Below are 135857 nucleotides of genomic sequence, written 5' to 3' on the forward strand. Positions count from 1 at the left end.
TAAACATCTGGGAGTTCCGGGGGGCGCTGTAAGCCCCCCGGGAAAATTTTGAAATTTGAACACTTCTTTGGAGAATTTTGAAGCCATATGCAGATATATTGAGGAAATTAGAACATTGAGGAATTTTTAATTAACTGTATATTTATTGATAGTGTACAAATTCCCAACACACACACACACACACACACACACACAAGTGAGACATGACTGGAGTCATTCATGTGGTTTCAAGTCGACCAGCCCTGATATAGCTACTACCGCACATGTCAAAAATTTTCAAGAGACTTCACAGAAAAGAATATATTATTAGTTATTACAGAGAGATGATTCTTTGCATTATTAATCAGATAAACCTCTACTCAAATAATGGTTCTGTCCAAGAATGCATGGAATAGATAAACATGAATTTTAAAGAATGAAAATAAAAATAATCCAAATGAATAAACAAATAAATAAAATATTGTAATATGTGGAGGCCCCCAGATTGTGAAGGCCCCTGGGCAGCTGCCCACTTTGCCCACTCCTGAATCCGGCCCTGTATAGAGAGCTAGAGCATCTGACTCACGTGTTGTGGGCGGCAACCTGAGTATTGTGTAAGACTGCGTGTTCTGTATACTGTACAACAACATAATGTTTGTATTAATACTGACCAGTTTTTTATTGTTGTGGTTTTGCCGTTAATGATAGACCAAGTATTACACTGGATACACCATTATATTTTTCTTTCCAAATGAATGATCCCCCAAAGGAAGGAAGGAAGGAAGGAGAGAGAGAGAGAGATTGAGAGAAAGTTGAAGATGGAAGGTCGGCCACATAAGGCAGCAACGTGAGGCAGGCAGCAGTACACTGATCACCCATTTTTTGTTTGAGACATCGTATATACTTAATTCAATAAACTATAAATCAACCAATGCACTGTTTACTTCACTTACTATTACCGATATATTAATTCATCTTGTTTATTTTTTTATTAGACATGTCTTTAGTTAGCAAGCCTTTTCACGGTTTATTTGACTTCAATAATACCAAATTATGTCATTTCCCCAGCCCACCCCTACTAGCCTCAGCATTACTTCTGGACCCTTGAACATTATTTCCTGGCGTCCGAGCATTATTTTTTGGCCCTATCATTTTTTCCTGGCCCTATCACTATTTCCTGACAAAATAGTTGCAACACAACAATCAGTGCACAAATATAGTAGCTCAGCTTTTCATGGGAAGAAATAACGTGGAAAAAAATGGAAAAACGTTAAAACATATCATAATTTACAATGTATGAATCATTTATTGTGCAAGTGTTAAAATAAAAGGATCCTGAGATATTAAGGTAATGATGTTCGAACATTGGACACAAATGCGTTAAGGCTGATCGTACGTCCGGCAGCGCATATAATGAGAAATGTTTTAAAACAAAAATCTCGTTCAGAACAGCACTGTCGATGATTCAGTCAGTCAGGAGAGGCAGGAACTTTTTTTTTTGCAGGGATTAGCCCATCCAGGCACGGGTCCACCGACCCACATCGGGGCCTTGGGGGGGTAAATTGAGTGAGCCAAAAATATATACAGTACAGAAATGAAAAAAAAATCAATAGTGATAAACGATATATGTATTTGTGTTGTCAAAGTAAGAGAAACAATTGAAACCCTGCATTTGTGTAAATGAGGCAGAAAGTCAGATCAGCAACCTGGGACTTGGTCATAATATTTGTGATGCCATATGGCAGCAGGGTCTACCATTAGACAGCACATTATTTGCATAATGTTCACCAAATTAAACTAAAATATTTTGAAGGCATTACTGCATGCTACCTTCCATCAGAGCTGGGGTTCGAGGTGCGACGATGATTGTGGTGATGGTGATGATGGTGGTGGCGATGATAATGGTGGTGGTGATAGTGCTGATGGTGGTGATTATGATGGTGGTGATAATGATAGTAGTGGTGGTGGTGGGATGGTGTTGGTAGTGTGGTAATGATGGTGATGGTGGTGGTAATGATGGTGATGGTGGTGGTAATGATGGCGGTGGTGACTGATGATGACGATAATAATGGTGATTATGATGATAGTGGTGGTGTATTGGTAGTGATGGTGATATCAAAATGATAGTGATGATAATGATGGTAATATAATAATTCTACATCTACAATACACATCATACAACCAAAAATCATAACTCCAGCACAATAATATTTGAAGTTGAACAAGAACATCCCCTGGTAACAAGAGAGGTCTTATCACCTCTTATATATATGTCACAAATTTAAGACATAATTGAGAAATCCTTTTTTTTGTGAGATTGAGTGGATCAGTGTAAAATAATAATGATGGTAATAATAACGATAATAATAACAACAACAATAACAACAACAATAATAATAATAATAATATTAATAATAATAATAATAATAATAATAATACAAACAATAATAATATTAATAATAATAATATTAATAATAATAATAAACAAAACAACAAGGGAATTGGATATAATTATACACAAGGTATCCACTCATCGTCTTTCCTCCAGACCTCGGACTTCCCGGGGAACTTACACACCACCAGCAACAACACCGGGTTTATTAGACACATAAACACGAGTGAGCGAACATTATACACTCTCAAGTTCCACCGGCACACCGGGTCTTTGTGTGAACGTCTTGTCATAAAATGTTTAGTATTATAACTGTCGCTTATAACTGGAACATGAATTCAAAATCCTTTGCAAAACAAAGCTGTGAGGGACAGGTTATGTAATCTTACAAAAACTATAGCTTAACACGCAGGGCTGTAATGACTTTGACCATGATCTTTGGTGCCAATATTCATGTATGATTAACTTTTTGTAAGGACAACCTTCGTGTGAAGTGTCGTCGAGATAAACAGTATAAAAGTGGAAGTATGTGTACAGTGGTTTTGATCTCAAGTTTGTATGTCACCCCCCTCCATCCCCCTGCGTACTAATGTTCATGTGAAACTTTTCTAAAATATGAGGGCAAGGTCAAGTTATCTTGCATAAACAAGTAATACACATGAGACTACGATGACCGAGTCTCTTGGTCACCAAAATATACATGGAATTTCCTTTTGGAAAGAGAAACATTGAACGAAATGAAGTTTCATGACGAGAAGCATTTTTAGGAAATGGTTCTTGTAAGTTACAAGAACCATTTCCTAAAAAATAGATGACGTCTCAGGACTCAAGTTACAATTGTGACTTGAGTCCTGAGACGCCATCCACTCGTCACTCAAGCTACTGATGATGTCACCTTAAAGTAAGTGCAGTAGAAATGGAGTTGTAATTCATCTCCACTCCGCCGTTGGCTACACTTTGGGAATAGTGGGAGTGGAGGTGCACACTGAATACCAAGCCTACAGTGTACAAGGAGGAAAATGCTGTACCCACTAATGATAAAGAGTAATAGCAGTAATAATAAAAATTATAACACACTTTCCATTTTGTTCTAAAATTGGGCGCGCGCGTACGTGTACACACACACACACACACACACACACTACGTTAAGATAAACTAGCCAAGGTATACTGAATGTCATGTCATAACAATACAAACAAAAATGGTGACGACATCGGAAGTAAGAATGACCTACTGTTGGATGTGGATGAAAGTGGAATGCAAGTTGGTATAGTAATCCTGTGTCCATACGAAAGTTCGGGTGAAACGGTTTACATAGCCATAGTTGAGCATTATACTTAACACTATGAAAGTACATTTATACTCTTTACAACACTTAATAAAAAAGACAAATCGGATATGGAGTAAAAGTTGCCACAGCCACGCCCCAGCACGACTTGGGTAGACGTCTTGTTCTTCAGTCTACGCTTCTCGACGCGGTAGACCGTCTCATATAATCGTCAGGCCCTTCCACTAGGCCCTCGAAGTCAAATCCTCCTCCAGGTCAGCCAAGGAACAATTTTAATGTTATGAGATACTATACATTACTTTATCTCTGAGTTAATGTGAGAGGGGGACTGACTGTTACTTTATTTATATAACCAGATGAGTTGGTTTGAATAGCATTTCTTAAAACTTTACATGACGATTGATTTTCTTATTACTCCCACTATACAGTATTTATTTGTATTGATGATTCTATAGTTACACTCTCTGATTCTGTATGGCTCAAACTAAGTTAAATTAACAGTCTTCATTAACCTAACACCGTATAACGACCAAGCTTAACCTTACACCCTGCTAACCAAAGGCCCTATCTTAAGTTAACAGACTAACTTGGCAACTCTGACTAATTTAACCCAAAAGCATAACTTAACCTAATATGGTAACTTAACTTAACACAGTCCTTACATTATTGTTAAGCACTTGTCAGCAATGTGCGTGCAATAACACTGTCTTTACTTAGTTTAACATCTTAAGTTCATTTTATTTAATCAGAAAACTTAAATTAACAACTAAACTTAACAAAATAACCCAACTTAATGAGGCAACTTAATTTAGTTTGATTTTGTCAAGTAGCAATCAACTTGGCGGAGTATTTTGTCCATGGGGGAAACAAATTAGGTGTCGCATTTTGCGAAATTGGGAAGCCTTTTATTGATGTATATTTGTCCAGTTGGGACCCTATAACTACCACCACCTCACAAAAGGGTTGATAAAAAAAATGGTCACTCGTTTCCCTCTTCCTCACATACCCTTTCTCTTTTCATCTCGATGTTCCTCCTCTTCTCCCCTTTCATTCTCCCAGTTTCTCATTCTCTTCTCCTCCCATTTTTCCTCCCACTCTTCTCCTTATCCCCCATCCTCTCATTGTTCCTCCCTTCCTCCTCTCCCCCTATTTTGATTGCTTTGTCTACTGTACGTCATCACTGCCATATGACCTTTGATTTAGCTGTTACGTTGGCGCCATTGTCTAGTTTCCTGGTGTAGGTGAGTATGTGGGGGAACCAAGGGGGCACTGTTCTAAAGTTGTAAACTCTGCACCTGTACTCGTATGTGTGTGTGTGTGTGTGTGTGTGTGTGTGTGTGTGTGTTTCATTATTTAATAGAAGAATAATTAATTATTAATGGGCAAATATAAGGGTAGGGGGCCTGGGGAAGGCAAAGACTGGGATGGATTAATGAAATTAAAAACTAGGTCCCCAGAGAGGTACAAAACCTTGGAGGATTGGTAAAAACAGCCGAGAACGTTTAGAGTGGAGGACTGTGGTCACCAACCCTCAGATATGAGGACGTGTGTGTGTGTGTGTGTGTGTGTGTGTGTGTGTGTGTGTGTGTGTGTGTGTGTGTGTACCCGCTAACGAGAAATGAAGTAACACTGGAGTATATCAATGACAACATATATGTATATTATCGATGCACCGCTATTAGTATACAACTCACATTACTTCAAAACTATGTCAGCAATGTTAATAAACCACTTACCTCAATAATCCTTTACATCTAAGGTCTATTATTTTCTCGTGTCTTGGTCAGTCATTCCTGGTTTTTTTATAGTTTATCAGACAATTCAAAGATGGCAGAGTAAATGGTCAATACGTGGCTGAATCTTTTCAGAACTGAAAGTCTCTTGTAAGAGGCACATCAGGAAACATTTAGACCCCAAAGGTTTGGTATACAATAATATAATACCTGGGAAAGACGATTCTAACTTCAACTCCTCTTATGATTCACATGGATATGTGGGGGATCAATTCTCTCCGAACCTAATCCCGGAGCCGGGGGGGGGAGGGGGGGGAGGGGGGGGTTGCAGTAAATTGACGGTGAAGGCAGAATCAAAACGTAAAAATTACAAAATACAAACTATTGATCCCTATACTATACTATAAACCATTAAACTAGCACTGAACAGGAGAGCTTGTCACTACGGCACCTTACATATTTATGCAAAGGCGTCAACTTCCTCGTATATGGAAGCATACAATTTAAGTGTGGAAAGGAAAAACTGAGGGGCACCCGCCTTGGAGGACAGCGTATCCCATAATACACCACTTGTGGTGGAAGAGAAAAACATGATGCGTTGTGTAGAGGGAAGATAAAGCTTATTCCTTCCATAAGACTGACTGACAACTTGTTTGTGTTGACACATTAGTTGAGGGGAGATGGGAGGAGACTCGCCGTGGCAGTGTTACTCATGTTCCATCTTATACATACTCTACTTTTTCCCATTTTCTTTCACAACTTCTTTTCCATCTTCACATATTAGTTGTGTGAAAAATTACTAAATTTAAATGAACCAGCAACTTTATAAGTACCTTTATCATTTATGCCTACTGCGACGGACCAATATTGGCGCACTTGACGAACTCTCACTTGTTTCCTCTACTAATACTGTTCTTGTACTGCTTCATTTTTTACCCCCCTTGGGATGCATGACACATCTAGTGTTTTTGTTATATCATCACAATTTTATCGGTTGTAAGGTCACTGAACTCCGCGTGTGTACACTCGCACCAAAAAGTATCGGTGCAGGGTGTGATCGACGACTTCCAAACCATACGTATACACTGTGATATGTCGGGAAGGTTGGTAAGTGTATCCTCATAACCCCCCCCCCCACTAGGTGTTGCCATATGGCTGACAATCAGTGTGTTTGTTTCCTCTTTTCGGATTGTTGCTTTGTGTCGACTGAATGATGAGCGAGGGTTCGGTCTTGGTGAACGTGGGTATAAAACAGAGGCAATATGAAGCAGTAGAGATCTACACATGCCAGACGACATGGAAACCTCAGAGGGAACACGAGGAGCTATTATTGCCCTTTATAACGAAGGGTTCGGCGTCACAGATATTAGCAGGGGGGGTTGGTGTCCACAGGAACACCGCTGCACGATGGATTCGGCGATACATCGAAACTGGTGCTACAGACGACAGGTCTCGGAGCGGCCGTCCACGCTGCACCACCCCTCAGGACGACCAGGTTGAGTGCTGTTTTTGGTAGCATAAATTAATGTGGCAATATTCACAAGTATCACAAATAATTTTGTTAACAGGGAGCTCCTCATATTTCATACTGTCTATTTATCACTTCCCGACCTTATTTATAATGGTTTGTTTCACTTGACCAGGCCATAGTAGCTGCTCAGCAGGATTACAGGGCTGCCAACATACGGCTGGAACAACTCGCCTTTCCCAATACCTATCGTCACTGGTCTCAAATTGTTCACACTTCAGTATGCACCGATACTTTTTGTTGCGAGTGTACGTGCACAATTTTTTGTATATACGTGTTTTGTCAGAATGTTTGTATAAATGAACCCGTAAAACAGATAATGGACACTTTATAAAATTAAGATAAATTTAAAACAACAAACTTTTAAACAGGAGAAAACAAATACTCTATAACCAACACCTCAGAAATAACGTCACTAACACACAGGACTGCTGCTTTACATGACCCTCTATGTAATGTATATGAGAATCGAGGGTTAGCTTCATTTACCGACTCACCTGTCAAGTTCGCGAAATTCGAAGACTGGGTCAATTTGGTAGCTAGGGACCCTAAAAGATGCACATACACAACTCTGCGCATTGTCATTAAACCTACGAAGTTTCGAGTTAGTCCACCTGAAGATGAAAGACGAGCTGTGTTGACAAATTTCACTATACGCCCACATGGTATGGATCATGAAAATACTTCTTAGACAAAACTAGCCGAGGGGGCGAGGTAAAGATACACAGAGAAGTAATGCTGGTTTACAGACAAAAATATAAGCCGGATCAGAATGTACGAAAAATAACAATGTAATACTGTAATTGCAGACATTTAACGCAATCTAGCCAAATAAATCTGATCTAAATCAGTCTTAAGTAACCGACATGTACAAAAAAATTTCAGTGTAACCATTGTGGTTGCGTATACAATATGGTGTCGTAGTATGAACATTCATGCACAGTACTTCTCACACTTCAATCCTATTGCGTATGGATTTCGGTATGGAAAACCTGACAGGTTTCTTCATTATACAAACTCGGGCAGGTGGTCATGCGGGCAACCTATAAGGAAGGCAGACAGCCAACCCAAATGCCCCCCTTGGCCATGGAAGGTCGATCACAGGCCAAGTATTTCCGCTCCTCTTCCTCCATGTTCAATGTCACGTATTTCTTCTTCCCGTCCACCACACGCCGAATATCAACCAATACGAAACCACTTTCGAGATCCTCCTCTGTCCCGATTGGATAAGACAGATTTCTAGTTCATTTTTCCATTCTACAACGCATTAAACAGCATCCAATGAAAAATCACCTTTGAGTACCTCCTCTGTTCCGATTGGGTGATAGCATCTCAGCAAAGTTGATATTGACCTACATCCTTCCTCCGGCGGGGCCTCACTTTCACCTACCTCGTGTTGGGAGGGAGCCACATTTCTCAGACACGTACGTCAATTATTTTCTCCTACCAGAGCAGCTGAGATCTTAATTACTTACAATAGTCTGAGTATAGTTTTGATATCTTTTGAGTCGTCATTGTACATAAGTTTGAAATAGTTAGGTAAATAAATTCTCAATCCAAGCTAGAGGGAAAAAATAATGTACAACACGTTGAGAACACATTGACAGGGATTCACAAGGTCGCCACTGGATGGTGTTGGTGCCCGCGTGACGATCCATTCATTACCCGCCATAATCTACGAATTTACCTCGGTGTTCCCATTTGGAATACGAAAGTATCATTGAGATAATATTTGATATCGGTAGTACTATCCTCAAACAAGGAGATGGCAACTCCACAAATAATTATAGGCCGGTGAGCTAGACCAGCATTATACAAGAAGCTGTGATGAAACGGTTCCTTGTCAATTCAACCTATGGTCAACCCAACCGTCTTTCAACTTAACTCACTGCCAATTCGAATCCCGGTCAACTGAACCACAGGTCAACTCGACCCTTGTCAACTTAACCCCTCGGTCAACTCAACTCCCCCATAAATTCAATTACCCTGTATATATATATATATATATATATATATATATATATATATATATATATATATATATATATATATATATATATAAAATACATTTTTTTTAGCTGAAGGTATAAGCCCCGCTCCCCTTGCAGCCCATACAATCATAATGTTCGATTAATATTGATATATCGCATATAAATCCAAACACTGTATAACTGTTATGGCTCACTTTAATGCCAAATTTCATGTATGGAAAGATATTGCTTGAAAACTCTAATGTTCAATATGTGAGTGGAAATGTTTTTGAAATAAAGAACATTTACAATTGAAGTTAAACAAATTTACGCTTTTGAACACAGGCGAAATAAATCCTTCTCTTTTCAATAATTAATATGTATATCAAGACACTGACACGGTAAATTTGTATAAGTGCACCCAACTGTTAGAAAGTAAAAAAAAAAATTCTAGTGCATTTGTGTTTGAATCGGATATGGCCTTCATTTCCGTCGGAAAATGGCCGGGTTTTTTTATTGATTTTTTTTTTGGGTGGGGCGTTTTCTAAAAAAAATCGCTAAGCGAATGCAAAAAAAAACACTAGAAAAACATAAACCTGACCTGACCTGACCTCACCTAATCTAACTGACTCTCAACATATGATGGAATCACTTATTTCTTACCTTATTGGCCTGGTTCTCGTTCGTCGTTGGAGTTACCACAATGCCACATATGTTGGTCTTGATATTTACATTCATTCTTGCACTTAGGACACCTTACTGAGGTCGGGAGAACACCATAAGATCGAGAAAATGCTGTAGTTTCTTCGTTTTTTCCCCCCAAACTCGCAATCAGCTCCATATAATTGAAGAGATGCCCATCGCAGACTTCCATGGTCGGAAATTAATTTTGACTGGCCGCGTGACGTGTACGGGAACACATACGCGTGATGATTTATGAAGGAGACTCAGTGTGGGAGGTGAGGTAGGCGATAATGGTGGAATATTAATGGAAGAAAATAAAGAAAATTTTGGATACGTTATCTCCGTTATTATACATTTGCGACGGTAATATAATACAGTAAAATTATCTTATAATTAGACTTCTTATTCGAATATGATAATAGATTAGGGGTAGGAATGTTGGGTGTGGAAATACAATAATACCGTTGAAGAAGCCACAAGTTCAGAAGACTGTCAAGGCAAACTTTCTTGGAGTGAGGGTTGTGTATTTAAAACAATCTACCAGAGTGTGTTGTGACGACACAATGTGAGCTGATTCAAGACCAGACTTGACCAACACTGGCGCAGGTACAGTACATATACATTATGGAGCCAGTACCAGTGCCGGATTTAGACCTGTGGAGGCCCATGGGCAGCCTCTTTGTGGAGGCCCCCCTCATTATAATTACCCAAGAGGGTGGGGTGGCGAGTGAAGCGAGCCTAAACACTGGGGGTTCCTAGGGGGGCGTTGTAAGCCCCCCCCCCCGGGAAAATTTTGAAATTTGAACACTTCTTTGGAGAATTTTGAAGCCATATGACAATTCTCTCTCATTTTCATCTGCAAGACATGTTTATGTCTACTCGTGGGAAGTTCACGAATCATGGGCGACGCAAGTCTCTCTTTAATCGACAGACACATGACAACCCATGTGCAGACACCACACGACCCAACCCCCGCCGACCACTGTCAACACACAGCCCCTGATGGTGTTCATAATGGAAGTGATAATGAACAAAATATTTTATTTGTTTTGTTTTTTTTAATCTCAATTTCTTTATTCCATGTAGTTCATTTTTAATCAATATATGTTTGTGGAATTCTAAATATATTATTAGCAACACAAACAATAGCATTCATTAAAAATATACGGTTCATAGGAAAACCAGGTATTTATGAATTTCAAGGAGTAGCGAGCCTAATTTCTATCACGCTTCTTGCTGAACATACATGTAGTTTTACGTGATGGAATAGATAAACATGAATTTTAAAGAATGAACATAAAAATAATCCAAATGAATAAACAAATAAATAAAATATTGTAATATGTGGAGGCCCCCAGATTGTGAAGGCCCCTGGGCAGCTGTCCACTTTGCCCACTCCTGAATCCGGCCCTGGCCAGTACATGCCAAGTACTTCCCAGCAGTTCATAACAGATATGACCGACTGTCCAGGCGACTAACAAACCGATCGATAGTGGCGAAGAGGTTAAAGTAAAGAAGCATTATGCCTATCTCTTACCATTCATTGCCTTGGGTTCAATTCGCGACGCCAGCTCGGGACATGAAAAAAGGGTGTTTATCCAGTATGACCTTAACAAACATCACAGGTTTTCTCCGAGTTCTCGAGTTTCCTCCTGTACTAACACGACAATAAATTTCAAAGCAAAGTAACGACTCAGTTGATAAATAGTAAAATGATAAATATTCCATTGTTCTCGTTTGGTAATTCGTTGATTACCAAATGTATGATCACACGGAAGATGAACGGTATATTAGGTATAAAATAAGATCAGTGAATTTCTTTAAAATACAAAATTTATAATGAGTAACATCTCTTGACCGCTAAGAGTATCAGAGATAATATTTTATGACATGATAAGAAAAGTATTTAACCCGCGGTACATACGTGTAGGAATACCAACCAAACACCGAGATACTATCCCAGCCTTTTGATGTTTCTCATATAATGTTCTTTGAGCTCTTGAGGATACACAAAATATATATTTGACAATTAATTTAGTTGTTTACACTCATCTCGAAATGTATCAGTAATTTTTATATATAAATAAAGAAATCTTAATTGATGATTGTACTGTAATTTAATTGACTAGTTCCAGTAATTCTTGCGGTACTCATTACATACATATGTAATGTATTATTTACAATGGAATTTTAAATTTATAAGTTAATCTTCTTTTCTTAGTGAAATGCGTTCTTTATAAAGTGAAAAATTAGTTTTATGATAAGCTGTTGGTATCCCTTATCGCTATTTCCGAGGATGATGTTTGAGCGAGTGAGACAAGTGAGAGAAGAGGGTGTGTCCGCTAACTGTCCACTAACATGTCCAAAGCAGCCAGGAAAGTGATAGATGAGGCCAGGGAGTCGAGGAATCCTGAACTTGACCTGCAGGACAAGCAGATAACGTCATTGGAGGAAATACCTGGCCTGTGTAAGTAATAAAGTGAAGTGTAGAGGAACAGGTGCACGTCTCTTGCCCACACAATTTTTGCTTTTAGCTTCACCACTGCTCTAATTTACCAGTATATTTAAAAACAAGGTAAATATATGTTTAATGGCTGTGGCTCCTTTATTTTATGAGAATTGTTTTTTTTTAGGTGTATGTAGGTGTTTTACTCAAATCTGACCTAAATACACACAAAAAAAACTTTAATCATGATAATTTAAACTTCCAAATGTATGTTGAAACCTAACTTAACCAAATACGAAAATCGTGCCATAGCCATTAAACGAATATTAACCAAAAACAATGATGAAAAAAATATATAGGCAACCAAGCTTAATTTTTTGTAAATACATGTTAAAAATTAGCCTTTTCCTCCAGATAATGTAACTAGGTTTGGTAAATTTGCATTTTCAGCCCCAGCTACTGTTCGACTATAAATTTTTGTTTTCCCCATGGTATTTGGTCTGATTCATATGAATTTGATCTTTATTACCATTATAAATGAGTAGTTACTGAGTTAAACCCCCCCCCCTCCCACCCAAATTGCTATAATCGAGTTGAGGCTGAAACTGCAATAATATGGAGGTTCGAAGTACTGTATGCTATTTTTGACAGTTTATATTCTAAAATTGATGCTGTATGTATACTGCAAAGAAAACTACACTTATAGACCAAAAAGTTAAATTCTCTCGGCTTTTTATTCAAAATTTGGGGAATACTGTATTGTAGTTGTTCGATTCCTCCCTCTTCCTTTTGGGATACTGAAGTGAACCGGATTAGATGCGATAGTCCATTTGGTGTCTTACTATCAGTAGCAAACAAAAATAGATTTAAGCATATGTGTACAGTATATGATTAACAGCAAAATTTTTTCAACCTTCTCCCTTTTTCGGATACAGTTTCTTCATTCTAAATGTTTCCTTTAGGAATCAAGTAAAGCATGAAAAAGAATCTAGTTTTATAAAATGTTAAATTTTTGGATGTAATTCATGGCAAGTTTGGGCTCTGAAACCTGTGGATTCACCATGCTTTGCTTGACTGACTGTAAAGAGTTGCTCATACTGACTCGGTCGGGACTTGGGAATTTCAATTTCAGAATTGATGCCCAAATTTTGTTTTCCAAACCTCTTCCTGCAATGTTGCAAGGTGGCTAGATTGGTGTTTATCTGATTCTCATCATTCAGTTACTGGAGGATTAGGCAGTTTGAAAACTTGTTTTATGGGGAAAATTATTCTATATATCAGGCACATGGGAATTATAGGGAGGGGACCATTGAATTGACACTCATTAATGTGTATTGTTACAGTGTCATTGGAGCACATCACTCGCCTCTCTCTACCGCACAACCGCCTGACGATGATTCCCCCTGCCATTGCTAACCTTGTCAATTTGGAAATCCTGAACCTCTTCAACAACATAATTGAGGAACTCCCCACATCCATCTCTTCACTTAACAAGCTGCGCATCTTAAATGTGGGGTATGTTATAATGTTTACCATTAACTACATGACTCAGAGAAGAAATTAAATCAATATTGTTCAAGTATTTTGTTTTGATACTGTACCATAGCTGTATCTTAAATTTATAATACTCTGAAACCCTACCTTTCAGTAGATTATTTTCTTTATTCATAAGGCACACTAACACATTGAAATGACTTTTCCACAAAATCTCTGGTTACTTAACATATGACAATGGCATTAGCACTCAGTTGTGTGAGAAGCAGGCAGTTCTCGGGTTGTTAATTTCTGTGGTTCTGCACTGGTTTGGTCCCAAGGGTGCTGGACTAGAGAGTTTCAATCTCGACTAGAAAAGTTATTATATTAATGACTAGTTATGTTATTGAACAGATTTAATGTTATTTAAAGATATGGCTGATTTTGTCATGACAAAGGTTTAATAAAAATAAGGAATACATAAAATTTGACCAAATTCATACCGGTACCTCAAACAAAATTATATAATTACCTGTGTATTATGAGACCGCATTATTTAGTGTAAAATATGCTGGTATGTTAGATTACTAACTTGTGTAAGTAAAAAACATGTTATTGACCACAGAGAATACTTCACCATTTACAGCTTCAAGTGTTCAATAATGCTTGAGTGTTATATGTTACATTCCTCAGGATGAACCGTTTGGATGCCCTCCCTCGAGGATTTGGTTCCTTCCCAGTATTAGAGGTTTTGGATTTCACATACAACAATATATCTGAAGGAGAGTCACTTCCTGGCAACTTCTTCATGCTGGGTAAATTTTTAACTTATCTGGCATTACTGTTTTTGTCATTGTTCATTTCAGTTTTTGCATATAGTACAGGTAGCTTAGTAGCCTTAAAAGAATTAATTACAGCTGGTCACAGTGCTCTTCATTTTATGTCTTCAATGAATGAAGAAATGGGATTGAACAGAAGTTTATTAAATAAGATGTTTAGCTTTAGTGTAATCATTTAGAAAGATGTTTATTATGACATTTTATAAACACTTTTTTTTATAATGCTTATTGAAAACATTGAAATCAAAATTACTAGACTCCTATTTGTGTGTATTTAGAATCTATAGATGAATTGTATGGGGTATAATTCGTTTGGACCATTATTATTTTAATGAGTACAGTTCGGTAGTGTCACAAATCTGAAATACCATACAGTGAGAAACCGGAAACTTTTTATATGCGGAGTATTGTACTACAGTACTGTACATAATTATATTTCAATTACTGGTTAACTAATTGCAATAGAATAATCAGAAATTTAACATAAATTTCAGAATCCCTGAGAGCCCTCTACATGGGTGACAATGACTTTGAGGTGTTATCTCCTGAGATCAAGAATCTAAGAAACTTGCAGATTGTAAGTACTGTATAGTAGTAATGTTATTAACTGTCTGGCAGTTATTAACACAATATATAAAGAATGTACCGATGCAAAGTAATGGTAGGATTTTCTTGGGGTAATAATTTGTATTAATTTTATTCTGCATCTGTGCAGTGAATGCTAAGTAAAAAATGATTGCAATATTATTACAGTCAGTACCTGCTCAATGTACATGTTAGAGTTCATGAAAGCCTGTTTGTTAAGTGGATATTAATTTCCCTTCGAAACTCATCTTATAAATTGAGATTTGTTCCAGAACACTCCTCCCAAGTTGCCTCTAATGTACTAATAGAATGATGGAATATGGGCATGTAAACTTAGAACAGTGAATATATGTTTCTTAAGTTGAATTATCATATCCACTTGCATACATGTACTGGATTTAGGGACGACAGTACTTTAGTTATAGATAAGAGAAATTATCTTTTCATTTTCTCAATAATACCACTACAGTACAGTACATAGAAAGTTGCAGAAATTTTCTGACTACTTGCGCCAGCCTTCACATGTTTCATAGTTTGTTCTTTACCTTTCACAGTTATTTATTATTGAACAGGCCAAACAAAGTATATGCTCTCAACCCTCTCATCTGTCTCTACTAATTTAATTTTTTCTCAATACCAACAGATGCAACAGCATCTTCGTTATTCTATTTTCTCTTTGCTCATAGTTCTGTAAGGTATACATACAGGCATCCCTCGATAAACAATCGGTTTGCTTTCATAAAAACCTGATTGTTAAGTGAACGATTGCATATCGAACATATTTTAGCATATCATTTGAGTTACAGTACTTTCCAGAGCACTCACAGGAATGAGATATTTCCGGGTAACGAGATGACTCAAGGCCGGAAAAAATCCCTCATCCCCAAAATTTTCCGGGTAACGGAAATTTTTTTTCTAAAGTTCCAGAAATTGCCCATTACGTCATCTCTTGAACCTGGGAATTGTAATTAACCTCACATTCACATTTTCCTCAATGATTTCAAAACTACATTGAATAATCTAAGTTACCAGGGTATGGTCACTGAGCCTTATTCATTGACTTACTACTGATATGAAGTACTACTCTGATGGAATCAGTCGATTCATAGAAATGCTGAAATGAACAAATGGGATTAAGTAGATAGGTAGTATAGAGGTAATGATTCACGGTAACTTTGAAATATACTCGTATGCTATAAGAGCCATTTAATTATACAGTTTTACTTTCGTAATATAACCGGGAATACATGGATAAGTTGTCTCTCAATGTAATGCACCTCATGATGGAATGACCCTACAGCAGGACAAAGGCAGTTTATCCTATATCATCATTTGGCCTACCTGCATCATGAGCTCAAGAGGACGGTATCTGTTGATGAGTACACTACTGTATAGTGAATACAGTAGTGTAATTTGTTTATTCACAATAGATTTTACATAAATAAATACTGTACTGCTCTATGTCTGTCCGTGTGAGATGCATAATTTAGACTCTGGGAAAACTTTTCCCAGTACCCAGAAAAATTATGGGATATGTGAATTTTTCTAGGCATGAGAAATTTTGTCTCCATACCCTTAAATCTCAATATCCCAGAACACTGCATCAATTAGTCTGGCAAATGGGATATCACTTATGCAGAGGTATGTACAACAGATGTATGTTTAGTGGGCACTGACTATACTCCTTGTGACATGAGGAAATTGTACAAAATCAAGAAAAAATTTAGTTAAATAGATGAAGACTACTGCTGTACAGTAGTTTAATAAGATTTTCATGCTGTATTTTTATAAGATGCAGTAATAGTTAAAGGAATTAATATTACCAAAGGACTCGGTACATGTTGTATTCAGGTCTGTTTTTTTCCAGTTAAGTCTACGGGATAATGATCTGATCACCTTGCCACGTGAGATTGGTGAGCTGACTCGCTTGCGTGAATTGCATGTTCAGGGTAATAGACTGCAAGTCATCCCACCTGAAATCGGTAAGGCTTTTAATGTTTATGTGCTTTGTGAAAGACTACCACACTTTAGGAAATATTATATTGCTGATATAGTTAGAATTTATTTTTCTAACAAAATATAATACAGTTGGGTCTCACATTACGCGGTTAATGTAACCCGGAGGGTACCGCGGAAAGTGAGGAACGCGTAAAGTGAACAACATAACATATGGGATTAATTGAAATGGAGTCCAGGCCGATCCCCAAACTCCACTTTTTGACGACACACAACTATGTTGTAGTAAAAATATTATCTTAACTTTATGATGGCATGCACACACAATTAATAATTAAGAGAAATATCAATAATATTAGGTTTTTTAACACTTACATTAGTAGAAAAGATGGCTGGGCACACGGGGATGGGGGGTTGGTTCCGAGGCAGAGGGCAGATTATTGGCCCTCACCTGTATCACTGGTATCAATTGTATCACTATCCACCACAGAGGCTTGCAGGGCCTCTTTGTTAAACCCCTCAAAGTCCATATAAGTCCATATCCTCACTATAATTATCACTATCACTGACTTGGGCCGGTTGTGGTGGGTGGCGGGTAAAGAACTCGGTAATGTTTTGATGACTAGGCGACCTTGTGCGCACCATTTTCGCGCCTCTTACACAACATGGCGGATGGCGGGAGGTTTGGATCCAAAAATGGCGCGGCTTGCCAGCCGCTCTCCGCGTAATGGGGTTCACGACCGCGGAATGTGAGCATGTTAGGTTCTGGCAAGGCACCGCGTTAACGGTGAAACGCGGAATGCGGGACCGCGTAATGTGAGGATTGACTGTATAATTTTATAAGATTAAAAGAATTTTAAAGTTTTGTTTAAACTTAAAAAAATTTATAGGTCAGTTAGACTTGTTGGGGAGTCGATGCTGTCTTCGCCTGGAGTGCAATCCATGGGTGCCAATGATAGCTGACCAGCTGCTCCTTGGACCTTCACATGTCATGGACCTTCTTCGCAATGATTCTTACAAGTTGTGAGTAAAATCAACAGCATTATTGAAAAGGTTTTAGTATGTAGGGGAAAGTTACATAGATGAGATGTTTAAATGATCTTGTAAGTTAAAGGAGAAAATTTTGAAGGAGTAGGATTGCTAGGAAGAATTAAATGATCAGTGAGTTAACCTGAAATGCAAAAAAAAAAAAGAAAAAATAGAAAGGAATGGAGAAGGAAGAGGCAAAAAGGTACAGGGTGTGTATCTGTGGGAAGTGAACATAATATATATTGAGGCAGTGAGTTGTAACTGCGAACAGCTGCACACTCGCTCCCCCATGGCATACACAGCCAGCAATGACACGTCATGGATGTACTGTACCAATAAATGTGAGGAATAAATTAGTTATATATATATATATATATATATATATATATATATATTTTGTTGATAAGATGTAAACTTTGTGTTTCATACTGTTTCAAATCTCGTCCGATTTCTCGTATGTACAGATATAACATTATCACTGTAGAATACTGCATGTATTTCTTTTGATATGATTTTATTTGCATATAGTCATGTGGAGTACAGCAAAAAAAAAAGGAAGAAAAAGAACACGTTTTGCAGCATTTAAATTTTTTTTTCTCATATGCATTTATCTCGGCATTTAGAATAGATGTACATGGGAAAGTGTGTTATTTAAAAAAAATCCATTTATGATAGATTTTTCACTAACAGAACTCTCCTAAATCAGAGAATGCTTTTTTTTTTTTGCAGTGAGAATAATATAAATTGGAAAAATTTATTGAATTATCTGAAAATATCAAATACAGTACAGTACAAAGAATTGAATATCAAAACATTTCTCCAGAATTTAATCTGTTTAAACTATAAACAATTGTTTATAATAAAAAAATAAACTGGTAAAAGTGATTTTAGCTCCACCTTGTGTTATATGGTATACAGTATAGATTCTTTTTTTGTTGTGTAGCATATACAGTACTGTACTAAATTTTTCTTCTTCTTCGACAGTGTTTACCAGAGACATATCCAGAATGAGAGTCAAGCACCACCAAAAAATTTTGAGGCAAAGAATAGAAAGATCTCCCGCAAACGTGAAACTGCATAGTGTGACAAGGATGACAAAAAAAGTGACCTTAAATTAATACTGTAATTACAGTAAAATACTTCAGAATTATTTTAATATGTCTTGCAGTTTGTATTACTATAGATAATTTTCTAGTCTGTGGTCTTTATTAATCCACTAAAAGCTGTGTTCATTTTTCTTACTGTTATAGTGCTTCCTCCAATAAAGCTGTCTAATTATGCAGTAAAATATTATTTTCTTGATTCCTTGCATACTCTTTTCAGTGGCATATTTACAGTAAAATTAAGTGAGAGGTAGCTAGTCTGTTTGATTTTAACAACTACCTCTTGCTTCATTGATTATTTCATGGTATGCTTTTCAATTTAAACTGTCACTAAATCACCTATGAAAGCCAGAGGATTCACCAAAGGGCTGTTTTATTCATATTACAAATTAAAATCTACATGTGAATGCTTAAAAAATCTATGAATATCATTTATAACAAAAATAAAGAGAAAAAGGCAGAGTAAAACTAGCTGTTCCAAGCGTAATGTTTATTTTACCTAAAAACTGCAACCCTGAATAGCATTTAAAAGTTGAAGTCATCAGTGGAATAATTTATCCTCCAACCTAGAAGCATTATGAGTACGGTTTGGCAACTGCTTTTCACATATGGCAACCTGAGTTAGCTTGTAACTTCCAAAAACGTGTGAAGGTTGTAAAATATATACTTTGATCAGTTGAGGTATTGTCCAAATTTTATAATATATATATATATATATATATATATATATATATATATATATATATATATATATATATATATATATATATACAGTGGGGTATGCTATAACGAACGGATTCTACTACGAATATTCCTATAACGAACGGTTTTACCTATAAAATTGAGAATGCTATAACGAACGAAACTCCTACAACGAACATTATTTATTTATTTTTTTTTTAATTTATTGTTTTTTTATTACAAATATTAATGATATTCTTTATTTCAGGGGTTTAGATGCATATTTATGCACTTTTTTACAATTTTTACAATTTTATATTATATTTTTCAGTGTTAAGTGGTTGTATTTGGGGGCCTGGAACGGATTAATCCTATAACGAACGAATGCTATAACGAACAAGGTTCTAGAACCAATTAGATTCGTTATAGCATACCCCACTATATATATATATATATATATATATATATATATATATATATATATATATATATATATATATACAGTATATATATTATATATATATATATAATATATATATATATATAATATATATATATATTATATATATATATTATATATATATCATTATATATATATATCATTATATATATATATCATTATATATATATATTATTATATATATATCATTATATATATATATTATTATATATATATATATTATTATTATATATATATATGACGACACACAACTATGTTGTAGTAAAAATTGATGGTATGAACAAACAAGTAATATAGAAGAGGTTAGGTTAGGAAAAATAAAGGTTAAGTTAGGAAAAATAAAAGTTAGGTGTAACACTTACGTTAGTAGAAGAAACACACTGCGCAACCTTACAGTGCGGCTTGCCCAGGCGGAGGGAGGCGGAGGCAGAAGGGGAGGGAGGGAGAGGCGAGGCAGGCGGGGCGAATCTAAAAATAGCGTCTCGAGCCAGACACTCTGCGCGTATATGGGTAGATGAACCGCGTTAAGTGAAACCACGTAAAGCGGGGTACAACTGTATATGTATATATATATATATATATATATATATATATATATATATATATATATATAGTTAATGGATCCACTTCAGCAAATAGGTTCATTGCTTGCTCCATATAATATCCGCAGACCTCTTGCCTTTTTCATATCGTTTTAACACATCTAGTTTCTCGGGTAAGCTTAAACACTTTCTATTAGCTTTTGAAACAACACTACCATCACTTGCTCATGTTGAATAGGGATGCAAAAATGCTGTAAGAAACCTGAGAAAGTTTTTCTGTTTCTGTTCAGATGCGTGAAAGCAAAAGGCCCGCCAAGCTCCGACTGTTGTTTACTGGCGATGCCATTCAGTAGCTAGGCAGCTTCTTTGCGCAAGGCGCTCTTCATTTTATTTACAGTATTTTTTTTAAATACATATTGGGATTGTTATTATTTATATGAAAATGTAATTTTATTTTATTTTTATTATATTTTGGTCGTAAATACGAATGAAATAGGGACGTAAATTGAATTGGGTCCTAAATTAACTCGGGGTCTTAAATATGAAAAGTTGTTGGTTGAACCGTTATCGGAGGCTTTACTGTACCAGTAAATGTGAGGAATAATAAGAAAAAATACTACACTGTCTTTTGGCAATCAATTCACAGAACATGAGACAGAACAGTGGAGAGATCCCAACGCTGTTCCTCACTCACCCTTCCCCACTCTGTTGGCTAACTGCCGACCAGGTAAATTTGTTTATTCCCTTTATGTTTTTGACCTCTTGATATATAATTTTTTTTTGCACATTCTGTATCAACAATTGTGTGTGCATGTGACAGAGTAAAAGAAATGTAGAAAATTATGTACAGTGAACCCTCACTTTACGCGGTTAATTCAACCCACAGGGTACTGCGGAAAGTGAGAAATGCGTCAAGTGAACAACATAACATATGGGATTAATTGAAATAGAGACCGGGCCGACCCCCAAACTCCACTTTTTCAGACACAATACCTACGTTGTAGTAAAAATAACTTCTTGATGGTATGCACACACATTTAATAATTAATAGAAATAATAATATTAGGTTTTTTAACACTTACATTTGTAGAAAAGATGGCTGGGCACACGGGGATGGGGGGTTGGTTCCGAGGCAGAGGGCAGATTATTGGCCCTCACCTGTATCACTTGTATCACTATCCACCACAGAGGCTTGCAGGGCCTCTTTGTCAAACCCCTCAAAGTCCATATAAGTCCATATCCTCACTATCACTGACTAGGGCCTGCTGTGGTGGGTGGCGGGTGAAGAACTCGGTAATGTTTTGATGACTGGGCGACCTTGTGTGCACCCTGCTCGTGCCGCTTACACAACATGGCGGGAGGTTTGGATCCAAAAATGGTGCGGCTCGCCAGCCGCTCTCCGCGTAAAGGGGTACACGCACCGCGGAATGTGAGCATTCCGGTTTCGGCAGGGTACCGCGTAAACGCGGAATGTGGGACCGCGTAAAGCGAGGGTTGACTGTACAGTATATCTACTCAAAATTACTTGTTGAACAATAACAACATTGCTCACATTCAGCCTTACCCACTCTTTGAGTGCTACTGGGTGGCAAGTCAGCGACACTGCTACACAATTACATGCCATCTCCATGGATATTACAGTCGGCCCTAAACATTCGCGGGGGTTAGGTAACAGAGATACCCGTGAATGTTAAAAATCCGTGTACTATTGCTGCCCCCCCCCCCGAAAAAATCCCTGGCCCCCCCATGTCCTTATTTACCGTATATACCTGTGTGTAGTTCGAGTTTTTAAGACCAAATTATTTGGCAAAAATTGGGGGTTGACCTCTAAACGGGTAATAGTTTCGTTAGGTTGAAAAATATTTACCAGTAACTACCAGTAAACAATGGAAACGATGCACCAACACACCACCAGCTGTGAGCGTCGGTACAGTTGCCAGGGCAGATCTCTTGCGAGCCCAAAGTAGCCAAATCCATGGTATGGTAGCACAGGACGATGTAAAACAAAGTATTCATTTATAAAAGTTAATTTATAGATACTGGACATAAATTTTTGTTCATTACATTTGAAACATCAATCTTTGTTAATTAAATTTGAAACAAGACAAAATTACGATACTGGATTTTCATTAAAATATTACATCACAAGTATATTTTACCTTGACTGTGACTGAATGAATATATTCTCGGAAATAAATATGGAAATGTAATATTTTTGCTGGAATGACGTACATATTATAGTGGGAAGTGGGATAAAATCATGACGAAAGACTTTCGCTTTCTTTCGTTGTTCAAAATATTTTACCGTAATCGCTTTTCGAATGGTTTTCAGTTAAAAAACTGTTGTACTAGTACTGTATTACAATAATATTCTATCCTATCATTAGCCTTATAATCCCACAACTGAAAACCATTCGAAAAGCGATTACGGTAACATCTTTTGAACGAAAGAAAGCGAAAGTCATTGCTTTCGTCACTTTCCACTGTAATACGTACATCATTTCAGCAAAAATATTACATTTCCATGTTCTCAGAAATAAATGGTAGTTTTGTTGAAACGTAATGTACAGTATTTAACATTAAAATGCAAAAATAGCTATAAAAACAATTAATACACCCGTAATGTACTGGCTGGCATCTCCACTCGTCCCTGCTCCCGCCAGTCACCCCCTCCCCGCTCTATCCCTCCGCCTCCTCCACATCGTCACTACTGTTGTATTACAATAATATTCTATCCAAATTGACTTGAATAAATACTACGATACCATATTTCTGAATATTTTCATTAAAATCCATCCAAATCATTTTCCTTGCCATCGGCAGCACCAAACAGCTTCTCCCAGTCCTCTCCTTGAACAGGGCTAGAGGGTACGTGTTTTTCGAATCGTTTTCAATTAAAAAAATGTTACATCACACGTATATTTTACCTAAACTGCGCCTGAATGAATATATTCTTGGAAATAAATAGTAATTTTGCTGAAACGTGATGTATTTCAATGTAAAATAGGATAAAATACATGACGAAAACAAAAGACTTTCCCTAACCTTCCAATGTTCAAGAGATGTTACTCGTTTTTTTAATAGTTTTCGGTTAAAATACTGTTATATTACAATGATATTATATTCATACTGTGTTTGATATACTACATTCACAGAAATGAAATATTTTTGCTGAAATGACATAAGTATTACAGTGGAATGTGGGACAAAATCGTGACGAAAACAATGACTTTCGCTTTCTTTCGTTCAAAAGATGTTACCGTAATCGCTTTTCGAATGGTTTTCAGTTAAAAAACTGTTCCATCACAAGTGAATTAGGATAGAATATTATTGTAATACAACAGTTTTTTAACTGAAAACCATTCGAAAAGTGATTACGGTAACATCTTTTGAGCGAAAGAAAGCGAGTCATTGCTTTCGTCACTTTCCACTGTAATACGTACGTCATTTCAGCAAAATATTACATTTCCATATTCTCAGAAATAAATAGTACTTTTGCTGAAACGTGATGTATTTCAATGTAAATTAGGATAAAATACATGACGAAAACAAGAGACTTTACCTAACCTTCCGATGTTCAAGAGGTGTTACTCGTTTTTTTAGTAGTTTTCGGTTAAAATACTCTTATATTAGTGATATTCTATTCATACTGTGCTTGATATAATACATTCACGGAAATGTAATATTTTTGCAACTACAATGCTGATGTCAACACAAGTGTGGTTACAGCGAGACTGACTGAGTGAGGGAGAGCTATGCGTGTGTGTGTGAGGTTGTGGGAGCGGGTGGTGTCCCGTGTTCGGTGCCGCGCGCGAGTTGAATGGCGCGCGATTTGAATGTACTTCAATTTCTTCAATGTACAGAATATTCCTCTGGCGGGGCAATCCGCGTATTTGCGAATCCGTGAATGCTAAATCCGCATATGTGAAGGGCCGACTGTATTTCTAACTATCCCTTGTTTACGATATTATTCTTCGTTTCTGTTCGCTAAGCATTCTGTTTTTCAGGCAAACATCTCAATTGCTAAACAATGGATACCTGTATTCACTATACTGTACCATATCTGGAAGAGTTAATACTCAGTGCAAGTATATGAGTTATGTAATTTATGAATGATAATAACACAACTAGGTTGAAGGAAACAACTATAATACAGCATAATTTTATCCATTCCAGTGCCTGGATCTTTGTACATTCAGTCCTACATTTGTCTACAGTACCTATATGCTAATATCATCACAAGGGCAAATGCATTCCTGAGAACACATTAGACACATATAAACAAAATTAAACCATTAGTTGAGAAACACAACAAATAACTTCTGTACTAAAGGTACAAAATTTCAACATCAAATATAAGGGAAGTAAAAAATTAAAACATCAATGCCTTCAAAATACAGCTGTTTGCATTAAAATATTAATTAGCCTGTACAACAGCATATATACACGAGGTATTATATATAATTCAAATCCTTAGGGTGGGATGTTAATGTACAAACTGTTTAATAAACATATCTCTTCAGGCTTTGTTGAAAGCCTCTTACCCTGCATAAAGAACCTAAAGGCAAAGTAAAAATACCAGAAAATATAACAATCAGGATGACTGGAGACCTACATTAACATTTACAATTTCTAACCAATGGTAGTTATAAATTTCTCAAGGAACTTCGAGTAAAACATAACATTAGTTAAGGACTCAGTGGGAACTATTTAGTGGGAGTGTCAAAAGGTTCAGTGGTGGGATAATTACACACGTCTGCGGCAGTGGTGACACTTTTAATCTTCTCCTTCGTCCATAACACTTCTTTTTTTACAAGAACATATAAAGATTTCTTTAGTGATAAATATTTCTATACAGCCACAGTAAACTGGCATTATTTGACATAATATTCCCTTTCTCTTGGATTTTTGGTGCCTTGTAAAAGTCTGACCCTTCCTTGAAAGTTTTTATCAATAAACTATTCAACCAATTACTTAAAATATTAAAAGACAAGCCACCCAAAAGTTTATCACACACGAGCATCATCCAACTTATAATATTATCAATATTACAAAAAAATTTAGTGTCTCATCCCAAAAGTATGATGACCTATCATAATAATATAAAAGACAAAATTTGTAAACCTTTACAATCCCCCCCGCCCCTAATCAACACTGAAGCATATTTTAACTCTTCCAATGTTTTGTTTTTTCATTCTAAAATACTACAGCCAAATTGGTTGGCTTCACCATATGCAAAACTCCATGTACATGAAGATCAGTTTTCTGACAAAGAAACCTATATTTTCCACTTGTTTCTTTATTTTAATTTTAGCCAAATTGTGGGGGCAAAAGAGGTTAAAGTAACATACATCATAAAATTTTCTTTAATGCCAAAAAATTTCATTTTTAACTCAACAATGTGTAAACTATTATGATTTCAGTGAATGATGTTCTACATCAATTAATTTGCATTTTATAAATTTCACTTTTACAACTGCTTCTAAACATGGATATTCAAACTTTACATACCCATGTTACATGAAGTCATATTAAAGCCACATTCAGTCTGGTTTGACTATAACTAAACAATTCAAAATGGTTGCATTCACAAAATTGTTTACCTACCATAAAATGTATGTATCTCAGGATGAGAGAACAACGAAACTACAAGATTTGTTGATATACATTACTGTTTGTGAAGTTAGTACTCCTTGGTGTCATTGGGATCCCTTTTAAAGATTGATCCATACTTACTCATGTACTTACGAACAAAGTCTTTAGTTTTATGCTTCACACTGTCACTGCACTCCAAAGCATCTATGCTGTGAAGCTGCTTCAACTCCTTTACCATAACAAAGTGGGTGAGCTAGAAAAAAAAAAATACCATTGACCAGCATGAAATTATTTTCATACAAAGCTATAACACATTTTGATGTATGTTTATTCTAAAATCTGCAATCACGAATTTTAGTTAGGTTCCAGAGGCCAAATATCACACACCAACCGTTCCAAAACTGCTTCATTAAACACTAAATATCATACACAATAAATAAAAAAATACAGTAACACATACTGTAGATATTGTAAAAAAAAAAAAAAGTTTATAGTTTCATAATATATAAAAAAAATCCTTCTCTTCTCTTAATTACCCTCTGGGTGACATCAATTTACCAACATAGAAACAGGAAGGTGCCAAGCTGGCTGTGACTATGCTATACAAACAAACAGTGGGAATTCAACACCACACAATAACTCTTCTTGGTTTGTGTTTTTTTTCATGATTTTTGTTTTTACTTTACAATAATGTTTTACTAATCTGGCACCTAAGGTACCTAAATAAAATAGGACATGTATAGGTATGATATTCTTGTGCAAAATGAGACCCCACTATAGTAATATCCCTGTTAGCTGGAATCTTCGATCCTTAGAACTTTCCATTAACCAGAAAATAAAATTTTAGCATTCTGAGAAATTTTGAGACAAATTTCCAAGCAATTGTATGATTTGCCACCATGTGCTGAGTGCTCAGAGTTGCTCATGAGCAAAAATTGACTACTGGCTACTACAGGTTGTACCTCCTCTTGGGACCTGACCGGTGCAGAACCAGGGAATTTTTCCGAACCATGAGTGGTCAGCATATTATACTACCAAAACACATTACACAGCACTATTATACCATTATTTTATTACATTTTAATTTAAAATTGACACAAGATGGCCAGTCAGCTGTTCAGTTCACAACCACACACACTTTAATATATGGTAATAGATTGATTTAGAAAGGTTGGCTTGACAAATTATTACAGTATTAGTCACACATAATTTTCACATCCATACATTTTTAATTGCATTATTTTATTGAGTTACAGTATTTGGTAGATATATTGTATGTTAAATAAAAATGTGGCAAGTTTGCAGTGGGTGGCCAGCTGCACGGACTGTGATTGGAGAAATTTACTTTGCTTGTACATAAATATTTATGGTACTTGATGCAGCTACTGAATTTTGGTATTTTAAAACTTACAAGCATGAAAACAATATATGCTTGTATTTATTATAAATTCCAAAATTCCAAGTGTATCAAGTGTCACAAATATTTGTAAGCAGGGTAATTGAGCAAACGGGACTCAGCCACACAGCTCACATGAACCTAGCCAGTAAAGACGTTAACACCACCACTACACACCCGACAGACAGACATTTATTGAGTTATATACCTTAAAGGTATTACAATTACCCACTAAAGAAGCAGGAATAGAATTATAGTGGTAAGACACAACCCTCACATATAGTTGTGTTAGAAGCTTATCTCGATTTTTTTCTCCTGGCGGCCTCAACGTGTTTATGGATTAACCATGCAAGTGAACCGCCCCGCAAGCATGGTAATTTGATTGTCTACTGTACAGTAAATGTAATCACCTCAAATGAGGCCTGTATTCCTCATCCAAAATGATGTGATTCAGGTTACTCCTAATCCAGATTACATTAGAGTTACATCCGGGGTATCGGCTGGGGTGAACTAAAATCAGGCCAGACGATAGAGGTGCAACCTGTACTTTTATGTGATAAGAATCTTGGAAAAAATTATTTAAAAATTCGAAAACATATACCAATCATGTGGGACATTTGTTAATGTTGTGGAGCAGTAAGGAATGGACTATGGTCCTGCCAGCCTAGTTTGTATCACAATAATGTAGCAGCCACACCGCTCTCAGTCACCATGATCATAGGATAAGGCAATGAATTGATTATCAGTACTATATATTTTGGTTAAAATACATCTGCCTTTTATTCTATTTTTATTCTATTAAAACATTAATCAATCAGTTGAAAAGGACATTAATAATTAAATAAGTGGAAATATTAATTAAAGTGTGTGAGCCAAGCATGCGTGTCAAAAGTGATTGTGGTGGTAGTGTTGGGAAGTGATTGTGGTGGCGTTGGGGTAATGATCGTGGTCGTGCTGGAGAAGTGATTGTGGTGGTGTTGGGGAATTGAATGTGATGGTGCTTCTGAGGAAGTGATTGTGGTGTGCTGCTGGTGTTGGGGTAGTGATAGAGGCAAAGAGGATAAAGTATAGTGAACTTCAAGTACATCATACCGGTATGATTATTTTACTTGAATGATTTATTATGAGCATAAATAAACCAAGCTGTGTTAGTGTAATATGCTCATTGTTGTTTTGAACAATAGTGCCTCCCTGACTTACGAACGCCCACTAACAAGAACGGGGTTAAACTAGAAATTCACAGTATTCTATTTACCCGATGACTTATTTTTTAATTTCATTTACTGTATTTTGTCATTTCATTTCTTCTTTTCTCTTAAATTAAGTAATTTTAGATGTATATAATGACTTAGGCTATGATATAGTGGGATTTTAAAATTTTTTCTGTAAGTACGGTATTCAAATAGCATGTATTCCGACTTACATACAAATCCAACTTAAAAACTTCCCCAGAAACAGATTCCATCCGAGTAACAACGTCACTGTAGCTTAATTTGTCTGGTACTTGGGGGTTCCTCAATTTTTTTTGCTTACAATATACTGTACGGGTAATGTTTGAATAAATAAATACCTCTCAGTGTCTGTCTGACTGCAGTTAAGCCTCCATAGCAATGGTGCTCTGTGCCTGATGCATTTTTAAGATGCAGAAAACATTCACCAATGCCTGGAAAAATTCCATAGATGTGCTATTTTTTGGGGATAAGAGAAATCCTCTCAATATCAGGAAATCTCTCAAAACCAGAAACACTCTGCACCAATCGTTCTGCTAATGGGGATGTTATTGTGAACACTGCAACAGCCACCACTCTGCCATAAATTATGAATATTTGACGGCAAAATTTAAAAACAGAGGTAGTACAGAAATAGGGGTACCCGCAAATTTAGGAACACGATGTATTTCACAAATTATTGTGAATCCACTGTACTGCATGAATGAATGTGCCACACCAGGAAAGAAAGATTTCACTTACTCGGTGTCCTTTTAACCCTCTTAAATAAAAGGGGCAAAAAGGTCGCATCTACAAAATCCAAACCTTGGGCCTGTCAGTATACATTTTCCCTATATTGTAATTCAAATACCTTACCCACATCAAAGACCATTTGGTTCAGGTCTGGGGGTAATTGGAGAAATACCTTCTTGTCCATCAGATCATTCTTATATACGTATAATTATAAGAATGTCATTATACAAATGGTAAACCAGAGCCAACTCCTTCACATGTACTAATATGAAAATAAATGCACATCTTTATCAAAAACTGTGAACTACTCACTCTCCAATGCTTGAGGGTGTGTACATACAGTAGTTAACAATCATAATGATTCAAGAGATCTTTTAAATAAAAATCTTCTAACTGGAGGCAAAATCATGCAACAGAAAATGAAATCCAAAAATTTTAGAAAATCTGATTTATAAATTTTTACACCTAAATATCAAAGACTGTGCTACTCTAAAAATCTTGGGAATTTCACTTAAAATGAAATATTCCCACTAAAATCATGTAAAAAATATTCAAAACACCAGGTATGAAACTCTTACCTTTCGAGCCAGGTACTTGAAGTCTTCAGTACAGGTAATTTTGCCTTCCCTACAATCTCCACGCCTATAAGGATTTAGCACAGACACAATAAAGGTGGCCATCTTTGATCTAAAGGTATCCTTGATCTTTCTGGCAGTCTCACTGTTATCTGCAATTGCTGTTGCAGCCCGCTCCTTACTCTGAAACAAATAAGGTTAGTTTTTAAATAAGATATATTGTACTGCCAGCCTATGGCAGTTTTCATTTAATTGGCTAATTGTATTAACTTCACATGCTACCTGATGTAGTTTAATTTAAAAATTAGAAGTTCAACCCGAACAAGAAAATCTACCCAGGTCTTGTGTTTGGCCACATTCTCTGTGCAGTATCAACCAGTAGCCTGCCATATATTCAAGACACTGCAATATCATCTCAACGACTAATTTTTTCCAATTCTCCACATTTTTAATACTTCCCGAGTCCAACTAATATTCATCTGTCTTTTCCTGCTGCCTTCCTTTTTCTTTTCTCTCTGCTTTCTGGGGTGAGTCCTATTCTCCACACAAACCTCTCAAGTGTAAGCAAATGGTTACCAAGTCACACTAGTAACACAAATGATCTTCACTTTTGATCCAACAATATATAAAATCCTTCCCCTACCAAAGAGCAATATACCACTGAATTTGAAAGTAACCAGAATCAAGAAACTAAACTTATCAAGCAGAAGCCATCTTGATTATGGCTGGAGGGAGAGTCAAACAACATGGTAGTTACGTAAGTGAACATTACTCCTGCTGCTGCAGTCAATACTATTTGATGAGGTAATAATCAAGACGGATTCAATATGATAAAATTATACAGATGCCCAGCCTTTCAAGGTGGCAAGGTAGTTCTATTGGGTGATACAAAGAAATAATCTAAAGGCAGTGGATACTGGGCTCTAAATTTTTATCAGGAAATGCATTGAAGGGGGGCCCCCTGCCAAGGTTTTCTAGAAGAAGTCCTGGGCATTGGATATGCAGAATGATTGGCAATATGAGTGATGCATGATTAAATTTGAATTTTTATTTATTTTTTGTGGCATTTCAACAGTTAAGACACTATAATGTACCATCATTTAATACTATATATATTAGATTAAGTTTCACATTTGTGGTTCCAGTACAGCATACAGTGGTCCCTCGGTTAACGAACGGTTCGATTAACGAAATCCTTGCAACAAACACGTTTTGTTGTGAGCATCAGCTGATGGGCTAGTCTGCCAATTCAGTAATCCGTTCTATGTTTACATTCGTTTCCAGTGGAGGAAAGATCAAGAAAGTTGTGCTCTTTAATATTTTTGCAAGTTTTATATTAAAATTATTTGTTCTTTTAAAATTTAGTTAACATATTGATAATATATGCAGTACAGGGAACTAGTTTTTTGTGCACCCATCAGCCACTTGACTCACCCATTAGACATCAGTTTAACTTTGTTTACAGTGGAGTGAACATCGATTTTGTTGGTGTCTTGAATATTTTTGCATTTTTACATTAAAATTATTGGTCATTCTGAAATTTAGTTAACATATTGGTAATATATAGCGCAGTACAGTGTTGATTTAAATAAAATAATATTGAATTACACCTCGTGAAATTAAAATTTTATTGATGAAATTACTGCATCAAGCATGGGTCCAAAGAAAGGCAATTTCTCATCCATCCCCACTTCCTTCTCTTCTCCCTTCTCCTCCATCCCCACTTCTAATTCCCATCATCATCATCATCAACCAGGAACCTTCTACATACACACCTCAAGGCAAGTGTACTTTACTGCATTTTTTTTTTACTTTGTATGTACTTTTCTGTGAGCTGGAACCAATTACCCAATATCCCAATATCGTTAACAGAGGGACCACTGTACTGTATTCATATAAAATTTGTTATTTTGTTGAAAAATATTCATGATCTTGTAGCCACAGTGAATGATTCACAGCATCTTTCTCCCCACACAAAATTCTGGTTATGCCCCTGAACTTACACTCCAGTTAGTGAGCTACGGTAGTTTTACTTCAAACAAATTTTTTTTTTCACTCAAAGATTTTCTTTTTAAACCTTTAAAGAAAATAATTTATTCAACTACAGTAAACCCTTGGTAACTCAGAATTGATAACCCATAATTCAACATAATTCAGAATGACAGTAAAATAGTCAACAGAAAATTATTTTTGAATAATATTTTACCTTAACAATATTTTTTTTTCAAAACTCAATATATTCTGAGATATGATGACGCAATCTCGGATTGATGCAGGGAGGCTCTGCCCAGTCAGTCACTCGGTTACAGATCAGTAGGCCTAGTGAGGATATCCACCCACAGTCGCCCTACTTATTTTCACATATTTTGTGCAAAGTGCTATTCCACCAACATTGAAAATTTAAGCAGTATATATGTACAGTAATGCTTAAGTGAATAATAACATTTAAAATTGGTGATGTAAGTGCTTACAATACTGTACAGAAGTGTACTGTACATACTGCACTGTACGGTAATGCAGTGAACCCCCATCACTTCTGACACCTATCATGTGGCACAACAAGCTTGAATTATCCTCATCCTTCAACTGCAGTGCTGGTAAGTGTTCATTTTTTTTGCAAATTTTCTGATTATGGTAAGTTATTTGGCCAAGAAGTTCGGTATTGGGCTGGGATAAAAAAAAAAGCCTTGATAACATGGAATGGTTAAGAGTCCCATATATTCTAAGTTTATCAAGGGTTTACTGTACCATGTAAACCACAGAAATCACATTAATCCAGATACATTAAACTGAATCTGCTTGAAGTTACCAGAATTCCCCTCGAGGTCTGTTAAAAATGACTTCCATGAAAAAGAAATTTTTACTTTGTGGACAAAAGAAATATAAATAATAAATAGTAACTGAATACACAGTAGATTCTTTAGGTAATCAATAAATTAAAAAAATAATAATAAAATAAAAATAAATATATAAACTTTATTCTTAGGGATATTGTCTGTTTTGACTGACAAAGTTGGTGGAATTATCGATTTCCCATTGATATTTGTCATGAGTGACTGCACCTTACGAATGTGATATATCATACAACCACTACTCGTGAAATCTTTCAGTAGCCTTCAACAAAATTTCCCCAAATTTACATTGGCGAGTGGTAGGTGGCGACTGTATCTTGCAATAATTTATAGAAAAATTGTAGCCTGTAGTCCTATTGTTTTTTGTTTTTTTGCTGTATAGGCACAAAAGGCAGGGAATGCACTTACAACTGATACTGGACTACTACAGTGGCCTAGTGTAAAAATCATGGCATTGTTTCCAGTGACACCCATTCATCAACCTCAATTTAATCCAAATACAGAATGTAATACTGAGAGGCTTTATTACTACGTATACTGTATTAGAAAATAATATACTGTACTGTACAGGTCATATTTTCACTTCATTTGGTTCAAAATAAAAATTAATTGTCTTGATTACTGGTATAACAAATCCAAAACCTAAATATAAGATTTTAATAATATTCAAATTTAATTCTACTCTTAACAAGTACAGTAACTACGATCAGTGATGCATATTTCATTCAACCATATTAACATTATATGGTAAAAACCCATCAAAGTACAGTAACATCAAATGAGCCTCAATACATCCAAACAGCATGCACCTACCCTCTCATGTGGCCAATTTAATAAAAATAATAATACAGTAAAAAAATAATAATAAAAATTAAACTTAACAATACTCTTAATGAATATATAACTACATTCAATATATTTAAACCAGTTCTACCCATTAGCAGACCCTAAAGTAATTAATTTTTAAAAACAAACTATAAGCAAAGGACAAATTGAAATTTTCATCTATATCTCCATTAAAATTACTTTGTAATGGGAAAATAATGATTTTACTTTATTTATTGAACTAACCAAAAAAAAAATTTTTTTTTCATAACTTACTTAAACGAAAAGTCTCAAACCAAACTAAAGAATGCATGAAGATTTTAAACTGTCACATCATGATTTTAACTCTAGAGTATTGCCAGAAATTTTAACTTTAATTTTCACATATATACTAAGTAAATCCCTAAGTCTAAAAGAACAAATTACAAAAAACAAACAAAAACTTAAGAGTAAAAAACAGAACAAACCAAGGATAGGCCAATTTCCCTCCTCCATACAACCCACCTTTACCTTCTCTCTCTTTACCCGACTCTCATGACGTTCAGCTCGTTCACTTCTCTCCACACGCTCGGGTTTCTCAACACGTTCAATTTTTTCTGGCCGCTCAATTTTCTCTGGGAGTTCTACAAAATCAGGTCGATCAACCTGAGTGCGAACTTGGCGCTCTTCCTGTCGCTCTTGACGAGCCTCTTCTCTGGCACGTTCTTTTGCTTCTCGACGTTCACGCCTTGCTGCCTCACGATCAATTTCCAGGATGGGCTATAGTACAGGGTAGGGAAAAATTTTTACCACTAAATTTTTTTGAAAATACAAGATTCATGGAAAAGAAATACTTAAAGTACAGTCAGCTTACCTTCTCTGTACCAGTATTATTTTTTTATTTACTGTACTATACACTTATCTCTCCATATTCGCAAGGGTTATGTTCTCCAAAATTAATGGAAATTGTGAATTCGCAAATACCTGTACTGTACTGAATTTAATACCTCAAGGAAAAAATAGGGTATGGTACCATGCCTATCAAGATTATAATTTGTCATAATATTTTGGGTTAGAAATGATAAATGTTTCAGAGATGATGTTGTTTATATGGATTGAGTATTTATAATACAAATTAATAGATTTAAACAAATATATATTTTTTCTCTATGTAGTATAATTCAAGTCTGAGTATGTAAATCAACACGTAACTTATATCACTCAGGATATTATAGTCCACTCCAGTAAAGCCGTTTTCTCTAATAGCTACAGAGCAAAAATCACAAAACTACTGTACTCTAATGTGGCTTAGAAATAAAGAAAAGAAAATATAAAACTAAAACATAAGAAAAATTAAAAACATATACTGTATGTGTGGAGAGAGAGAGAGAGTGTGTGTGTGTGTGTGTGTGTGTGTTGGGGGGGGAGGTGAACATATATGGAGGCAGTGAGCTGTGCTGTGTGGCCGACTCACCCGTGTCCCTCCCCCATGTGACGCAACAGCATACACACACGTCTCAGTCAGCTGGTTGACTGCCTGGCTGAACTGTTTTGAAAGCACTTAGATGATGGTTTGAGTGTGGAAGGAGCTATTTTTTGTACAAAAAATATGTGCTTTTGTATTTCAAGATATGCTATGTATCAACTTTACTGTTTATCATAGCAATTTTTGTTAGCAAAGCAGTTATTCCACCACTGGTGGCAGACATGCAAATGAATGATTTCAGTTACATTCAAATTGTTGGACTAAATTATAATTTTTACAGAAGCAAGGGGGACAAAGTTCAGATACCCGGAAGATTCAGATAATTGGAATTTGGATAAAAGGAAATGGACTGTAGATTAAAAAAAACCCTATGACATTGGAATTACCATAAAAGTGGAAAAGTTCTGGATACAGTGGCCTGACATGAATGGGGGAGGTTGTTGGGTGTTACTGGGTCAGTACCGTGGGAACCAAATTTTCCTAGGGCCCTGAATATTAATTCTGGTGCCCTAGATACTTTGTGGTGCAATGTATAGCACCTTATACCCAAAATATTGCAGTGCTACAGCATCCTCCTTCCTTGCATTCACGTACTGGGTGGAGTGTGAGGAGGACGGTGCGGCACACATGAGAGAACTGACTAACCACGGAGTGTGTGCAAAAGATTCTCATCAGCTATGGTTGGTCTAAAAATTTCTAACAGCCTCGCAAATAGCTGAATTTCAATACTAAACCTTGAATAAAGGACCACTAATAATGTTTTGCAAACAAGTGAATCTGCAAATACTGTACAAGGGTATAAATGTATATAAATCAAGTCATAAGAAACTACTGTACAGTACAGTAGTTGCAAATTACTAGCCAAATTAAACACAGCTTGTTTTATATTTCCTTAAACCTATAATCTCAAATTGAAATTTCAAAATTTTTTAATCTATCTTAAGGAAAAATACCATACTGTACTTAGATATACGGTGCTGTACACCGGAAAAAAAATTATATATGTTCAAATCTCTATAAATTGCTAAACAGTACATACTTACGCCCATACCATACAGGAAGCCTGTGTAATTTAGGTTCGAAAATTAACATCCTTGAGTCACAAGAGGGCTCAAGTCACTGCATTAGAATAGGCATTCAATCCTTGTGTCAGCCAATGAATACACCTTCTCTACCCTACGTCCTGTTCTCAGCCAATCACACTGTTCTATGGTCCTGACCCACACCGCCCAGTCACTCCAATTGCCCGCCATAAATTCTTGTGCTCACACAAAGGGATATTACTTTGACAGTTTATGCGCTTTTATTGTGAATGTTAGTGGATCAGTTAATCTACATCGGCTGATAATGCAATTCAATCTTTCTCTTCCACCGGCTCACCTTCTGGTGCCAAGAAATGCCCTTGCAATCCTAAAACTTGGCTTGTAAACAGGACCAAAAAGGAATGCAGTTGCGACCTATATCCTCTGATTTCTATTTGTGGGGTCATTTAAAAAATTTACTTTATGCTACAGAGGTTTAAGCACAAGATGAATTGTGGCTACAAGTTTGTGACAACTGCAAAAGGATTGGAAATACTCCAGACCATCAATGGTGGAATGTGCTGTGGCATACACTGAAGAAAAGGGGAGGAATTTTTAACATTTAATGTAATAATGTAAATATATTCTCACCAGCATTAATTTGATAACTTTCAAGTGCTTTAACTAGGAAACTATGGGGGTACCAATATATATATATATATATATATATATATATATATATATATATATATATATATATATATATATATATATATATATATATATCCCTCACTTTATCAATGTTTGAGATACAAAATTTTGCATATAAAAATTTTCTATTCTTACACCTCGTTCTTATTATACAAAAGCTATTCTTGCTTATATGAATTTAATTTTGTGAATCAATTTATTTATTTTATTTTATTTATATATTTTTGTTATTGAGGCTTTCTTGGTATTGAGGAACTGAACCCTATTTTTACCATATTATGTTATTCGAGATACAAAAATTCAATAAAAGAATGGTTTTCAAGGAACCTAACCCATTCATAAAGTGAGGGATACCTGAATGTACAGATATAACAGAATAACATGCATAATATAAACGTCACCAACAATAATTAGAATAATATTATGGTAAAAACTAGCATATCATTAATATTATAAATTACTGAAAAAATCAAGCAACAATAAACTATGAAACTCAATAATGTGAAGAGAAAATTAACATGAGTACTATAGAATATACTACAGTAATGCAAACAACAATGAAAATAATATTACAATTCACTGTCATGTAACTTCCTTACTTTATACAAGATGATCATGTAGATGTAGAATAATGTTTGTAAAACCCAGGAAAACAAAACATCACCAGTGACCCATATTATTTTTCTATTATCACATACGTCTTCTCAATCTTAATGGTTGTAGCAATATAACAATTATGAATAAGGTTAAATACTATAGATTATTCTTGAGCTTTGTAATACTGCATTACACATCTCATTGCTGCACAATCTAAACTACTTACACCACCAGCACCACTTGTCGACATACAGTATATGCCTGGCCCAGATTCCACTACTTTTTGTGTTTACAAACCAAGTTTCAGGGTTACAAAAGCATTTCTTGGCACCAGACAGTTAGATAATGGAAGAGGAATGTTGAAGTGCATCATCAGCCATGTTATTAGTTGAATAATCCACCAATATTCACAATAAAAGCACAAAAACAGCTCGAGAAGACATGGCAGGAAACTGGAGAGGCTGGGCAGCATGGGTTGGGACCATAGCACAGCGACTGGTTGAGAGCAGGGCAAGGGTTGATGTGGCACAATCAGTGGCTGACATGGGGATTGTACGCCCCTTCTAATGCACACCTTGAGTACTCTTTTGACTCCAGTAAAGTAAATCCCCAAGTTTACACTATGATGAGTCTCCTAAAATTGAATGACTTGCTGGAACTGCCCTATTATACAGTAGTCTCTCGCCAATCACGGGGGATTAGGTTCCTGAAAAACCTTGTGGTTGGCAAGACTAAAGGCTTATGGGAAATAGGGAGTTAGGTTCCAGAGCCTAACGAAGTTGCCTGCTCCTTCACTGAACAATACTGTAACTGTGATGTACATTTAATTCAATTTGAGGCAAATACATATAAAATAACTTAATATAAATTAAATAGTAATACAGTATAAATTTTACAGTACATCTCCATAGAGATGACATCTCTCTCTCTTTCCCCCTCCCCTTCGGATGTCACTAAGTTAGACTGTCCCTGTAGCTACATCCCTCCCTAGCTCTCCCTCTTCCAGGCCATGCTGTGCTATTGTCTTTTTTTTCTTGTATTTTAAGGATTTTTTTTTTACAAGGTCAAAAACATAGAGAATAAACATTTCTTATCTCTGCGGGATTGTGGGATGGGGCGCAGGGGATCTTGGTCTATCCCTACCATGCCAAGCAGTGAGCTGTGTTATTGTTATTTTTCAACTCATTTTTTCAGGGAGATATACAAAATAAAAGAAAGAATTATCATAGGGTCTAATACATCAAAAGAAGAGAGAATAAACATTTCTTACATTCATGGGAGTAAGCCCATGATCATGGGAGGGGGAAGGGTGCTCTTGTCTCCTGTGTTCTTAGTGAAAGAACTGCCATATGACAATACAACATTTTTTTCTTATATTGTATTTATTAGTATTATTTTTACTTATCTCTCACATTTACGGATGTACATATCAGACTGTGATGGGATAAAGATGCAAGGTTAATAAGTAGAGACATAAAACTAAATGCAGCGGTTGGGAAAATGGTATACAAAGTGAAAACCCTGGAAAAACGGAATCCATGGATAGGAAATCCACTGCTGGTGAGGGTTTACTGTATATGACGCGAGAGGCTGACCAGTGATGCTAACATTAACATTATTTTGTAAAACCTAGTGAATGTAAACAGGTTAATCCTAATGTCACAAGCTGTCACATCTCAGAGGGTAGTATCGATGGTGACCTGAGCTGACTCTTGATTCTCTTTTTCATATCTCAGGCAAGAGAGGGGATGACAGGCCTGGCAAAACCTTGTTGGTCTCTTTGATAAAGACCTGAGCTGAAAAGTGTTGCTGACACATAAGAAGGTTGACCCTCGCTGATTTGTCTGGAATAAAACTAACACTGAACATTGACCTCCGACTACCCTCTTAAATTGATTTTTTCTTCAAAATTTAGATGATTTTTCAATTTCTCCTTTAGAATTACATGAATTGTAAGGAGGGATGATTGTATAGGAAATTCCCAGCCCTGATCTTGTTGCAACTCAAAATATCAGGTGTATTCTCCTTAACATGTTAGGTAATACAGTACAGTACAGTATGTTATATGAGTAATGATGTTAAAGTTTTGTGTAGCCTTGGAAAGCCTTGGCTTCGGCTTCATGAATTTTTAAATGGTTGGCACTTTGGCTTTATGACTTTCTAATGGCTTTGGCTTCGAAGCTAGAGGCTTGGCTTTAAACCCACTCCCCACACACAGACACACTAAGGCTTTCTATTTCTGCATAAGGAATTAGGGTGTCTAATTTTTTCTTCTGTTTATGATGGACAGCATTTGAAGGAGCAATAGTAAAGACACAAATATAAGATACTTAATTTCATTAATCAAGATTAAAGCATGAAGATTAGTAAACTTCATCAATGGATAGCATTTCCCTTTGTCCATCAGAACATTTGCAACACTAACAGAAGCAAACATTAAAACATAATACAAAAAAGCAAAGATTAAAGTGAACTTAGTGAAAATAACATAGACAGCATCTGCTGACTTAACATGCATGACGAATATTCCTTGTAGGTCTAGTACAGCAACTGCCATGCTTGACAATTACCTAAAACTACACAGTGCCACAGGCTAAGGGGTGTTCAACCATGGGCTAATAGGGACTGCATTAACAATGTGGGAAAAGACATGAATAGATTACAGATGATACTAAAAGCCCTGCAGGAGCACCCATGGTTGTGTCATAGTGGTGAGTCTCCTCAGCAGGGAAGAATTAAATCACTTACGCTGATTACGCGTTCCTGTACTAGCGCCTCCGACCGGCGTTTCTTGCCCCGCAGCCGTCTGATCATCTTCTCGTCTGACACCCCACTCCTTTCCACCGTCACCACTACCTCCTCCTCCTCCTCTTCACTTGAGAAGTCTTCGCTCTGAGCAGGTGACACAGGAGCCTCATTACATAAAAGAACTAGCCAAGGAAACTCTTCCACAATATGACATTCATGCAACCAGCATAACAATAAAAAAAAAGAAAAACAGTAAACAATTTGTCTACATAAGCATTGAAAGTAAAATATATAAATGACTTGCTATTCAAAACCTTAATGTAAAGCTAACTTACATCACTAGTGCTTGTTGAGTCTGAATCATCTGATGATGATGACTCTGAGTCAGAGTCTGACCCTAGTTCTGCTTCTAATTGTTGATGCTGCTCTACAGTGGGTGGCTCCCACTGGCTAGTTCTTGTCTTAACATGGTAGAAGTAAACATGGCCATCTGCATCACGTGCAATCTTCCATCGTGGAGGCAGCTGAATGGTAATGGGTTCTGGTGGTGGTGGTGGTGGAGGGCCCTCATCATTATCAATCAATGGAATTGGTGTTGTGTTTGGATCCAAGGTCACAGATGCAACTGTAGTGTTAGAGGGAGCTTCTCCAGGAAGAGGAATGGAGAGTACTTTGGCTCCTTGTGGTGGAGTGCCTTCACATGGTACAGCCTGTCCAGGTAAGGGCTGTGATGGGGAAGCTTGGGAGATGCTGGAAATTTCACCAGGCAGTGGAATGTTAGCTGGATTCAGTGGATCATCTGGTCCTCCTTGGCCTGGGATAGCAGGTTCACCATCCGGAGCAAGATGGCCAGCTAAAGGTTGACTTGACTTAGTTTGTCCTGGTACGAACATTGCTAAAGGTGACCCACCTTCACCATCACCCTTTTGCTGACCATATGCAGCTGGCACAGGGATATTAGGATCTGTAAAAAGAAATTATGTAGCTATTTTATGAACTTCTCATCAGTCTTTAATTGTCAATGTTGCAAAAACATGAGAAACACTTAAGAAAAGTTAATTTCTAAAAATCAAGAGAAAGAACTATATACCAAGAGTATTCCTTATGGTAAGTAGGAATACACAGACATAACTCTTCACTCCTGTTAACAGCCGGCTTCAAAATCTTTACTATAGTATAGTACAGTGGTCCTTCGGTTAACGAAAGGTTCAATTAACGAAATTTAGGTTGACGAATTACCTCCCATAAGGATCTTCAATTCGGTTAGCGAACAAAACTTCGATTAACGAAATCCTTACGACATTCACGTTTTGTTGTGAGCATCAGCTGATGGGCTAGTCTGCCAATTCAGTAATCTGTTCTATGTTTACATTCGTTTCCAGTGGAGTAAATATCAAGAAAGTTGTGCTCTTTAATATTTTTGCATTTTTATATAAAAATTATTAGTCATTTTAAAATTTAGTTAACATATTGATAATATATGCAGAACAGGGAACTAGTTTTTTGTGAGCCCATCAGCCACTTGACTCACCCACCAGGCGTCAGTTTGGCTTTGTTTAAAGTGGAGTGAACATCGATTTTGTTGGTGCCTTGAATATTTTTGCATTTTTACATTAAAATTATTGGTCATTCTGAAATTTAGTTAACATATTGATAATATATCGCACAGTGCAGTGTTGATTTAAATAAAATAATCTTGAATTACACCTAGTGAGCTTAAAATTTTATTGGTGAAATTACTGCATTAAGCATGAGTCCAAAGAAAGGCGATTTCTCCTCCATCCCCCATTTCCTTCTCTTCTCCCTTCTCCTCCACCCCCACTTCTAATTCCCATCATCATCATCAACCAGGAACCTTCTACATACACACCTCAAAGTAAGTGTACTTTACTGCATTTTTTTTTTTACTTTGTATGTACTTTTCTGTGAGCTGGAACCAATTACCCAATATCCCATTGAAACAATGGATTCGGTTAACGAAATTTTCGGTTAAAGAATGACTCTGTGGAGCGAATTGTGTTCGTTAACTGAGGGACCACTGTACATACTGTACTTAACCATGGGCATCCACAGGGAGGTGCACTTGTACCCGCAAGAAGATGAGAAATGCTCTTTTTTTCCACACTCCTTGTTCATAATATGTGTATGAAATTACAAGTTTTTAAGTGAACTGTTTGTTCCTCAATGTTCCCACAATGGACACTTGCGGTAAGCTGGCACTTTTGACAATTCCTCTGCCGGTTGGGGCTGGCTGGCCAACTCAGGTAAGGCCACCAAGACAAAATCACCGAGGAACCACGTATACCTGTTGTTAGGTCATGATGAAGCTGTGACTATTTGTCAAAATTGACGATGCATTATTTTACAGTTAGTTAAATTAGCAATTTTCAGAAACTTTACATAGTGTTGGATATTTTATTCATTTTTTATTTTTTATAACTAGTATAATACAGTATTTGGGTAACTACACAATTTGTTAAGTACAATACTGTATGATACAATTATAAACACCATATAATATCCGTTAATATCATTTTTTTATTTACGTCAACTGTCTTGGAAATTATTGATAGCTATAAGCGTACTTCAAAAATTTGCTACAATGAGTTCATGCATACCAAGCATGTCACTTGTAAAACCAAGTTGTGGTTGAAATGAGAGAAAAGATCCAGTGGTTGCTGAATGTTGGAAAAAATGGCGCAGTTAAATGATATCTACAACATCGATTATTTTGCTGAGGAGTCGAAATGTGGACACAGCGTCAACAATCCCAGAAGAAAACCACAGAATCCGGTGCAACCTCGTCCTTGACAGATCTTCTGAAGCTGTGTGATTTGTTTCCTGTTATTTGAGAAGCCTTACTGATCCCCTTGAACACTTCCAGCCTCCACTTTTAAAGTAGAGCAGTCATTTAGCATGCTGAGACATGTCAAGACATGGCTTCCATCAACAACATCAAATGAACGCTTCTCTGGCTTGTACATGCTCAGCGTCCATCCCCAGAAGGTATTAAATAGAAAGAATGCCTTCACTGAAGACATAATTGATCGTTTTGGAGCTGATAAGAGCAGCCTGCAAAATTGATTTAACCATTGAAATTACGCTGCTAGCATTGGCCATCCCTAGATTTTCAGAATTAATGATATCAAATTGATTATTTTCGTTAAGTTTTGAATGCTTCAGGTCAACCCTATGATACTTTTAGTAATTAATAATTTGGTGATAAAACTGATAAACGATATTGCTGATCATACATTACTCGAAAATAACTAGATTATACTTTACCATATTTTTATATGGATGTATACAGTAAAGCCTCGAATAACGACGTTAATGTGTCCTCCAATGTTGCAGTGTAGGATGAATCGTCTTAACGCGAATCATTAATTACCATTAAAATAAAGCAATATTAACGAGATGCGTTCCCAAGTGTGACCTTTTCATATCTTTTGTGTGGCTTTTTACCCTCTTTTCTCCCCGAAACAATACAATTAATAAAAATTGCAAACTATATTCTTTAAATAATGTTTCTGAATGCACCTTATACAATATAAATGAATAATAATATGGTCACACATGAGAAGATGGGACGCCATTGTTTGTTTACAGCCAGGAGTCCGGGACGATAGTTCTACACGAGAAAATTAAGATAAGAGACGACATTGTTGTCTGTTTACACCCATTATGTCAGTTATCCACCTGAAACTAAAGAAAATAAGACCCTGGTTGTTGTTGGAGCAAATTAATGTAAAAAACATGTATGTTTTAATTAATGTTATTTAATGTACAGTAGAAGTAACCACCGATATTAAAGAAAAAGTGACTGATAGTAGAACACCAATGTATACGCACTCAAGGAAACATACTTAAGAATATGTACAAAAGATTCATTATTGTTTGTTACTGAATACCCGGTATGTATTTGATTGAATTAATGTTTATATATGTGAAATGAACAATGCAATTCATTAACAATACATAGAATATTAAAACACACAAGAGGAGACAAGACGGCATTGTTTTCGTGAGTGACGATGGTTCTACATAAAAAACTGAAGAAAATAAGACCCTGGTGGTAGCTGTAGTGAAGTTAATTTTAAAAAATTGCATACCTGTATGTATGTTTTAAGTAATGCTATTTAATATTAATAAATGGAACACTAGTAGTAGCTAACCACTAATGGTAAAGAAATAAGGTGAGACGATTCGGAACGCCAACGTATGAACAGTAAGTGAGTACATGTAAAAACACATCATTTCTCTACATATGAATATGAAAGCAACACTTATTTTCTGTTCATATATGTTTTAAGTAATATTTACGAATGTAAAACTAAAATTCTCTTCACCAAATGGTGGTAAAGTCTAAAACATAAGGACAGCCAAAGAATGTTGTGCGAGTTTTTACTCAGATGACGAAGTCATCAGGTTCAACTTTGGCTGAAGCTGTAGGTTCAACTCTGGCTGAAGCTGTTACTGAACCTGAAGTTGATGTTGAAGCTGCTTATGATGCTGAATTTGATGGTGTAGCTGAAGTCGAAAGAACCTTGCACAGCTGCTTTCTTTTCTCATTATACATCTTTATGTAGAGGTCATTTGCATTTATTTAAATTTTAATGCTTTGTTCTGTTAATGGATCCACTTCAGAAAATATGTTCATTGCTTGCTCCATATAATATCCACAGACCTCTCACCTTTTTCATATCGTTTTAACACATCTAGTTTCTCGGCTAAGCTTAGACACTTTCTATTAGCTTTTGAAACAACACAACCATCACTTGCTCTCTTGCTCATGTTGAATAGGGATGCAAATATGCTGTAAGATACCAGAGAAAGTTTTTCTCCTGTTCCTGTTCCAGATGCGTGAAAACAAAAGGCCCGCCGAGCTCCGACTGTTGTTTACCACTCATAAGCAAGACAGCCTCTTTGTGCAATGCGCTCTTAATTTTTTTTTTCAGTATTTTTTTTTTATAATGCATATTGGGATTTAGTTATTACTTATTTGAAAATGTAATTTTATTTTATTTTTATTATATTTTGGTCGTAAATACGAATGAAATAAGGACGTAAATTGAATTAGGTCCTAAATTAACTAGGGTTTTAAATATGAAAAGTTGTTGGTCGAACCGTTGTTATCGGAGGCTTTACTGTATACCTGTTTTGAATCAACTGACATGTCAGGTCTTGTCTTGCTTTCATGCCTCCCCCTGGAAAAAATTCTGTGGATGCCCATGTACATAACACTTCTGCTCTGGTAACAGTCAACATCCAAATCTTTAGTATATAGGTAGTTACATAACTCTTCACTCCTGTTAACAGCCAGCATCCAAATCTTTAGCAAAGGATCAGTTTAAGCCACGTTATTAAAACAGGAAGTCTTACCAGATCCGTTGTAAGGTTGCCAACTGGCTGCAACTGGGTCCCAATAGTACTGATACGTAGGGTCAAAAATTGGAGTCAGGTAAGGATCATGACCAAGTAGACGGCACCGGTCTACATGCATGGCCCACATCTCTTCTTGCATTTTCCGTTGCTTGGCTTCTTCTTCCTCCTGTTGAACCTAAGGTACAACAATTACATGTTAACTTCATTCAATTAAAATCGTAAAATATAAAACTTATTCTGAAATCCCATGTTACAACCATAATATCCTGCTAAGTCTACTGGGTAAACACACAAAATACCCAACAAAAATGTGCGGCAGTTACCGGTATACAGTAAAGATACCTTCTTTTTGCAACCATAGCCTTTAATATGGGTACTAGAAGCAAAAATTTTAATTTAAGGCTGGAGGCTAATGTGTTGAGTTTTTGTGATATCATACCAGCAGTGCACACTTTGCTGGAGGAAGGAGGGACCTGAGGTGCTTTGTTAAGGTTCAGTCATGAATGGGGTTTCAAAACTGATCTTCCATTTATGACTTGTCCAAAGCAACTTGTGTTAGTGAAACCAGTAAATAAAGAGGAATAAAACGTTGTTAGAAAATACTTGAAAGATAATTCCAATTTAAGAAATTACAGTAAAAGACCACAAAACCTTGGGAAAAAGAACCATAAAAACAGGTATGCACAATATTTTATATGCAAATTTATCACATACATAAAATATACTTATGTTCCAAACTTACACCACTAAACCTAAAATCTACAATGAACATAACATATACCCTGTATACTCATTTATCCTCAAAGGTCGCAGATGTAAAACTACCAACCGTTCAGAAACAGGTCGGGTAATATTGTTCAGAAAGTCTCGCATCACATCGACCCCTTGGCTAACGATACTTTTTGGGGTCAGTGAACATTTAATGCTTATTGATGTGTGTGTACATGTGTTTGTACAGTATGTGTTAGTGTCTGTTTGTATACATACTGTACAGGTATCAACCCACTTAGACAATTCCCACATGTACGATTATAGCTCAAAATCGTCCATACATCACAAATTCTATTAGAAATACTGTGTTTATTATAGGAATAAATTATGAAATATATTAAGATGAATAAATTATAGGGATAAAATATGAATTATATTAGGATTAACAAACGAAAAATATTATTTTTAATTTTATTTTAATTATTATTGTGAATATGATTATTTTAATTATTATTACTGTAATTGTTATTTATCTAAGAATTAAATGTTATTAATTTGTATTCAAATATTTCATGTTATACATGTATTTGCATTCATGAAAATATTAAGTATTTGTAGATCCTGTCAGTAAGTCAACTTGACAAGCTTAATATTCACATGAACTGTGGTCAGGTGACCTCATAATAGCATGAAGGTTAAATCAGGTGGAAATAGTGGGGTCATTTAGTTAGGTCATGGCTTTGGGAGGAAACAGTCTTTAATCTTTATAATAAAACATTTTGAGTATAAATTATGTCATATTTTGTTATTCCTATTATTCATATTATATTCCCATAATTCAGGCATCCTAACATAATTCATAATATATTCCTATAAGAAAAACAGTATTTCTAATAGAATTTGTTATGTATGGATGATATTTAGCTATAATCCTACATTTGGGAATCGTCTTCATAGTACTGTTTTATTTTATGACAAATATAGGCTGAAATATCTGGCTAAACATACATTTATCCCAGCAAATATTTGTTAATTATTGAATAAAACTATGGCGGTGCGGAATGAGGTGTAAAATTCCATAACTTTTTAAAATTTGGGCTAGCCACAACTACAAAAACTGAAAGTTTGTATCGGTCAAATCTGAGGTCTGGATCCAGTCACGGAAGGATTTCCCTATGTTCTACAACATGACACAAAAGGGTGCAGATTCTTTTATTCCTGGGGTAGAAACCCAATATCCCCCCCCACCCTCAAACCATTAGCTAAAACAAAATTTTCTATCATTCTATTTTATATCACATAAAGGAATTAATTTTAAAAACCTCAGGGTAGACACCTGTGCCTGGAATAAAGAATGTTCTTATAAGTTGAGTAACTGATTAAGAAATCAAGTTCTCCACTAAATACAGCCCAGGTAGGTTGACCCCCCATAAATCTACAAGCCGGTACAACTACAATTAAGTAGCTAACAAACATAAATAAACCTTACCAAATGACATAAAAAAGGGCAAAAGAACATGGCTCACCATAAAACTAACACCAAGATTTGTTTGACTTAGCAAAATACCCCTAGTGCTGAATAAACTACAGTATGTGTACCAGTGTGCACTTCTCTATATCTCTCTACCTGGAAACTGCTGGAAGACTCAGTTCTAATCTAAAATGAGGTACAGTTCTAACTGAACAGTCAGTCCTGTAATGTTAACAATACCAGAGTCAGAAGTGATAAGTGAAATGTCTAATGCTGGCTACATTAAGACTTTTAAGCCCCCAGCATTGAGTAGCAATGTTTGTTTCTATTATCCCCATTATGGTTGTGTTAGGAAGGTATAACTAACCCATAGGGATTGTGGGTACTTTAAGCCTGGCACTTTGGACATATATTAGGTCACAAAAATACTATACTTTTAAAAATGTGAAACACTTAATTCTTTTTAAATATATGCAGTACTACACTGACTTCAATCAAATGATACTTATTTGGTGTCCAAGTCTGGGTGTGGCACTAAGTCTAACAAAAGGTTGCTGTGTTACTGAATAAGATATTATAATACAAAACAAAATCAAAATTTCTTATAAATATGATTTAAAGGAGTGAAAGTGAAAAAGCACAAAACAACAAGTGTAAAAGTTGTACTATCAGAGAAAAGGGAACAATAGGAGGCAAGGTGCTCTAGAGTAAAATGTAAATAAGAAACCTATAAACAGGGAAAAAATTACATACAAATTTAAGATTAGTCTGGAAAGTAGAAGTGTAAATCTTTGTGTCTAGTCCTAATTCAGAGTGTGAATCTCAATACAAGAGTGAACAAAACAGCTAATAGGCTAAATTCTTACCTTCATGGCGAACAATTGTCTTCTCTGCTCTTTCGACATCTTTGGTGAATCAGACGACCTGTCTTCTCTGTCGTTTCTACCTCCACCTCGGCGATGACGCTCTCTGTCTCGATCAGGGGATCGTCGCCGTCGATCATAATACGAATCCCGTCTGTTGTACCTAAGAGACAGAATGCCACATCTACATAAGCATTAATAACATGGATTTGGAAAACATTCATAAACTTTTCATAATAATGTTTTAACAGATATTGTTATAGAGTAAAAAAGCAATACAGAAAAGAGAAAGGTAATTTAAAAGTGCTTGTAATTCTTCCTTCAAACAGTTTAGGACTGACTACAAACATTTATGACAAATGGTTAATTGAAATACAGTACAGTAAAAGTAATGAGTAATGAGAAATGGATACAGTACAGTGAAAGTAATATATAATAAGGAATGGTTACAGTGTGACTGAGCACTTACCTTTAATGTAGTCAGCTGAATGCACATGGGGCCCCCATAATTTTCTAATTATACATGGAGACTACATTAACTGGAAACGTTTCGGTATAGAAAATGTGTGTCATTTGAAGAAAAATTTTTTTTTTTTTTAATAAAAAATCTGCAGCGGTTGTAAGTCCCGACAGTCGTAAGTCGTAGCAGTCGTAAGTCGGGGTCTGTCTGTATACGTATATATATGTACGTATATATATATACGTATATACTGTATATATACGTATATATATATATATATATATATATATATATATATATATATATATATATATATATATACGTATATATATATACGTATATATATATACGTATATATATATAATAATAATAATAATAATAATAATAATTAACGGTTTATTGAAAAAGTTCTGCAGCCCGAAGGCTGAAAATATACATTGGACATAAATGACTTATTACATACATTGGTGGTTTAACAAAAGCCTTCATTAGAGAAAGGTAAAGGAACATACAGTGAACATACAGATTATTGTAGGTGTTGAACAGCAAACTCGTAGTGTAGTAACTCCCTCCCAGATGGTGTTAGGAGGGACCTCACGTGGTGTAGTAGTTCCCTCAGATGGTATTATGAGGGATCTGGCGTGGTGTAGTAATTCCCTCGCAGATGGTGTTATGAGGGGCCTCACGTGGTGTAGTAATTCCCTCACAGATGGTGTTATGCGGGGCCTCACGTGGTGTAGTAATTCCCTCACAGATGGTGTTATCGCGAGGGGCCTCACGTGGTGTGTGTTCCTCACAGATGGTGTTATGAGGGGACCTGGCGTGGTGTAGTAATTCCCTCACAGATGGTATTATGAGGGCCTCCGTGGTGTAGTATCTCCTTCACATACATGGTGTTATGAGGGACCTGGCGTGGTGTGTGTTCCCTCACAGATGGTGTTATAAGGGGCCTCACGTGGTGTAGTAATTCCCTCACAGATGGTGTTATGAGGGGCCTCACGTGGTGTAGTAATTCCCTCACAGATGGTGTTATGAGGGGCCTCACGTGATGTAGTAACTCCTTCACATATGGTGTTATGAGGGGTCTCACGTGGTGTAGTAATTCCCTCACAGATGGTATTATATGAGTGAGGTGTGGTTCCAGGCCTTCCTATCGTAGACGGATTAACACATGGCTGGTTGTTGAGTCTCACAGGCCGTTATCACTGGGTACCTGGGACCTCACTGTGTATATGTATATATATATATATATATATATATATATATATATATATATATATATATATATATATATATATATATATATATATATATATATATATATATATATATATATATATATATATATATATATATATATATATATATATATATATATATATATATATATATATATATATATATATATATATATATATATATATATATATATATATATATATATATATATATATATATATATATATACCTAGACCCGACTTGACCGTGGGACCGACCGCCTCAGATATAGATAAAAAAAAATTTAAATGACACGCATTTTCTATACCGAAACGTTTCCAGTTAATGTAGTCTCCATGTATAATTAGAAAATTATGGGAGCCCCATGTGCATTCAGCTGACTACATTAAAGGTTAAGTGCTCAGTCACACTGTATCCATTCCTTATTATTTATTACTTTCACTGTACTGTATCCATACATCATTATTCATTACTTTTACTGTACTGTATTTCATTGTTGATTTTTACTTTATATATATATATATATATATATATATATATATATATATATATATATATATATATATATATATATATATATATATATATATATATATATATATATATATATATATACATATATATATATATATATATATATATATATATATATATATATATATATATATATATATATATATATATATATATATATATATATATATATATATATATATTTTTTTTTTTTTTTTTTTTTTTTTTGTGATTATTATTATTATTATTATTATTATTATTATTATTATTATTATTATTATTATTATTATTATTTTTCTTTTTTAACCAATAGTTGAAAATTTGTATTTCAGGCATAAAGTTAGTGCAGTCACTCCAAGCACACTGGTGTGGCTGGCGTGCACTTGGTCCTCTATGTCCACGGACACCACGTGCAGCCATCATGATAGCTGGTGGGTAACTGGACCACTAGACTGAGACAATGATTATGTATGAATTGAGTTGCCAAGTAAATAAACATCCTACACAAAGTACTTCATAGAGGAACGTCACCCGGGGTTGCTATGGTGAACGTGGAGGAATGTCGCCCAACCTTTAAGGGTTAAACTATCAATTTATATCAAAACTAATAGTCCAACCTTTTAAAGAGCAGCAATCTCAAAATTTACAAACACAGGTAAATTGAAAGAACATAAGATAAACTTCTCAACAGTTATGAAACTCACATCAAAGTCCTTCGCATTAATTATGACACAAAAATTAATAGGTTTCTCACCTGTCTTTATCCCTTCTGTCACGATCATCATCTTGTTCTCTGTCAAGGTATTCCTTGTAACCTTGGTCCACTTCACGCTCGTGTTCTTTCATCAACTCAATGCGCTCCTTCTTGGGGATACGGAAAAACTCCTTAAGATTTTTCCAAGCATCTAACAACTTAAGAGCAAGGGCAACCATCGTCCTATGAAGTTCTAGCATTTCTTGAGCTTCTTTCTCTTTACTTTGGTCAACCACTGCTTCATCGTCTTCTCCTGGCTCAACAGCAGATCGTTTCCCTTCTTCCTTCCCCCTTATAGTGGGGTGTTCTTTCCCATCACTTTGACTTGAGTCACTACTTTCTTCTTCTGCCATGGTACCTTCTACCATTTTTTTAGCACTCAGAGCTGGTTGTTCAACTTCTGAGTCTAAACTGCTGTCATCTGCACTTGATCCCTCTACACAATTTGATATTGCTTTGGTGTCCATTTCTAAGTCTGACTCTTCACTGGTATCACTGTGTGGGAGAAAAAAAATTGTATAAATTGTATACATACTGTACATGCATGGGTGCACACACACATATACAGGTCACCCTTGTTAATGTTAGTTTTGAAAAACAAACTTGCACATACAGAATGATGTTTACTGGTAATTTTTACTACCCCAAATTTAGTTTATATTTGGCTATGGTTTGCAGAACAGGTGTGGATCTGAATCACTTCTTTTGTTCCTCCTGTGTGTAGTGCACCGTTAAAAAAATATCTTGTGTATGGTACCAAAATAAAGCTGGAGCACTGTCCACACCTCTACCTTGTACTGTATTGTCTGGTATTTCCATAATTACTAGTATTGTTATTAGCAAAATGATGTCCTGTAGTTAAAATTCCATTACATCTGAGAATACATCTATTATTATTATATATATAAAACAAAGAAGTCTGACTGTTTTTCTGTGTGTCCGCACGAGAATCTTGGAACTACTTTACCGATCTGTAGTGCTGATGGATGGTGTTATATGTAGTGATGATGGGTGGTGTTATATGTAGTGATGATGGATGGTGTTATATGTAGTGATGATGGGTGGTGTTATATGTAGTGATGATGGATGGTGTTATATGTAGTGATGATGGGTGGTGTTATATGTAGTAATGATGGGTGGTGTTATATGTAGTGATGATGGATGGTGTTTATATGTAGTGATGATGGATGGTGTTATATGTAATGATGATGGGTGGTGTTATATGTAGTGATGATGGATGGTGTTATATGTAGTGATGATGGATGATGTTATATATAGTGATGATAGGTGGTGTTTTATGTAGTGATGATGGATGATGTTATATGTAGTGATGATGGATGGTGTTATATGTAGTGATGATGGATGATGTTATATGTAGTGATGATTGATGTTGTTATATGCAGTGATGATGGATGTTGTTATATGTAGTGATGATGGATGGTGTTATATGTAGTGATGATGGATGATGTTATATGTAGTGATGATGGATGATGTTATATGTAGTGATGATGGATGGTGTTATATGTAGTGATGATGGATGGTGTTATATGTGATGATGATGTTATATGGTGATGATGGATGTTATATGTAGTGATGATGGATGGTGTTATATGTAGTGATGATGGATGGTGTTATATGTAGTGATGATGGATGGTGTTATATGTAGTGATGATGGGTGGTGTTATATGTAGTGATGATGGATGGTGTTATATGTAGTGATGATGGATGATGTTATATATAGAATATGAAAAGTATCCCTCTGTTGTCATTGGCAATATGGATAAGAAATGTGAATACTACGGTGCAAAGAAGTACTTAGGAGAATCTGCTGGACTGTGCTGCTCTCATGGGAAAGTACGACTGCCAAATTTGGAAAAACCACCACAACCATTGAAGACTCTCATGCTGGGAACAACACCAGAGTCAAAACACTTCTTGGAAAATATACGGAAGTACAATTCATGCTTCCAGATGACATCCTTTGGAGCTACCAGAGTAGTTCGTGAGCACGGATACATGCCCACATTCAAAGTCCAGGGTCAAGTCTATCACAAAGCAGGATCCCTCTTACCACTGGAAGATGAGCAGGCAAAGTTCCTCCAAATCTACTTCATGGGAGATCATGAAAAGCAGACTACTATCAGGTGTGGCAACATTCAAGGTTTCAGACATGACATTGTCCTATTTATCTAAGAAATGCTGCATGAGCGCAACATGTATGTACAGTCATTTAAAAATGCCCTGGAAAACATGCCTTCTGACTAGTACAAATTCAGGATCAAAGCGAAAGAGCGTGATTCCGCTAGTTGTATATAAATTTAAATAAAACAGTAAAATCTAACAAACAAAAACAGGATAAATATTCTACCCACACGTGTTACAGAAATTGATGTAACATAATGTTGAATAAACTTATTAACAATAAAATGGTTTGGAGGGAAGAAACTATATAGTAGTGTATACTGGTTTTTGGTCACAGAACAAAGAAGAAAAGTGTCACAGTAGAAGTTATATTGGATGTGGTAAAGAGATTTGAAGAAGGACATTAAGTTGTGGACATAGCAAGTGCTGTCAGTTTGCAGCCTACAACTGTACGAACAATTTGTAAAAATGCAGAAAATATAAAATCATGTGCTAAAAGTGTTACTCCATTATTGTATCTTGAACTTTGTAATTACTACATTGAATCGGGGGTGCTTGAGGACATTCTTGCTGTTTATCCCAAATTTGCTGCTAGCCCACACTGATTAGTCTTCAATTAGAATATGACTCCAATGTATGTGAACCAATGACCTATATACAGTAAACTGCTAATGAACATGATGTATTTCTTTCTTTGTGTATGAACCTCTGTCCTGCATGGCAGTGAACAGTGACATTACCTACATGAATCTGACCTCTATACATATACTATAGCTGTTAATGAATATAATGTATTTCTTTGTGTATGAACCTCCTGTGTGGCAGTGAGAAGTGATACCACCCTCAGTGTCAAGACCTGACTGAATTACTCAGAATAGGCAAACTGTACTACAAGCTTTGCCAATAAATTTGTTAAACTAAATTAAAACTCTATTATCTGCTGCAAAGTTAACTCATAACAGAAGTGACATTATGGAAAATATGGAAAGAACGCTGAACATTTGGATCGAGGATCACCATCAACAAAACTTTCCATATTCGTTGCTTTCCATATACTAGGCAAAAGCTCTAGTTTATTTGAAACTTTAAAACAAGAAGGTGATAGTGCTGAAAGTGAAACATTTGTGGCAAGTCATGAGAAAATTTTGACCAGAAATGTACCCAAGGAACATAACCCCTATTTATATCATTGTGTTTATGGTATAATCATTTTCACTTAATGTCGTTTCACTTAAAGTCGTAGTTTTCAGGAACCTAAAAAAGACGTTAAAGGGGGAATTGGTGCATTTTCATCTTGTTAGTAGTTTATTAATGTTTTTAATGCATTAAGTAGTAAATTATGTAATTGGATACCATTTTTCATTAGTTGGGTAGGTTTTTGTTGGTTTTTGTTCATCAACTGATTTCATGTTTTGGGGGATATAGTCCTGAGGTTTTCTTGTCGTTGGGGAACTGAAGCCCATTTTCCCGATTTGTTCGTTATTCAAGATGTGAAAATTCACTTAACGAACAGTTTTCCAGGAACCTAACCCATTTGTTAAGCGAGGGATACCTATACTAAAAATATGAGCTGTAAGAAGTGGCACAGTGTTAGATGATCACTGTGGCATGATATTACACCCCAGGTCACTTGTACAGGAAAAATTTTGGATATGGCTGAGAAAGTAACCTCTCTTTTACTATGGATACCCATTTTCATTTATAATGGTCATCATTAGGAACACAACCAAATTAATGAGGGCAACCTTTATTGGTGGTTAATTATGTCAAGGAAACCATTGGCCTAAGAGACAAAAATGGAGGTTGTACAGGGAAAACTTGGTTAATTTTCTCTAACTGCACTTGGGTACTGTTTTCTCCAATTGCCCCTTGCGATCTTTTATAATGTTGAATTCTAAATTGTGCATTATTATAATACCTGTACACAATACTAAAGAAATTCATGTTCAGGCAGCATTCCAACATGACATTAGTGATATGGGATATGAAATCCAAAGATAAATTGTTAGCATACTAATAGTTACAATTCTAGAATTTTAGATATGGAAATGACAAATTATTCCACATTCCCTCCCTCTAGCTGCTCTTTAAGTTTTTCTTCACAACAGCGACAGTACTACGCATACTAACATAACATGTTAGTTTTAACATCTTTTGAAATATAAAATATAAATTTTTTTTTAGTTCATATTCAGGAAAGGTCATTTCAAGTCTGTGTTTTCTTGGCCAATACATCATTTTAATATTATTTCTATACGCGAGTCTGTCCTTTTATCAAAATCTTCTAATTTTAGCATTTTACATGCATGCATGCACACACACACAAACACAATTTTGATTCTAACCTTGCTTTTTTGTTGACTTCAGAATCTGAAGACAAAGAAGCTGCCCCAAGATGTTCTAACTTTGGTGGTGGGGGAGGAGGTGGTGACTGTGTGGAGGATGTATCAAATGCCTGGATACTCCAGCGCTCTACTAGTGCCAGTACCCGGCTGTCTGTTAGCTGCGTCTTATTAGTTATAGGTAGACATTCCAATGTTTTCAGAATCTAAAAAGTGGGGGAAATAAAAGTTACCATTAGCTCTATTTTGTATAGAAAAATAATTATGGATTGAATTTGCTTCTATAATCAATACAGTGCTTCTTCCTACATTTCTGTCAATAAACATGCTATAAATAATTATAGATTATGAATAGACTAATAACAAAGATTTTAACTTCTTTCATTCAAATTATAGTCATATGTGAAGGATGTTTTCTGATGTGGAGTGATATTTCTACACCTGTTTCTATGTCTCTTCATATTACACTACAAACAAAAGAAGCTAGGGTGTTAACTTTCACATACAGCTTAAGGCTATTAAAATTATTATGTTTAGCTGCACATTATATCCATCTATCCACTACATCTCTTTTTAATAGTATAGTATACAGATTAAGTGCATAGGTCTTTGTCATTCACTATGCTGGTCTACATGCACCAAAAGAGGGAATTTCCTTCATTTCCCAACAAGGGATTCTGTTCGTAAATTGAACAATGGCATGATATCAAATTACCAACCTCAATTTTCAAAGAAGTATGTTCAAGAGAGAATCCCAAGTCTGCCATCCATGACCAGAGAACCTTCAGACCATGATAATCAAGGAACAGTCTTCGACAGGCTGGTTCACCAGTCTGAAGCAAATCTAATAGCATGACGCGTGAATCGAAATCCTCAGCACGAACCATTAATCGAGACAGATTGAGTGTGTCCTGGCGGTTCCTTAACTTGTGAGAATTAAGCTTTTCTATCTCATCTTCGAGCTGAAATGAAGAAACATTTGGTAACATGAAGGAAAATGTTTACATAAAAAACAAAACATCTAATTTAATCCTATCTATAATTGCACACATCTACAACACCTGCCAATATCTAGACTCAGCCACTGGTTTCTTTTTACATCAACTTAAAATAATAAATAAATAAATAAATACATAAATAAATAAATAAATAAATAAAAATGCATCAATAATCAAAACATCATGAAGGTAGGTTGAGCGATTACAAAGAAGCCCGGGTCATTTGGATCACTACTGGGTCAAATGGATTTAGTTTTCTGTACACCATATCCAAGTTACTACCTCCCTCAAAATTTCTTTACTACTGGTCAAAAGGTTTCAGATACAGGTATATGCTTTGGATTAATTTTACCTACAAGATGATGCAACAAAGTACAGTAATAATTAATCAATTGACAGTAGCAGTAATAGTAATACCACAACTTCTGATAATAATGATACCTTCAATTATTGTACTCACATCAATATCCTCAAAGTATGATCTTCTCTCCTCTCTCTTCCTTCTGTCTCTCTCTTCCTTCCTCCTTTCTTCATCCTTTTCTTCCTTAGTCTTCTCCTCTGGAGACTCACCCAACCAGCCACGGCAGACTGGAGTACCACAGTAACATTTTTGTGGTTCCCTCCTACAGTTGGGTACAGAGGACTTGTTTTGGCATGAAAATATTTTTTGAAATAACTTGCTAAAAGCATTTCAGTTTAATGTCAAGATCAAGGGATAAAACTGTTCATGAAGGACTTCTAGAAAAACACTAATCAGGTGAGCTGGCTTATCTAAAGTAAATTTAAAGAGGTAAAAACACTTTCTCTAAACTTTATAGTCTTGTTTGTAATTTAAATGAACAACACTGGAAAAATTCAGGATCATGTGATAAGATATAAAGCTGACAATAACCTCAACATTTGTCTGAATTACTTTAGGGCAACATGCACAGTAGGAATTTTTCAAGATTAATCTTAGTAAAAATATTAAAAAGGGAAATTAAAAATCACTAACAGAAAGAAACCGAAAAATTACAAAGCAAAAGGGTTTCAAAAGGAGTGAACTGTGAGAATGAATATAATGAGGGAAAAATATATAACACAGTTTTCATACCCATATCTCTCCAAGCGGTAATCAAAGCTGATCTCTTCATTGGCTTCGATATACTTTTTTGAGAAAAACCCAATTCGTAACTCCCCATTTACAGTCCACTGTAGAGAAATAGGAAAAATCTTTAAGGACAATAACATTATTTACCTATTGCACACATTCTATTTTCAACTATACACTGCATAGTATGTGTACCGGGCAAAGAATATTAAGGATATTATACCATTACTTTATAAGGCAGAGATAAATTAAGCTCAACTAAATCCATTCATCCTCCATTCACACAAAATGAGACAAAATACTTTTAAACAACTCCCAGCAAATTTTAGATGATTTTGGTAAATTCTCAGCAAAGGAGCACAATATGGCCAAAAAGCCACAAAACTCCCATGACTCAGAGCTGAATGGTTTCACCCAGCGTATATCCTGAATGGTATTTTCATTTAACCCAACATGTGCCCTTTGTGGTGTACTTAATCATTCTAGTATAACTCCTCCTTGGTATATTTAATGAACCCATAAAAAATTTGTCTGGTATAATCACCCCAATTTAACTCATGTGGGATGTATTTAATTACCCAGCATAATTCCAATTGTGATACAAGTATATCCTGTACACTAAGGTCCCATTGACCGATACCTCGCGACAGTTTCACTGACTACCCCATTGATCCCACTTTGTGTGTTACGTGTGCTATGCAATCATGCCTAAACGCACCTAGCATTTTTAAGTAGAATGTGTTTTGTCATTAATGGGGATAGAGTACCGTGGTATAATCAGGTTTGATATACTGTACTGTAGGCCTTACGAGAGCTAACAGGTACAAGAGATGTTCATGTGTCAAAGTGCTGGATGTTGCCACTTCACCAGTTTGTTTTTATTTACAGTGCATGTATTCATTATTATGTTCCTGTGTGATCAGCCTATTATGGTGTATGTTTCATCATAAATATAACATAGTATTAAATAACAGAACAAAATATGATACAGTGGTGAAGGTTGGGACCAGCCATGCCACATTTGCCAGATTGTTTTTATTTCATCACATTCTCGTATGATCAGCCTCTTATGGCTCATGTTTCTTCACAAATAATAGAATATATTAAATAGAAAAAGTACAATACAGTATATAGCTCCTCCCCAACTTACGACGGGGTTAGGGACCCAAATTCAGGTCGTAAGTCGAAATGGTCTAAGTCGAAAATGCTTAAATAATACATAGAAAATCGAAAACGGGTGTTTCTTTTTCTTCTCAGCACCACAAAACTCTCGATTTTAAGCTTGCCAGCCATTTTAAAGTAAATTACAAACAAAAATTTTGTCTGTGTACTGACGTTGGGACTCGAAAATACGTAAAATTTTGGTATGACTGAAGCAGGTCGTAAGTGCGGGTGGTCGTAAGTCGGGGAAGAGCTGCATAACTTGTAATTTGACTTCAAAATTACAAGCTGTATAAGACGGTAATTTCTTCCCTGATCACTCTTCCCCCCGCTGAATGCCATCAAGGCCAACTTTCAACCTCAACATTACTGACTTATTATTATTATTATATTCTACAATGATCAAGCCTCAAATGACACACGAATTTACTGCTGGGTTTCACTTTCTTTTTTCCCCATGAATTCAATTTTGAGCTAAGGGCATCCACACATCCATTACAACAGTGGTAGCCAGATGGACCATACATGCATACATACATACTGTACTGTACATACATACCTTGGTTATGCATAGTCTGGGTAACCAGCAGATACAACTAACAGGCACCAAAATGAAATAATAAAAATAAAAATTCCTCCAAAATCAGCTAGAATCGTAAGTTTGAATACAGCACGCAATGGGGATGAACTGCAAAAGAAAGTCTCTCTCTCTCTCTCTCTAGGATATTTTGCATTAAGTCTTACAAACCAACTCCTAATTACATAGTTTCCTCAAGCCGGCTTACCATCGCCTGTAGTTTTTTCAATACCACATCTCCATAATCCAAACCTGCAATGTATTTGTTTTCTACCCATTTGATTCCTTCTCTTATTGCCAATTGTTTCTTTCATTACGAACAGTGGAGACAAAACATTACCCTGTAAGACACCACTCTCCACGGTGAATTCAGAGGAGAGTTGGCCATCCACATTTACACGGCACCTGCTGCCATTACATATTGCTTCTGTCATCTGAACATACTAGTCTGGTAGTCCATAATATCGTAGTACCTTCCATACCATTGATCGATATATACTGTCACATACCTTTTTGAAATCAACAAAAGCCATAATCAGTGAGTGGTCTTCTAAATTCCATACTGTGCTGTATTGTATTAAGTAACGTAACACAAACATCCGATCACTCCAACCTCTTGCTCTTTTAAGCCCTGCTTGTTCGTCTCTTAAGCACATAAACAGTAGGCGAAACCTAATAACTTTCTTTGAGTTGACGATGCTGGAGTTGGTAAGGAACCCAATGATCATTTCTGAATGCCACAGTAACATGATGGTGCAGTTTAAGTAAAAGTGGAGTCGCTGTAAGGCAAAAAACACTAACACCAAGCTGGTTTAGACAAAACAAATGACTGGTAACAAATTAAGATATTCTTTGTCTGGTTAAAATAGGCAGAGTTTAGAGGTTTCTGAAGTTTGGAGACATGAAAATCAATTCACTACCTGCACTCTAATACTGTACGTATTTATACAAAGGTAGTATAAAAAATGCTTACCATAAATTTCAGTTTAGTGTAATATAGGCTTATCAAGAAATAAATACACAGTACTGTACTGTAGTCAAAATAATTCTGAATTCATTAAGTTTCAACTAAAACACAGGAAAATCTAAATTTGCATCACATACCTTCTGAGTCTCTGCATTAGGATCACATGAATGGTTGATGAACCTTGATATGTTGCCTTTTCGAGTTGCATCTATGAGTTGGTCAGACTTGAGAGCCATGAAGTAGAAATGAGCATTGTGATCACGTGCATATTCCTTTCTGCGTCTCTTGAATTCCCGTGTGTCAAACACTTCCCCAACATATTCCATGATGAAACTTCCCCTGAAGGAAGAGAAGAAACAGTTGTATTAAAGACACTTTGTAATTGATTAATCATAATCAAATAAAATCATCATATGTTCAAGTGAGGAAGGTGCTTTTTAGGGCATGTGCCATGATCCTCAGTGTTAATAGCATCAACAATACAGGTACTGTAAAGATAAATCAAGTAATTAAGACTTGGGTACGGCAAAGACCACTGGTTGAAACTACCGAGTAGTTCAATCTTCACCCATGTTAATTAGAGATGGTAAGAAGGGAAAACATTATTGTTGATAGAGATGGTAAGAAAGGAAAAACATTTTTATTAATTCCAATACACTAAAAACTTTATCAGTTAAGAACCTAATATTTTGCATTAATGGAGCCTAATGTTACAGAAAGATGCGACACGATCCTGACAGTTACCAGGCATCACTTAGTCACGCCATGGCACTCACTGTGTTTGTGTTTGTTGTGTTTGTGGGTTGTGTTTGTGTTGTTCGTCAGTGGTGGGTAACAGTTTTCACTCAGTCATGCCACGGAGCTCGCAACAAACACAAACACAACCAACAAATGCACTGAGTGCCTTGGAGTGACTGAGTGAAAACTGTTAAAATACCACTGACGGGTTATGTGATAGATCACGTGACACCTGATAACTCCAAGGATCATGACACATCTTTCTGTAACATAAGGCTACATTTACGCAAAATATTAGGTTGCTAGCCCATACCAAAAATGGTGTACGGGAATTATTTAGGTCCCCGGAACTCTCCAATAGCCGGAATGAGTTTCCGAGGATGAATATCACTCATATTTTCCTAAAAAAAATATTCCAGAATATTTCTCCAGACTTTTCTGTTTCAGGCCTGGGAACAAATTTTGAGGATGAAATAATGCGTAATTTACGTAAAAATTTCCGAGGAAATCTCTCTAAACCTTTCTTCTCCAGGACTGAGGACAAAGGTTCTGGGAGTTCCAAAAGATTGCATCATGCTCTACAGCACCCCCACATGCTAGGTGTGTGGGATGGCTAGATACTGTACTTGGGTAACTTGAAGGCTTAATTCATATTCTGCTGCCATTGTAGAAGATTGCCCTCTTGCTAGCTGCTTTGTTTGCATACAATTTGTGTTGTGCTACTGTACATTACTGTACCAGGACACAATCAGCCAAGAAGTGTAAAAGCAGTGCTAAGTCGTAAACAGTGATTACAGTGTACATATACTGTAAATTTACCTTCAGTAAGTGTAAGTACTGTACATATGGTACTGTACATAGAAGAGTGGCCAGTGTTTGCATACTGTAGCCTAGTGCATAGTGTTTGTGTGTACAAGTATCCTTTGCTATACAAACGTTCAAGATACGAACATTCGAAATATGAATCTTCGCTTATACGAATTTCCTAAATTGACACTACTATTTGAAGATGAGAAAGCTTCCCCTGCTTTCATGAATTTGGGTCTTGGCAAAAATTCAAATCACGTGCCCCAGGAGTCAGCTGGGGCGGCCATCTTGGGTTGAGATGTGCAGATACGTACTCTCGCTCACTGATCATACCCCCTCTCTTACGCATCTCCCACAAACCAGCGTCCTCGCTTCTGCCACTCGTTGTGTGTTAGAAGTGATCTCTCTTTATCTGTGTGTATTTGTGCCATCATTTCATTATGGCATCCAAGCGTTCTGCTGTATCTTTGGCTACCAATACTACATCGATGAAAATACAAAAGGCTACTTGCCTTAATACGAAGTGCACACGAATCAGAGTAATAGACCTGTAATTACAGTACTAGTTTGATATCCGGGTAGTGACTGCCAGAGACGTGCTATATTTTAATGGAGTATGGCAAATATTAAGTGAAATACAGTGATCCCTCGGTTAACGAACGGTTCGATTAACGAAATTTCGGTTAACGAATTAGTTCCCATAAGGATTTTCAGTTTGATTAATGAGAAAAACTTTGATTAACGAAACCCTCACAACAAACACATTTTGTTGTGCGCATCAGCAGATCAGCTGATCGGCTTGTCCGCCAATACAGTAATTGGTTCTATGTTTACATTCTTTTCCAGTGAAGTAAATATCAAGAAAGTAGGTCTCTTGAATATTTCTACAGTTTTTATATTAAAATTATTGGTCATTCTGAAATTTAGTTTACATATTGATAATATTAACAGTACAGGGAACAGTTTTTGTGCACCCATCAGCTGATTGAATCACCCAACAACACTTCTCAGTTTAACTTTGTTTACAGTGGAGTGAACATCGATTTTGTTGGTCTCTTGAATATTTTTGCATTTTTACATTAAATTTATTGGTCATTCTGAAATTTAGTTAACATATTGATAATATACAGTGCAGAAATTATTATGGAACATGAAGAAGGCATTTGAACCAATGCACTCTGTAAAGAATATGGAGTCATCATCGACTGCCTCTACAATCAGCTGTTTGATATGTAAACAAAGCTGCCGGAAATACGACATAAACACCTCAAAGTAAGTTAAAATACAGTAAAAGTCCAAAAATGCGGATGCCAGAAATCAGGACCACCCAAGAATCCGGACTTTTCGAAAACTTTTTTTTTTTTTTTAGCTGGCTTTTGTGTATGTGCGCATGCGTGAGCGCCACAGCTGCACAGCGACAACAAGCGACCACGCAGTCACCACTTTAAAACGAGCAATCAAACTGTGACAACATATGTAATTTTGAGTCCTACTCTTTCCATTTACAGAGCCCATAATAATGGCTCCTAAAGTAGATAAACTTTGTTGTGTGAAGAGAAAGAAGAACACATTGAAATTGAGTGAAAAATTTTTAAATAATTAAAATAGAACGTGGTGTGAGCAATACTGTTCTAATGGAAACATACAACATTGGAAAGTCTACAATTTATGATATAAAAAAGGTAAAGAATAAAATTCTAGAATTCACAGCTTTTTCTTTAAAACTGCTCGTTTTGAGAAATGAAGCATGCAATATTTGCTAATGAATAAACTATCAAAATGTATCTGTTCATCTCTTCTTTATTCCTCTTTAAATTTGAATTTTAAAAGTACTGCCTGAGAATCCGGAAAACCCGGACCGACCCAATCCCCGAGCAGTCCGGATTTTTGGACTTCTACTGTACAGTATTCTATTGTTTTTTATTTATTATTGTACAGTATACTGTACAGTACAGTACTGTATTTAGTTTATATTTCATGCTTTTTTTAATTCTATTATTGGTATACAGTACTTTATATGTACTTTTTCTGTGCGTTGGAACCAATTACCCAATATCCCATTGAAATAATAGATTCGGTTAACGAACGACTCTGAGGAATGAATTGTGTTTGTTAACCGAGGGACCACTGTACTAATTTTCCTACCCATAAAGTGAGACCCATTGGTCTTTGTATTTTGTACAAGTGCTAATGTAATGTTACCAAGCACTGACTGAACTTTAATTGTAATTTCTATAATTTGTGACTGATGGTTCAAGATGTCAATGTACTGTACTCGTATTTTCTTTTAATATATAAGCGTAATCTGTGTATCACCCTTTATTCCTTCTCATATTATTTGTCATGAAATATAACTGAAAATTCATGCACCTTGACCTCTGTGCCACCTACCAAGTTAAGTCAGAGGTTTTCTTGTTGGTGTTATATTATATTCTGATTAAAAATCTGGGTGGTGGCAGCATATAATTACTAACTAATGAAAAGATGGTGTACTAGTGTAAAATAAAATAGGTTTCCCAGATACTCCCACAGAACAAAATAAATGTACATAAATTGAACTAATGATAAAGTGAGGTGGAATTAATAATAATTAAAAATTTGCATCTTACAACTAAATAAATCTGCCCCTTACAGTGAGCCTAGTTTGCCCTCTTTTAAAATAGTGTACCAAAGATATACAGCATTTCATTAATATTTATCATATGTTAGGTAGTAAATTACAGTAGTTGTGTACTATTTATCATTAGTTAGGTAGGTTTTTTGTTGTTTGTGAACCAATTTTGGTTTTTGGGGAATGATATTGGGATACTTTAGTCATTGGGGAACTGAATTACATTGCCCATATGTTCTTATATTCATTATACAAAAATTCATTTAATGAATGGTTTTTCAGGAACCTAACCCATTTGTATATCGAGGGATACCTGTACTGTAGTATATATTGCACGTGTACAATGCCAAAAGCCAAAAAAAAAAAGTGACACCAAGGGATCGAGGAGAGGCCTAACGAAAAGACTGCTCATAAAGGAAAATTTAGTTATTCTGAAGAAACTGGAAGAGAAATGTACCTGGAGGAGTATGGAGTGGGCACGTCAACCGTCAATGAAGTGATATACAGTACAAAGGAAAGCTGAGGAGGCATGAACAGAAAGCTATGCCAGGCAAAGGTGGGGAAGGTAGCCTAATCCATATTCGTATATGAAAAAGTTGATGCTGCGGTGTATGACTGGTACAGCAACGAGCCATTGGTGTTCTTGTTCATAGCATTGAGCTCAGTGATGCCACACAGCGATTTACAACCTTACCGGAAATGCCTGACTTCTGTGGGAACTTTGGATGGCTCTATATATTCAACAGGAGGCACTGGATAAGCAACAGGCGAGTGACTGGCTAGTGCTAGTGCTGATGTGGCAAGTGTCCAGCCATTCAGAAACGAACTGCAACATATCATACATGACAATGACATACAAAAGTATGAAATCTACAATGCAGATGAGACAGGTCTTTATTGGAAGTCCCTGCCTAATAACACTGTTGCATCATGGTGGGAGCGCAGCACACCTTGGACTCAAGGCAAGCAAGCAATGTGTGTCAGTGTTCTTGTGTGCTAATGCTGCTGATATGCACAAAATCACACCTATGGTGACAGCAATACCCAGAAGCCTAGAATGGTGCACAATTCTATGAATAATTTTCCTGTGTCCTGGCATGGTAACAAAAAGACTGGGTTTACCCAGGAAATATTTGAAGGATGGTTTCCACCACACTTTTGTCAATGCTGTCAGACTGTTCCAGATGACAGTCCATGGCATTCCCAGTTAAGAGGTCAAGGCCTTGTTCATCTTTGACAATGCACCTGCCCACCCTCAGAAAGACTTAATAGTTAATTTTTTGCCACCCAACACCACATCACTCATACGGCCTATGGACCAAGGTGGGAGGAAGACACTTGGGGGGACCAGGATACTGATGAACATCACTAACTTCTTCAGCAGGTGGGTAGGAAAAAAAGTTATATCAATATGCTGCTTTTCAGGACTGATTTTTGCACAGGAGTGACCATAAAATTAAGCACTTCTGTATAACAAAACTTTTACCACAGCAGTACAATTCCCCCTCCCCTCATTACAATACAATAATGTACAGACACTCCCCGGTTTATGGGAAAGTTCCGTTCCTGGACCCATCTGTGAGCCGAATTTTCTGTAAACCGAAAATGACCCTTCCATGAAGTAAATACGTACTGAAACACAGATGGCGTCTCACAAGGGGAAGCGCTATGCCACCTTATGCATAATCCTCCGCAAATAGTGTTTCTATGTCGCACTACTGTAGTTACCTTCCGTAATAACAGAAACTCTTAAGCAGCCTCGAATTTCTGTAAACCAAGTGTTCTGTAACCCAAGGAGTGTCTGTATACTCAAACTACAGTATATGAAGACAAAACACATTGGAGAATGTTTTCCTGACTGCAGATTCTAAGGTAATATTAGATTGGTCATGGACTGTACACTAATGTACTGTATACAGTGAAACCAGTGGATCACATACTGTACTCAATTTGCCAAAATGTAAGCACTGCCCTTCTGTACTCCTTCAGTCAGGCACCTCATTATACCAATGGTTTTCAACAATCTATGCCAAAATGATTGCATAATTGCAAGCAGAAGCAGCATTCAATACTTCTCTAGTAATAATTTTCATTTTTAATCATGAGCAGTTCATAGCAAATGAAAATATCCATTCATAATAACAAATGCATTAACTGTGTCTGAAGATATGTTCATAATACTGAGTATTTACTCATTAAATATTTGATTTAAATTACTGACACAGGTACTGTTCAGTATATCTACTACAAATACAGTAGTGTGTGCCAATTTCCACTGGAGAGCCACACCATTTTCCTGTTTGATATTGTTTACTGTTTTGTCAGGCAACATGATAAAAAAAAATTAATAAAATTGAGTGTTGAGTACTGTCCACTGTTAAAAGTGAATGCCAAATAAAAGGATCAAATAAAATAAAAGAAAAACTAACATCATACATGCACTGAGCAGTTCATATCCTAAACAGCAACACCCAAAACTTAGGCTGCCTCCATCAATTACAGACACATTACATTGACTATTAGTGTTGTGCATTCTGAGCTGTGGTGTGTACTGCAACATTAAGAAGAAAGGTAAGCACCGTTTGCCTTTTAAATGATGATTAAAAAGATTTTCCTGGTAGATTATATTTGATGAAAAACCACATTAATATAACCCAAGTGAATTTAGTTTAAACTTTTAGCAGAAACTTCCTAGACAGGGGTTTGTAACTGTCAGTTATGCAGACTTACACTTGTACAGCTGCCCACAGCTATAGCGAGGAGAACAGTTGCCAACAACTGCTCTCCCCACGTTACCGATAAATTCATAAAGTGATTCCATTAGTGCCACATGTTTGGAAAGGCCACCGAGGAGTGGAAAGCTATACCTGTGGGCAACTGTATCTGTACAGTACAGTAAAGGTAACCAGTGTCAGATGTAGAATGAAAGCCGTTTATTTAACAAAAACTCAAGCACTTCCCCCCGTACCCTAATAAATATGATTCGGACTGACTTAATATACTGTACTATGAAACGCATTCAGATGCTGGAAAATCACCTTAATGATATTCTTTGACCATAAATAATTTTGTCGAATACATAATTTCCCCAATAGTTTTTAGAGTTGCACAGGTAAGCTAGTACAGTATTTAGGTTCAGAAGGGGATCAGTTGTCAATCATATCAAAGAGAGTAAAGACAATGTCAATTATCATCTTTACTTTTTCACTTTTAATCTATGATGCCACTGCAGGTAATTTAAGTTACTGTACGAATTACATAGCTATTACTTTCTTTTGAGTACATTACTCATCTGTCATGTTGTTGAGAAGAATATTAGTCTATATTTTGTTGATGTTTAGACCACATTCTTTGTATGTGTCAGATTCTTAGTTTAATTATTAATTCTTGAGCTATGGTGGACAACTGATCAGTGTTTACCTTCAAAATATTATCTAGCTACACCAATGAATCTGGGATATTTAGTTTAGTGATGCACAGCTGTTACTTTTTTAATACTAACAATCAAACATAGTAAGTTATTACTGAGAAACAAATCACTTGGCAAAAATAATGCAGAAGTGCAAACCTACAAAAATTAGGCAAATGTGGGCATTTGAAATGAGTCTCACTCCTTTCATGTTATTTTCATATACAGGTACAGTACTGTACAGTACTGTATATGCATCCTTCTACATTACTCAAGCAAGGAGATACGCTGTCTCTATGGAATAACCAATACTATGTGAGATTTTTATGAGAAAATTATGGCTAGTAATTCGACATAACTAAATACTGTACTGCACTGTATTTAAAATCATGAAATGCCCCACTTAAAGCTGTAATACCTCACTGAGGCAACAGCCTGACCATCACATTTACACAATATTTACTGTATTGTTGTCATTCTAGCAATAATCACAAATATATTTTCCATACAATCCCCAGTTAAGTCTTTCTACATTCTAGACATACAAATGTTTGATTCAATATAAAATACACCTGCTTACTCCAGAAAACAATTATTATAGAAGGATTCCAACAGAAATTTTAATTAAAATCTCTCAAACAGAATACTATCATCATCATTGTTTGATGGCAACATTCCAAGTTTGCATGGGTTAGCCTCGTCAGGTTCTTATGGCTGAGGTCATTTCTCACAACCTCTCCCCATGTTATTCTTGACCTACCCCTAGCTCTCTCACTTTACATATTCAAGCTCATCCATCCCACGACTCGGTTGGTCTCCATTTTCTTGACATGCCCCAGGCCATCTCTGCCTACCTCTATGCAAAACCTCACTATCACTCATTACCCAGCTACTCTAATAGCTCTAAACAGGGTTTCCTATCACTCATTGTCAAATTAAATATCCACCTCCCCAGTTTCATTTTAGTTTGCTCAAACCTATATATGTCATCCTCTTTAATTGCCCATGTTTCATTGCCACACAACAACACACTTCTTGCATCAGCTACACAGAATTTTCCTTTCAAGCAAAGAGAAGGACAACTCCCTAAACTTCTTCCAGCCTCTTCTGACTCTAGCAAATGAGTTAGATTTGGCACCATCTTCAGCACTGATCACATCACCCAGGTAGCAGAACTCAATAACATATTCCAGGGATATAAGCTTGTACATCCTGAAGTGTGTTATTTACACCACTGCACCTTTTGTGTAACAACCTTCTACAGATAATATACCTTAGAATTACTGTACTGTCAACACCCTTCTTACAGACACCACATGGCCATTTTCTACTTTACACCACAGGGATTTCACCTACACCTCTAATCATTACTTCAGTTTTCTCCACATTCACTCTTATCCCTCTGACTCTATTGCATCCTTTCATTTCTTAAATTTCTCTACTTCAAGTATCTCTTCAATGCTACTTGCGATCAACACAAAGTCATCAACATACAATAGCTCCCAGAGGAGACTAGTCCTAAATCTTAAGACAGTATGTCTAACACTATGATAAAAAGAACAGGACTCAAGACAGACCCTTGATGGACCCATACTCTCACAGAAGTTCTAGCACCATCATACACTCCCCCAACTCCAGACTTTCTCATTGACCACTGAACCACTTTAAGAGGCACCCTGTCAAATGCCTTCTTTAATTCTGCAAATACAGTGTACAGTTTTCTTCCCTTCCCTATATACAGGTACTTCTCTTGTAGTTCCCTGGCCATAAATATTGCCTCTATAGTCCCCCCTACCAAGTTGCATTTCATTTAAGTTCACTCTCTCCCTTATTAATTTCCCCATCACTTTCATGACCTCAAACAGTTTCATGCCCAATTGTCCATGTATTTCCAATGAAATGAATCTCCTGTTCCCTTGTAAATTTTATTAATCACACTCCTCAGTCAGTTGGCTGGGACAATAAATTCCATCATAACTCTATTAGTCAACTCAGTTACCATCATCAGTTGCTTTTAACATTTCTACAACAATTCATTCTTCATTTTGTCAAATGCTTTCTTCATCCATTCTATTTCAATCCTTGGGTATGGTTCCTGTGTAATGGTTCTGCTGCTTCTAGGTTACCCATCCTAGTTGAAACCCTCATTCAGATGATCGTAGTATTTTTTCCAAGCATCATTACTTCCCCATTATCAACAACCACAATTCCATGGTAATCTTTCACACACTGCTCACCAACTATGTCATTGTTTCAGCTCACCATTTGCCTTGCTATTCTTTATACCTCACAACTACCATCCTCTATATTCAGCATATTGGCAAATGCCTCCTGCTCACACTTCTTACCCCTGTAAACCTCTCTTCTGGTCCTTATTACCACCCACCTTCCAGGCTTTATAAAATTTTCTTTTCTCCATATCACTCTCTCCACTTCTTCATTCCACCACCATGTAGCAGGCCTGGCTGTGGCCTTTGTCCAGTCACAGACCTTGTCAGCTGCACTTAGCAGAACATCCTTTAATGTGGCCCAGCAACTAACTACACTCCCCCTTAAAATGTTGGAAGCTATTACCATTCTTCTCAACTCGGCTTGTGCTGTAATGTTTCCCTTACAATCTGTTCCTTCACTTCCCACACTCCATCTTGAAACAAAACTTTCTTCCCTTCCTTGCTCCTCTCCAACAACATGTCACACACAAACAATCTTCCCCTGCTATCACTTTCATATGCTTTACAAGCTTCCAGTCACACGTCCAGGCTGTATCCATAAAACTTTCATAAGTAACTTGAAAGATTTAAATTATCAAAATTAAGCATTTGTTTGAATGATTGGCAAATAACAAAGAATCTCAGTATCTATTGATAAATGCATTAATTCAAATTCACTTGTGATAAAAGTTATGTTTTCCAGTTTTCATAACTGAACTTGATCAATTTCACATCAAAAATGACTCAATTCTGATGCAGTCTCGACTGCTAATATTTGAGCTGCAATTTTCATACAAAGCTCTATCACAATAAAAATTTCTCTTCAATAAATGTTCAGATTTTTAAAGAAACATAGAACATTTTTTACTCTTGGTTGCTATGGAGGAAAAAAAAAAGTATCCTAACACTACAACTTGTTTTACAATATTACTCTCACATTCTTATCTGTTTAATTCAGTCATGTAGATGAACTACTCTTACAATAATTAAGAGCTGCTGGAATAATTACACAAAGGACTTTGCCCATCATCATAATGAACTCTTAATGCCTGCTAAGGATAACATCTGCAGTGATATTTTAATTTCAATTCATATTAAGGGCATCAACAGTTTTCATAAAATGGGAGCACAAGCAGCTCACAACACATGGTACAGGACCACTGCATAGCATGTCCTGGTGAACTGTTAATACTTCGGGATTACCTGAAGTGAGCAACCAGGAAGAGTGTGCTTTGTGCAATCAATATATGAGAAGAGAAGAGCTTACAAGGATAATCTGATTCATGAGAATGGCAATAAAACATGTAATTTACTTCTTCTAAAATGAACACTGAGAAACACCAGCCATAAAAACATTCTTGATCAGTCATGAAGTTGCCCAGCGACGCCAACTCTCAAGATATACCTGGTCGCAAATGATGCATGCCCCAAGTCGCTACATAAAAGTGGAGTGTGGTGCTGTGCAGTAGTTCAAGTTTTCACTATTCAAGCATTCTCATCCCTTCAGTGAAGAACTCCTGTTGAAATCACAATGATGAAAGTGGATGGTACAGTAACTGATAAATGCATCTACAACTGATATGATGTTAATATAATTAAGTACTTGCACTTTAACGCATTAATTGCTGTGATACTGTCATATACACATTTTGGAAATGAATGCAACTGCCCTGTGTCAACTAAGAAAATATCACAACCAAGTGGAGGAAAAATGTGGAGAATTGGAGGCCAGCGAAGTAAATGTTGTCACCAAGAGATGTCAAACAGATAATTTGAAAATTAAACATTTCCCAAATAAAAGACACTATAACAACACTTCCTGCGAACATAATTATGTAAAGCCAATTTGTTTAGCAAGAATGTGCCCCTTGAATTGTTTTTGCCACGATGCACTGTCAAAGCTACTTCATCACCAATTAAGCTGTTCAAAGCTATAGATTGTAATTGCATAAGGAATATTTTCGAGGCTCTTATATGGAAGTGTTGGCTCACCTTATGCAACTTTCTTTAACTATTCATCGCATAGAAGTGCAGTTGTTGTTATTCTGATAATGATGAGATGAAAAAGAAAAGAAAACATTCTGAATTAGACAAGTAACGGTTTGAGAAAGTGACAATGTTCAGAATCATACAAGAAGGGGATTGTGATATTAACAAATAACTCAAAACAGCTTGACACATCTACAACTGTCAACAACTAAACTATTTTCTGATACAGTATTTGACAAACCATCAGACAGTGTACAATACTTGAATTTTACATTCTCATGTGATAGTATGACAATAAAACTTTTTTAGAATGATATATATATATATATATATATATATATATATATATATATATATATATATATATATATATATATATATATATATATATATATATATATATATATATATATATATGGAGAGAGGATTTATACTACTGAGAGGTAAATTCATGTCTTTAAACTACAGGACACTAAGTTTGGTCCTCTCTCACACAATTTTTTTTTAAATTTTTTGGTAACTTTCAACTCCTGTACATTGCACAAAATCTAACCAAGCTACCATACTGGTTGAACCACAATCAGTGGTAACTCTACCGTGTACCACCAAGATTTAACCAAATACATGCTCATAAATATTTACTCTCAACCTGTAGTGCCCCACCTATTGATGTTACACTGTCACCGAGACATAACAACCTGACACATTTCCAATGATACTTCAAACAACTCAAGTCATTTACAACGTCCTATATACACGAGAATAATCAGGATGTAAGATCCCGCCTGACTTACTTGAATTTCAAGAAGACATAGCTCTTAAATGATATATTCATCATATGTACAAAGCCTAATTTTCCCAGAGAACCTCCCCTTAAAAAAAAAAAAAAGCAAGAGCCTAAAAGCCGTCCTTTCCTTAAAATTTTCCTTAACTCTCTTTATTCCCCTTATCCTGTCCCATGTTCTCACATTACGTAGTTCCAACTTACCTCCCATAATGTTACTGTAGCTGGCTCCCTCTACCCAATGCACCTGCTTAACTGTCTCTGTAAGCCCTCTTTGCCAAATTACCCCATGGCATTCTTATTGTCTATTGCACCACTACAAGTCATACTCATTCATTCCAAACACTATCACCACTTCTTTCATTCCATTACCCTTAGAGGCATTCTTTTTCATTCAAAGCCCATGTTTCACTACCAAATGCCAAGGTTGGATATACTACAAACACTTTTTTCTCAAAAATTTCAAGCATGTACTCTATCCTTTAATAAAACTTTCCTGCATGAATTGTTCTCTTCCTCATTTCACTCTCAACTATACCATTTTTATAGAGCATCTTTCCTAAAGAGTACCAATATACAGTATTATTAATTCCTAAAGCTCCTCTATGGGGTAATCATAAGCTGCAATCTACAATCAACTTACACAAGTGTAATTCTTTCATTTTGTGTTGTAACTGTAGTCCATTACTGTACACTTAAAATGTAATAGTAACCATGATTATTTTCCAGATTACAATTGTTTATTCACATTCCTGGCTACTAGTATTGTACCTTGTGAATTTTTGTATCTCGAACAGCATTACAAATGGGAATAATAATTTTCGGTTCCACAACGGCAAGAAAACCCCAATATTATACCCCAAAGCATGAAATCAGTTCACGAACAACGACAAAAACTACCTTACTAATGAAAAATAGTACCCAATTATACTGTAATTTATTACCCAACACATTAAAAACATTAATAAAATACTATCTAAATGAAAATATTTTGCTAAAACCATTAACCCTTAAGCCCCAGGTAAGGGTGCTGCTGGTAGTACCCCCCACGCGGGGTTAAATCGAGAAAAAAATCAACCCCCCCCCCCCAAAAATGGCGGGAAAATAGGCGGACGTTCTTGAACGTCACCAAGGGCCAAAGGGATAAGGCAAGGTTCGCCATAGAAACTCAGCCCAGCTTGAACACTGCCTCCGCTTCCCTTCCTCCTGTGCTGTGTACAGTGATCCCTCGGTTAACAAACACCTCGGTTAACGAAATTTCGGTTAACAAATTACTTTCCTTAAGAATCTTCATTTCGGTTAACGAACAAAAATTCGGTTACTGAAATTCTTACGAAATCATGTCAACATGTTTTCGCTTGCTCGCCAGCTGGAATATTAGTCCGCCAATACAGTAATCGGTTCTTGGGCTTAAATTCGTTCCCATTTGAATAAATATCAAAAAGGTTGTACTATTCAATAATTTTCCAAGTTTTACATTAAAATTTTTAGTCATTTTAACACTTATTTAACATAATTGCAGGACAGGAAACTAGTTTTTGGTGCGCCAACCAGCCACTTGACTCACCCAGCAACGCTTCAGTTTGTATCTTGCTTGTGGCTCTCTTGAACATAAACTATTTTTATGTTTTTACAGTGCAATTATTGGTCATTCTGAAATTTATTTTACATATTGACAATATGTAGAGAAGTGCAGTGTTGATTTAAAGAAAATAATCTTGAATTACACCTAATGAACTTAAAATTTTATGGGTGAAATGACGGCATGAAGCATGGGATGATTTCTCTTCCACCCCCACTTCCTTCTCTTCTCCCTTCTCCTCCACCCCCACTTCTAATTCCCATCATCATCAACCAAGAGCCTTCTAAATACACACCTCAAAGTAAGTGTACTTTACTGCATTTATTTTTACTTTGTATGTAATTTTCGGTGAGCTGGAACCAATTACCCAAAATCCCATTGAAACAATGGTTTTGGTTAAAGAAATTTTCGGTTAACGAACGACCTTCTGGAACGAATTGTGTTCGTTAACCGAGGGACCACTGTACTGTATATGACGTCAAACTGGGGGAGGCAGACGGCTTGGCTAGCTAGACAGACACAACAAACTGTAAATAAATTTTACTTTACAATCAGTGGTGAAGAGGATTAAATAACTTATATTAAAGGTGTGTGCGAGGTGCATGTGTCAACAGAAACAGGCCTAACTAGCCAAGTTGCCAGATGTGCTGTTGACAAACTGCCCACTGTCCCCACACATACTGTACATTTACTTCCCACACAGAATACACACTAAATGATCTACTTTTTTTTTTTATTACAATATTTTTAAGTCACTTTAGAGTATTGAAATGATTTTTTCACAACTTTTATAATTTCATTACAAGTAACAATGGCAACATGAGTAGCCACCTCACAGCTGACTGGTGACGTGTGTTATGGGGAGTTATGTATTACTTATAATGGTTACTTTAATATAATATATTAGATGCTCTTCACACTACGATAATACCCTGTTTAGCACTCAGGATACATTCCTGGATAATAGTGCTATCCAAAACAGCATTCTTAGGGATCATTATACCATTGCATATATGGAGAGGCATTCCTGATGACGTTAATTTTTACCTATGAGATATACAGTACAGTACATACAGTATTGTACTGTATATGAAGACTACAGGTATTAATAAACACAGATTATTACAGTAACATACAGTACATTTACTATTAATGAATAACAAACAAAATTGTATCATGAATGACAGTCGTTTGATGAATGAGTGTGAGATGCAGTGCGTGGGAGGGAGGGAGGGAGGAGGCAGTGGACATCAGACGGTTCGCTCTGGTTGATGCTAATATATCTCTGCCTCATTGAAATTGTGATTTAGACGGTGATAATAGAGGTAGTGGTGATAATGGAGGTGAGGGAGATTGTTTAAGTGGTTAGGAGGTAATGCATTTATCAGTTTCTTTGGTAATGCTGTGCCTGCAGCACTGCCAGATGCTATTGAACAACTGATATCTACCCACAAAAATTATTGTAGATAGAAATGAGCAACATTGTATCTGTTCAACATAACGTTATATAGCATTTTAAAATATGGCGTAAGAAAGCAAAAATGGTGGGAGTGATTAGAGGTGGAGCGGAATGGAGTGGTAACATGTACCGGATGTTGCCAAGCGCTCCTCGGCAGCTGATCTCCAACTTGCCACCACACATTGTGCTTCAGTTAACCACACACAATTTTATGTCATACACTAAGACCTACACTTAATATAACAACTTCATGGTTGTCATGATTGAAGCTTTTATCTTGTTTGCATTCTTAAATAATGGTTCTAACAGTCAATGTAGCCAAGCTGAAAGCAGCACTGACATCCACCCCTCTGATGCTTTCAGCTTCCAACCACCTCAACACTTGTAATTTTACATCCAAGGAGAGATACTTTTGCATGGCACTTTAAATACACTACCAGCATTAAAACTTGCAGACCGTTTTCCAAACATGATGAGTAAAAAATAAGTCCCTAATATAAAAAAATTAGCACATCAACAACAATGTGTCCTTTTGTAAGCGCAGCATATTTATACAGTAAACAGAGTGCATGGCAATGATTGTCCGAGTGCGTAAAATAAAAGAGAGCTGCTCTTTTCGTGTTGTGAGTATTCAAACTCGTGACTTTTGACTACTGTACTTTTGTTTGATTTTTCCCCCTAGAGCTCCACTATGCAAGCAAGAGCACTACGGTATAACGAATCAGCACTCTACTATGGAGTGGTGCTAACTGTGATATTACTGCATTCATACATTATTCTCAGGTACTGAGCAGTTAGGCAGTAAGTAGATTGTTGGAAACCACTCGTAAAAATAATGTAAGTGACAGCAGGTTGTCAGCCACCTGATAACAATTGGAATTCGCAAAAATGTCTGACGGGGCCACAAATCCAATGTTAATACATTCCCAACTATTCAAATGTACGCTTCTTATGATTTTACACATACATATAGAGTACTGTATGTGCAGGATATTAGCAAAATGAGCACAGTACAGGGTAATAAGACAGCAAAAAAAAATTCTAGTTTCTGTAAAACTGAGAGATGCACTCTGTTGCTCTTCTCTTCACTGACTTTAGCACTCACTTTAGGCATGGTGACAATGATATATGTGCACACATGCTGGGAGAATATGAAAAAACCTGGAAGACCACAACAATGTAATGCCCAATTTTGTAAAAGTAGATCAATATTAGAAAGAGTGGAAACAGCCAAAATGGTGATGGTAATGAAGATCTCACTCAAACATGCAACCCTCACTTTTTACATGTTTTCCTACAGGATTAACACTTTCACTTTATACGTTTAGCTTAGCACGATACTTTTTAGGAACATATCTATTGTGTTAACCAAGGAATACCTGTATGCTATTTCTTCCCATAACCTGCCATCCCATGGAAAACAAAGTAGCTAAGTCATTAAGTGAGTTAATAGATTTATCCTTCAAATGGTATTAACCCTCCAAGCTTTTTGAAGTGCCCCATATGAATGATGAATGAAAAAATTGCATTCTTTCTTCTAAAAACCAGATAATTCATGCTCATCTTTACTCTAATTTTCTTTTAAACAAACTAGTCAGCACCATTAGTTTCGTAGACATTCTTAGGTTGGAAATCATAAAAACAATTATAACATCAGGAACTAAAATCCACATATTCATTATTTCAATTGGAACTTCAGTAATATTAAGTTGATTGAAGCACAATATTCTGGCAACGACACAATTCAATTACTAAGTAACAGATTCTGCAATGAACTACAACATTACTTCTGCTACACCCTAAATCAGAGCTGCTTTCTTCTTTCTCTAAATCGTTAACTTCAATTCTAATCTCCTGTCTACTGTATACTTTTTAACAAGAATCACCCACTCCTGTTGACTGCTTTGTACAGTACACAAATATTAAATCATCCTTCATTACCTTTTCCTTGCAAAACCATTATGGAATTCATTAAAATACCTGAATATCACAAGAAGCAACTGATTTAATAGCTACATGATGACAACATTTCAGTTTAATTGCTGAAAGCACTTCATGACCTTCAACAGCTGATAGCTTCTGATGAAACACAATCATATCCTGCTTAAAGCTGCATGCCACTTACAACACCTGGACCTAGTAATACCTGTTCTACCAAGCTGCTGCTGTGTGACTTATATGCCTCATAGCAGCTGCAGATTGATTTGCCAAGTTTTTGCAGTGGAGATTCCAGGTCATTTTGCTGGCATTCAGTGCCATTGAGGTTATGTCTCATGCACTGACATCTCGCTGAAGTCACAGCCCTTTGAGGCACAGGAATTATTTCCTGGAAATTTGTACACACAGTAGTACCTTTCAATTCAACTAATTTACCATTTGGTTATTAATAATCATAAACAAAAACACAAGTTGATGTTAAATAATTATTGTCGGCTTTTTACAAAGAAATACATATGCAGATGACATCATTTCAATACACCTTTTTATATTTTTTATTGTCATCTAAAAATCCCACCTGAAAATTTTTCTCCGTTCAAAACAAAAATGTTTTCAATTTCTTTAGGCCAAATCAAAGGTTATTATGGTGACTACCAACTGATGAGTCACTCTAATGACAAAAAACTGACTAGTCATATTTCAATGAAAGTAACCTCTCTCAGAGAGAGAGAGAGATACTCCTTTGCTGATCAAACAGAACATCAAATTCTAGGTCTCATGTTTTGGTGACAAGAATCACTGTTAGGGTAAGTCTTCTTTCAACTTACTATGGTTACTCTTCATGCACAGTAATTGTCACATGCAATTTCATCAGACCCATTCATACCAAATGGGGGTTTTAAATTTCAATAAATAAAAGAATGCAGATACAGTAATTCTAAAGGTGGAAGAAATTACCAGTATGTAAATTAAAGACAAATATAATAACTTACGGTGGCAGGGCTGTGCAAGCTCGAACACCACACCCTTTCTCATCAGCATTGAACACATCGACATCACCATACTGATAATTCTGGAACCTCTTGTTGGTACATCTATCCCTCAATGGACACCTTGAGCCACTGAAACACAAAGAAAAAACCTTTTTAATACAATTTCTTGCAAATAAACTTTCCAGTATTATCTAATGCTCAGCAATGTGCCATTGTGCCCGCCCCACACAAAGTGGCAGGCCCCACTACCAGGTTGGGGGTTGAAGCTCCCCTGAAGTCAAAGCATGTCATATACTGTGTTAGATACTCATAAAAAATAAGCTCCAAAAACACCTAACTTCAAAAAGAAATACATGTTATATATTTGGTAGATAATGGAATAAGGTTTTTTTTTTTTTAGATGGGGATCAGCCCACCCAGGCACACCAAAAATACAGTAATAATGTAGTGATAAACAAATTACCTCATATAAACCATGCATTTACCTATGATAACATAATAGGTACTTTAACGAGCAATGTTCGGTGGATTTGGCATCCTGTGTACCGCCGGCAGGGACGTGGGCTCATAACACACGTCTTGCCCGCAGTGCCCACCATTTCTCTGTGGATGTCGGTCACACCTGAATAACCCATTATAGTACCTCCTTCTTTCCTCACACAGCCAAACTGTGGAATGCTCTGCCTTCTTCTGTGATTCCATACTTATACAATGTCTCACTTTAAAAAGATGGTTTTCCAGTATCTTCGTGGAGTAGATTAACACAGTACAGTGGTCCCTCGGTTAACGAACGGTTCGGGTAACGAAATTTCGGTTAACGAGTGTATTAGCCTCAATTAATATTATATAAATATGGGCTAAGGACATATATTCATTATATACTTTCTACCACCCAGACTATTGAGCATACAGCTACATAAACATTTGTTCTTTCACACCTTCTCGGGTGTACAGCCCATAAATCTAGACTCAGCCTCCGTGTGTGAGTGGGCCTGTTTAGATATATGTCTGTGTTGAAGTATGGATTACTCTCCAACAACCAGACTCAAGAGAGGTCGGCCAGTTTCCCCAGTTCACAGCCAGACATGAGACTCTAACGCTGTGTCGTGAGACCAGCTCTCCAGGCTGTACCACTCTCTAATTATATCAGCTAATTACAAGCTAATAGCTAATGCTCATTCGTCTGTCAATAACAATAATTGTACAGACATGACTACCCAATATAACTAGAAAATCACCACGTGTGTTTACATTAAACCAAGGAACAACGAGTGAAGAGAACAGTAACTGTGTGTCTAGTGTAACTTACAAGCTAAGATAATTACAAGTACAACCCAGGACAGCTGTGACGATTTCAACTATCAACCAATCTACGACTGTATCAAAGGTGACACGCCGTGAGATGACCTGATATCTCACCCAGCTTCATCAAAGGTACCAGCGACTACCCCTACACTCATTCAAGCAAGTGTTAACAAGTGAGATAGTTCGATATCAAACCACAGCTTAAACAAATTACCTTCCATAAGAATCTTCAATTCGGTTAACGAACAAAAATTCAATTAACGAAATCCTTACGAACATCACACGTTTTGTTGTGAGCATCAGCTGATGGGCCTGTCTGCCAATTCAGTAATCTGTTCTATGTTTACATTTGTTTCCAAGTGAGTAAATACCAATAAAGTTGTGCTCTTTAATATTTTTGCATGTTTTATATTAAAATTATTGGTCATTTTAACATTTATTTAATATATTGACAATATATGCAGTACAGGGCACTAATTTGTTGTGCGCCCATAAGATGCGTGAGTCGACCACAAGGCGTCAGTTGGGCTTTGAAAACAGTGGAGAGAGCATCTATTTTGTTGGTGTCTTAAATATTTTTGCATTTTTCACTGAAATTATTGATCATTCTGAACTTTAGTTAACATATAGATAATATATAGCGCAGTGCAGTGTTAACCGAAATGGACGTTGTCCAAAATTAGAGAAACCTATAGGATTTATTCTAATTGGTTCCAGGCACCCAACCCCAAGTTTCCCATTTTACGAATATATATATATATATATATATATATATATATATATATATATATATATATATATATATATATATATATATATATATATATATATATATATATATATATATATATATATATATATATATAGATATAGATATAGATATAGATATAGATATAGATATAGATATAGATATAGATATATATATATAGATATATATATATATATATATGTGTGTATGTATATGTGTATATATACTATATATATATATATATATATATATATATATATATATATATATATATATATATATATATATATATATATATATGCAAGTAAATCACTGTAAGGTGCGCGTGATCTAGGTATATGCTGATAACCACAAGGAAAGAAGAAAACACGAAGTTCCCAAGCGCTTTCGTGTAATTCACATCTTCAGGGGTGAGTACAGACTAGAGAGAGAAATACAAACCAAGGTGTATATATACAGAGGAGGGTGAGACCAGGTCCACAATGGTCAGGTATTAGGTAATGACCCTAATAATCTTTAAATAGCACACACCGGTTGGTGGTCAGGTCAGATGGTCAGGTGACCCAGCCTTCTCACCTGGTTACAAATCTTCTTAATTACAAAATTGTCCAGCTTGTACATGCTGTTACTCAAATTCATGTTGAATGCTTCTGTATGTTTAATAAGACTAGATTCTATGATGTTCCTACTATCAATTGAATTACATGGTAATATTGAGGAGGCATTATCCCAGTCAATGCAATGCTTGTTATCCCTCAAATGAACAAACAGAGCATTGGATTCCTGGCCTGTCCTAACACTGTATTTGTGTTGTTTAATTCTAGTTGCAAGATCTTTTCCTGTCTGGCCTAAGTAAAACATATTACATTCCTTGCAAGGAACTTTATAAATGCAACCAATTGTGTTGTTGGGGGAGTTCTTGATTAACATTTGTTTAACAGTGCATGAGTTTTTAAATGCCACATTGACGTTCCAGGTTTTTAGTTGTGAAGGAATGTGTGAGAAATTTTTGTGAAATGGTAATATTAAGATATTCTATGCAATAAAAATGATCAAATTAAAAGTTTTCTTAGTACGCTGAAAATGTCAAGTAAGATCGGTGCGGGCTAAGGTTTGGCGCCTAATGATGGTGATATGGAAGTATTGTATTCTTCACTTGTTAAATCGACTGCAAATTCTACAAGAATGCAGAAAACATTGTTGAAAATACTGACTGTTTGACTTGCCATAAAAAGGCAAATTGGAATAAATGAATGTATGAAACACACATTATTGGTTTTCATAAAATTGGAATCAAAAGTAATAATTACTCCAAAATGACTGTCTAGGAATGGTATTTCATAAATTAATCTGATAAGTGGAATTTGATCAAGGGCTGTTGTTGTTGTGGCAGGAAAAGTTTTAATATATATAATACATCATCAATATCTAAACCAGAATGAGGTGGTAAAATATTACTTAATAGTTTCTTTTCAAAGAATTCCATAGAGAAATAAGCTTATCACAGGTGAGAGGATTACCCATTACATACCAAATTTTTGAGCATAATACTCATTGAATTCGAAACTCATAACTTAATACATAGCTTGATGAGTTCGATGAAGCCTCATAGACGGACAGTGAAATATCATCCAGGGAATCTATGAGAACCGGAAAACCTAACTGGGACCTGTAAAGAGATGATGCTACATCAAAAATCCGACCACAGTTTAAAAATCATAATTACGTGTGTAAGTTATTGAGCTTATCAACCAGACCACACATTCTTGATATTGGAGTGAAATGTTGCCAACTAGGGGATTTATAGCAAACCAACCATTTAGATAGTTTGAGGAAGGGATTGACCCAACTGAACTAATGATGGGTCTTGCTGGGTTGGCTGGGCTTGTGGGTCTGATTGACCGCATATGTATGGCAGGAGGACGCTAGCGTAAGATGTTTAATGAGTAGCTTGCCTCCTCAATAGGGACTTCAGTTTTTGTTGAACTGGGTGTCTGGCAGTGTTGAGAGGATTATTTATGAGTTTAGAATATGTTGTAGTATCACATAAAAGGTCATTCATTTTAGAGATATAATCATCTTTGTTTAAAATCACTACTGTGTTGGCTTTTATCTGCTTTAGTGACTGTAGATCCTTATTTTCTTAAGGGCTTGATTGCTTTGGTGAATCTTTCTGGGACAGTTTGGAATGCAAGGCTTCTGACATAGATGCATACACAAATACCTTTAAGGTTACGTTCACTTGCTTCAAATTACTGAATTTCTCCAAATTGCAAAATGCTCTGGCTATGTCAACACTGTCAATTTTTGTTAGAACTACTATCAAAACTTCAAACCATAGCTGAAAAGCACAAGGTATCATTGTCTTAGTTGTTTCGAGGAGAGAGATTCACACATAGTTGTGATTGGCATCCTTAGTCCAGTCACTATTTCTAATAAGGAGTGCCAATTTCAGGTCTATCTTAGCTTGAAGATCAGAACGCCACGCCCTGTGTTATCAAACAGTAGTCCAACATGAAATTTTTCCAATAACTTCCGGTATGGTCATATTAAAAGCACGCTTTTTTTTTGTCTTACAACACGAAAAGGCTTCATCCACTCAATTTTCTTTATTTCAAAATGTTTCTTAAGGATGATTTCTGAACTCATCAAAGGGGCGGCCAGACATCTTCAGGACACGCTAGGAGGATTGATCTAGGCATAACCTTTTCAATTTAGGCATGGCTGGAGAAATTTCCAACGCATTAATCTAGGGCCTTGGATCATCGAAGAGGAGTATTCAGAACGTAAAGGACAAAGTCCAGGATAGCTTGTAGAGAGGATGAAGAAGTGTATGCAGAATCCATTTATGCAAGTAAATCACTTAGAAAGTGCTGTGATCTAGGTATATGCCGATAACCACAAGGAAAGAAGTAAACACTTAAGTTCCCCAAGCGCTGCAATTCACATCTTCAGGGTGAAGTACAGATCAGAGAGAGAAATAAAACCAAGGTGTATATATACAGAAGAGGGTGAGACCAGGTCCACAATGGCTCAAGCACAGGTAATGACCCCAATAATCTTTAAACAGTACAAACGGTTGGTGGTTTCATTTGTTCATGTATGTTTTAATTTAGTTTTTATCAACATTTGGTTTCAACAGTGCATGAGTTTTTAAACGCCATTGACGTTCCAGGTTTTAGTTGTTAAGATGTGGAGAAATTTATGAAATGGTAATATTAAGATATTCTTATGGCCGCGGTGGGCTTCTAAATCAGTTCTATAAAAAGTTTTCTTTATAATGTTTATATTTGTTCATGAAAGATCTAGGTATTTAAGGTTTGAGCCAATATTATATATATATTTGTATTCTATCGGCGAATTCCGACTGCAAATTCTCAAGGCACTAAGTTAATAGCGAAAATATCGACTGTTTGACTTTTATTATGGTACAGAATAATAATGAATGCATGAACACACATTATTGGTTTTCATAAATACTGAACTTACTTAAAAGTGTTACCTATTCTGTGTATTTTCAACAATGTTTTCGTGCCTTGAGAATTTGCAGTCGAATTCATCGATGAGAATACAAATATATATATAATATTGGCTCAAACCTTAAATACCTAGATCTTTCATGGACAAATGCCTAAACATTACTAAGAAAACTTTTTAGAACTGATCCCAAGCCCACCATGACCATAAGAATATCTTAATATTACCATTTCACAAAATTTCTCACACATCTTAACAACTAAAACCTGAACGTCAATGGCATTTAAAACTCATGCACTGTTAAACAAATGTTAATCAAGAACTCCCCAACAACACAATTGGTTGCATTTATAAGTTCCTTGCAAGAATGTAATATGTTTACTTAGGCCAGACAGGAAAGATCTTGCAACTAGAATTAAACAACACAAATACAGTGTTAGGACAGGCCAGGAATCCAATGCTCTGTTTGTTCATTTGAGGATAACAAGCATTGCATTGATGGATAATGCCTCCTCAATATTACCATGTAATTCAATTGATAGTAGGAACATCATAGAATCTAGTCTTATTAAACATACAAGCATTCAACATGAATTTGAGTAACAGCATGTACAAGCTGGACAATTTTGTAATTAAGAAGATTTGTAACCAGGTGAGAAGGCCGGTCACCTGACCATCTGACCTGACCACCAACCGTTGTGTGCTATTTAAGATTAGTAGGTCATTACCTAATACCTGACCATTGTGACCTGTCTCACCTCCTCTGTATATATACACCTTGGTTTGTATTTCTCTCTCTGCTACTCACCCTGAAGATGTGTCACAAAGCCTTGGAACCGTGTTTTTTCTTTTCCTTGTGGTTATCAGCATATACCTGGATCATGCACACCTACAGTGATTTACTTGCAATATATGTATATATATGTATATATATGTATATATATGTGTGTTATATATATATATATATATATATATATATATATATATATATATATATATATATATATATATATATATATATATATATATATATATATATATATATATATATATATATATATATATATATATATATATATATATATATATCTTGATAAAATCACGGAAAATGGAAACAAGAAGTACCTTAGCTTCGCTTTATTCAAGACATCTTCCATTTTCCGTGTGATTTTATCAAGATTTATCTTATCCACGTTTCATTTGATTTACATGAAATATATATATATATATATATATATATATATATATATATATATATATATAAATATATATATATATATATATATATATATATATATATATATATATATATATATATATATATATATATATATATATATATATATATATATATATATATATATATATATATATATATATATATATATATATATATATATATATATATATATATATATATATATATATATATATATATATATATATATATATATTGGGGTATGCTATACGAATCTAATTGGTTCTAGAACCTTGTTCGTTATAGCATTCGTTCGTTATAGGATTAATCCGTTCCAGGCCCCCAAATACAACCACTTAACACTGAAAAATATAATATAAAATTGTAAAAATTGTAAAAACGTGCATAAATATGCATCTAAACCCCTGAAATAAAGAATATCATTAATACTTGTAATACAAAAAAAAAACAGTAAAAAAAAATTCGTTGTAGGAGTTTCGTTCGTTATAACATTCTCAATTTTATAGGCAAAACCGTTCATTATAGGAATATTCGTAGTAGAATCCATTCGTTATAGCATACCCCACTGTATATATCTGTGTGTATATATATTACGCATGTATAGGACGACCCCCAATTTTTTGCCTAAAAATTTGGTCTTAAAAACTCGAACTATACACGAGTATATACGGTACTTGGGGTAAAAAAAAACTATCAGAGTCCTGCCATCATTTTTAATGTTCAGCCACTGTGGCCTCAACTGAAGCTGTCAATGAGTTGAGGGCATTGGAACCCATCAAAATATTTGCATATGCTCAACAATACAGATAACAGACATTGTTCACCAAGTACAGGTAAAGAACATTGAAAGGGTTCTAAAATTCACTGCAAGGAGAGAATACTGTAATATGATCAGGCATAATCATGGTAAACTAGAGTGAAACACAAGGAGCAAACGAGTGTTGAAGACATTACCATACACATCAAATTTCCAAATAAAAGCGAGTTAGTGTGAAACAATATGTAATAAGTCATGGACCAGTCATTTACTGTGCAAGCCAAAGGAAAGATCACATTTTGAGCATGAGGAAACAGAACCATATCCTGTGCTTTATAAAAGCAACTATTGTAGCTGTGTATTGTACAATCACAGTACTGTACATAATTAAACTACAATTGACTCAGGCAGATAGTGAAAAATGATGGTGCAGCAAAGCTTCACTGGCAGAGAGAATTCATCAAAAGAAGAGCAAATGAAGAGGAAGAAAAAAGCAAAGTAGACAAACTGCAGAAGGGGGAAGAGAGGGAGTCTGTTGAATTGGAGGGGAGTGCTGCACCATACTCCCCCTCTCACTCCATTCAATAAAAGTGACCCCCAACAACCTCCCCCAATCATGACAGGCCACGGTATGCAGAACATCTCCACTTTTACGGGAAGTCCAATAAAATTCAATCATAGCATATCATAAAATACATACTGTAGCACATAATATATGTACAAAAACAGCTTGTTCCACACTTTAACCATCCTCTGGGCAATGCGACACAGATCAGGTAGGCTGACTCCGAGTCTCATGTGTGTGTGTGTGTGTGTCAGTATATTGTGACATCACATCTGGGGGAGGAGCCGAGTGGGTGGTGACTGCCGACTGGCGAGTCAAGGAGCAGTTACAGCTCAGTGTTAACTGTCTCCACACTTATGTTCACTTCCCACACATTCACACCCAGTTTTATATTATATTTTCTTTATTGCTAAGCCACATTAAAGTACTTATTTTAGTTTTTACTCTTTTACTCTGTATTAGAGAAAATGGTTTTACTTGGATAGACTATAATATCCTAATTGATATAAATTATATGTTTATTTACATACAGTACTTAGACTTGAATTAAACAGAGAAAACAATTGAACTTTCAACTGACTAGTTATTACGAAAAACTTACTCCATATAAATATCAACATCTCTGATACATTTATCATTTATAACCTAAAATATTATGACAAATATGATAATCTTGGTAGCTATGACACCATACCCTATTTTTTCCTTAAGATATTAAATTCAGTACAGTATTACCCCGCTTTACGCGTTTCTTTTTTACGCGTTTCCACGTTTACGCGGTACCCTGCCAGACCAGGAATGCTCACTTTACGCGGTGCATGTACTCTTTTACACGGAGAGCGGCGCGGGCAGGGTGCGCACAAGGTCGCCCAGTCATCAAAACATTACCGAGTTCTTCACCCGCCACCCACCACAGCAGGCCCAAGTCAGTGATAGTGAAGATATGGACTTATATGGACTTTGAGGGGTTTGATAAAGAGGCCCTGCAAGCCTCTGTGGTGGATAGTGATACAATTGATACAAGTGATACAGGTGAGGGCCAATAATATGCCCTCTGCCTCGGAACCAACCCCCCATCCTCGTGTGCCCAGCCATCTTTTCTACTAATTTAAGTGTTAAAAAACCTAATATTATTGATATTTCTCTTAATTGTTAATTGTGTGTGCATACCATCATAAAATTAAGAAGTTATTTTTACTACAACGTACGTATTGTGTCTGAAAAAGTGGAGTTTGATGGTCGGCCCGGTCTCTATTTCAATTAATCCCATATGTTATGTTGTTCACTTTACGCGGGCCTCCGTGGGTTCAATTGACCGCGTAAAGTTAGGGTTCACTGTATTCACGAATAAGTGTAAATCTGTAACATAATTAATCTAAGTACAGGTATCATACTTTAAGAGTGTTAGCGGTAATATTAATTACAGTACTTTCTTTTTACAGGAATCTACTTCACACCCCGCAGACTTAGATTTAAGCTCATTTTTAAGTCTGCCAATACATGATAATGAGCTCTACACCATTTTTCCCTTATCCTCAGTAATTTGGGTACACATACAGTCATTGTCAAAAGTAATCATACCACTCCACCTAACTCCTGGCCTGACTTGGTCCTTTCTGCACGGTAAATCACCTGGGGTAGAGGGGGGGAATGGTCGACTTGGGAGAGGGCTGTTTGTTTGGGTTTGTTTTTTTTCTGGGGGGCCAGAGATGCAAGTTCCTCATCATAGACGGAGGAGATTGAAGAAAGTAAGGAAATTCATGAAAGTGAGGGAAGGATGGATGTATTTTTTTTTTACTATATTATCTTAAGTTCACATACTTGAGGATTAATAGACGAGATAGATGAGGACCCTTACTTTATGATTATTATAATGTGCCATCCATTTCCTTATTAGTACTTTTTTCCAGTTGTTGTTCAGGTTTTAAACAACGGTAATTAGATAATATTTATAATAACGTTGATATGAGGAGAAATATTGAATCACATTTATTTTTAATATTTATCAACAAGTGTCCTACAGGACCTCAACAGCCCATCCACTACCCTCCTCACCTGTCAATCGTGGTCTCCCAGCCTAAAATCATATACGTACAGTAATTTTTATGAATTAAGAGTTCAAATGTTTTGTTTACATTACTGTACACACTGAGGCAGTTTTCCCAAGTTGCCAGACTCCTCCCAGCAGGTTAACCAATGTCTGACAGTAACCCCAACCTCCCTTGCAATTTGCAATTTCTGACATGTTGTAGCCAGTTTCGCGCACTGATAATTTGCCTGCGACACGCCAATCAACGTTCTTTAGCATACATCCTGGTCTCAGATTGATTTTCACAACTTTAATAAACATATTACAGGGTGGAATAGTCATATTCTACCCAACAATTCATTTTTTATCACTTAATAGTGGCGGGGGGGGGATGGGGTCAAGATCGGTAGTAGCAAGAGGTAGCAGTGATCAGGTATAGCGGCCAAGTTTAGTATTACAGGTGGTAGCAAGCCACGCTCCTCCTCTTATGTTGTCATATCAGGTGCTTTCCCTCATGGAAGCCAGATGCCTTATCAATCCCAATGACACACTACCTGCCAAAAGCTCACTCTCATTCCTCCCCAGAATTTCAATTAAAGGCATAGACAACTAAGGAAAAGATAAGAACATATGACACCTCCTAGTAGGTTGGTTGTTTGGGCTTTAGGCCTATCAATTACCAGGGTCATTAAGGCTGTCAATATCAAGCTACATCCACCAACCTTAACACCTTCTTCAGGTGATAAGGATAATTCTAAAACCACATATACACTCTACAAATGTGGCCCTAGACTTGTGCCCTCCAACCTTACCAGGGTCTGTCATCTCTAGCTGTTCCCCCCATCAATACCTCCCCCAGTCCCCCACCCTCTTGTGACCCGTCATGGAGAAAGGTCTTGAGCTCGTGGTTATGGTATTAGGAGGAGTGGATGAGTACTTTTGACCATGACTGTACCAGTTCCTACTAATTACGCAGCTGTAATATAGTAAAACACTAATGTGGTGAGATGCATAACACTAGAAACTATTAAGTCACATTCAGAGTACTATATTTAATCAAGTGAATGTTACACTTTTACTGATGGTTCTGTGCTGACTAACACAGGTAGATCAGGCTGTGTATGTGTAATTTACAAAGAAAATTAAATGATAGTGTCAAATACGCAAAGGCTGAGCAACTAGACCAACACAACACAAACTGAACTTATGGGAATCTACCTAGCCAAAAGCAGCCTTTACAAAATGGAGGTGGCATGATATCTGTGACTCTAAAAATGCTTTGCAATTGATGAACAGACTGTCAGCCTCAGTGTCAAATGTGGTATGTGATATTAAAAGAAATGTGATAACTGCTGAGAACAACCTTTGTATTGATTTTTTTTTGTAAATTCCATCCCATATTGGAATAGGGAATCATGACCCTGTTGATGGACTGGCTAATGAGGCATACAACAACAAAAAATATAGACCATGGCATTGGCCTGTCCAATGCTATACAGTATACTTAAAAACAAGTCAAAAGCATGAACTGTGATCTAGAAGAATTGAGAAATGCACAGATCTGACAGTCGTAGCATTAGTAAATATGACAAATTTTGTCACAAAAGATAGTGGTACAGCCAGCACAAGGACAGAGCCAGATAATGTTATATAGTAGTAAGCAGAATTAAGCTAAGATACAGGCTCATCTAGCAAGTTAGCAATGCTGCACCCATATTGGAACACTCGGCATGTAAACTTTGAGATAAACCTTTAAAACATATTCTTGAACATTACACTGTCAAAGACTTCAGGCCACCTGGCTTATTGTATCATGAATTACTGTATGTAACTACTGTAATACACTGAATCAGGAGTGCTTGAGGACATTCTAGCAGTCTATCCTAAATTTGCTAGTCCATACTGATTAGTCTTCAAGTATAATATAACACTGATGAATATGATCTAGGCTATTACTATATCTCCTTTTGTATATGAACCTGCCCAGTGGTAGTAAACAGTGATAGCACCCTCAGTGTCAAGATCTGACTGAAGTATGCAGATAAAGAAAATTGTACCTCAATCTTGTCAATAAAGTTGTTGAACTAAACTAGGTGAAGTGGTAGCAAAACACTAACTCAATGTATTTTGACGTGTCAGAGTGTGACTGGATGTCATTGGAAAGAAAATGTTAAACAAATAAGAGTATAATTTTTTCCTCAGATAAAACCTCAAATATAAAATCCAGTTAGCAAAAGACTCTTTTAATATGATTCCCTTCAATGACTATTCAAAGAGCTCTAATGACAACAACGACTAAAATTCCTCAAAAATTTTATGACGTTCCGTTCCATAAACCACTGGAAAAATACAATATACTGTATAACAAAAGAAAAGCAACTCACAAGTCAATTAAATAAGCAAAATCTTTTACTTCCAACTACAGTAGTCTGACACACACACACTAACAATGGTCCACTGAGCCAAGACAAATGATCTGTTACACTGATAACAGTGACAATAACCTAGTGCCAATATATTTCAAACCTCTCTATTGACAGGCTGGGTTAAGGTGGATGACAGTGTATGCATTCCACCTGAAAAATGACAGCCCTAATATACCGTATATTCTCATGCATAAGCTTATCTCATAATTTTACCCCAGATTGGGGGTAAAAAAAAAATATATATATACAGTATATATTTTCATGTACAGTCTGTTCTCCTATAACGGATGTTTTCATAATGTGACGAATTTATTAGGGAACACATTTTTACAATGCCTGTCGTGCAAGTAGGAATAACCAGTTGTGCAACTGCCTCAGCAACGTCACACAAGGTGAGATGCTGCTGGACACTTCTAGATACTGCCCACAGCAGCAATTTGGTAATGAAAAGTCCATTTGATAATGGATGAAAGTGATTTGGTATTAATCCTGAATAAATTCACAGTTAACATGTGTGAACATAAGGGATGAAATTGGGGGAGGGAGGGTTGATGGTTTCACTGTCCCATTATTGCTGATTCAATGAAAATATGTCTACACTTCAGTTATATAAAGGTAAGCTATTATGCAAATTACTGTTTTCCTTAATACAGGGTCTGCCAAAAGAAGTGTAGGAATTTCAATTTAGTGTGAGGGAAATAAAACATACCAGTGAGGCTTAAATCAATTTTAACTCGATTCTGGAATAGTTTTTTTTTTTAATACTGTAGATGATTTTGTTTTTTAGATTGTTGTGTAACCACTGAAGTTTATTGAAGATGAAATGGTAGACACTTCAACACTCATCACAAATTGTTGAATTTTACCTTAAAACAACTGCTCCATTATTGCAGCTCAAAGAGCTCATCGGCTTATTAACCAAGTTGGAAAGGCTCCCAATAAAATGTTATCTGTCGTTGCATGACGCGATTTCGCGAAGATGGTACTGTACAGGACAGACATTGCATTGGCAGACCATGAACATCATGAAGTGAGGAGAACAATGAAAATGTATGTCAAGACATCTTGCGAATTCCACAAAAAACTGTAAGGAGACATTCAGCAGAGCTCCGAACTGCTGAAACGTCTTTGAGGCGCATCATGAGGAATGACTTGAAGTGCCATCCATACATGATTCAGCTTGTGTAACGTTTTGAACCACAAGACTTTGAAACACGGTTACAATTTGCAAGAACTTTCGTGTCAGATGAAGCATATTTCCAAAAATTATGCAAGAAAGGGCAATGCACCCAAAGCTAGTAACTGTATGATGCACCATAACGGGGTGATTGGACCTCACTTTTTTTTAAATGACGAATTGTAACTGTTACACCAGCAGTAAATGTCACTGATAATCACCATGAGTCGTGAGTTCAACAGGACGGTGCCACTTGTTATATTGGAAACAGTCATCTCACGTCGTGGTGACATTAACTGGCCAGCAAGGTCGACCGACTTAACTGCACTAGATTTTTTCCAATGGGGATATTTAAAGGAAAGAGTCTACATCCATATACCACGAATACTTGATGATTTGAAGCAGCACATAAGAGATGAAATTTGCGGAATCCATCAAGAAACTTTACGCATTGTCATGGACAACATTCTTTTGAGAGCACATTCATGTATTGCTGCTCAAGGTCAACATTTGAGCAATGATGTTTTTCATACACAAGTTACCTATATCTCCATGTGTCAGATTTGTACTAAAATAAAAATAAAAAATTATAAAATTAATATATTTTTTATACTGTACTTCATTCAAATGCTTACACTACTGTACTTCTGGCAGACCCTGTATATACTGTACAGGGGGTATACATTTTTTCTTACTGGACTGTACATTAAATAATTTGGTACTGAAACATTTGATTTGGAAATGAATCCTGATGGATCTGGTAATGACAGGAAAATAAGACTTGGCAACCCCATGTACCCCAGTCTTTGTTCAGCCTACATAAATATCTCGTGTGTTATACTATACTATTTGTCTCCCAAACATTTGTAGAAGTTTATTTACATTTCCTGTGGTTAGAAATTTTTATAATAAAAAGGTTTTGTTATTAAAACCTTTTTAAGTGAGTCATAATCCACTAATTTCTTATTTTTTCCTCTCCACCCTCCTTCACTGCTATGTTTCCTAATGCGTAGTAACGTACACTGTATCAAGTATCTCTCCCCCCCTCCCTCCCTTTCCATGTTTTTATTCTCTTAATGAATGATACCTGTACAGGTATTATCAAACTGAAACACAGGTATTATAAAAGAACACATAAAAATGAACGTTAATATACTGTATATTGTTAAGAAAAATGTCAATGTTGGTGTTTTCCAAGCTACTACCCCCTAACCCTTTAATTCACTTTAAATCAACTATTACAATAATGGTATTTTTCCATAATGCAATGGTCTTCAGGAATGCAATTAATGCATTATAGGAGAACTGACTGTATTACTGTACTATGCTATAATGTATGTACGTACAGGCATTTCCTAATTTACATAAGGGCTGTTCCTAAAAAATCTATCAGAAACTGATTTTTGGCATATCAGATCCCATTGACTCCAACCAAAAAAATAAAAATAAATAAATAAATAAATATTAAAATGCTAAACATATTTCTAAAATACAATTTTCAGTGTAAATAATGATTATCAGCCAATAATAATCAATTTGTGAAATGCATGCAGTACAGTGATAATTTCATACTTACAAGATATCGTTATACTGTACAGTATATTTGAAACTCACCGAGAAATTGCGCCACTAGTTGTGATGCAGTGCGTGATTGTGAGGCCGAAGATGGTTTTAATTTTGTTGTGACGTATCAACAGTAAGTCTACTGCACTGTACATACACAGTAGTATACATTTTTGAGATGTTTTGCTTTCACTGGATTTGATTTTTGATGAGTTTTTATCTGAAGAAGAAATGCTGAACTTATCTATTTAACATTTTATTCTTTCCACTGACATCTGATCAAACCGAGATATTAAACAAAGCATTCCCCCACTCAAAATATTCCCATTGATTCACCTTGTGATCCTGTGAAACATAATAATTAAAATATTACCTACATGTATTTTATTTTCAGCTTAGTTAACCACTCTCAATGCAATACAGTCTCTCCTCGACTTATGACAGGGTTCCACCCCGACGACCAGGTTGTAAGTCGAATTGGTCGTAAGTCGAAAAGGCGAAAATAATACTGTACTACATAGAAATTCTAAAATGGGTGTCTCTTTTTCTTCTCAGCACCACGAGAACTCTCACTTTTACGCTTGCCAGCCATTTTAAAGGGAAATACAAACGAAAATTTTGTCAGTACACAGCGCGATAACTCACGTTGGGACTCGAAAATACGTAATGCAAAAAATATTTTATACGACCATGGCCGTCGTATGTCCGGATTGTCATAAGTCGAGGAGAGACCGTATACAATGCTGCTTATTGTTTTTAGTTTGTCTTTACAAAACTGACCAGGTCCAGTATGGAAAGCTCTGAGATGCATGTGTTAACACCTCAGTATCTTCCCATGCTGTGAAAAATTACAAAAAAGGGGAAAAAAATCTTAATTTAAAATTTTTCTTGCATAAATGAAAGCTGGGATTTTTTTCCCCGTAAGTTCAGATTATAGAAGACCGGATACAGTATTCATAAGTTGGGGACGGCCTATACAGGTATTTCTCTTATTTCATTTATCATTACACTATTACCTCTTTATACTGATATAATTGGTGAGCAACCACCTTGGCACTGTAGTACAATATTGAGTTGTTCGGTATAAAACGAATAAAAAACTTTTCTAATACCAAACTTTGTTCGGTGTACAGTATATGAAAGTTCTATATTTTTAGTCCGGATATATTGTCACAATACCGGATTTTGTTACATAAAATATAGTTTGGTACCACAAGATTTTAATAAACACTAATTATTGCTTATACTGTAATACCTGTACTATAAAAATACAGTAACATAGATAATATATGTACATAAAGTAGTTCTATATTACATAAAAAGCTCCTTCACTGGCTGGCTGGTCATCTATGTAAACAAAGCACCGGGAATTTAATATGACACAATAATTCATCTGGGGTCGAGTGTGTGATTTTTTCAGAAAAATTAATTATTCTATGACAATATTTTATTAACCTGGCACCAAATGAACCAAAATTATATCTGAATCATTGTGAAAATACATACTGTCGTTCTAATGGGGTTGAGGAACTAGAGGAGGTTTAGTGCAGCCACCAACCCACCTGACCTACACAGATTTCATTTCCCACTCTTCACTTCTCTTATTTTAGATTTTTTTTATTTACATTTTCTAAGTCACAATAGAGCAGTGTATTACAGTATTAAATTGGAATATTTGAGATACTGTACATGTATTTGAGGAGTTTGGTATACAGCAAAGTACAGTACAGTGATCCCTCGGTTAACGAACGCCTTGGTTAACGAAATTTTGGTTTACGAATTACCTTCCGTAAGAATCTTCAATTCGGTTAACGAACAAAAGTTCGGTTAACGAAATTTTTACGAAATAATGTCTACATGTTTTCACTTGCTCACCAGCTGGAATATTAGTCCGCCAATACAGTAATCGGTTCTTCAGCTTAAATTCGTTCCCGTTTGAGTAAATATCAAGAAGGTTGTACTATTCAATAATTTTCCAAGTTTTATATTAAAATTTTTAGTCATTTTAACACTTATTTAACATAATTGCAGTACAGGAAACTAGTTTTTGGTGCGCCAATCAGCCACTTGACTCACCCAGCAAGGCGCCAGTTTGTATCTCTGGTCAGTGGAGGTAACATTTTGCTTGTGGCTCTCTTGAACATAAACTATTTTTACGTTTTTACAGTATGTTCAATTATTGATCATTCTGAAATTTATTTTACATATTGACAATATATAGTGCAGTGCAGTGTTGCTTTAAAGAAAATAATCTTGAATTACACCGAGTGAAGTTAAAAGTTTATGGGTGAAATGACGGCATGAAGCATGGGGCGATTTCTCTTCCAACCCCACTTCCTTCTCTTCTCCCTTCTCCACCCCCACTTCTAATTCCCATCATCATCAACCAGGAGCCTTCTACATACACACTTCAAAGTAAGTGTACTTTACTGCATTTATTTTTACTTTGTATGTAATTTTCGGTGAGCTGGAACCATTTACCCAAAATCCCATTGAAACAATGGTTTCGAATAACGAACGACTTTCTGCAACGAATTGTGTTCGTTAACCGAGGGACCACTGTACAGTATAGTGAATTTCGGTATACAGAAGTGTTATAGTACTGTATCTTATCATCACTGTGTTAACTAAATTATTCATTAAAAACATGTTTAGTAGCATTTCTAAATGTAATGGTTAGTTTATACGTACATAATTATGAGGCATTACACATGACAAGGACGACCCAGCCATGGTCTCAGAAATCCATTTTCTATGGTATCAGAATCATCTATCTTATGCAATCATATCCCATTGTGCTAACCTAACTTAACCAGCACAATGACTGAGAAAGATAGATGATTCTGATACCCTAGAAAATGGATTTCTGAGACCATGGCTGGGTTACCCTTGTCATGTGTAATGCTTCATATAATACATATCTCAGCTTTTATAATTGGAGTCTATGGGAAAATATGCATCAGTTTATGAGAAGTTTTTTAGGAACGTAACCCTCTTGTAAATCAATGTCTATCTGTATTTAAATCATAAACTGTATGATGGGTACAGTTTATTGTAATCAACTTATACAGTAGCTTAAATATCAATAGAAACATACAATACAGCACTTCTTTAATATATGGAAGGTGATTCTAATATACATGTACTTGTTCATAGGATGCTATTTCCTACAAGGTACGTAGTAATATATACGAAGAAAACCTTCACATTATAAGGGATTTTATTGTACTGTCAATGAAGATTCTAATAAAGTGCTTCATTACTTCCAAAACTTCATGCAATAACATGGTACAGTACAGTATTTGTACTGTATGTGAAATTTTTCAAAGAAAAGATTCAAATCACAATTCCTATGAAGCACACGAGTGAATTACGCTCACAAGAGCCTTAACGACTGTATAGTTTTTATAGCTGACAGTAAAAGGCTAAGCAGTCCTGCCAGAATTGGGTATCCATAACAGTTTTATATGGTTTTATTCACAATACTACATATATCAATATTAATCAAATATTATTAATAAGACAATGAGCTAATTATAATTATTAATTACTGTCATATTCTCTGTAATACTATTTAAGTCAGAAACAACACTACATTAATTAGGTTATACCAAACATCTAGACATCACAACTTCCAAACCTTCCACATGACATTCCTCATTCTCTACTCAAAGTATTGTGGCACCTTTTTTGTGTGTGTGTGATTTAGGTAAAATGTTTAAATAGACTTAACATGCAATATTTTCAGTGTAGGACTAAAAGAATTACCATAATATTTGAAAGTAATAAAAATTTTAATCAAGATAAAAACAAAAGCATCACAATGTGCTTTAAATAGAATGGTATCCAGAGATTTCTGTTGTTGGTAATTTTCTGAAAACTTTCCCCAAACCCTAAAATATGAGCAGAAAAATTACCTTCATTACTCCAGAGGTGGAGTAACAAAGGATACTGGAACAGCAAGAGGCCAGAAATTCCAGAGCATTTTACAACCAAAAGATTGTCAGAAATTTAAAGCCATGTTAAAGAAACAAAAGCAATTGTGATGGAAAATGACAGACATATTGGGGTGTAATACAGTATGAATGTTGGCAGACAATTGCAGGATGTAGCACACTGGTACAAGAGGAAGGGCATGGATGCTCTCCAAACTTCCCTTCACAACTTCAAGCATTGTGTTTCATCCACTGGGGGACAAACTTAGCAGCTCAGTCCCCAACGCCAGTAATGTACGTACATACAGATGTACATACGCACATTGTATATGTTCATTGTCTCTGACATAGCAACCTTCTCCCTACCCTAACACCTCAGGGCCTTGACAAGCAATCTCCACTCCAATTTTTGGTGAGAACTAATTTTTTCACTTAACGTTACTCTTTAGTCTGTCCACGTTAAGGTAAGGTTAGTTACCGTAAGTTTCTTTGGTTGGTTAGGTCAGGTTCTACTAGGATCATTATTATTCATTTGCAACAGAAGTATATAAAATGAAATTTACTCAGAATGATAAGATATATCTATTGCAGTGCTAAAAACCTTTCTCAAAACATAGCAAAGACCATCTTAGGCCCTTGTAACTAAGATGTCAGGTGCCCGAGGCAGGAAATATAAACAGAGTTGTCAATTATTGTTTGTGGGAATATTATTTCATTCACTCTAGTAATGATACAATGTTTTTCTTTTTATGTTATCGTAGGATTTTTTTTTTTTTTTTTTAATTATCCCACCAGGGTACTCAATGGCTCACATCAGGGCCTGGGAGCAAAAATATTATTATTATTAGTGGTACCTCGATTAACGAAAGGTTCAATTAACGAATTAGCTCCCATAAGGATTTTCAGCTCCATTAACGAACAAAACTTCGATTAACGACAGCCGTACGAGAAACACGCTTTGTTGTGTGCATCAGCTGATCGGCCAGTCCGCCAATACAGTAATTGGTTCTATGTTTACATTCGTTTCCAGTAGAGTAAATATCAAGAAAGTTGTGCTCTTGAATATTTATGCATTTTTTTATATTTAAATTATTGGTCATTCTGAAATTTAGTTAACATATTGATAATATATACAGTACAAGGAACAGTTTTTGTATGCCCTTTAGCTGATCGAATCACCCACCAACGCTTCTCAGTTTAACTTTGTTTACGGTGGAGTGAACATCGCGTTTGTTGGTTTGAATATTTTTGCATTTTTACATTAAAATTATTGGGCATTCTGAAATTTAGTTCATATATTGATAATATACAGTGCAGAAATTATTATGAAACATGAAGAGGGCATTAGAAACAATACACTCTGTAAAGAATATGGCATGTCATCATCAACTGCCTCTACAATCAGCTGTTTAATATGTAAACAAAGCTGCCGGTAATATGACATACACACCTCAAAGTAAGTTAAAATATAGTATTCTATTGTTTTTTATTTATTATTGCACAGTATTCTGTACAGTACAGTATACTGTATTTAGTTTATTTTGTTAATTCTATTACCTGTATACCGTACAGTACAGTCTGCATTTACGCGGCTTTTGTTTACGCGTTTGGTCATTTAAGCGGCGCCTTGCCAGAATGAAAATGCTTAATTACACGGTAAATTTGGTAATTTACGTGGCGAGCGGCCGAAGAGGTCCAGACCGCCGCACCATTCTTGACCATACGCGGGAAGCGGTGCTGTGAGTGGTGCGCATTAGGCCGCTCTTACGTTATCGCTGACGTCATATGACGTATTGGACTGTGATTGGGCCACGCATCCTTACCACCCACGCATTCCCTCCGCCGCTAGCTGTGATTGGTCTAATGTAACATGACGTGCCCTGCCACCAGAGGGTAGAAGTCGCTGACCTAGCCGGGCCTGTCTCATTGTTCTCAGTCCGCGTATACAGTTCTCTCTTGTGCCCGCTATTCCCCTCACAAACTCACAATGGCTTCCGAGAGACCCCCACCACCAGAGAAAAATATTGAATTCCCTGGACCAAGCCATGATAATGTGAAGGAAATCATCGAGTTGAGGGAGAAACTTAAGCTCATCCTTGACAACGACCCAGACAAGCATCGGTATGAAGCGTCTAATAACCATCTGACGAAAGTTAAGGAGCCGTATATCCAGATCCATCTCGACAACATCAATGCTAGTCGTCAACGTAGTATTGAGGACTTCCTCGCCCGCAACCCACCACAGTGAGGATATGGACTTTGAGAGGTTTGTCTGGGAGGCCCTGCAAACCTCTGCGAGTAGTGAAAGTGATTCACCGGAGGGCAACTAATCTGCCCTCTGCCTCGGAACCAGCCGCCATCCACGTGTGCCGACCCGGCTTTTCTACTAACATAAGTGTTAAAAAACCTAATATTATTGATATTTCTCTTAATTATTAATTGTGTGTGCATACCATCATAAAATTAAGATGTTATTTTTACTTCAACGTACGTATTGTGTCGGAAAAAGTGGAGTTTGGGGGTCGGCCCAGTCTCTATTTCAATTAATCCCATATGTTCTGTTATTTCATTTACGCGTTTCTCGTTTTACGCGGTACTCCACAGGTTCAATTGACCGCGTAAATGCAGACTATACTGCATAGTACTTTGTATGTATACTTTTTCTGTGAGTTGGAACCAATTACCCAATATCCCATTGAAATAATAGATTTAAATTAACGAAATTTCCGGTTAACAACTGACTCCTTGGAACCAATTGAGTTAATTAATCAAGGGACCACTGTATTACAATAATAAAAATAATAATAATTAATAAAAAATATTAAATTAAAATAAAATATAATTATAATAATAATAATAATAAAGAACCATAAATAAATACAAAAAAAAAGAAAAAAAAAGATCAGTAGTGAGAAGTGATATATGCATGCTGTGTTGACAAAGAAAGAGAAACAATTGAGACCCTGCAATTCTGTGTAAATGAGGCAGAAAGTCAGATCAGAAACCTGGGACTTGGTCACAATTTTTGTGATGCCATGTGGCAGCAGGGTCTACCATTAGACAATACATTATGTTTCCAATAGTATTCCAGGCGGTAGTACCTTCCTGTTTGATAGCTGCCTACTACCTACCTGGTTAATATAATTTGTTTATCACTGTGCCCATCACCATTTTCAGATTAGAATACAAGATATGTACTGTATTTCTCCCATACATATTTTGATGGTACGCCTGGAAAAGAGACTGAGTGACTGCTAGTAAGAGCATTGTCTGCTGTCGTAACTCTCCTCGCTCCCTGCCATATTTCACTGGATTTACTGTACAGTATAGTATTAGTGTTTACTGATATAACAATGCTTAATAGTGATTAATAATGGCATTGTAGCCAGGTAGTAGGCAGCTATCAAACAGGGAGGTACTACCGCCTGGGAAGATATTGGAAGCATAATGTATTGTCTAATGGTAGACCCTGCTGCCATATGGCATCACAAAAATTGTGACCAAGTCCCAGGTTTCTGATCTGACTTTCTGCCTCATTTACACAGAATTGCAGGGTCTCAATTGTTTCTCTTAATTTTGACAACACAACGTACATGCAGTCTCTCCTCGAGTTAAGACAGGGTTCCGTTCCGACGACCAGGTCGTAAGTCAAAAAGGCGAAAATAAATAGAAATTCTAAAATGGGTGTCTCTTTTTCTTCTCAGCACCACAAGAACTCTCACTTTTATGCTTGCCAGCCATTTTAAAGGGAATTACAAACGAAAATTTTGTCAGTACACAGAGCGATCACTAACGTCGGGACTCGAAAATACGTAATGTGAAAAATATTTGATACATCCATGGCCGTCGTATGTCCGGGATGTTTTAAGTCGAATATGAGTCAAGGAGAGACTGTATATCATTTCTCACTTTTGATCTTTTTCATTTTTTTTATTTCTTTACTACTATTATTATTATCATCATTGTTATAATTATTATTATTATTATTATTAGTGTTGTTATTATTATTATTATCATTATTATTTTATTTCCAATTTTGTAGTTTTTATTATAAATTTTATTTACTATGAATTATTATTACATCCCCCGTCGATGTGGGTCAGTGCCCTGTGCCCGGGTGGGCTAATCCAAAAAAAGGTTAGACTCGCCACTGTAACTACCAGGCTACTGGGCCAAGCTGTGGGGTGTTATGGTTGTTTACAACTCATATTTTTGGGTAGATATACGTAACTTTCTTCATTTATTGTTACTCAGCTACATGCACACTCCATCCTACTGTACATTCATATTGTGAAAAAAGTAAAAGAAATAACTGTCCTAAGGGCAAACACATATCAGGAATATATACATTTCTTTGCACACATTGCACATGAGTTAGCTGGCTGCGAGGGAGCGGGAGGAGAGCGCAGAGTGCTGGGAGTGGGGCGTGTTGCTAAGGAATTGACGTCCCAGCTAGTCTCCATTGCCATGATGATGCAGGGAGTGTGTTATTTTAAGAAAACTATGGCTACAGGAGGAAAATACACACAAAAGTTTTTTCCTAAAATACAGTGCCGTACTGTATTTTTTTTATATCGTTATTTATAATTTTTATACATTTAGTACATTTGCCGGAAGATACGGAGATTCAGCTTTTTTGGACAGGTGGGGGTCCCCCCCTTTTAGTCCGGATCTTCGAGGGTTCACTGTACAGTATCAGAGTGCCAAGATTTGGTACCTACACTCATTTACGTGAACTTTTTTTGTCGAGTATGTAGTATCTTTAATGGGTTAAAATTATTTTAAGAAATGGAAAAAATTTTAAAAAAATTCAAACTTATGAAAAGAACAACACTTGCTCACTGAATACTGTACAGTGGTCTAATCAGATTAGAAGTAGGTCTAATGACAGCTAAGACACTGCATATGCAAGCAAGCTGGGGGCGCTGGGATTGGGGGGGTTGATCGTGCTTTGCCATATTTACCAGGTTTATTTATTGATTCAGTATTATATTCTCACATGATCAGCTTCTTATGGTGTATGATTCACCATGATTAATATAACATCTTTAATAATATAGAAAAAATACAGTATGTAATTTGACTTGAAAATAAAAGGATAAGCTACATATCGGAGGAATTCTATCAGGATGCGTTCATGTGAGAGGTTTCAGCAAATCAGCTTATAACAGGGTCACTATAACACACTATAGTATTTGATACATGATGGCTCAATTTGGTTACTTGTACACTTAGATAATTGATTAATGAAAAACCGGGTACAGTACAGTATTATGCAGATGCATAATACTGTACACTACAATATTACAGTACAGATACTTATTAAGTACTGATAAATACACTACAATATTATTTATTAGTGATAATAAATACAGTACAGTACTGCAGTAATTTACTAAGTACTGGAGACATGTTGTGGTAAACACGAGAGGTGAAAGAGATAAGTTGATCAGCTGCGTGCCCTATGACTCCTGGTGTTGAGTGTGGGATTCTTTTTTCAGGAACTTATTCTTTTATACAGTAATGCATTTTATCAACACAGCACCAAATGAACCTAAATGATATGAGAATTATGGTAAAATTGAATGAAGATGTGCTTAAGGGATTTTGAGGGAGGGAGCCACCCACCTGCACTACTCCTCCCCCACCTGCTGCTCCCAGGTTACTCTCATTCCACACACAATATACCCTTATATTTATAGTACTGTATTGTGCAGTATAACACAAATTCTGTGGTTACTTTAATATAGCACTTCACAGTACAGTGCACCCTCGTTTTTTGCAGATTTTTTATTTGCAGTTTCAACTACTGCACCCTGTATTTGCAAATTTTCATCAAAAAGATATTTTTATTGCAACAGGTATTACTGATTTCATATGCTGTTGAATTGCACGTGCAAACGAGTTTCCACATGAAACCGCCAGGCGTCACTACCACAGTGCTGCTTCCCGCCTGACCTCTGTCTCACTCGCATTCCCTGCCAAACTGTGTAGCTATACTGTACGTCTCGCTGCAACCCATGTGTTTTGTGCTTGAAAATCCCATCATGGGTCCAAAACTTCCTTCTAAAGGCAATGAGAAGGGCGGGAATGCACAAAAGAAGCCTAAGAGAGATAGAAAAGTATTGACTGGCTGAGACACTCGAAATAATAAACTTCGGAGTGGTATGCACTAGGGCATATGGAATGAGCGAATCAATAGTTTGTTATAGATTAATCATCATCATCAATATTCATCATCATCTGCTGTGATATACCAAGGGGAGAGTTGGGAGGGAGGATCAAGGGAACGAAACAACAGTTGTCAACAACTAGACTTAAGTCCGATTTTCAACTCACAGAGTTTTGTTTCATATATGTTTGTGTTGATTTAAGTGTTTTACCCTATAATAACCTTGTTATGCAGTTATAGACCTTAGTTGTGAGATGCAGTAATAACATTGTAGCAAAAAATTATTTTCTTTGAACAGTTAAGAACAGCATTGTTACTTCCACCGCCCCATAGATTCTTTTTTTTCCAGGCTCACAGTTTTCGGAATAGGGTCTGCCCCAATTAGTCCGATTTATTGAGGTTCTACTGTATTTATATGATTAGTACTGGTATGTGTTTCTGTTTTTTTCTTAAAATTTATGAAAAAACTTGATCAGCTAAGAACAACCCCCGCCCCCCCATATTACATTTATTTATAAGGAAAAAATTGCTTCATTATTCGTACTAATGTTACACATTTTGACTTTCAGAACGGAACCCATACCAAAAACGAGGACCCACTGTACAGTACAGTACAGTACAGAATTCCATAATTTCTTGTGTAATGGTTAATAAATAAAGATTCTATACTTTGATAAAAATACAGTATTTTATTACATCTAAGAAATAATAAGTTTTGATGAGAGTAAAAACTTTAATTACAGGATATACTGTACACTGACTGCATGATTTGTGAGCATTTTTTTTTTTTGTATTTTTAAGTTAAGGCAATCAGTTTTTTTTTGGTAATACAGTATTACCCCGCCTAACGCGGTTTCACTTAGCGCGTTTTCGCATATACGCGGTGCCTTGCCAGAGCTGAACTTTCACTTAACACGGATTTTTTCCACATATACGCGGTGAGTGTCCGGCTCGAGATGCTATTTTTAGATTTTGCCCACGCGCCACCCGCCCGCCCGCCTGCCTGCCTCTCCCTCCTCCTCCCTCCGCTTGGGCAAGCCGCGCGGTAAGGTTGCGCAGTGTGTGTCTTTGTTGCGTTATCACTGACGTCATATGACGTATCGGACTGTGATTGGCCATGCATCCCTACCCCCCTCTGCTGCTAGCTGTAATTGGCTTAAAGTATTATGACGTGACCACCCCGGGGAGGGAGGGAGGGAGGAGAGACGACGCTTGACCTAGCCGCGGCAGTTTCATCCCTCAAGGCCACCCCGGGTTAACGCGCATCCATTGTTCCGTAAAATGGCTTCCGCCGGACCACCACCGCCCCCAGAGAGAGACCTTTCCTTACCTGGACCCAGCGGCACTAAGCCAAAGAAGACACGACGTTCATTAAGCTACGAGATGAAGTACCAAATTGTTCAAGATTTGGAGAAAGGAAGACGGCAAGTTGATCTCGCGCGCCAGCATGGCGTCAACGAATCTACGATTCGTACGATCAAGAAGGATGCAGCCAAGATCAAAGAGCACATGAAAATCACAAAGTCTGCAGGTGCTTCATCTATCAGGTATTGCCAGAACAGGGTGCTGGCAAAAGTGGAAAATTTGCTGGTGAGTTATTTGGTGCGTCAGGCGCGACGCAACATGGCGGTGGACACGCGCTCAGTGCAGGAGTACGCACGTGAGCTATACGCAGCAGTGTCACGTAAACTGGGAATTGCAGAGCCCAAACCCTTCAATGCTTCCTCTGGTTGGCTGCATAGGTTTAAGAAGAGGAACAAGATCACCAACATCAACATTGGTGGTGAGGAAGCGAGTGCTGACCGTGTGGCGGCTAGAGATTTTCCTCCGTTTTTACGTGAGATTATGGAGGAAGGACAGTACAGTGACGACCAGGTGTTTAACATGGACGAATCTGGTCTTTTCTGGAAAAAGTTACCTTCCAAGACCTTCGTTGTCCAGTCTGCCAGCAAGGTAAGGGGTCGGAAGTTGCAGAAGGAACGCATCACCGTCCTGTTTACCACCAATGCCTCCGGTACCTGTAAACCAAAGTTATCGGTGATTCACAAAGCCCGCAAGCCGCACGCCTACAAGAATATGGACATGAACAAGCTTAATGTCCACTGGCTAACCGCACGTAAGGCGTGGATGTCCTCTTCTCTGTCCCTCTTCTGGTTTGACAACTGTTTTGTTCCTGACGTGCAGAAATTCTGCGAGCAACAGAATGTTCCATTCAATATTTTGTTGCTCCTTGACAACGCACCTGGACACTCGCCCCTACTTATGGATCGTCACCCCAACGTAAAAGTGGTCTTCCTTCCTCCCAACACTACGTCATTAATCCAGCCCATGGACCAGGAGTTGATCTGCAATGTGAAAGCTGCGTACTCTGCAAAGAAGTTCAAGCTCCTGAACGACTCTACCAACACCAAGGATGAGTTGCGTAAGCTGGGCGACAGCGAGAGCAAAAGCGACGACGACAAGGAACAAGAGGCGGCGACTCAAGAACTTCTCGTCAAACAATTTTGGAAGAAGTTTAACGTTAAACAAGCTGTAGACTTCTTGGTGGAGGCATGGGATCTGCTGACTATTGCTACGATTCGTCACGCATGGAGACATGTGTTGCATGGCATACCAGGTGAGAGGAGGAGTGAACCTGTGACTGATCAGGTTCAGACTGTTGCAGTAGCAGTGGACCTTGCCAGAGAAGCTGCACTCAATATTACAGCTGAAGGCTTCTCCGAGACCACCAACGAAGACATCCTGGAGGTGATCAAAGATCCTGAAGTGACTGCCGACGAGATGTTGGAAGAAGAACACGCCAGTGAAGAGGAGGAAGACGGTGCGTCATTCTCCGAAGAACCTAGTTTAAGTCATAGTGATATTAAGTGTGTCATAGAGTTTACAGAAAAAATTAAGTCCGTCCTTTCCCGCGACAATGACGATGAACGCTATGAAGTCTTCCATACCCGACTGGTGCAGGCTATGGAGCCGTACATCAAGGTGTATCACGACAACATCAACACCAGCCGTCAGCAAAGCATAACCGAGTTCTTCGCCCGCAACCCACCACAGCCAGCCCAAGCCAGTGATAGTGAAAGTGAAGTTGACTTTGAGGGATTTGTCAGGGAAGCCCTGACAACTGTAAGTGACAGTGATGTTGATTCACCTAGTAATGGTGATTCACCTGAGGGCCAGTAATCTGCCCTCTGCCTCGGAACCAGCCTCCATCCCCGTATGCCGACCCATCTCTTCTACTACCGTAAGTGTTCCACCTAACTTTTAGTTTCTCTTAGGTAACCTTCATTTTTCCTATGTTAACCTTTATCTTTCCTAACCTAACCTCTTCTATATTACTTGTTTTTTCATACCATCATAAAGTTAAGATAGAATTTTTACTACAACATAGTTATGTGTCGTCAAAAAGTGGAGTTTGGGGGTCGGGCTGGGTTCTATTGGAATTAATCCCATATGTTCTGTTGTTCACTTAACGCGGATTTCACTTAGCACGGGACCCTCTGGGTTCAATTGACCGCGTTAAGTGGGGTACAACTGTAGTCCCATGTTATGATTTACAACAACAAATGCAGGTACCATGACAAAACAGTGTTCTTATACACAGTATTGTCCCATTTATTAAGACTATATGGTACATACGACTGCAGATGGCAGCATAGTTCTATCCAATTATTTTTGTTTCTGTTTTCACCTGTTTACCTAAACAGTATATATTTTATAAAGTGTACAGTTTTTGTGAAATGTTTAATATTGATTGGCTAATTATCATACTGTGAATAAATTCATTCTGTAGAAGTGCAATGATAATACAGTATGAGCACCTGGAAATGACTACCATTGATTCACTGCCTATTAGGAGCCATGCCAAAGTATCGTCTGTAAAGATCTCTTCTTACCACATTACTGTATTGTCTGGCATTTTCACAATTTGCAGTTATGCAATTAATAATTAAACATTCAATATTGAAATTACATTATTAATACTAAATTCTAGACCATAAAAAATGAGAGAAAAAATCAGAGGGGAACTCTGGCTGTGGTTGAAAATGTGACCGTACTTTTACCGTATAAACCCCTTCACTACAGGGACGGCACTTTAATATTTCATTTGGCTAATACCAAACAATTTTATTCAGCTCAGAGGGGTTAAGGAAGCCCATTCTTTATTGTACAGCACTGTACTGTTTTTTGCTTATACTGGCCTTTCCTAGAAATGCAACCTCTTGCATAAACAAAGGAAATCTGTATAAGAAGCATAAGACAGAAAATACAAAAAGACAGCCAAAAGGAGACAGGAGTTCCATGAGGAATGATGAGGTTGATATATTCAAAGTAAGTTTGAACGAGATTACAGTGAAAATTGAAAACAAAGAAATATAACACAATGTGGTGTGACTACATATAACCACAAATGGTTTGACCTATCTTTACCGAGTTAACCTAACCTGCTATCTTTCTAACTAATTTGGCCGGTGAAATCTTAAGTCATCGATTCATCATAATTTTCACTAATGTTTTATAGTTACTTTTCACACTTTGTCAGTTAGCCATAATTACCTGATGGCATATCTCCAAGTCGTACAATCTCTTGCAACCCATCTAGTCAGGTGCTTATACCCGATGACATTTTTCACAGCCTTTCCTCATGTCATTCTCCTTCTTTCCACATTAAAATTCTTGCATCTCTTGACACCAACTATTCTTCTCCTTTCTCGTCAAATGCCCAAACCATCTTGGCTTACTTCAATGTAAAACCTCATCAATACTCTCAATACCTGGGCACCTTAATTCTGCATAGGGTTCCCTATCTCTCATCATCATATTGCACATCTGTCCCACCATTCTCATTTAATTTCAACCAAGTCTACATCTGCCAGCCTCTTCAGCTGCCCTACATATTTTCTTATTGCCTATAAAGTCAGGTTAGAGTGACTTTACAATGAACTTAAAGGTCTATCAACTCTTTAAATTTCTTCCTGTCCAATCAATCATGATACAGTACAGTACACTGCATTTCAAACTCAACTTGGCCTAGCTATATCCCAGTAATTGATTGAACAAAATACTGTACTTTCAGATATTTGAAAAGTAGGTCACAGTGGCCTTGGATTAACCTAGATCACAGGTCCACAACCTGTATACAGTAATCGGCCACATTACAAACAAAAAACCAGAAATCAGCTGCAGCCATCACGCAATGTAATTATGCAATATTGTATGTTTTAAATTCAAAAGAAAAAAATAGCATGAATTTAAATATTAAAAATTACAATGTTGTACTGTTATAGAACTAAGCAATATACAGCATTCAGACAAGTACAGTTCTGGTATAAAAGACAAAAACTAAAGTAACCAATGGGTGGCAACAAACATTATTGCAACATAAAATTATGTTTTACACTGAACAACAGAGAGGAAATGGTTACTAAAACTCACATGAAATCTGAGACTGAATATCCTCTGCAATCTTTGTGGATCTGGTTCAAATTAAGTAAAAGCTGTTTCCACAAGTTCCTTTGTGTGAGTGTTAGTGAGCTTTGAGGAACAAATCTTGCTTTGAATCTCAGAAAAACTATGTGAATTCTAATTGTATCAGATTAGCTGTTTGCTGCATTAAGTGTTCAAACTGCCTTATCTTACCTTATCAATTTTGCCAGCCGTTCATAATGTATTGTCTAATGGTAGACCCAGCTATCATATGGCATCACGAAAATTGTGACCAAGTCCCAGGTTGCTGATCTGACTTTCTGCCTCATTAACACACAATTGCAGGGTCTCAATTGTTGCTCTTTCTTTAACACAACATACCCTGTATATATCGATTCTCACTCTTACTTTTTGTAATTTTTTTTTCCATTTCTGTATTTATTTTGGGTTCAATCCCCCCACCAGGCCCCTACTTGGGTCAGTGACCTGTGCCTGGGTGGGCTAATTCCCCTAAAAAAAAAATAAAATAAATAAATATAAAATACCTGTACTAATAAAAAAAAATGCATCATACTGGCCGTAAATACAGCACGTACTGTATAAATTTTCTGGCCACATGCGGTCGGATATACCGTATAAGCGTTGTGGACCTCCGACCTATTGTTAATTAGCTCTATATCTCTGGTTAGTAAACGTATCCGTTTTAACTTATCTGCCAATACAGGTTGACAATCCTTTATCCGAAATCCTTGGGGCCAGAGGCATTTCGGTTTTCGGAATTTTTCGGTTTTCAGAATGGTTAATTTTTTTTTATGTGTATTAGCCCACCCGGGCATAGATCACTGACCCACATTGGGGCCTGGGGGTCTAAAATATAATAAAAATTATAATAATAATAATTCATAGGTCTAAGTCGTGTTTCTCACTTTTGATCTTTTTTTCATTCTTGTATTTCTTTACTGTATTATTATTTTATTATTACAGTATTATTGTTATTATTATTATTAATTTTATTATTATATTTTATTATTATTATTGTAATCATTATTATTACATTTTGGTGTATTTTTATTAAAAATTTTATTTACTACGAATAATTATTATTATTATAATTATTATTACTATTACATTTTCACCCCCCCCCCAGGCCCCGATGTGGGTCAGTGATCTATGCCTGGGTGGGCTAATAATCCCTGTAAAAAATTACCCACAAAAAACTTTCGGTTTTTAGAGCTTTTCGGTTTTCGGATAAAGGGTTGTCAACCTGTACCAAACTCTGACATGCACTGGATAAAATGTCTGAGGAGGAAGAAAAAAAAAAGGAAGCTAAAAGCAATTAGTCACCGTCATTATGGGATAGTGAGAAAATAACAGTTGTCAGAGATGAAACATTCCCTATTGTCCTGAAGAGTTGAAGCTAATTCTCACTGATATTTAAATGTATCTCTCTTCAATTATAAAACCCACCTTTCAGATAAACATATCATAATTAACTGGTTTCTTATTATTCCCCAACTAACCCACCAAGAATCCGACTTGTAAAATCAACTGTAGCTACATCCTGGAACCCTCTGAAGATGTCGGCATAAAAATAAGTGACAATTCTGTTAAACATCAAGTGGTTTGAGTTTTCATGGTTATGTGACATGAGAAGAACAAAATTAAAAGTACAAAACAAAGTTCTCCTTACCATTCAATCATCAGCAACCTGTTGAGGCAGTCCTCCCCACAGCCAACTTCACCACGTTCGATCTCCTCCTTTGTGAGAGAGCAGTCACACACCATACGTCGCACCTCTTTGCTACGCTTGCTCTTCTTTCGCTCCCCAATGTACTGGTTCTCCACCAGATGTTGGAAAGATTTCATCCTCTCCTCTACAATACACTTATTCCTCATTGCCTTTTCTTCTAACTCAATTTGCCTTTTCTTTTCAATTTCCAACAACTCCTCAGCAGTTAGGTGTAGTTCTTCAACCCCACTACCAATTCTAGTGCCTTTAATATCTTGTTCATCATCACAAATAGGAACTTCTTCAACTTCGCTTCCAGTACTAACCTCCTCCATTTTTGGTTCACTCCCTGTAAGAAGAACCTCTTCAACCCTGCTTCCACTGCTATTCTCTTCATGTTTTGGTTGAAGATTCTCTTTATTGTTTTGAACTTCAGCTGCTAAATCTTCATTATGAAATAGTTTCACATCTTGAACCAGCTCATCTTTGGCTGAGTTAGCACCATCACCAGCCTGGATTTCATCAGTCTTACCCAAACTAGACACTTCTGAATCCAAATGTTGAGTAGATTTAGAATCACTACTGTGAAGACCTGAGCCTAAATTGTCCAGTGAACTTTCAGGACACTCTTTAATTATGTCCTTATTTCTATTCATGCCAAAATCAGTCTGAGGACTTCTCATTTGTTTCTCAAACTGGCTAAATTTTGAAGAAGTTGTAGATTCTGGCCTTAACATAGTCAGAGCTGGTATGTCAGTAGATGGACTGTCGAACTCAGTTTCCCCACCTATTAATGGAATAGATGATGCACCTACTGTAGGCGGCATAAAAACATTAGAAAACTTCAAATCAGTAACTCCACTGCTGTCTCCTTTATATTTAAAAATATTAATGGAATCCTTAGCCTCCTTCAAAAAACTTAGCTCTTCTTTCAAAGCTGTTTCATGAGGAAGCTGCACATCCTCATAAGCCGTGTGTGTATCTTTTTGACTTTTCAAAGTTAACCTTGACTCGGTACTTCTCCAAAATAATTTTTTTTCATTATTATCTTTAGAAGCTGACACCGGAGTTTCTTCATTTGGTGCAGTAGAGTTATCGTGAGGTCTGCGGATGGCACAACTTTTTTCATTCCTTCCAGGATATGCCCCTGTCGGGAGGGGTATATCTAATGCAGAAATTGAAAAACAGTCAACAGGCTGTGAACCTCGAGACACCCCTACAACACTGTTACCTTCTTCCATTTTTGGCACATCCACATTTGGCACTTCTATCTCAGTTGCTTTCTTTTCTTCTGTTTTTCTTCTTTTTCTTAAGTCATCATCTTTGGGTTCAATTGGCCGTTTTCTCTTCTGACCATCATCAGAATCAGGGTCCACACTGTCAAGTTCATTTTTCGAGTAATCTTCTCTCCTTTTCTTCATTTTTGGAGAGTTCAGCAGATCCCCTTTGTCATCATTTTGCTTTTCTTCATCAACTCTGTCCCTCTTTCCTTTTGTTTTAGAACTTGACTCAACTTCAATAACTTGCCCTAATCTGCTCTGAGCCTCCTCATTCCAGCTCTGAGTATCTTCATGAGGAACTACACCTGTCTTACTAGAACTAGAATCTTCACATAACACATTTGTATCTTCTGCAATGTCAGTTTGACCTAGTATTGTCGATTCCATTTTCAAATCAATTACTTTCTTGACTACTTTCACTGATTTTGAGACCTCCACTTTAGAGAGAGTTTCACCAACATCCTTTGTTCCCTCCCCCAGGCCCTTACTCAACACGCATGCTGAGCTGCGTCCCCTGCGTCTGGACGGAGTGGGACTATCACTATCTGTGGACTCGGTACTACTATCTTCCTTGACAGGCCTTTTCCTACCTTTGGGTGACTTTAAACTTTTTGCATTACTATTTGTTTTATCCAATTCTGACTTGAAGACATCAAAATCTTTACTTTCTTCCTCTACAGAGTCAATCTGAGGTTTATTTGACTGGGGTACACTCTCTTCTCTGGAACCCATCTCTTTATTATGACATACATCCATCAAAGCATCTTGTTCCGGGACTCTAACTTCACAATAATCTACAGAGACAGAATCAATGCTTGAGCTAGTATCAGGGGAGATATGTAAACTAATGTCTTCTGAATAAATATCACCATTTGTAAGACTCTCCATTTCCTCATTTTCTACTTCCTTGTCGAGTTCATCCACAGTCTCACTCTTTGCTCTTATAACAAGTTTCTGATCCTTCAGGGTTGTTTCATCTTTTATCTCATCATAATCTACCTCTGCATGCAAAGTGCCACTTTCTTCTTCGTTTCCAACATCTACACGAAGAGTGCCGGTAACACTTCCTTCATTATTTCTACCCTCTGAGAGAAAACTATTACTTTCTTCATCATATTCACCCAATGATTGCAAATTATCATTTTCTTCATCATTTCCACCCATTGATTGCAAATTATCATTTTCTTCATCATTTCCACCCATTGATTGCAAATTATCATTTTCTTCATCATTTCCACCCATTGATTGCAAATTATCATTTCCTTCATCATTTTCACCCATTGCTTGCAAATTATCACTTTCTTCATCATTTCCACCCATTGCTTGCAAATTATCACATTCTGCATTTCCACCAATTGCTTTCAAATTATCACTATCTTCATTATTTCCACCCATTGATTGCAAATTATCACTATCTTCATTATTTCCACCCATTGATTGCAAATTATCACTATCTTCATTATTTCCACCCATTGCTTGTAAATTATCACTATCTTCATTATTTCCACCCATTGCTTGTAAATTATCACTTTTTTCACTATTTCCATCCATTGCTTTTATATCATCACTTTCTTCATTATTTCCACCCACTGTATACAAACTAGAATTTTCTTTATTATTCTCACTGACAGTTTCATCACTTAAAAATTTTTCTCCATCACTTGTAGCTAGATCACTACCTTCTTTGTCATAAATGCTTGTTTCACTATTAATTTCGTCATCTATATCACTTTCATTAATATTTTTTTCTTCGGTGTAATTTTGCCTGCCTTTTTTGTCACCTTTGAATGCTTCACTGGTTTGTTTTTCTACAGGAAATTCACTGTCTAAGTCCTCCTCTACATTTTCACTGTCTTTACTGTCACTTTCAACACTAACTCTGGAAGGGTCATTGGTAACTTCCACTTCTTTCTGGACAGATTCCACTGGATTTGTCTTGGGGTTGACATTTACCAGTTTACTTTTATCACCTCCATTGTTTGCTCCATCAGTCCCATCTGCATCACCTCCCTCAACATTCATACAGATTTTTTCTTCTGAAAGAGTGACAGAATTCCCATCTTCACTTAGGATTCCACTATCACCCATCGCCCCTTCCCCTTCACTCTTTTTGCCTTTGCCTTTTTTTCGTCCTCGTTTTTTGATGTCTTTGGGAGGACTTCCCCCCACCTCATCCTTCTTTGCACTGCTTCTTGTTCTTCTTCCCATTTCGCCAGTTTTTTCACACTCGGATTGTGCGTTACGGTCAACAACTTTTTCATTCTCACTCTCAAGGCCATTTACTAGAGCTTCAGATTCTGCAACAAAAACTACAGTGGACACAGCAGCCTCAGATTTTCTGGATAGTTCTTTTTCGTCAACTGTCAGTTCCAAAATTTTAATGGAATGAGCATCCTTTTTATCAGTTTGTGATTGACCTGCTGGGACCTCTGGTTTATTCCTTTCAGTTCTCTCATCACTATCTACTTCATCACTTTTTGCCTCACCACTCTCTTCACTACGACTGTCCTTTCTCCTCCCAGCCTTTCGAGGACGGCCAGGGGGAGATGCTAAAAGAGTGGGCGTGGGAGTCTCTGGAGAGGCTAAGCCAGTGACAATTTTTTTAAAACGGCCATCCAACTCATCATCAGCAAACCGGGAGTTTGGTTTTCTTGCCCGTGACGATCGTCGTACAGGGGTGTTGCAGTCTCCCGACTCCCCATTCATCGTGCTCACCAAGTGTCTGCCATTCAACTGACACAGATATACTGTGTTTGTTCTCCAGCCACTCCCTATAATACAAAAGAAGAGAAACATGAATAAGTATCTAAAAATACACATCTAATAAGAATTATATATACTGTACTGTACTGCATTTCCATGTCAAGACTGTTTTAAGCCAATTTTCTGATCCCATGGCATGATTCCTATGACAAGAGGAAAAGCTTATTCCTACATAATTGTTTTTTCTTCTCCATTATACTGCCTTTTACTTCTCCAACTGTAAAGATAGGCACCCAATCTGCACCTGGGTTACCCGGGAATGCCCCAATCAGTAGCAGGCCACAAGACTCAAACCGGTGATTGTTGGGTCGGGAGGGAAGTGCTATGTCCACTCAGCTGCCAATCCCATACACACTCATGATTAAAATTATCCTAAAAATTTCTAGACAAAAATCCTGAAACTCACCATTTGCACAACAGACACTGCATTTCGCATTCCCAGATCTACAGCATCTTCCTATAAGCAGAGTTAAATAACAACCTCTGCACTACCCATGAAATGAAGTACTGTACCCTGTACCATAAATTCTCAAACTACAGTGATCCATATTCTAGAAATAATATGAATACACGAATAAAGAATACGAAGATAGAATAATAATTCGTGCATTTTGTTTTCCATATACTGTACAGTACATCTTCAGAATGAGCAAGGAAAACTTCATTGTAATGTTTGGTAGATTGGCAGTGCATGTTAGAGCATGACCGACATTGTTTAAACTTGCAACCACTCCATGGATGAATGTAAGACAGTAAAAGCACTCAAGTATTTACAGAGGAAATACTATAAATGCAACATCAATTTAAGTACGGACTTAAATTGAGTTTTGTGAAGATTAAATTACAGAAATAACCAAACCAGCAGTGAAATATGAGGTTGAGAATTTTTTGCAGCTAGCAGTCACAACACCAAGAAACCGCAAAATATGTTAGATATATTGAAACAGTATGATTAGCAACATATCTGTTCAAGCTATCTGAAGTATTCACTTAAAGGCTAACTAAATCGGTACATCTTACTAAAACATGTTAATAGCAGCAGATGATACAGCAGCCAAGTCCCCTTTCCATTTCATCTTTCAACACTTCAGCTCAGACAGAATATTACTTCTGTACTGCATTTTGTTTTCCATATACACTTCTGAATAAATAAGGAAATTTTGGGCTATCTGGGTGCTTCATAGACTGGCAGTGCATCCTTGGTTAGGTAGGCCGGGTTGTTTTGTTGGTTCATGCGCATCGCCAAACTACAGTACTGTACAGAACTGTAATAGGAAATCCTACCTACTATTATTAATATGTTTGTCCTCTTTCAGGATATCATTACTATTATTAGTTATACAATATCTATGGCAACAGTGCTGCTGACAGCTGCCCAGACACAGTTCACAACAGCAATGCTAACAGCTGCCCAGCTGTTCACAACAGCAATGTTCATAGCTGCCCAAAGACTGCTCACAACAGCAATGCTCACTTCTAGAAACACCCAGTTTCCCAGTAACCACCAGAAGTACATGACTTCAGTTCACGTCATATAACATTTTGTAATTTCGCAGCGTTTGAATTGACACGTGGGACTGACTACATTGTTCCCAAGTAGGCATTTATCTTTCACTTCCTCAGACATGCGAGCCTCCCAGCCTACCTTCTCCGCTTTTGTGATGAAGGGATCTTGCCCTTGGACTTGACGTGTCTCACCACATTTTTACCCCCCACCCCCCCAAGCTCAAATGTAGTAGGGGACTCTTGACCATCATCAAATTCGTGATCAATTACTGGAGGCAGTAATAATAATTGTACGTACAGTAAATAGTAATAACATGTTAAAACATATGTCCTGTACCTCACTGCCTACAAATCAGTGTTGATTACCTCGTACTGCCAACTTCACCCCACTGTGTCACACACACGCCTCTTCATGCGCATTCTCGACTTCCTAGTTCCTGTGATGCCAACCTGTGGTAAGTACATGTACTTTTTATATAATGCATGACCAGTTTATAAGATTAGAATTTTTTTTTCATTTTCCCGAATACAGTATACCCACGTGGGGAAGGGGTGTATGACTATCATAGTCCAGGAGCCTAGGGACTAATCAACATCCTGCATTACACCAAAGAAAAATTCACAGTTATGAGGGTAAATGCATCAGTAATACTTCAACATATAGTACTAGAACCACCCTAGCATTTCTTATCCGTTTTCCTATATTTTTGCTTATATAAATTTTAAACACGTAAATACATGTACAGTGTACTGTACTGCAGAAACAGATGGGAGAATTAGAAAATGCAAATGTGAAATTCAGAATCCCACTGAACATTAATATGAAGAACAGTGTCGAGTAAGTTGTTGACATATGGCAGCCTGGAGACTAACAAAAACCAATCTATCCTAATAAAATATAACAAAATAATTAGGTTGATCTGTGATCTTCCATAAAAGTTTTAATGCCTTACTCTTACAGGAAGTAGGTAGAATAAAACTAAAGTGTGACAATCGGTGGGAAAGGGTTGAGATAGGTTTTAACCCTTTGGCTCCTGGGTTCCCCTACGCTGCATAAAATCCCCTGAAAACGTGAGTGGTTCCCATAAGAATGACTGCACATTAGGGACAGTGCAGATACAGCACAAGGTGTACTAAGCCTTCGGTACACAAGGAGGCAGCATGGCCAGTACTGCACTCGACCACATTCACTTTCTTAAGTTGTAAACTTGGGTACCCATTTACAACTGGGTGAACTGGGAGCACCTGGGAATCAAACCACTGACCCCTGAAACGAGACGAGCGCTGTATCCATTCAACCATCACACTAGAATATCATCTACTGGTAGGCAAAATAAAATTCTAAAGTGCAACAACTGTCAGGAAAGGATTAATGTGCACATTGTGTTATTCTAAGTTTGTTAAAAAAAATTATTCTTGTCCCCCACCTGTGTCTGAACTTCAAATGGGGCTCAGCAATTTGTTTAGAATATATATATATATATATATATATATATATATATATATATATATATATATATATCTATGATTATTATTAAGATGATTTAAGTACAGGATACCTCATGCCACACTCCATAAGAAAATCAATATTCTTTTTACTTCAGTTGAGGATAACTTAAATGGCCAAAGAGGTCTGCTGGATTCACATCGCTCAATTTCTTCAACTGGGGTCAACTACAGTAAATGGTTCTTCAATGCTCTTAGTAAATGTCAGATTTCAGATGACCCCATGAGAAGAAATTGAGAAGGGTGGGGTCTAGTGACAGCAGTACCCAATCAATTGGTCCTTGTTGCTCAATCTTCACTGATTTGCTATGATTCTCTAAACCGGAAAACAAAACAAAAATTTATTTTCTTATGGTGAAGACCTCGGAGACACCCTGTACAATACAATTCTACCAATGTAAACTTAAGAAAGAATAAATTTAGGAAAAATCCATAGCCATCTTTCCTCCCTACACATACTTTAGTACAGTATACATAGATTTTCAATACCAAATGGATATCACATTTGTAACATGAATACAGTAAATGAATTTCAGCTTCTCCATAACAAGTCTAACCAAATCTAAACTACAGCATTGGTTTACCTTTAGTTAGATTACAATGGCTCATTCCAGGCAGTCAAAAGCCCTGCCACAACTAATCGTACATAGATGAAGAATTGGCATTCCTTTAGACATTTTATATTTACAGTACTTTCAATAAGTTCACACCAGGGTTTTCTTTGTTCTGCCTCCAGGATTGCATTATACTGTATGCCTTTAAAACTTTTGGAGTAAAATGGCAGAATCATTCTCCACCTTTCTCTCTGAGTACTAAGTAGCTGGTGGAAGAGATATATTGTATTCAAAACAATATTCATAAGAGTTACAGTTTTATAATTATATTTGCCTGCTACTAATTACCCTTTAGTTCCCTAATCATTAGAAATCTGTCAATCATCACAATCAGAGATATGAAACATTCAAGGGTAATAGTTAAGGACAATTGCTTGGACTTAATAGGAAAATTTGCAACAATTTTGTTTACAAATTACTAAACATTCCTTTACACTAAAGTAACTGGGTTATGTTAGAAACAAAATACCCCATAATAAAATCAGTTATGCCAGTCTATGAGATACAATACACTAAACTATTTATGAAAGAAGAGATGATATAATCTAGCATGATCAATGATTAGCTATTATTTAGTTACATTACATTAGTTTGGTTCATGTTATTTTTCACAAATGGTTTAATTCTAGTTATTATTCATAAATGCTCTTAACATTATGTGCTGCACATATAGCTATATACACAACTCCATAATTCTAAGTGAATTCAAATTTCGAACTTGTAACAGCTCCCACCAATTTCTGCACCAAGAAACAGTGTTTAGCAATTAAGAATACAAATCTGAAGATTATCTCCTTACAAGTTCAAGCAAGTCCTAAACTACAGCACAATCAGGTGCTAAGTTATATGAAAACATGTTTTTTTAACATTTAAGTCATTCACAAATGGAGAAGGAATCATAAGCCTTAATACATGTATTGGTAAACTAATGCACTAAAAACACATTTAAATCTTTCCAGTAAAAATTTATGCTATTCCTTCATGTAATTATACAAATCAATGCAGTAATGAATAACAGCTACCTTAGTGCTAAGTTAATCAAGTGAATACATACTTAAAGCAAGTTTCCAGGATACTGGTACAAGATTAATTTCCCTGGTTTCACCCCTACAGCTACATACAATAGTCCTAGGTGTGCAAGATGCAACAAAGCAGTACAAATAGGGTCCTATCTTCCCTGCAAGTGAAGGCCAGTCATTCAGAGACTGATCCAGTCCTCACCAAATTACATGCCTTGTCTCCTGGTTGAATGATCTGTATGGCCATTGTGAGGGTAGTATCAGATGTGGAGGAGTGTGGCAGAGGGCCGCGTGTGGTAGCGGCAGCAGCAGCGGCGTAAGTCTAGCAAATGGTGGGACAACCGTGGACCAACCAGGAGACCTGCACCATGGATCTCCGCCTCCGCTACCGTCCTCTCTCATACATTTCTAACTCGCCTGCCGCCAAGACAGAAACTTTTAGATGTAATGTTGCTAGAGATACCTTATCAATGTATTTCGACCTGTCTCATTGCCGTAAATCCGGCGAAAATTCTCTCAAGCGCGCGAACGATTCTTGTCAATGGCTGAGGTAGACAGGTCGCAGGCACCTAACTAGCAACCCTTGCGTTCTTTTGTATTACTATGTTATCTTGCCCCTAAATACGTTTACATCATATTAGACAGCATCCTTATATATTCACAAATACATTAGTGTACTCACCTTCAAATTATCGGTGTTTATATCATAGGAAAGAAAGTATATCGGCGGGTGTACGGCGCGCGGCTCTACTCCGCAGGCTCCCCTTGCTCATCTGTACACATTCAATATGGCCGCGAGTCACGTGACCAGTCCATGCCTGGCGCCTGATTTAAATGTCCGTATATCTCCCTCCATGTATTTTGTTATTTATAAATCCATGAATTTAAATTCTATAATTTTTGCTTACACAATGTTATACTATTTATGACATAACTCTCCTTACAAAAATATTCGAAAATAATTTTCATGCATTTCTTCTTTATCAATAGGAAATTTGTATACAGTACAATAGTTGAAAACTCTCTCCACACGGAGAAGAAAAATAATTGCAGAAAACGAAAAACAACTAATAAATTAATAATTTCACTTTCGCTAATGTGATTACATACCAGCGTGAACTGTATATACCAGGAAGACTGAAACATCAACAAAAAGGTAAATTAAGACTCTTTACACCTGGAGGTGAGTACAACATTCCTGTTATTGATTTTGTAATTGTTGCAGCTGGTCACCGTCGAGGTGTGTGGATACACCAAGGCTCGTTGGACACGCTCTCTCTCTCTCTCGCTCTCTCTCTCTCTCAGGGTAATTATAGTACGGTACATACATTTGATTATCATTCAATAGACAAGATACAGAGTACCGATAGCAATTGTACGTATTTACTGTTGTTTATTATGAATACTAAATTTATAATCTTCCTTATATTTACACTTACAGTACATAGTTTTCTTCATGTTCAAGTTATTAGTAAAAAAATGGAAACAATTTTAAAATTTCTGAAACTAGTCTGTGTTTAATTCTTCATTAGCACTTTCACTTTGAAATTCAAATTTGCAATTGAATAAAAAAAATCCGAAGTAACCACTTCAAAATACCCCAAATTTGTATTTATTATTTTTTTTAATCGAGAAATGTTTCAAATTACCTAAATTTTGGAGAGGACCATCATGGTATTAGCCGCAATACCGTGTAAATATTTCAGGGAAATCGGGTAAAAAAAATAAAGTCATTCTTCCTACTTAAATTTCATAATTTTTTAAGGGCTTGATCAAATTATCCTCAAGTTTAATTTCAATATTTCCATTGTTATTCAATCGTTCCGTATTTATCAGTTAAACTGAATGTTCATAGATTTAACCTTCATGGATGTTAGCATTGACTATTAGAAATAGTTTGATTCCTGTACAGTGTATTCGTAAATTATTGTGTCCTCCGTCTAACAGGTATATTTTTTTACCACCTAGAATATACAATACTGTATACAGTATCTACTACAGAAGGCATATAAGCACAGTTAATTTTTCTTTTTTTATACCCTGTTGCTAAGCGCCAAATGCCTTCACTACCGTGGCAAATCAACTTTAGAAGCATTATGTATAAGGAAAATTAGTACATCTCTTCCTGTCAAATCAATATGAAAATGCATCCATTACTCAAATAATAAATATGTCTGTTATGATCAGTAAAACTCTAAAATTAAAATTACTCACCGGCAACTTAGGACCGAAAAAAAAAAACATTTTCCCGCTTTTTTTTAACTTTATAATGAATATGAGGGGAAATAAAATATTAGGATATATCTTGTATTTCTGCAGTGAACCAAATTATGTCAAACCAGGTATACCGATGCTGTTGTAGTGGATTTCTCCCCTACAAACGCTGTTTTTCGCTGAGTAGCCGACCCCGCGAATTCCTCAGTGTATGCCTCGTGGTCTAGGTCAACCAGCGCCGCCTTACATGACGGAGGTCAACTACTAAGCCACGCCTACCTCCGCTATTTAAGACCTGACCTCGTGGTGACCTGTCTCATTCTACCTACACCAACCAGCAAGCAACACCTCCTCCTCCTGCCTGGCGGCCCTCGCTCCCGCCGGCGAGAATGGCGACCCACAAGCTGGTCCTCCTCTGAGCACCCTCACCAACCAGCTCTCTCTTCTTCTAGCTACAGCCGCAGCAAGCTACACCACCACCTCCTCCACGCCTGCCTGGCGGTCCTCGCTCCCACCGGCGACCATGGCGACCCACAAGCTGTCCTCCTCTGAGCACCCTCACCAACCAGCTCTCTCTACATCACGCTTGTAACCACGCTGCCACTTCCCAGCACCAAGCTGCACTGTACATCCAATACAACATGTATACAGAGAGCACATTGTGAGTTTCCTTTCTCCATCCCATCCTGAGTGTGAACCCAAACATCTCATACCCCACACTGTATATTCACTGGCTCCAATCGTAATATCATTTGTCAAATCAGGATTGTTGCCATCTGTGTGCTTGAAAGTTAAATTATGACACCAAGTACACAGTAATTATACGTCTCCATTATATTAAAATTATATTCATATGGAGTTTTCACTGATGGATGAAAACGGGAGTCGCAACTTATACATACAGAGGACATTAAGTTACAGATTTGGTTGTCTGAGTATCATTTCTACTTTTACTTTTAACTGTTATCCCTCTTCACCACTAATTGGCACTTTAGCTGCTTGGGCGATCGGTCACGTTTCTGTTACTCACTGTTGGCAAGTACTGGGCATGCACTGGCTCCTGAATTACCTGAACCTGCTCCAATGCCTGTCAAGTCTGGTCTTGAAAGAGCTCACACTCGGCGCCGTCACAACACTCTCCGGCAGATTGTTCCAAGAGTTCACAACTCTCACTCAGTAAAAGTTACCCCTCACAGTTTTCTGGGCTTGCGGCTTCTTCAACCTTAAGCTGTGACCCCTTGTGGGGCGAACGTCCGCCAGCTCCAGGTAAGGGCACTTGACTCAGGTAAGGGCACTTGACTGAGTACGTAGTGCCCTTAATTAACAGCAGGTGGGCTATCCACCTTGCGGAGATGGATTTTTTTGTCTTCCGTCAACAGTGCTGCCTTAGTGGCTCATGCGGTTAGGGAAGGCCGGTCTCAGCCAAGCTAAGCTAAGTTGTTCTATTTAATGTTTCCTCGGGGCATATTATGATTGGGGTGGGGGGAGGGGGGTCCCTCTAGGTCCTTGTGGCACTGGAGGGATGATCCCCATCTTTTTCCTTTTTTAGTTTTTTTTTATTGTGGGTGTTTGTGAACTATTTAGGTCTTTGTTTATTTGTGGGCTCCCTCCAGATCCTTGTGTGACTGGAGAGTTGTGCCCATCTTTTGGTTCTTTTTTATTGTGTATATAGAGGCTCTGGTTCTTCGATATCATTTTTCCTGCTTCTAGGCCACCATCTGTGCGATGTGTTGTTGTTTTCCTCAATTAGTTGGTTTAGTATGGTATCCTGTTCTTGCTGGATTTTTTCCCATATTGCATTTGCTTGGGTGTGTTGAGTGGGTCTATGCCGTGTTCTGTGTGTATGTCTTGTGCTGTTTGTGTGTATGGTGGTTGGTGTTTTGCCGCTCTTCTGAGGGCTATATTTTGAACTGCTTGAAATTTAAGTTGATTTGTTCTTGCGATTGTGTTCAGAGGTATCGGAGGGTATTCTAAGTGTGGTCTGATCAGTGCTTTGTATAGGTGCAATTGCGTGTTGGTGTTTAATTGGTGGAATCTTCAGAGCTTTGTAAGTTGTGATTTTGCCATAGCTATTCTTTCGTTGATGTGGGGGATTATTCCGTTTCTGGATATCTTGAGTCCTAATATTTTTCCGTTGGCAGCATATGGTATTTGTTGGTTGTTGACAATAATAGGGTAGGGGTTTGTTTTTGCGATGTGAATTATTTTGGGTTTTTGGACATTGGTTTTTATCTTCCATTTTCGTTCATAGTTATTTATTATCTCTATTTCTCTGCTTGTTCTAATGGCCATCATTTGTTTGGATTTTCCGGGGTACCTGACTATCTGTGTGACATCATCTGCGTATGCTATATTTTCTGATTGCCGTGGTTGCGGCATGTCTGCCGTGTATACAGTGTATAATGTCGGCGATATATTACTGCCTTGGGGAACTCCACTATGAAGGTGAAAAGTTTGTCCTAGATGGTTGTCGATGATTAATTTAGCCTTTCTGTTGTCTAAGAAATTGCATAGTAGTGTTGTGATATTGGTAGGCATGTCCAATTTGATTATTTTCAACTTCAGTCCTTCATGCCAGACTTTATCAAATGCTTTTGACACATCTCTTAGAATTATATTGCATTGGTCTCTGTTGCTTGCAGCATTTGCAATTGATTCATATATTAGTGCTATTGCTGTGTTGGTTCCTGAGTTTGTGTGGTAGATAAAGAATTTTGCTACATGGTTGAAATGCATAGTTTAGCATAGTTTTCACCTTTAATGGGATTTTCTACATGTTTTGCCTGGAACATTTCTCAGATCCTTGATCAGGATGTAATTGGTATATTTCTTCCCTAACAAAGTCTCAGTTAGGTTATACTAGGTGCAGTCCTCCAAAAAAGTATCGTTACCCATGGGGTGCATGTGGTTCGTGGTTTTATGAGCAGTGTTAGTCCACTAGTTTCGGGACGGTTGGTATAGTCGACGACAGGTATTGATATTCGTACACCATGACAGTATCCACTATGTGGAACAAATTATCTGGCAACATTTTCGTACAGAGACCTGTCATAATTTCAAAATAGCAGTAAGTTAAGTTGTATACCTGCCAATATTTCATAAATACCATACATATCTTGTGTATAGTTGAGTACTGTTGTGATATGGGGATCAGGAATACCAACATATAATGATGCACTGGGAATATCAATGTATTTCATCCAGCATTTCAAATTGTAAAGATTGAAAAGTAATAATTTTTTTTGGGGGACTGTACATTAGAACTGTTTTTATTTATGAAGCAAACAGTGTATTGTATAATTTAAAACTGATTAATTTTTACTTACCACAGGTGCAAGGAATCCAGATAACGTGAAAGTCTTGAGATGTTTGATAGGCTTAGGCTTTTTTTAACATACAGATTGTAGTATTGTACTGTTCCAGTGGACAAAAATATAATTTTTTTTATAATTTCACTTGTAACATACCGTGTCTTGTAATAGAGTACTGTACAGTGCTTTATTCTAGGTTTTGGAAATTTTTCTATAGCTACAGGTCAGGAAAGTCTGGGATTTTCATGGTTAAAGAAAATTCAGGGAAAAAAGATTTTGTAAACAGAAGTCATGGCAAACAGCTTTATTTTAGGTCAAGGAAAACTGAAAATTTGAGAGTACAGTATATATATATATATATATATATATATATATATATATATATATATATATATATATATACAATCAACCCCAGGATTCAAGCCACAAGCCTATGACTGTGACCGGGGAACGCTAACCGCTGGACCACCAGGATACTAAAAGCAGTCCTAGACTTTGTTATATTTCACACAAAGCCTGTTCAACGAGCTTATGGCGCCGTGAACCTCTAATGGGGACCACCCGATCACGAGGTGATCAGAGTAACGTTTACCAAATCCAGCGAGCGTGCCTCGTCACAGTCATAGGCTTGTGGGCCGTGGGTTCAATCCTGGCGGTTGAGGTGTTGATTGTATGTAGAAGTCCGTGTTTTATTGGCTAATGAAATATATATATATATATATATATATATATATATATATATATATATATATATATATATATATATATATATATATATATATATATATATATATATATATATTTGGTCTTTTAGTTATCCATTATTTGTCACAGTACTGCTGTACACCAGGGACAAAAGTTTGCTCTCTCCCAAACTGAAGCAGTATTGACCCTAAATGAGATAAAACAGCACATCCGCACCAGATACCAGTTAGGCAAGTCATTTCGGAAACTCTTTCCCGTGACTCAGTTTCACCACGGGGAGCAAACTTTTGACCATAATTGGACATCTGTTCAAATGTTAAACAACATAACTAATTTTGCACATCCAACATCTTGTTGTCATATCTTAATAGTTTTATTCATCTCCACAACCTCTTTCCATCATACAATTCCCAATTCTGGTAATAATCAAGCAATATTTTCTGAACTGTTTGATTCATCATTTATTAAACTGTAGTCAGCTTTACATTTATACTTAACTATTCCTTGGTGTATTTTACACCATTTTGTTTTTACATTTTGCATTACCCTGTATTATTCAAGTTTCCTCTTGTAAGCTTTCTTCAAACTCAAAATAATACAACTTTATACTAATTGATATCATCTTAGCATTCTGTAAATAAAAAAAAAATTATTATTAACCACATCCAAATGGTTAATGAAAACAAGTATAGATTAAAAATATTTATTATCATCACTCACTCTAGAAGACAAGAAATAGTAGCTTCCTCTTGGGAAATCTTGGCGACCAATCACATCCAAACAAAGATTTGTACACTTTACATGAGAGGTAACACAAGATAGAGTTCTTGGGGAGGAGTCTTGATATGAGGTACGGAGGCAGGCACTGGATTCACAGAGGTTCATACATAATATTTTCCCTCTAACTGATGATCTGACAACATATCTAACTTATTCACTGACTTACCTCACAAAGCTGGCAACCAAAATGTGTCAAAATTGCACCAAGACTCTATCATAGCTAGTTAAAATTCCCTCATCCCAAGTTAGATTGAAAAAGATAACATGTGAATCTTTGAGAGTCCAGTCCCAGGTTGACATCAAACTCCACAGAATTAAAGTGTAGTCGCACATTCAACATTCACCGTAATATGTACAGAGTTTGTGAGAATTGCCTCGTCCCCGTGATATGGACTGCAGATGGGAGCCTGTGAGATTCACAAAGGTCTGTTTCTTCCTAGGCAATCAGTATTTTCTTCAACAATATGACTGGGTTACATGATTCTTCAACATAATTTCCTCTGATTAGTCTCATTGAATCCTTACTTTATGAAACAAAACTATAACTCATGGAAATATTTTAGCCAAACTATTATTTGATGGAATGTTTAGCAGGCAAGTTTATAAACCAATTGAAGTAGAGGACAAATTAGGAAAAAATATGATAATAATTTGAGTGTTCACTTTCAATCTCTGAAATGTGACTACTCTGAAGAGAGTTTACAATAACAATTAACATGTTAATAAAAATAACTAACAGAGGAGGAGGGTGTGACAAATTAAAACAAAAAGTAAATACAGGTGATTTATGTTTTTTGTTTATTCTTCAAACCTTAAATCATACAAAATTAAATAATGAAGAAACTTCTTGCTTGCAAACTCCCTTTGCATATTGCTTGTACAGTATTTTGATTAGAGAAAAACTGAAAAAAAAGAAGACAATACTACTCCTTGGAAAATTTGTACAAAGATATAAGTAACTGTCTTTCACGAAATCAGAAGAAAAATATAGAATAACAATGTCATACACCCGGCCAGTCAACCACATATTATAATGAAGTCATTCCATTTAGTATAAAAAGATAAAGAAATGCTTTTAAGAGTTTCAACTGATATGTGCCAAATATAAAACCTTAAAAGAATGATCAGGTCAAACCAAAGAAAGCTAAAATAATTTTTTTTATAAAACGATGTTCTCTCAAATGATGTATTTCACATAACTATCAGTAAACCTTCTGAAATATTATCACTGTTTGTTTTTTTTGCTACAAACTTAGAAGAGCAGTCTTGTCTACCTACACTTGGGTATCTTAAATTTTTTTCTTTAAAATTATATGATAAAATGACAATAGTAAAAAGTCTCCAGTGCAGAGTAATGCACACAAAAATAACATTTCTGCCAATGCAATAACTGAAAGTTGTAAATGCACATTCTTTACTATAAAAATACCATTACCAAAGAATGAATTTGCACAGGACACTTCCTATACCTGGAAATATTGCTAGTGTAGGCCATGTACCGTACTTAAAAGTTATATTACTACAAATATACACATACAACATAAAGACTCACTCTTAAAACATTCTCACAAAGATCCATCAAATACTTTTCACTTCCAAGCCAAAGTATAAATACTTTACAAGGGATCATTCCACACATTGGACATTCAGCCATAAAACATGAATAATAAAAAGGAACAACTACCATCCCTCATGACAAGCATATTTGCAAAGGGTCAGGTCTCATTCTTCTGAATGATACAATATTAAAATATTACGGCCCCCGTTGTCTATCTTTGTCGTGAGAATGACAATACAACTCAATGAGAATGTAATAACCTTGTAACTCTGACCAAAATGTTGGTCCCTATTAATTTTTTTTTAAATAATATAAAAGTTACAAAGCATTCACAACTGTGCACCACTGTAGGTATGAAAACAGGTAACAAAAGAAGCTCAAGGGTACATGAAGAATGCTGTTGGCTACCCATGTCCACACATCATTTGCCTTAGTAGCTTGAATCACCTTCTTACAGTCAGTTCTGAGCTTTGTTTCCAGGGAGCATTAGCAACCCTTTTGTATAAAAGAAGTAAGCAAAGTTTCATCTCTGCACTTTTTTAAGTCCACAGTTAAATTGTAAAAAATTCACCCATAAAACCCCCAATCACAATGACCTTCTAAAATCAGTCATCTTCTACAACATAAAAATTTACTTAGTATTTTGATATTTTTATATTAAAATAATGAAACCATTAACATTTCAATTTATTAAAAATGTTCCATTGATGTGTTGCCAACTACTTTGTAATACTTGTTGGCTTCCATCATCTGCACAAATCCACAGCTCTCCTCTCAAGTACATCTTCGCTGGCCGTGGGAGGAACAACCTACACTTGAGGTCTACCCAAGTGAACCTTGCCATTCGTGAAGCTATGCATTCATTCTTAAGGGCTACTTCATATAAGAGAAGCTAAATGTGTAAATTTGTGTGGGCTACTGACTGATTGCTGGACTCTTCTTATCAGCCTCCTGTGGTTGCCGGGAGGGGTCAGGCCAGGGCCCACCTGGACCGGAGGTCATTGGTGAGTTGTTGAACGGTGTAGGTCCAGCAGGACCGGGTCCAGGACCTCCAGGTCCCGCTCCCTGGGGCGCACCGCCATTACCACCATCTTCCACACTGGTGGTGTCGTACTGTGTGTTCTCCAGCCGTGTTATGAGCCGCTCATCTTCATCACCAAACTCACCACCCATCAGGGACGGCTCGCCAACCACCATCACATCCTGCTAACACACACACCACAGACCTCAGTATGCACATCACCTAAACATAACATTAAACTAATACTAACTTTCTTATTTGAAGTTTCCTGTACTTTAATAATGACAATTACTTGCAACATTGATTCCATTCTGGAGGATTAGATTTTGAAATATATTTAAATTCATTCATCAATAACTACCAAAAGCCTGCCCAGTATAGACTTGATTTATCGACACCTGCATCACATTAGGCCTACTGTAAATAAATTTTGCTTTAAAAATTAAATCACCTAACTCCTTCATAACATTAAGTGGGTGTCAATCAACAAATGTGCTTAAAAAAGATGGGCATCAACTATAGTGTCAAGTGGCTTGAGTAATGCTGCTTCTTTCTTCAAGTTCAAATTATTAAATGAAAAAAAAAGGGTCCCATAGGTCTCATGAACCACTTGGGACAGTGTGGATAAAACACACTCTAGACTTAGCCTTTTTTTTTTTTCTATACACCCAACCACTTTTACTTTTCCTGCTGTAAAGTTGGGTACCCTTCCATAGTTGGGCGAAAATGGAGGTGCCCTAGACACAAACCAGTGACCCTAAGGATTGAAGGAAAGTGCTGTATCCACTTAGCCACTGCACTGCTTAAATTACTTAGTAATGTACAGTACATTTACTATTTTTAACTTAATTATGACAAAAGTCTGTTCATAAAAAAATCAGTTTTAACATTCTAGTATCAGAATAATAATAAAAAAAATCATGTGGTACTCTTTTAGTGCATTATGCTATTACAGTACAGTGTGGAATATTCATTATTGCTCTGACAATGTAAAAATAAGTACAGTATGCCCTGTTATATAACATTCAGTAATTTCTTATGCTGTATGTACAAATATTAATTAGTTAAATTTCACTTATTCAAGTGCCCCTGATTTCATTACATCAGTATGACCAGGTGAGGGAGGCAGCTGCTGGTCAGCTCAATGAGGCCAAGTTGGGCTGCATAAAAACATCACTTTTCTTCTCCTTCTTTCATATTATTGCTTTTAATGGACAGTACTGTACTAAAAAGATTTAGTGAATCTGAAGTTGTATTGCTGCATCCATTACCATAGTACTATATTTTCTATACAGTAAACTCATTCTATTACTGTGTATTACAGTACAGTATTGTTCTTTCTTTAACAGATACAGTACTGCATTTTATATACAGTACAGTACTTTGGATTTCCAATACAGTACAGTACTCCTGCCACCTAAAGGCATACTGCCCATACACAACAATGCAGCCACTGAATTTTTTTTACTGCTTTCAGTCTCTGTTCTGAGTGCACAGACATTCCCCAATTTATGAAAAGATTCCGTTTCTAAAACCTTTCGTAAATAATGTTAAAATAAGTCGGAGCACATTTTCCCCTAGACTACTATTAGAGAGAGAGTAAATGTATAAGGAATTATCATTTTGTTTGCCACAAAACATGTTTTAATGACAGTTTTTGTGTACACAATGATCATAATCCAATAATGGCATCCCCCGCGTTACGGAACCCCGGGTTCCGGAATTTCGCTCTTACGGAATTTTTAAATTATGACCAATAATTTCGCAATATGACCCGTAAATCCACCCTTACAGAAATTGGGGTAAATTTTAACAATAATAAAAAATAAAAAAAATATATCACTATATAAAATTAAATTTTTTTGTTCAAAATTATAATTTGTTTGGTGTTGATTTCTTGGTGTTTGCTACCGCCAAGCGTGGCATTGCCACGCGGAGTCAGTCCATTGTTTACATCCAGTGTGCGCGCATGTTTCTCGCCCCAGCAGTTGGATTTAACTTTTACAAACATACAGTAAGTACAGTACAGTGCATTACCCTTATTCAAGATGACTGGAAAGAGGCCATCAAGTGGAAGTGACCGCAGTAGTGCAAAAAGAAGCCGCAAAGGCATTACATTGGATATTAAACGATGTTTAAGAAGGTTATATCATAAATTATTTAATGTACTGAATTGTATGTGTTTATAAATGTTTATTTTCATTCATAAATGTGCTTGAATTACTTTTTTTGGTCCGAAAAAAATTCATTAGGAACGCTTCTCCAGTTTTATAATAGAAGTCATGGGAAAATGGGTTTCGCGTTACGGAATTTCGCGATACGGTCAATTTTCCAGGGATGCAACCCTTCCGTAAAGCGGGGGATGCCTGTATTACACATACTGTAATAAGTAAAATAAGTGCAGTACAGCACAGTGCAGTAAAGTAATAATTATTTACCTGTATGTATGATAAGTTTGATGAGGTTTGAAATAAAGTGAACAATATGAAACACGAAGCCAATATCTATTTGAAATACCATATACGTACGTACATGTATTACTGTAGTAATACATTTATTCATTCAATGTAATAATTAGAGATATGTAATCCCTGGTGAGTTACTGTGTCGTACTCAATTCCCACTGCTTTGTTTACATTGCATGAATGTTGCCACAGTCAGCTCAAGCTACACTCATGTTCTCTCTCATGCATTGCCAGCAATATCCACACCTCCCAAATTCTGTTCAATTATAAATTCCCCACTTTCTCATACAACTCTACACCTTAATTGTACATAATTAGCTTAATTAATTTAAGGATACAAAATAATTTTATTATACCGTATATACTGTATAGTTTTCCACATACCGAATTACATGAGAGAAAATGAGGAGAAATTGGACTATCAGGCAACTGGTTGAGTAATGTACTGGTGAAAAAGAAAACTACTTGTTTCCAGCGAGTTTGAGGAGGAAGTAACGCGGATATTGTAGGAGAATTATGACAGAAGGAAAACTTGATTATAGACATAAACACATTGCAAGCGTTTTAAAATAATGAAATAAGTAAGCATACTGGCAGTAAAAAACTGCATTATTTCAATATACAGTATAGTTTGCATTTACGCGGTCAATTGAACTCGTGGAGGTCCACGTAAAACGAGAAACGTGTAAACGAAATAACAGAACATATGGGATTAATTGAAATAGAGACTGGGCCGACTCCCAAACTCCACATTTTCCGACACAATACGTACGTACGTTGTAGTAAAAATAACATCTTAATTTTATGATGGTATGCACACACAATTAATATTTAAGAGAAATATCAATAATATTAGGTTTTTTAACACTTACGTTAGTAGAAGAGATGACTGGGTACACGGAGATGGGGAGGGAGTTGGTTCCGAGGCAGAGGGCAGATTATTGGCCCTCAACTGTATCACTTATATCAATTGAATCACTATCCACCACAGAGGCTTGCAGGGCCTCTTTGTCAAACCCCTCATAGTCCATATCCTCACTATCACTGACTTGGGCCGGCTGTGGTGGGTGGTGGGTGAAGAACTCGGGAATGTTTTGATGACTGGGCGACCTTGTGCGCACCCTGCCCGCACCTTCCCGCGTAAATGGTGAAATTTACCACGTAATTAAAACATTCCATTCTGGCAAGGCACCGCGTAAATGACCAAATGCGTAAACAAAAACCGCGTAAATCCAGACTATACTGTACTGTATTTTCCTTCGTACAGTACTTAAAAAAAAAAAAAAAAAAAGTCTAACTTAGGGTTGTCCATTCATAAATCAAATCATGGGGTAATTTTTTCTTAAATAATTTTCAAATTTCATAAAATGAAACTTTGTAAATTGGAGAGTGCCTGTACTGAATTCCTATTTCATACTACAGCATATATTAATGTTTTTTTATCTAATATTGCAGCGTATTTACATATTCACTTTAGTGCTTTATAATGTGTTCATGTATGTTTTTATAATGGCTCATATGTTAATGGAGGTCATGTATGGTAGTTTATCATATATATACTGTACACTATATATATTTTTTTAAATCAAGTGATATGCAATACTGTACAAAGCCTATCCAATATACTTACAGTTACAATAATGTATTTGCTGGAAGCCATTCATAGCTCTTTCCTTTAATTCATACAGTACAGTATTATATCCACCCTCATCCCTATGTAGTGTTGTTCAAATTACTGTACTGTAGTGAGTTTTTACTGTAAATATAACATATCTAACTTATCACACTCCTAGGTCAAAACTATTATTCGTATCAACAATATCCCCCCGCCAAAAAAAAAAAAAAAATATATATATATATATATATATACTGTATATATATATATATATATATATATATATATATATATATATATATATATATATATATATATATATATATATATATATATATATATATATATATATATATATATATATATATATATATATCAGCTATAATCCGAGTTTCATAATAATAATCACAGTTTTAGATGATAATTGGCTTATCATCTTCTCTGAGACAGGACTCTTGGTGTTAACACACCAATTCCACAAACTCATGCAACCACCTGTTTCTTGTGCCTTATATTCTAAAATACTTGATCCTTTGTTCTGCTTCTTCTGCCTTGCCATATACAGTACTGTACCTCATATAACCTACCTTTACTATATCTGGTCTCACTTTAATTGAATTGTTTTCAGTTAATGAAAAAATTTAAATTATAAAAAACAATTCCTGTACTACAGTACAGTACAACCTTATCCCATTACATCCCAAATGACCATTTGCTATAACATGGTTTATGATCTGTATGTCTCTTATCAAAGGTGTTTCTTGGATTTATCATAATAACTATATAGACCAAATACCTTTGTATACATGCAAAGTATTATAAACTATTATTGCTGATTATAAAATCAAATCATATTCTGTAACATAAATTCTGTATAAATTTTCCCAAAAAAGAAATTTTTACCCCTTTTTATGTGTAGGTACTACAATATCTATCTTACAATTATAAGTCAAATATTAATATGATTGGTCTACTTCTATCTTGGTTTTCTCAAACAAGATTTTCAAGTACAGTACAGTACAGAGTACAGTACATGTATATTATAGAATGCTAACCTTATAATGTGGGCTTCAATGTACTGTAATACTTGATGGTCTACTTTATACTAAGAAACCACCATTGTTTATGAAGGTGATCCACAGTTAAACATTAAAAACAATTGAAAGACTTGTTGAACAGAGATCCACCAATATGAATCCATTAAATTACTCATTTCAAATAAAATCCGGTCATATCTGGGTGCAGTGCTTGAAACTTTTGAAGTTACTGAATTTTATTATAGAAGATTATAAAATATAGATAATTAAATGGGGTAAAAACTTTCATTGAAGCTAAATACTGCACAG

General features: G+C 36.4%; 2 protein-coding genes across 9 annotated transcripts; one reads left to right on the forward strand and one right to left on the reverse strand.

Annotated features, from left to right (window-relative positions):
- Nucleotides 1-11862: 11862 nt before the first annotated feature.
- Nucleotides 11863-19191, forward strand: LOC121869758 (ras suppressor protein 1-like). Its single transcript, XM_042371362.1, has 7 exons — nucleotides 11863-12042; nucleotides 13365-13536; nucleotides 14188-14309; nucleotides 14828-14910; nucleotides 16786-16900; nucleotides 17765-17897; nucleotides 18888-19191. The coding sequence occupies exons 1-7, from the start codon at nucleotides 11934-11936 to the stop codon at nucleotides 18982-18984; spliced, it is 831 nt and encodes a 276-aa protein (XP_042227296.1). The 5' UTR covers nucleotides 11863-11933; the 3' UTR covers nucleotides 18985-19191.
- A 5648-nt stretch (nucleotides 19192-24839) lies between these two features.
- On the reverse strand, nucleotides 24840-121619 carry LOC121869854 (probable histone-lysine N-methyltransferase CG1716). Of its 8 annotated transcripts, XM_042371614.1 has the most exons (18): nucleotides 121525-121619; nucleotides 121045-121259; nucleotides 118070-118153; nucleotides 112116-116205; nucleotides 79629-79757; nucleotides 61247-61448; nucleotides 58408-58505; nucleotides 57775-57937; nucleotides 57036-57278; nucleotides 56320-56522; nucleotides 51833-52327; nucleotides 48870-49050; nucleotides 45819-45996; nucleotides 40772-41400; nucleotides 40437-40580; nucleotides 34398-34652; nucleotides 30220-30399; nucleotides 24840-26537 (listed from the first exon to the last, which is right to left on the reverse strand). In XM_042371614.1, the coding sequence occupies exons 4-18, from the start codon at nucleotides 116138-116140 to the stop codon at nucleotides 26373-26375; spliced, it is 7290 nt and encodes a 2429-aa protein (XP_042227548.1). In that variant the 5' UTR covers nucleotides 116141-116205; nucleotides 118070-118153; nucleotides 121045-121259; nucleotides 121525-121619; the 3' UTR covers nucleotides 24840-26372. The 8 variants fall into 8 exon arrangements, with proteins under 8 accessions (XP_042227548.1, XP_042227643.1, XP_042227723.1 ...); XM_042371709.1 differs by lacking the exon at nucleotides 118070-118153 and having other exon boundaries at nucleotides 121057-121259; XM_042371789.1 differs by lacking the exon at nucleotides 118070-118153.
- Between the last annotated feature and the right edge of the window lie 14238 nt (nucleotides 121620-135857).

Source organism: Homarus americanus, unplaced genomic scaffold (assembly GCF_018991925.1).
Source record: "Homarus americanus isolate GMGI-L3 unplaced genomic scaffold, GMGI_Hamer_2.0 scaffold51859, whole genome shotgun sequence".
NCBI classification, from domain to species: domain Eukaryota; kingdom Metazoa; phylum Arthropoda; class Malacostraca; order Decapoda; family Nephropidae; genus Homarus; species Homarus americanus.

Coding starts and splice junctions, on each gene's coding strand:
- LOC121869758 (XM_042371362.1), top strand. CDS start 11,934: ATGTCCAAAGCAGCCAGGAAAGTGATAGATGAGGCCAGGGAGTCGAGG. Junction 14,310..14,827: donor TGGCAACTTCTTCATGCTGG/GTAAATTTTTAA, acceptor CATAAATTTCAG/AATCCCTGAGAGCCCTCTAC. Junction 16,901..17,764: donor AGTCATCCCACCTGAAATCG/GTAAGGCTTTTA, acceptor AAAAATTTATAG/GTCAGTTAGACTTGTTGGGG.
- LOC121869854 (XM_042371709.1), bottom strand. CDS start 116,140: ATGAATGGGGAGTCGGGAGACTGCAACACCCCTGTACGACGATCGTCA. Junction 79,758..112,115: donor AGGTTGCTGATGATTGAATG/GTAAGGAGAACT, acceptor TTTGTGTTTCAG/TGGCTCAAGGTGTCCATTGA. Junction 41,401..45,818: donor GCAACCTTACAACGGATCTG/GTAAGACTTCCT, acceptor TTCTTTTTACAG/ATCCTAATATCCCTGTGCCA.